Genomic DNA, 133,438 nt, shown 5'->3' with positions numbered 1-133,438 from the left:
ACAGAGCAGAGTTGAGGAGTCGTCAGCAGTTTCTGCCGAAAGTGGTTTAGTCGTTCCACTTGAACCAACCTATTGTGGTGCCAGTGGCTACTGACGCCTTGCTGGAATCGAAGATTCTCGACGTAGTCAGAGCTTTGAAAATGTATGTGGCCAGAATTGCTCAGTTTAGGAAAACGGAGGCTCTGTTTGTCCTGTATGCTCACAACAAAATTGGGGCTCCTGCTTCCAAGCAGACTATTGCGTACTGGATCTGTCATACGATTCAGCAGGCTCATTCTACGGCTGGATTGCCGTTACCGAAATCGGTGAAGGCCCATTCTACCAGAAAGGTGGGCTCGTCCTGGGCGGCTGCCCGGGGGGGTCTCGGCATTACAACTTTGCCGAGCGGCTACTTGGTTGGGTTCAAACACCTTTGCGAAGTCCTACAAGTTTGATACCCTGGCTGAGGAGGACCTCATGTTTGGTCAATTGGTGCTGCAGAGTCATCCGCACTCTCCCGCCCGTTCAAGAACCGTGGGGTTTATACCAAAGCTCTAGAAGTGACCCCAGCATCCTCTAGGACGTATGGGGAAAATAGGATTTCAATACCTACCGGTAAATCCTTTTCTCTTAGTCCGTAGAGGATGCTGGGCGCCCGTCCCAGTGCGTACTGTATCTGCAGTTATTAATTATGGTTACACACATGTTGTGTTACATTTATAGTCAGCCTGTTGCTGATGTTGTTCATGCCGTTGACTTGCGTTGTGTTGAATGCCATGTTGCACAGCGTGCTTGAGGTGTGAGCTGGTATGTATCTCACCTTAGTTTAACAATAAATCCTTTTCCTCGAAATGTCCGTCTCCCTGGGCACAGTTCCTATAACTGGAGTCTGGAGGAGGGGCATAGAGGGAGGAGCCAGTTCACACCCCTTTGAAAGTCTTAAAGTGCCTATGTCTCTTGCGGATCCCGTCTATACTCCATGGTTCTTGAAGTGACCCCAGAATCCTCTACGGACTAAGAGAAAAGGATTTACCGGTAGGTATTAAAATCCTATTTTTTTCTCTGTCTTCAGTCACCATATACCTCTTGAATTCTCTGTTTGTGCTAATACATTGCACAGTGGGTTATTGACAAGGTATTAGACTGCTGATATTGTACTGGGTTGCACGTGAATTGAGCTTTCGGATATGTCAGCTACAAAGGGCGACGGTGCTGCGGCTGATCCCACAGTGCGTGGTGGTGACGCTGCAGACACATTAGAGGAAAACATAGCAGCAGAGGGTTCAGGTTCTGGGGGTTCCCTACCCCCCAGTGGGACGGTAGCAACGGGGGTTCATAATGACCCACCTTGGCTACTTTTTCCACGTTATTAAGTACACTGGTAACTAGACTTACTCCCGCTATGGGACCTCACGTGCCGGTACAACCGCATATTGTCCCTGTGGTTAATCCGCCATGGGCAGATCACCTGTCCACTCAGTTACAGCAATTGAACCACTCACTGACTAAACAGAAATCGAACTCTCAGCCGCCTAAGACCAAGGGGTCCTCTAAGCGGCCCATTACTTCCTCACAATCCACCCACGTCCCAGACACCTCGTCTGATGAGGATGGCGTGTATACTGACCCCACAGACATCCAGATACTTCTGATGGGGAATCTGTCTCACAGGCGGATGTTCCTGACTTATTGGAGGCTCTGACTAATTCTTCAAATTACTGATGACCCGGAGCCTGTCACTGCCCCTAAGAAACCAGATAGATTTAAACTTCAGAAGGTTGTTAAACAAGTTTTACCTCACTCTGACCATTTAGTTGACATACGTCAGGAATCCTTGGAAAATCGGTGAAAGAAATTCACGCCTCACAAGAAGATGCTGGCTCGCTATCCCCTCGCTGCGGAGCCAAGTAAAAATTGGGAAACACCCCCGCCAGTGGATTCGCAAGTGGCGAGGCTGGTGGTATCCTCAGCTCTGTCTGTAACTACTGTCACCTCCCTAAAGGAACCAACGGATAAGCGTGTGGAGGGTTGCTTAAAGGCGATTTACACCCTAGCAGGAGCTGTGCATTGGCCCACTATTGCAGCTACATGGGCTGCTGAAGCAATTGAAGCGTGAGCTCAGGAGGTGGACGCAGAGCTGCCTTCCAGCTTTTCTGATAATTCTAGACAATGTCTCTCTAATATTGTCACGGTCTGTCATTACATTAAGGAGGCGGCTTCTGATGTCGGTATTCTGGCGGCCAAGGCTTCTACTACGTCCATTTTGGCTCGCCGGATTCTCTGGTTACGGTCCTGGGCTGTGGATCTAGATTAAAAAAAAACCCTGGAGGTGTTCCCTTTTAAGGGAGACATTCTTTTTGGAGAGGACCTCAACAAGATAGTGGCTGACTTAGCTTCTGCTAAAACAGTGTGTCTACCTAGTACTGCTCCTTAGGTGCCGAAGGTTAAGAGTACTTCCTTTCGCTCCTTTCGTCCTTCAGGTAAAGCAAAAGGTCAGGCACTTCCAAAACCACTAAGCCCAACCTAAACGTGCCTGGGCTGCCCGTCAGCCTGCTTCCAAAACTGACAAGCCTGCTGCATGACGGGGTGGGCCTCCCTCTGGGGGATCCCAGGGTGGAAGGCCGACTTCTAATGTTTTACCCAGGAATGGTTGAAGACCACTTCCGACGCTTGGGTACGGGAAGTTGTGACTCGCGGTTATGCCATATCCTTCAAGAATCGCCCCCCTCATCGATTTTGCCTGACAGACATCCTTTCGGATCAGGTGAAGGCAAAAACTCTTCATTCGGTGGTACAGTCCCTCCTGGACACAGGAGTGGTGGTACAGGTGCCTCTGGCTCAGAGAGGCAAGGGGTACTATTCACCGCTGTTCCTAGTCCTGAAACCAAATGGGTCCTCTTGGCCCATTCTCAACCTCAAGTCCTTGAACAAATTTGTGAGAGTCTCCAAGTTTCGTATGGAAATTCTTCACTCTATTGTTCTGGCCTTGGAAACTGGGGATTATATGGTCTCACTGGACAAACAGGATGCTTACCTGCATATTCCTATTGCAATGTCGCATCAGCAGTACCTGAGGTTTGCTGTGGACAACCTCTATTATCAATTTCGGGCTTTACCTTTTGGTTTGACCACTGCCCCGCGAGTCTTCACAAAGGTCATGGCAGTTATGACTGCTGTACTCCGCCGTCAAGGGGTCAGGATCCTCCCGTATCTGGACAACTTGTTGATCCTGGCAAATTCCTCAGAAATTCTCCTACGTCATCTGGATATGACGCTCCAGTTTCTGCAAGCCCACGGTTGGCTCATCAACTGGAAGAAATCTTCCCTGGCCCCTGCTCAGAGCATGGTGCACCTGGGGGCGTTGTTGGACACTCACAACCAGCGGTTGTTCTTGTCTCAGGAGAAGGTTCTGAAACTTCAGGACAGGATTCGATGCTTCCTATCTCGTCCGCAAGTGTCGATAAACTCTGCTATGCAAGTACTAGGTCTCATGGTGTCAGCTGTCGACATGGTGGAGTACGCTCAATTCCATTCCCGCCCTCTGCAAAAATTGATTCTTGCCAAGTGGGACGGCCTGTCTCACCGGATCAGGTCTCAAATGATCTCCTTGTCACCGGAGGTCCGTCTGTCACGAAGCTGGTGGCTGTAGGACCAACGATTGAGCAAGGGTCGTCCCTTCTGGATTCCCCAACTGGGTCCTTCTGACGACGGATGCCAGTTTGAGAGGTTGGGGCGTGGTGTTGGAGCAACACTCCCCTCAGGGTCGGTGGACCAAGGAGGAGTCTCTCCTCCCAGTAAACATTCTGGCACTGCGGGCAGTGTTCAATGCACTGAACTTGGCCCAGCATTTAATACAGAACAGACCTGTTCAAGTACAGTTGGACAACGCCACCACGGTGGCGTACATTAATCATCAAGGCGGCACTCGAAGCCGCATGACAATGAGGGAAGTATCAAAGATTCTTCAGCGGGAGGAACTCCATCTGCCAGCCATATCGGCAGTGTTCATTCCGGGGGTCCTAAACTGGGAAGCGGACTTCCTCAGTCGCCAGGACGTACACGCCGGAGAGTGTAGCCTCCATCCAGAAGTTTTTCAACTCCTAGTTGTCAAGTGGGGCCTACCAGATGTGGACCTGATGGCATCTTGACACAATCACAAGGTTCCGGTCTTCGGAGCAAGGACAAGGGATCCTCAAGCAGCGTTCATGGACGCACTGGCAATTCCATGGAACTTTCGGCTGCCATACGTGTTCCCTCCGGTGTCACCCCTGCCCAGAGTAATAAGGAAGTTCAAGCAAGAAGGAGGAATCCTACTTCTGATTGCTCCAGCGTGGCCCAGACGGCATTGGTTCTCAGATCTTCCGGGTCTCTCGATAGCGTCCCCTTCTACTTCTGCAGCGCCCAGATCTCCTCGTTCAGGGCCCCTGTGTTGATCAGGATTTGGCCCGGTTGGCTTTGACGGCGTGGCTCTTGAAGCTTCGGTTCTGAGGGCCAATGGATTTTCTGAGGCGGTCATTCAATCCATGTTGAAGGCCCGTAAACCGGCTTACATAGAAACATAGAATTTGTCGGCAGATAAGAACCACTTGGCCCATCTAGTCTGCCCCTTTTTTTTTTTTTTTTTTTTTTTATATATTATTTTTATCTCTAACCTTATTTGATCCTTATTTATTTGTAAGGATATCCTTATGTCTATCCCATGCATGTTTAAATTGCTCTACTGTCTTAGCCTCTACCACCTCTGATGGGAGGCTATTCCACTTGTCCACTACCCTTTCTGTGAAATATTTTTTCCGCAAATTTCCCCTGAACCTCCCCCCCTCCAGTCTCAGTGCATGTCCTCGTGTCCTATTGCTTCTCTTCATTTGGAGAATGTTTCCCTCCTGGACTTTGTTAAAACCCTTGATATATTTGAAAGTTTCTATCATGTCCCCCCTTTCCCTTCTCTGCTCCAAACTATACATATTGAGATTTCTTAGTCTTTCTGGGTATGTTTTGTGATGTAGGCCATGCACCATTTTAGTTGCCCTCCTTTGTACAGTTTCTAATGTATTAATATCCTTTTGAAGATATGGCCTCCAGAACTGAATACAGTATTCTAGATGAGGCCGTACCAATGACCTATACAGTGGCATTATTACTTCTTTCTTTCTGCTGCTGATTCCTCTCCCAATGCAGCCAAGCATCTGACTAGCCTTCCTCATTGCCTTGTTACATTGCTTACCTGCCTTTAAGTCATCTGAAATAGTGACTCCTAGATCCCTTTCCTCCTCAGTAGTTTCCAGTATAGTGCCATTAATACTGTATTTAGCTTTAGGATTTTTGAGACCCAAGTGCATGATTTTGCATTTTTTGGCATTAAACTGTAATTGCCAGACTCTTGACCATTCCTCTAATCTACCTAGATCCTCAATCATTTGTTTTACCCCACCTGGTGTGTCTACCCTGTTGCATACCTTTGTGTCATCTGCAAAAAGGCATACTTTCCCTTTAATGCCATTTGCAATGTCACCAATAAAGATATTAAAAAGCACTGGTCCAAGTACAGATACCTGGGGTACTCCACTGGTAACATTTCCCTCCTGTGAATGCACTCCATTTACCACAACTCTCTGTTTTCTATCCTTCAACCAAGATCTTATCCATTCAATAATCCTAATATCCAATCCCAAACTTTCAAGTTTATTTATCAGTCTGCGATGTGGAACTGTGTCAAAAGCCTTACTAAAGTCTAGATAAGCTATATCCATGGCTCCACCTTTATCCATCACTTTAGTCACACAATCAAAAAAGTCAATAAGATTTGTTTGACATGATCTCCCCCCAGTGAATCCATGCTGTTTGGGATCCAGTAAATTGCATGATTTGAGATAATCTACAACTCTTTCTTTTAAGAGTGTTTCCATCAATTTCCCTACTACTGATGTAAGACTCACTGGTCTGTAGTTGTTTGCCTCTTCCTTGCTTCCACTTTTGTGCAGTGGGACTACGTTTGCTCTTTTCCAGTCCCCTGGAATTACTCCTGTAGCTAATGACTGGTTGAATAATTCTGTCAATGGTGCTACCAGCACCTCTTTAAGTTCTTTTAGTATCCTTGGATGTATCCCATCTGGTCCCATAGATTTGTCCACTTTCAGCTTTGAGAGTTCTGTTAGGACCTTCTCCTCTGTAAATGTACTTGTTTCATTTTCCTGAATATCCCTGCAACTTAACTGTGGCCCCTTCCCCTCTCTTTCAGTAGTAAATACTGAGCAAAAATAATCATTAAGATGATCTGCTATTAAATTGTCTCCTTCAACAAGACTCCCAGTGTCCGTCTTTAGTTTTATAATTCCGCCTTTTGTTTTTCTCCTTTCGCTTATATACCTAAAAAAAGTTTTGCCTCCTTTACCCACTGACTGGGCCATTTTCTCCTCAGCTTGTGCCTTTGCACATCTGATTACCTTCTTTGTCTCCTTCTGTCTAACAAGATATATCTTTTTGTCTTCATTATCTTTTGGCTTCTGCTCTGATTTATCATAGGGTCTAGAATTCTTACTTTGCTTGGTGCGCCACTAACAATCATGACACTTACAAGTTTAGTACGGCCAAACTTTTGGCCTTTCTACAACAGGGCCTGGACTTGGGCCTTCGTCTGGCCTCCATCAAGGTTCATATTTCTGCCTTGTCTGTTTGGTTCTAGAGAAAAATTGCGACTCTACCTGATGTTCATACCTTCACTCAGGGTGTGTTACGGATTCAACCTCCTTACATCCCGCCTGTGGCTCCTTTGTCGGTGGTTCTGGAGGCATTACAAGAGTCTCCATTTGAGCCTCTTGAATCTGCAGACCTTAAGTGGCTTTCTCTTAAGGTATTGTTTCTGCTGGCTATTGCCTCTGCTAGACGAGTGTCTGATTTGGGTGCCTTGTCTTGTAGGTCCCCCTATCTGTTTTTTCACAGTGACCGGGCGCTTCTTAGAACACGTCCCGGGTACCTACCTAAGGTGGTATCTTCTTTGCACCTTAATCAGGAGATTGTGGTTCCGGCCTTTTTCTCTCCTGAATTGTCTTCCAAAGAGCGGTCTATGGATGTGGTACGGGCTCTCCATATCTATGTGAAGAGGACAGCTCCCATCAGGAAGTCTGATTCTCACTTTGTACTGTTTGGTTTTCACAAACGTGGCTGGCCTGCTCACAAGCAGACCCTGGCCAGATGGATTAGAATGGTGATTGCACATGCTTATGTACAGGCTCGCCGTCCAGCTTCTGCGACTATCAAGGCCCATTCTACTCGGTCTGTTGGACCTTCTTGGGCGGCCCTTGAACAATTGTGCAAGGCGGCTACGTGGTCCACAGTGAACACGTTCATAAGGTTCTATGCCTTTGATACTTCCGCTTCCCAGGATGCTTCCTTTTGGACGCCGGGTTCTTGTGCCCACTACAGTGCGTCCCCTCCCATAAGGAACTGCTTAAGGACATCCCCTATGTCATTCCCTGTGGAGCCCAGTGTACCCCGCAGCAGAAAATGAGATTTATGGTAAGAAATTACCTTTGTTAAATCTTTCTGCGAGGTACACTGGGCTCCACAGGGCGGGTTGGTATGGCATTAGCCGCTGACACCCTCTCCTGTGGTGTGTGTGTGGTGTAATTGGCTACGAGCGATTGTCGTCTTTTACCTGCTACTGCATTGGGCTGGTTAACAAAAACTGAGCTCCTGTGCAGGGAGGCGGGGTTATAGAGGAGGTGGCGCTATGCATTCTGGGAACAGTCAAAGCTTTGAGCCTGTTGGTGCCTCGGATCAAGATCCAACTCTACATCCCGATGTTATTCCCTGTGGAACCCAGTGTAACTTGCAGAAAGAGATTTAACAACGGTAAGTTCTTACCATAAATCTCGTTTTATTACTTTAGTTGGTGTCCTTTTTCTTCGCAGAGTGACTGGGAACCCCAATTAGTGCACCCATGCTTCTGACAAGGTGCCTCGCTCCCCTAACGCTGTGCTCGGCACAGGTTACCATTCTAAATTGTAGTCTATGTGGATCGTAAAGTATGAAAGTTCAAAAACTGAATAAAATTGTGAAAAACTCATGTTGACCTAATGCATGTCGACCAACAGTGGTCGACCTAAGTCTCGTCGACCTAATGACCGTAAGCCACAAAAAAAAGGATTGTGCCAATTCCTGCCCCTTAAATTTAAAAAATAAATAAATATATATATTAGTACGTGTATACAATGTATATGTTAAATTAAAAAACATTCTTATGTAAATGAAATCATGCATAATAAATAGATAGAAATGCAATCCAGTAGCATGTGCTAATCAGAGCCTCACCCTGCTGTGCAGTATGTACCCCCAGGTAGGTGTAGTGTCTGCATGAGCCGGGTGAGAGTGATTCACAACTCCTATGTAGTGTCGACGTGAGCCGGGTGAGAGTGATGCACAGCTCCTATGTAGTGTCGACGTGAGCCGGGTGAGAGTGATGCACAGCTCCTATGTAGTGTCGGCGTGAGCCGGGTGAGAGTGATGCACAGCTCCTATGTAGTGTCGGCGTGAGCCGGATGAGAGTGATGCACAGCTCCTATGTAGTGTCGGCATGAGCCGGGTGAGAGTGATGCACAGCTCCTATGTAGTGTCGGCGTGAGCCGGATGAGAGTGATGCACAGCTCCTATGTAGTGTCGGCATGAGTCGGGTGAGAGTGATGCACAGCTCCTATGTAGTGTCGGCATGAGCTGGGTGATGGTGATGCACAGCTCCTATGTAGTGTCAGAATGAGCCGGGTGAGAGTGATGCACAGCTCCTATGTAGTGTCGGCGTGAGCCGGGTGAGAGTGATGCACAGCTCCTATGTAGTGTCGACGTGAGCCGGGAGAGAGTGATGCACAGCTCCTATGTAGTGTCGGCGTGAGCCGGGTGAGAGTGATGCACAGCTGTATTTCCATACACTACGCTGCGTTACAGTGTCAGTAACATGATATGCGGCATGCCTATATTCTCTGTGAGGACTGCAGCTGTATCTGCATACGGAATGCTACGTTACAGTGTCAGTAACATGATTGTATTCTCTGTGAGGACTGCAGCTGTATCTGCATACGGAATGCTACGTTACAGTGTCAGTAACATGATCTGTGCCATGCCTATATTCTCTGTGAGGACTGCAGCTGTATCTGCATACGGAATGCTACGTTACAGTGTCAGTTACATGATATGTGCCATGCCTATATTCTCTGTGAGGACTGCAGCTGTATCTGCATACGGAATGCTACGTTACAGTGTCAGTTACATGATATGTGGCATGCCTGTATTCTCTGTGAGGACTGCAGCTGTATCTGCATACGGAATGCTACGTTACAGTGTCAGTAACATGATATGTGGCATGCCTGTATTCTCTGTGAGGACTGCAGCTGTATCTCCATACGGAATGCTACGTTACAGTGCCAGTAACATGATATGTGGCATGCCTGTATTCTCTGTGAGGACTGCAGCTGTATCTCCATACGGAATGCTACGTTACAGTGCCAGTAACATGATATGTGGCAGGCCTGTATTCTCTGTGAGGACTGCAGCTGTATCTGCATACGGAATGCTACGTTACAGTGCCAGTAACATGATATGTGGCAGGCCTGTATTCTCTGTGAGGACTGCAGCTGTATCTGCATATGCTACGTTACAGTGTCAGTAACAGGATATGTGGCAGGCCTGTATTCTCTGTGAGGACTGCAGCTGTATCTGCATATGCTACGTTACAGTGCCAGTAACATGATATGTGGCAGGCCTGTATTCTCTGTGAGGACTGCAGCTGTATCTGCATATGCTACGTTACAGTGCCAGTAACAGGATATGTGGCAGGCCTGTATTCTCTGAGGACTGCAGCTGTATCTGCATACGGAATGCTACGTTACAGTGTCAGTAACATGATATGCGGCATGCCTGTATTCTCTGTGAGGACTGCAGCTGTATCTGCATACTGAATGCTACGTTACAGTGTCAGTAACATGATCTGTGCCATGCCTATATTCTCTGTGAGGACTGCAGCTGTATCTGCATACGGAATGCTACGTTACAGTGTCAGAAACAGGATATGTGGCAGGCCTGTATTCTCTGTGAGGACTGCAGCTGTATCTGCATACGGAATGCTACGTTACAGTGTCAGTAACATGATATGTGGCATGCCTGTATTCTCTGTGAGGACTGCAGCTGTATCTGCATACTGAATGCTACGTTACAGTGTCAGAAACAGGATATGTGGCAGGCCTGTATTCTCTGTGAGGACTGCAGCTGTATCTGCATACGGAATGCTACGTTACAGTGTCAGAAACAGGATATGTGGCAGGCCTGTATTCTCTGTGAGGACTGCAGCTGTATCTCCATACGGAATGCTACATTACAGTGTCAGTAACATGATATGTGGCAGGCCTGTATTCTCTGTGAGGACTGCAGCTGTATCTCCATATGGAATGCTACGTTACAGTGTCAGAAACAGGATATGTGGCAGGCCTGTATTCTCTGTGAGGACTGCAGCTGTATCTGCATACGGAATGCTACGTTACAGTGTCAGTAACATGATATGTGGCATGCCTGTATTCTCTGTGAGGACTGCAGCTGTATCTCCATACGGAATGCTACGTTACAGTGCCAGTAACATGATATGTGGCAGGCCTGTATTCTCTCTGAGGACTGCAGCTGTATCTGCATACGGAATGCTACGTTACAGTGCCAGTAACATGATATGTAGCAGGCCTCTATTCTCTGTGAGGACTGCAGCTGTATCTCCATACGCTACGTTACAGTGTCAGTAACAGGATATGTGGCAGGCCTGTATTCTCTGTGAGGACTGCAGCTGTATCTGCATACGGAATGCTACGTTACAGTGCCAGTAACAGGATATGTGGCAGGCCTGTATTCTCTGAGGACTGCAGCTGTATCTGCATACGGAATGCTACGTTACAGTGCCAGTAACATGATATGTAGCAGGCCTCTATTCTCTGTGAGGACTGCAGCTGTATCTGCATACGGAATGCTACGTTACAGTGCCAGTAACAGGATATGTGGCAGGCCTGTATTCTCTGTGAGGACTGCAGCTGTATCTCCATACGCTACGTTACAGTGTCAGTAACCGGATATGTGGCAGGCCTGTATTCTCTGTGAGGACTGCAGCTGTATCTGCATACAGAATGCTACGTTACAGTGCCAGTAACAGGATATGTGGCAGGCCTGTATTCTCTGTGAGGACTGCAGCTGTATCTGCATACGGAATGCTACGTTACAGTGTCGGTAACATGATATGTGGCAGGCCTGTATTCTCTGTGAGGACTGCAGCTGTATCTGTATATGCTACTGTGACAGGACGGTCCCGTACAAAGCACTCGCCGCTTTCGCGTCCCGTCTCCTGCGCACAGAATGGAGGGTCAGGTCACACGAGGCCTGACCACATAGGGGATTCCCGCTTACCGTCAGTTACTGACTCCACCCACTGCGCTGTGGGCGGGTTTATGCTGCCACCACCAAACTCCTAACCTGCCGTGGCATTTGAAACCACGGTTCTGCTCTGTATGTGCCGACGCACTGCCTTACCACACCTGTGTGGTGTTGACGAATCCCCACTAGCCACTTGCTAGGCCTCTACCGGTAGCTGGCGGAAGGCGGAACTTGGAGACGTTAGGTGCTTCCCTGGACAGCCGGAGGATGGGGCTATGTTTGGCATAACCCTGTAGGTCACAAGATGAAGCAATCTTCTTGAGGCAGATGAGATGTTTATTTGCTCAATAATAGCCTTAAAAAAGACTCTTCCCTATTGCTAGGGGCAACAGCATACAGCAAGATGTTCCAGCAGAATAAAGATGGTACAACTACAATACTGGAGGCACGCAGGCCTCCTTTTTATGTCCATTTTCCACACAGTACCACAGGGGGGGGTAAGCCCTCCCTGTCTTCTATAACCAATCAGGTTATCGCACAAAATATAAATAAATTACATTTCAAAAGGAGATAAGTGCAATAAAACAATATCCTCCTTCCTGTCACGCAGACAACGTTTGGTATCAGATTAACATTCACTATTGATAAATTTATCACATAGCTTCAAAATACAAATGTTTTGGGTCATTCACATCTTCAGGCAAACCCAGTGTTTGGGATTACAACAGGAAAGGCTATACAACACATCAAACAGTCTTCCTTCCTGCATCTGCCATTCAGGGTTCGTATATCAATGAAATCATTACATGAAACAGGTTCCAAGCCCAGAACTACTTTACATATGGGATAAGGAGATTCCCTGTCAGTAACATCCCTCTCTAAGGAACTTACACATCAAAAGGTTTTGTCATTCACACCTCTCTGCTAGGACAGGGCCATTAGCATGCCACTTCCTACTGACAGGAGATGATTATTCAGACATCTATAGTAAGTGCATTTTTCCTTTAAAATACAGGTGACCACATCTTAAATATAAATACATAAACATGCATTCCTGCAATTGTGCACGGAGCACTACATATGACATGTTAAGACACATCATTAAACATATTTTTAAACAGTCTGCGCCCAGCGCCGTAAGTACATTTAACAGTGACGCCAAGCGCCTATTGTCCACAACATGGCGCCGGGCACTAGGGGTTAACCCCTTCAGTGCTGCAGCGCCCATTGTCCATGTGGGCTGGGGATCTCTCCGGCCACAGCTACGTTACAGTGTATTCCTAGAAAACAGCCACTGACGCTGTAACGTAGCATTTTGTATGCAGATACAGCAGCACACAGAATATAGGTATGCCACATATCATTGTAATCGGCAGAGTCTGCTTCTGCGTCTTATTCACATACTGATGCGCAAATATGACGAGTTTTCAGCCAAAAAAGACGCCCCACGCTAACAGGGTTGCATGGGACCTGTTTGCTCACTTACACTAGACTTCTCGCGCTGCATGAAGTATTGAGACGAGATGTATGAGGACACGTGTATAGACTGGGAGCGCAGTTATTATCCTATATCCTGCAGACTGGAAATCTCCTACATTAGTTCCAGAACTCCCGCCGGGTGTCCAGCTTATGCAGGCAGACTACCTGTGGATGTAGGATCGTCCCATAAGTATTACTACGCTGCGCTGACGCGTTTCACCATAGATGATAATGACTTTACACATAACCAGCCACCCCAGTTTCTAGTAGTAGTATTTTTTGGTTTATTCTTGCATCTAGATATTACTATTTTTGTTTGCAGAATCTGCCTCTGAATATACAGTATGTTGTTTCATCTTTTTGCATTGATTTGACTCTTGGTGTATTTTTCATGTCATTGCATGGGACTCTCTCTGGCACTGAAGCACATCTCGGGGTGAGTACAGATCTTCACATCTCTATTTATTCTGTAGGACATACATAGATCTGTATCATACAGCTCATTAAGACCCTCTGCAATCTGTCAGGACCATTATGTAATAGAGAGCACCTATCCTTGTGTATCTTTCCTATCTCCCTATAGAGTGTAAGCTTTCAAGCAGGGCCCTCCTACCTCTGTCTGTCTGTTATTATTCAGTTTTGTTCTATTATTTCCAACAGAATATGCTATGCTATATAAGTGACTGTTGATGATGATGATGATGATGATGATAATAATAATTACTTGCAGATGAAAATCCCATGAGTCGGCCAAAGAAGAAGAAGGCGAAGCCGAGCAGCCCGTTGGGTATTACATATATAATCTAGAATATATATATACTTGTATGTATTTGTATATTTATAATGCAGAACAATGAAATATGAATGGAACATAACATTGTACAGCCAGTGCTGCATACAGTGTGTGTGTCCTTGTAGGACTGTACTGGGAAAGTGAGACACAAAGCACACCCTGATTATTGTGGGTCCAAACCGGAGACTGACCTAAGAGCCCAGTGCAATAATATAGAGAACTTCTGCCCAGATTTATTAAGGCTTGGAGAGAGATAATGTAGAGAGAGGAAGTGCCAGCCAATCAGCTCCTGTCCTTATTCAAACACAGCCTGTAACATGACAGGAGCTGATTGGTTGGTACTTTATCTCTCTCCAAGCTGTGATAAATTTGGGCCTTAATGTATTTCATGTGTAAGGTGATGATATCGCCCTGCTCCCCGGTGATGATGTAGGTATCGGTGTATTAGGAAGACCCGGTAGATCAGTAATCGTCAGACGCAGCCGGTATAACGGGGGTGTTATTACTTAGGGAGCGGTTGCTGTCACGGTGACTTCTTGCTTTAGGTGACCGCTCTGCAGACATACAGATGAGAATAAATGGCAGCAGACAGGCAGCTATAGGGGTGATACGTTTGTGATTACTGTGGGGTTATATATGGCTGGACATGTGCAGGGAAGAGAAGGCGCTGGTCCTCTGACGGATGGGACTTGGGCACAGGGCATCTGTAGGTTGGCATGGGATATCCTGCACAGACAGATGACACTTTCTGCAAATCTCCCTCTTCGGAGTTCAGTGAACATCTCTCTCTCCATTATAACCTTTCTTTCTCTGACGTCCTAGTGGATGCTGGGTACTCCGTAAGGACCATGGGGAATAGATGGGCTCCGCAGGAGACTGGGCACTCTAAAGAAAGGATTAGGTACTATCTGGTGTGCACTGGCTCCTCCCTCTATGCCCGTCCTCCAGACCTCAGTAAGAATCTGTGCCCGACCAGAGCTGGGTGCTCCTAGTGGGCTCTCCTGAGCTTACTAGTAAAGAAGGTATTTGTTAGGTTTTTTATTTTCAGTGAGATCTGCTGGCAACAGACTCACTGCTACGTGGGACTTAGGGGAGAGAAGCGAACCTACCTGCTTGCAGCTAGCTTGTGCTTCTAGGCTACTGGACACCATTAGCTCCAGAGGGATCGAACACAGGGCCCGACCTCGATCGTCCGTTCCCGGAGCCGCGCCGCCGCCCCCCTTGCAGAGCCAGAAGACGGAAGAAACCGGAGGAAATCGGCGGCTGAAGACTTCGGTCTTCAATAAGGTAGTGCACAGCACTGCAGCTGTGCGCCATTGCTCCCACAGCACACCACACGCTCCGGTCACTGGTGGGTGCAGGGCGCTGGGGGGGGGGCGCCCTGGGCTGCAATTAAGATACCTTTTGGCAATAAAAAGCACATAATACAGTGTTAACACTGTATATGTGCAGAAACCCCCGCCATTAACGATATAAAAAGCGGGAGAAGCCCGCCGTTGAAGGGGCGGGGCTATCTCCCTCAGCACAGCCAGCGCCATTTTCTCTTCACAGCTCCGCTGGAAGCACGCTCCCCAGGCTCTCCCCTGCAGTATACACTACAGAAAGGGTAAAAAAGAGAGGGGGGGCACATAAATTTAGGCGCAAATTGTGATATAAGCAGCTATAGGGGGAAAATTCACTTTGTGTATAGTGTCTATCCCTCTGTTATATAGCGCTCTGGTGTGTGCTGGCATACTCTCTCTCTGTCTCCCCAAAGGACTTTGTGGGGTCCTGTCCTCAGTCAGAGCATTCCCTGTGTGTGTGTGCGGTGTGTCGGTACAGCTGTGTCGACATGTTTGATGAGGACGCTTACGTGGAGGCGGAGCAGGTGCCGATAAGTGTGATGTCGCCCCCTGCGGGGCCGACACCTGAGTGGATGGATATGTGGAAGGTATTAACCGACAGTGTCAACTCCTTGCATGAAAGGTTCGATGACGCAGCTTTGGGACAGCCGGCATCTCAGCCCGCGCCTGCCCAGGCATCTCAGAGGCCGCCAGGGGCTCAAAAACGCCCGCTACCTCAGATGGCAGACACAGATGTCGACACGGAGTCTGACTCCAGTGTCGACGAGGATGAGACAAATATACAATCCACTAGGGCCATCCGATGCATGATTACGGCAATGAAAAATGTGTTGCACATTTCTGACATTAACCCGGTTACCACAAAAAAGGGTATTATGTTTGGGGAGAAAAAGCAGCCAGTGACTTTTCCCCCATCTGATGAGTTAAATGAATTGTGTGAAGAAGCGTGGGGTTCCCCAGATAAGAAACTAGTAATTTCTAAGCGGTTACTAATGGCGTACCCTTTCCCGCCAACGGATAGGTTACGCTGGGAGACATCCCCTAAGGTGGACAAGGCGCTCACACGCTTATCAAAAAAGGTGGCACTGCCGTCTCAGGATATGGCCGCCTTAAAGGAGCCTGCAGATAGAAAGCAGGAGGCTATCCTGAAGTCTGTGTATACACACTCAGGTACTATACTGAGACCTGCTATTGCTTCAGCATGGATATGTAGTGCTGCAGCAGCGTGGTCTGATTCCCTGTCTGATGACATTGATTCCCTTGACAGGGACACTATATTGCTAACCATAGAGCATATTAAAGACGTAGTCTTATATATGAGAGATGCACAGAGGGACATTTGCCGGCTGGCATCTAGAATTAATGCGATGTCCATTTCTGCCAGTAGAGTATTATGGACTCGGCAGTGGACAGGTGATGCTGATTTTAAAAGGCACATGGAAATTTTGCCTTATAAGGGTGAGGAATTGTTTTGGGACGGTCTTTCGGACCTCGTATCCACAGCAACAGCTGGGGAGTCGACTTTTTTACCTCAGGTTCCCTCACAGCCTAAGAAAGCACCGTATTATCAAGTACAGTCCTTTCGGCCTCAGAAAGGCAATCGGGTTAGAGGCGCGTCCTTTCTGCCCAGAGGCAGGGGTAGAGGGAAAAAGCTGCACCATACAGCCAGTTCCCAAGAACAAAAATCCTCCCCTGCTTCCACTAAGTCCACCGCATGACGCTGGGGCTCCACTGGTGGAGCCAGGTGCGGTGGGGGCCCGTCTCCGGAACTTCAGCGACCGGTGGGTTCGCTCACAGGTGGATCTCTGGGTTCTACAAGTGGTATCTCAGGGATACAAGCTGGAATTCGAGACGTCTTCCCCTCGCCGTTACCTCAAATCAGCCTTGCCAGCTAATCCCCAGGACAGGGAGGTAGTATTGGCGGCAATTCACAAGCTGTACCTCCAGCAGGTGATAAGCAAAGTTCCCCTCCTTCAACAGGGACGGGGTTACTATTCCACAATGTTTGTGGTACCGAAACCAGACGGTTCGGTGAGACCCATTCTAAATTTGAAATCCTTGAACACTTATATGAGGAGGTTCAAGTTCAAAATGGAATCGCTCAGGGCGGTTATTGCAAGCCTGGAAGAGGGGGATTACATGGTATCACTGGACATCAAGGATGCTTACCTACATGTCCCCATTTACCCACCTCACCAGGTGTACCTCCGTTTTGTGGTACAGGACTGCCATTACCAATTCCAGACGTTGCCGTTTGGTCTGTCCACGGCACCGAGGGTATTTACCAAAGTAATGGCCGAAATGATGATACTCCTTCGAAAGAAGGGAGTTATAATTATCCCGTACTTGGACGATCTCCTTATAAAGGCGAGGTCCAGGGAGCAGTTGTTGGTCGGAGTAGCACTATCTCAGGAAGTGCTACAACAGCACGGCTGGATTCTGAATATCCTGAAGTCGCAGCTGGTTCCTACGACGTGTCTGCTGTTCCTGGGTATGATTCTGGACACAGAACAGAAGAAGGTGTTTCTCCCGGAGGAGAAGGCCAAGGAGTTGTCATCTCTGGTCAGAGACCTCCTAAAACCAAAACAGGTGTCGGTGCATCACTGCACATGAGTCCTGGGAAAGATGGTAGCTTCTTACGAGGCAATTCCATTCGGCAGATTCCATGCACGGATCTTTCAGTGGGATCTGTTAGACAAGTGGTCCGGATCGCATCTTCAGATGCATCGGCTGATCACCCTGTCCCCGAGGGCCAGGGTGTCTCTGCTGTGGTGGCTGCAGAGTGCTCATCTACTCGAGGGCCGCAGATTCGGCATACAGGACTGGGTCCTGGTGACCACGGATGCAAGCCTCCGAGGTTGGGGGGCAGTCACTCAGGGAAGAAACTTCCAAGGACAATGGTCAAGTCAGGAAGCTTCCCTACACATAAATATTCTGGAACTAAGGGCCATTTACAATGCCCTAAGTCAAGCAAAACCCCTGCTTCAAAACCAGCCGGTGCTGATTCAGTCAGACAACATCACGGCGGTCGCCTATGTAAACCGACAGGGCGGCACAAGAAGCAGGATGGCGATGGCAGAAGCCACAAGGATTCTCAGATGGGCGGAAAATCACGCGATAGCACTGTCAGCAGTGTTCATTCCGGGAGTGGACATCTGGGAAGCAGACTTCCTCAGCAGGCACGACCTCCACCCGGGAGAGTGGGGACTTCATCCAGAAGTCTTCCAGCTGATTGTAAATCGTTGGGAAAGGCCACAGGTGGACATGATGGCGTCCCACCTCAACAAAAAGCTAAAAAGATATTGCGCCAGGTCAAGGGACCCTCAGGCGATAGCTGTGGACGCTCTAGTGACACCGTGGGTGTACTAGTCGGTTTATGTGTTCCCTCCTCTTCCTCTCATACCAAAGGTACTGAGGATAATAAGAAAGAGAGGAGTAAGAACTATACTCATCGTTCCGGATTGGCCAAGAAGGACTTGGTACCCGAAACTACAAGAAATGATCTCAGAGGACCCTTGGCCTATGCCGCTCCGACAGGACCTGCTACAGCAGGGGCCCTGTCTGTTCCAAGACTTACCGCTGCTGCGTTTGACGGCATGGCGGTTGAACGCCGGATCCTGATGGAGAAGGGCATTTCGGTTGAAGTCATTCCTACGCTGATAAAAGCTAGGAAGGTTGTGACAGCAAAACATTATCACCGCATATGGCGAAAATATGTTGCTTGGTGTGAGGCTATGAAGGCCCCAACAGAAGAATTTCAGCTGGGTCGATTTCTGCACTTCCTACAGTCAGGAGTGACTATGGGCCTAAAATTGGGATCCATTAAAGTCCAGATTTCGGCCCTGTCTATTTTCTTTCAAAAAGAACTGGCTTCACTGCCTGAAGTTCAGACGTTTGTTAAGGGAGTGCTGCATATTCAGCCCCCTTTTTGTGCCTCCAGTGGCACCTTGGGATCTCAACGTTGTGTTGGATTTCCTAAAATCACATTGGTTTGAGCCACTTCAGACCGTGGAGTTTAAATATCTCACGTGGAAAGTGGTCATGCTTTTGGCCTTGGCTTCGGCTAGGCGTGTGTCAGAATTGGCGGCTTTGTCATGTAAAAGCCCCTATCTGATCTTCCATATGGACAGGGCAGAATTGAGGACTCGTCCCCAATTTCTCCCTAAGGTGGTATCAGCGTTTCATTTGAACCAACCTATTGTGGTGCCTGCGGCTACTCGGGACTTGGAGGCTTCCAAGCTGCTGGATGTAGTCCGAGCCCTGAAAATCTATGTTTCCAGGACGGCTAGAGTCAGAAAAACTGACTCGCTGTTTATCCTGCATGCACCCAACAAGCTGGGTGCTCGTGCTTCTAAGCAGACTATTGCTCGCTGGATCTGTTGCACGATTCAACTTGCACATTCTGCGGCTGGACTGCTGCATCCTAAATCAGTCAAAGCCCATTCCACGAGGAAGGTGGGCTCTTCTTGGGCGGCTGCCCGAGGGGTCTCGGCTTTACAACTTTGCCGAGCTGCTACCTGGTCGGGATCAAACACGTTTGCAAAATTCTACAAGTTTGATACCCTTGCTGAGGAGGACCTTGAGTTTGCTCATTCGGTGCTGCAGAGTCATCCGCACTCTCCCGCCCGTTTGGGAGCTTTGGTAAAATCCCCATGGTCCTTACGGAGTACCCAGCAATCCACTAGGACGTCAGAGAAAATAAGATTTTACTCACCGGTAAATCTATTTCTCGTAGTCCGTAGTGGATGCTGGGAGCCCGTCCCAAGTGCGGAATTCTGCAATACTTGTATATAGTTATTGCTTAACTATAGGGTTTTTTGTTCTCAGCCATCAGTTAATGAGGCTCAGTTGTTGTTCATACTGTTAACTGGGTATAGTTATCACGAGTTGTACGGTGTGATTGGTGTGGCTGGTATGAGTCTTACCCTGGATTCAAAAAATCCTTTCCTGGTAATGTCAGCTCTTCCGGGCACAGTTTCCCTAACTGAGGTCTGGAGGAGGGGCATAGAGGGAGGAGTCAGTGCACACCAGATAGTACCTAATCTTTTCTTTAGAGTGCCCAGTCTCCTGCGGAGCCCGTCTATTCCCCATGGTCCTTACGGAGTACCCAGCATCCACTACGGACTACGAGAAATAGATTTACCGGTGAGTAAAATCTTATTTTCTGGTGCATTCCTTCTGTGTACCCGATGTATTCGATCAGACGGAAAGCTATAATACACCCTAACCATCTGCCCCCTCTACAGAGGACGCCGCACAGGACTCTGCTGGGAAGACGTATGAGAGCAAAGAATCCTTCACGCCTGAAAGACGAAAAAGGAAAAAGAAGAAGCTGCCGGGTGAGTTGTGACTATCCGCAGCGTAATCCTGTTTATACATAAAGAAATAGGGCGTGCAGTGAGATTGGCTTGCTGTGTCTGTGACCCGTGCCTCATAATCTCACTGACATCATCGGGTAAGAAGACGTGAGTATGAAAAGCGATTTAATCTACTTTAAATCTAATGACGTTAGTTTTGTGATCATGTAGACGGGTCTGTCTGTGTCCAGCCCCTGAAGAAGAGCCCAGGACAGGGGAGTGCTATATACAGTCTGTTAGAGAGGGGTCTGTCTGTGTCCAGCCCCCGAAGAGGAGCCCAGGACAGGGGAGTGCTATATACAGTCTGTTAGAGAGGGGTCTCTCTGTGTCCGGCCCCTGAAGAGGAGCCCAGGACAGGGGAGTGCTATATACAGTCTGTTAGAGAGGGGTCTGTCTGTGTCCAGCCCCCGAAGAGGAGCCCAGGACAGGGGAGTGCTATATACAGTCTGTTAGAGAGGGGTCTGTCTGTGTCCAGCCCCCGAAGAGGAGCCCAGGACAGGGGAGTGCTATATACAGTCTGTTAGAGAGGGGTCTGTCTGTGTCCAGCCTCTGAAGAGGAGCCCAGGACAGGGGAGTGCTATATACAGTCTGTTAGAGAGGGGTCTGTCTGTGTCCGGCCCCTGAAGAAGAGCCCAGGACAGGGGAGTGCTATATACAGTCTGTTAGAGAGGGGTCTCTCTGTGTCCGGCCCCTGAAGAGGAGCCCAGGACAGGGGAGTGCTATATACAGTCTGTTAGAGAGGGGTCTGTCTGTGTCCAGCCCCCGAAGAGGAGCCCAGGACAGGGGAGTGCTATATACAGTCTGTTAGAGAGGGGTCTGTCTGTGTTCAGCCCCTGAAGAGGAGCCCAGGACAGGGGAGTGCTATATACAGTCTGTTAGAGAGGGGTCTGTCTGTGTCCGGCCCCTGAAGAAGAGGAGGCCAGGACAGGGGAGTGCTATATAAAGTCTGTTAGAGAGGGGTCTGTCTGTGTCCAGCCCCCGAAGAGGTACCTAGGACAGGGGAGTGCTATATACAGTCTGTTAGAGAGGGGCCTGTCTGTGTCCAGCCCCTGAAGAGGAGCCCAGGACAGGGGAGTGCTATATACAGTCTGTTAGAGAGGGGTCTGTCTGTGTCTGGCCCCTGAAGAGGAGCCCAGGACAGGGGAGTGCTACATACAGTCTGTTAGAGAGGGGTCTGTCTGTGTCCAGCCCATGAAGAGGAGCCCAAGACAGGGGAGTGCTATATACAGTCTGTTAGAGAGGGGTCTGACTGTGTCCGGCCCCTGAAGAGGAGCCCAAGACAGGGGAGTGCTATATACAGTCTGTTAGAGAGGGGTCTGCTATGTCCGGCCCCTGAAGAAGAGCCCAGGACAGGGGAGTGCTATATACAGTCTTTTAGAGAGGGGTCTGTCTGTGTCCGGCACCTGAAGAGGAGCCCAGGACAGGGGAGTGCTATATACAGTCTGTTAGAGAGGGGTCTGTCTGTGTCTGGCCCCTGAAGAGGAGCCCAGGACAGGGGAGTGCTACATACAGTCTGTTAGAGAGGGGTCTGTCTGTGTCCGGCCCCTGAAGAGGAGCCCAAGACAGGGGAGTGCTATATACAGTCTGTTAGAGAGGGGTCTGCTATGTCCGGCCCCTGAAGAAGAGCCCAGGACAGGGGAGTGCTATATACAGTCTGTTAGAGAGGGGTCTGTCTGTGTCCGGCACCTGAAGAGGAGCCCAGGACAGGGGAGTGCTATATACAGTCTTTTAGAGAGGGGCCTGTCTGTGTCCGGCACCTGAAGAGGTGCCCAGGACAGGGGAGTGCTATATACAGTCTGTTAGAGAGGGGTCTGCTATGTCCGGCCCCTGAAGAAGAGCCCAGGACAGGGGAGTGCTATATACAGTCTGTTAGAGAGGGGTCTGTCTGTGTCCGGCACCTGAAGAGGAGCCCAGGACAGGGGAGTGCTATATACAGTCTTTTAGAGAGGGGCCTGTCTGTGTCCGGCACCTGAAGAGGTGCCCAGGACAGGGGAGTGCTATATACAGTCTGTTAGAGAGGGGTCTGTCTGTGTCTGGCCCCTGAAGAGGAGCCCAGGACAGGGGAGTGCTACATACAGTCTGTTAGAGAGGGGTCTGTCTGTGTCCGGCCCCTGAAGAGGAGCCCAAGACAGGGGAGTGCTATATACAGTCTGTTAGAGAGGGGTCTGCTATGTCCGGCCCCTGAAGAAGAGCCCAGGACAGGGGAGTGCTATATACAGTCTGTTAGAGAGGGGTCTGTCTGTGTCTGGCCCCTGAAGAGGAGCCCAGGACAGGGGAGTGCTATATACAGTCTGTTAGAGAGGGGTCTGTCTGTGTCCAGCCCCCGAAGAGGGACCTAGGACAGGGGAGTGCTATATACAGTCTGTTAGAGAGGGGTCTGTCTGTGTCCGGCCCCTGAAGTGGAGCCCAGGACAGGGGAATGCTATATAGAGTCTGTTAGAGAGGGGTCTGTCTGTGTTCGGCCCCTGAAGAAGAGCCCAGGACAGGGGAGTGCTATATACAGTCTGATAGAGAGGGGTCTGTCTGTGTCCGGGCCCTGAAGAAGAGCCCAGGACAGGGGAGTGCTATATACAGTCTGTTAGAGAGGGGTCTGTCTGTGTCCGGCCCCTGAAGAGGAGCCCAGGACAGGGGAGTGCTATATTCAGTCTGATAGAGAGGGGTCTGTCTGTGTTCGGCCCCTGAAGAAGAGCCCAGGACAGGGGAGTGCTATATACAGTCTGATAGAGAGGGGTCTGTCTGTGTCCGGGCCCTGAAGAAGAGCCCAGGACAGGGGAGTGCTATATACAGTCTGTTAGAGAGGGGTCTGTCTGTGTCCAGCCCCTGAAGAAGAGCCCAGGACAGGGGAGTGCTATATACAGTCTGTTAGAGAGGGGTCTGTCTGTGTCCAGCCCCCGAAGAGGAACCTAGGACAGGGGAGTGCTATATACAGTCTGTTAGAGAGGGGTCTGTCTGTGTCCGGCCCCTGAAGTGGAGCCCAGGACAGGGGAGTGCTATATACAGTCTGTTAGAGAGGGGTCTGTCTGTGTCCAGCCCCTGAAGAAGAGCCCAGGACAGGGGAGTGCTATATACAGTCTGTTAAAGAGGGGTCTGCTATGTCCGGCCCCTGAAGAAGAGCCCAGGACAGGGGAGTGCTATATGCAGTCTGTTAGAGAGGGGTCTGTCTGTGTCCAGCCCCCGAACAGGAATCTAGGACAGGGGAGTGCTATATACAGTCTGTTAGAGAGGGGTCTGTCTGTGTCCAGCCCCTGAAGACGAGCCCAGGACAGGGGAGTGCTATATACAGTCTGTTAGAGAGGGGTCTGTCTGTGTCCGGCCCCTGAAGAGGAACCTAGGACAGGGGAGTGCTATATACAGTCTGTTAGAGAGGGGCCTGTCTGTGTCCAGCTTCCGAAGAGGAGCCCAGGACAGGGGAGTGCTATATACAGTCTGTTAGAGAGGGGTCTGTCTGTGTCCGGCCCCTGAAGAAGAGGAGGCCAGGACAGGGGAGTGCTATATACAGTCTGTTAGAGAGGGGTCTGTCTGTGTCCGGCCCCTGAAGAAGAGCCCAGGACAGGGGAGTGCTATATACAGTCTGTTAGAGAGGGGTCTGCTATGTCCGGCCCCTGAAGAGGAGCCCAGGACAGGGGAGTGCTATATACAGTCTGTTAGAGAGGGGTCTGTCTGTGTCCGGCCCCCGAAGAGGAACCTAGGACAGGGGAGTGCTATATACAGTCTGTTAGAGAGGGGTCTGTCTGTGTCCGGCCCCTGAAGAAGAGCCCAGGACAGGGGAGTGCTATATACAGTCTGTTAGAAAGGGGTCTGTCTGTGTCCGGCCCCTGAAGAGGAGCCCAGGACAGGGGAGTGCTATATACAGTCTATTAGAGAGGGGCCTGTCTGTGTCTGCTTACACCACAGCTCATGCACAGACTGCAATCATACAGGCCTCACAATCTCACCACAGACCGTCTGTATGCAGGACACACAATACAATATCTAGGAGGGTGCTTACACCACAGCTCATGCACAGACTGCAATCATACAGGCCCCACAATCCCACCACAGACCCTTCTGTATGCAGGACACGCGATACAATATCTAGGAGGGAGCTTAAACCACAGCTAGACAGACTGCAATCATACAGGCCCCACAATCTCACCACAGACCCCTCTGTATGCAGCACTTGTGATACAATATCTAGGAGGGTGCTTACACCACAGCTAGACAGACTGGAATCATACAGGCCCCACAATCTCACCACAGACCCCTCTGTATGCAGGACACGTGATACAATATCTAGGAGGGTGCTTACACCACAGCTCATGCACAGACTGCAATCATACAGGCCCCACAATCTCACCACAGACCCTTCTGTATGCAGGACACACAATACAATATCTAGGAGGGTGCTTACACCACAGCTAGACAGACTGCAATCATACAGGCCCCACAATCTCACCACAGACCCCTCTGTATGCAGGACACGTGATACAATATCTAGGAGGGTGCTTACACCACAGCTAGACAGACTGCAATCATACAGGCCCCACAATCTCACCACAGACCGTCTGTATGCAGGACACGTGATACAATATCTAGGAGGGTGCTTACACCACAGCTCATGCACAGACTGCAATCATACAGGCCCCACAATCTCACCACAGACCGTCTGTATGCAGGACACACAATACAATATCTAGGAGGGTGCTTACACCACAGCTAGACAGACTGCAATCATACAGGCCCCACAATCTCACCACAGACCGTCTGTATGCAGGACACACAATACAATATCTAGGAGGGTGCTTACACCACAGCTAGACAGACTGCAATCATACAGGCCCCACAATCTCACCACAGACCCTCCTGTATGTAGGACACACGATACAATATCTAGGAGGGAGCTTACACCACAGCTAGACAGACTGCAATCATACAGGCCCCACAATCTCACCACAGACCCCTCTGTATGCAGGAAACACGATACAATATCTAGGAGGGTGCTTACACCACAGCTAGACAGACTGCAATCATACAGGCCCCACAATCTCACCACAGACCCTTCTGTATGCAGGACACGCGATACAATATCTAGGAGGGAGCTTACACCACAGCTAGACAGACTGCAATCATACAGGCCCCACAATCTCACCACAGACCCCTCTGTATGCAGGACACACAATACAATATCTAGGAGGGTGCTTACACCACAGCTCATGCACAGACTGCAATCATACAGGCCCCACAATCTCACCACAGACCCTTCTGTATGCAGGACACGCGATACAATATCTAGGAGGGAGCTTACACCACAGCTAGACAGACTGCAATCATACAGGCCCCACAATCTCACCACAGACCGTCTGTATGCAGGACACACAATACAATATCTAGGAGGGTGCTTACACCACAGCTCATGCACAGACTGCAATCATACAGGCCCCACAATCTCACCACAGACCCATCTGTATGCAGGACACACAATACAATATCTAGGAGGGTGCTTACACTACAGCTAGACAGACTGCAATCATACAGGCCCCACAATCTCACCACAGACCGTCTGTATGCAGGACACACAATACAATATCTAGGAGGGTGCTTACACCACAGCTCATGCACAGACTGCAATCATACAGGCCCCACAATCTCACCACAGACCCCTCTGTATGCAGGACACGTGATACAATATCTAGGAAGGTGCTTACACCACAGCTAGACAGACTGCAATCATACAGGCCCCACAATCTCACCACAGACCCCTCTGTATGCAGGACACGTGATACAATATCTAGGAAGGTGCTTACACCACAGCTAGACAGACTGCAATCATACAGGCCCCACAATCTCACCACAGACCCCTCTGTATGCAGGACACACAATACAATATCTAGGAGGGTGCTTACACCACAGCTAGACAGACTGCAATCATACAGGCCCCACAATCTCACCACAGACCCCTCTGTATGCAGGACACGTGATACAATATCTAGGAGGGTGCTTACACCACAGCTCATGTACAGACAGACTGCAATCATACAGGCCCCACAATCTCACCACAGACCCCTCTGTATGCAGGACACACAATACAATATCTAGGAGGGTGCTTACACCACAGCTCATGCACAGACAGACTGCAATCATACAGGCCCCACAATCTCACCACAGACCCCTCTGTATGCAGGACACGTGATACAATATCTGGGAGGGTGCTTACACTACAGCTCATGCACAGACTGCAATCATACAGGCCCCACAATCTTACCACAGACCGTCTGTATGCAGGACACACAATACAATATCTAGGAGGGTGCTTACACCACAGCTAGACAGACTGCAATCATACAGGCCCCACAATCTCACCACAGACCCCTCTGTATGCAGGACACGTGATACAATATCTAGGAGGGTGCTTACACCACAGCTAGACAGACTGCAATCATACAGGCCCCACAATCTCACCACAGACCGTCTGTATGCAGGACACGTGATACAATATCTAGGAGGGTGCTTACACCACAGCTAGACAGACTGGAATCATACAGGCCCCACAATCTCACCACAGACCCCTCTGTATGCAGGACACGTGATACAATATCTAGGAGGGTGCTTACACCACAGCTAGACAGACTGCAATCATACAGGCCCCACAATCTCACCACAGACCGTCTGTATGCAGGACACGTGATACAATATCTAGGAGGGTGCTTACACCACAGCTCATGCACCGACTGCAATCATACAGGCCCCACAATCTCACCACAGACCGTCTGTATGCAGGACACACAATACAATATCTAGGAGGGTGCTTACACCACAGTTCATGCACAGACAGACTGCAATCATACAGGCCCCACAATCTCACCACAGACCGTCTGTATGCAGGACACACAATACAATATCTAGGAGGGTGCTTACACCACAGCTCATGCACAGACAGACTGCAATCATACAGGCCCCACAATCTCACCACAGACCCCTCTGTATGCAGGACACACAATACAATATCTAGGAGGGTGCTTACACCACAGTTCATGCACAGACAGACTGCAATCATACAGGCCCCACAATCTCACCACAGACCGTCTGTATGCAGGACACACAATACAATATCTAGGAGGGTGCTTACACCACAGCTAGACAGACTGCAATCATACAGGCCCCACAATCTCACCACAGACCGTCTGTATGCAGGACACACAATACAATATCTAGGAGGGTGCTTACACCACAGCTCATGCACAGACAGACTGCAATCATACAGGCCCCACAATCTCACCACAGACCCCTCTGTATGCAGGACACACGATACAATATCTAGTCTGTCTATGCAGTCTGTCTGTGCATGAGCTGTGGTGTAAGCACCCTCCTAGATATTGTATCACGTGTCCTGCATACAGACGGGTCTGTGGTGAGATTGTGGGGCCTGTATGATTGCAGTCTGTCTAGCTGTGGTGTAAGCACCCTCCTAGATATTGTATTGTGTGTCCTGCATACAGAAGGGTCTGTGGTGAGATTGTGGGGCCTGTATGATTGCAGTCTGTCTGTGCATAAGCCGTGGTGTAAGCACCCTCCTAGATATTGTATCACGTGTCCTGCATACAGAGGGGAGTGTGGTGAGATTGTGGGGCCTGTATGATTGCAGTCTGACTAGCTGTGGTGTAAGCACCCTCCTAGATATTGTATCGTGTGTCCTGCATACAGGAGGGTCTGTGGTGAGATTGTGGGGCCTGTATGATTGCAGTCTGTCTAGCTGTGGTTTAAGCACCCTCCTAGATATTGTATCGCGTGTCCTGCATACAGACGGTCTGTAGTGAGATTGTGGGGCCTGTATGATTGCAGTCTGTCTAGCTGTGGTGTAAGCTCCCTCCTAGATATTGTATCACGTGTTCTGCATACAGAGGGGTCTGTGGTGAGATTGTGGGGCCTGTATTATTGCAGTCTGTCTAGCTGTGGTGTAAGCTCCCTCCTAGATATTGTATTGTGTGTCCTGCATACAGACGGTCTGTGGTGAGATTGTGGGGCCTGTATGATTGCAGTCTGTGCATGAGCTGTGGTGTAAGCACCCTCCTAGATATTGTATCGTGTGTCCTGCATACAGACGGGTCTGTGGTGAGATTGTGGGGCCTGTATGATTGCAGTCTGTCTAGCTGTGGTGTAAGCACCCTCCTAGATATTGTATTGTGTGTCCTGCATACAGACGGGTCTGTGGTGAGATTGTGGGGCCTGTATGATTGCAGTCTGTCTGTACATGAGCTGTGGTATAAGCACCCTCCTAGATATTGTATCACGTGTCCTGCATACAGAGGGGTCTGTGATGAGATTGTGGGGCCTGTATGATTGCAGTCTGTCTAGCTGTGGTGTAAGCACCCTCCTAGATATTGTATCACGTGTCCTGCATACAGAGGGGTCTGTGGTAAGATTGTGGGGCCTGTATGATTGCAGTCTGTCTAGCTGTGGTGTAAGCACCCTCCTAGATATTGATCGTGTGTCCTGCATACAGACGGTCTGTGGTGAGATTGTGGGTCCTGTATGATTGCAGTCTGTCTAGCTGTGGTGTAAGCACCCTCCTAGATATTGTATCGTGTGTCCTGCATACAGAGGGGTCTGTGGTGAGATTGTGGGGCCTGTATGATTGCAGTCTGTCTAGCTGTGGTGTAAGCACCCTCCTAGATATTGTATTACGTGTCCTGCATACAGAGGGGTCTGTGATGAGATTGTGGGGCCTGTATGATTGCAGTCTGTCTAGCTGTGGTGTAAGCACCCTCCTAGATATTGTATCGTGTGTCCTGCATACAGACGGGTCTGTGGTGAGATTGTGGGGCCTGTATGATTGCAGTCTGTCTGTGCATGAGCTGTGGTGTAAGCACCCTCCTAGATATTGTATAGTGTGTCCTGCATACAGACAGGTCTGTGGTGAGATTGTGGGGCCTGTATGATTGCAGTCTGTCTAGCTGTAGTGTAAGCACCCTCCTAGATATTGTATCACGTGTCCTGCATACAGACGGGTCTGTGGTGAGATTGTGGGGCCTATATGATTACAGTCTGTGCATGAGCTGTAGTGTAAGCACCCTCCTAGATATTGTATCACGTGTCCTGCATACAGACGGTCTGTGGTGAGATTGTGGGGCCTGTATGATTGCAGTCTGTCTGTGCATGAGCTGTGGTGTAAGCACCCTCCTAGATATTGTATTGTGTGTCCTGCATACAGAGGGGTCTGTGGTGAGATTGTGGGGCCTGTATGATTGCAGTCTGTCTAGATGTGGTGTAAGCACCCTCCTAGATATTGTATTGTGTGTCCTGCATACAGAGGGGTCTGTGGTAAGATTGTGGGGCCTGTATGATTGCAGTCTGTCTAGCTGTGGTGTAAGCACCCTCCTAGATATTGATCGTGTGTCCTGCATACAGACGGTCTGTGGTGAGATTGTGGGTCCTGTATGATTGCAGTCTGTCTAGCTGTGGTGTAAGCACCCTCCTAGATATTGTATCGTGTGTCCTGCATACAGACGGGTCTGTGGTGAGATTGTGGGGCCTGTATGATTGCAGTCTGTCTAGCTGTGGTGTAAGCACCCTCCTGGATATTGTATTGTGTGTCCTGCATACAGACGGGTCTGTGGTGAGATTGTGGGGCCTGTATGATTGCAGTCTGTCTAGCTGTGGTGTAAGCACCCTCCTGGATATTGTATTGTGTGTCCTGCATACAGAGGGGTCTGTGGTGAGATTGTGGGGCCTGTATGATTGCAGTCTGTCTAGCTGTGGTGTAAGCACCCTCCTAGATATTGTATTACGTGTCCTGCATACAGAGGGGTCTGTGGTGAGATTGTGGGGCCTGTATGATTGCAGTCTGTCTAGCTGTGGTGTAAGCACCCTCCTAGATATTGTATCGTGTGTCCTGCATACAGACAGGTCTGTGGTGAGATTGTGGGGCCTGTATGATTGCAGTCTGTCTAGCTGTGGTGTAAGCACCCTCCTAGATATTGTATCGTGTGTCCTGCATACAGACGGGTCTGTGGTGAGATTGTGGGGCCTGTATGATTGCAGTCTGTCTAGCTGTGGTGTAAGCACCCTCCTGGATATTGTATTGTGTGTCCTGCATACAGACGGGTCTGTGGTGAGATTGTGGGGCCTGTATGATTGCAGTCTGTCTGTGCATGAGCTGTGGTGTAAGCACCCTCCTAGATATTGTATTGTGTGTCCTGCATACAGACGGTCTGAGGTGAGATTGCGGGGCCTGTATGATTGCACTCTGTGCATGAGCTGTGGTGTAAGCACCCTCCTAGATATTGTATTGTGTGTTCTGCATACAGAAGGGTCTGTGATGAGATTGTGGGGCCTGTATGATTGCAGTCTGTCTAGCTGTGGTGTAAGCACTGATAATGCTGATTTGATTACCTTATAACCTTCACAATAATGGGTAAGAGACACAGTACGCAATTGGCGTATTGGGTACCGTAAGGGTACGTATTTAGCGTAGCATACGCTAGGCCGTGATCGAGACGCACATGCGGCACGCTCGCTCACAGCTTAATGCGTGGTGTCGAGCACGCTATAGGCGAGCGACAACCGTAATGCTACGCTATCAGCGTAGCGGACGCTCGAGACCACGAGGAGATCACGAGCGGCGCAGACGCTCACAAGATGACAATCAGTAAACCTTGAATGTAACATACAGAAAGGATACTCTTATACTGTAAACCTTGTACTGAAACACTGTAGCGATATAACGCTGCTTAACCTTGTTAACACTAAAGCTGTTTGAGCGATCGAGACGCTCCTATTACCCTCTGCAATGTAATGAACACACGATACCGTGCTAAGGTTCCAACACCTTTACTAACAAGCTTTTAGTTATATCGAAAAGGGGTAAAACAGTTACAAGTCATACACTACATACTAACATATAATTCTAACAGAATATCTAGACAGAAATATACAGTAACGTTACAATCTTAAACTAAACAGAGAGAGAGAGAGAATGTGGCCAATACAAACAAAGAGCGAGATGATTACAGAGAATTACTTACACACACTGGGAATGATCGCTGCGCAGCCTGGTACCAGCTCCGAGTTAGTCAATATGAAAACCGTTTGTGGAGTGAGCGAGCTGTTCAGGCTGGCTGATCTTATATACACTGAGTACAGTATACTACAAAGGGACCTACAATCTCATTGTTCATTGGACACAGGAATGTCTCCTCGCATCATATCAAAAGGTCATAGGTTGATTTGAACAGGTGGGCTGTGACTATTTCAAACAGCTCAGGTGGGTGGGAATCTCCGGATTCCCGCCGCATGGATAATGAACTGCAAATATAGAATATGTCCAGAAACTACTAATGGCCATAACTACACGCAGGAGCGATTAATCTTTACCTAACCAACACCGGATTATTGCTATTAAAATACTCTTCGGTTAGGTACCAGACACCACTGTTCAACCTTAATCAGACCCTTTGTACCACGCAAAGAGGGATTCCCAAGTCCGTGAACAAGTGACATTAAACAAACTTACAGTTATTACTAAAGGGAACATTACCTATAAAACATGCTATTTGGTTCTATCATTAAACGATTGAGTCGCCCGCTAGACGCACACAAACTCTACTGTAAATGCACATACCACGCGCTCGAGCGCATGGCCGAGGCGCCATCACGCGGCTGCGTATATCCGCACGCACGGGAGAGAATGTGCACGTGCAGCAGGCACGCGCATGAGGTGAATATATGGCAACGTGTAGCGTGATATTTTTCTGACTTTGACAGCACCCTCCTAGATATTGTATCACGTGTCCTGCATACAGAGGGGTCTGTGGTGAGATTGTGGGGCCTGTATGATTGCAGTCTGTGCATGAGCTGTGGTGTAAGCACCCTCCTAGATATTGTATTGTGTGTCCTGCATACAGAGGGGTCTGTGGTGAGATTGTGGGGCCTGTATGATTGCAGTCTGTCTAGCTGTGGTGTAAGCACCCTCCTAGATATTGTATCGTGTGTCCTGCATACAGACGGGTCTGTGGTGAGATTGTGGGGCCTGTATGATTGCAGTCTGTCTAGCTGTGGTGTAAGCTCCCTCCTAGATATTGTATCACGTGTCCTGCATACAGAGGGGTCTGTGGTGAGATTGTGGGGCCTGTATGATTGCAGTCTGTCTAGCTGTGGTGTAAGCACCCTCCTAGATATTGTATCGTGTGTCCTGCATACAGAGGGGTGTGTGGTGAGATTGTGGGGCCTGTATGATTGCAGTCTGTCTGTGCATGAGCCATGGTCTAAGCACCCTCCTAGATATTGTATCACGTGTCCTGCATACAGACGGTCTGTGGTGAGATTGTGGGGCCTGTATGATTGCAGTCTGTCTGTGCATGAGCTGTGGTGTAAGCACCCTCCTAGATATTGTATCGCGTGTCCTGCATACAGAAGGGTCTGTGGTGAGATTGTGGGGCCTGTATGATTGCAGTCTGTCTAGCTGTGGTGTAAGCACCCTCCTAGATATTGTATCGCGTGTCCTGCATACAGACGGTCTGTAGTGAGATTGTGGGGCCTGTATGATTGCAGTCTGTCTAGCTGTGGTGTAAGCACCCTCCTAGATATTGTATCGTGTGTCCTGCATACAGAGGGGTCTGTGGTGAGATTGTGGGGCCTGTATGATTGCAGTCTGTCTAGCTGTGGTGTAAGCACCCTCCTAGATATTGTATTGTGTGTCCTGCATACAAACGGTCTGTGGTGAGATTGTGGGGCCTGTATGATTGCAGTCTGTCTAGCTGTGGTGTAAGCACCCTCCTAGATATTGTATCGCGTGTCCTGCATACAGACGGTCTGTAGTGAGATTGTGGGGCCTGTATGATTGCAGTCTGTCTAGCTGTGGTGTAAGCACCCTCCTAGATATTGTATCACGTGTCCTGCATACAGACGGTCTGTGGTGAGATTGTGGGGCCTGTATGATTGCAGTCTGTCTAGCTGTGGTGTAAGCACCCTCCTAGATATTGTATCGTGTGTCCTGCATACAGAAGGGTCTGTGGTGAGATTGTGGGGCCTGTATGATTGCAGTCTGTCTAGCTGTGGTGTAAGCACCCTCCTAGATATTGTATTGTGTGTCCTGCATACAGATGGGTCTGTGGTGAGATTGTGGGACCTGTATGATTCCAGTCTGTCTAGCTGTGGTGTCAGCACCCTCCTAGATATTGTATCACGTGTCCTGCATACAGAAGGGTCTGTGGTGAGATTGTGGGGCCTGTATGATTGCAGTCTGTCTAGCTGTGGTGTAAGCACCCTCCTAGATATTGTATTGTGTGTCCTGCATACAGAGGGGTCTGTGGTGAGATTGTGGGGCCTGTATGATTGCAGTCTGTCTGTGCATGAGCTGTGGTGTAAGCACCCTCCTAGATATTGTATCGCGTGTCCTGCATACAGAAGGGTCTGTGGTGAGATTGTGGGGCCTGTATGATTGCAGTCTGTCTAGCTGTGGTGTAAGCACCCTCCTAGATATTGTATCACGTGTCCTGCATACAGACGGTCTGTGGTGAGATTGTGGGGCCTGTATGATTGCAGTCTGTCTGTGCATGAGCTGTGGTGTAAGCACCCTCCTAGATATTGTATCGCGTGTCCTGCATACAGAAGGGTCTGTGGTGAGATTGTGGGGCCTGTATGATTGCAGTCTGTCTAGCTGTGGTGTAAGCACCCTCCTAGATATTGTATCGCGTGTCCTGCATACAGACGGTCTGTAGTGAGATTGTGGGGCCTGTATGATTGCAGTCTGTCTAGCTGTGGTGTAAGCACCCTCCTAGATATTGTATTGTGTGTCCTGCATACAGAGGGGTCTGTGGTGAGATTGTGGGGCCTGTATGATTGCAGTCTGTCTAGCTGTGGTGTAAGCACCCTCCTAGATATTGTATTGTGTGTCCTGCATACAGAGGGGTGTGTGGTGGGATTGTGGGGCCTGTATGATTGCAGTCTGTGCATGAGCTGTGGTGTAAGCACCCTCCTAGATATTGTATTGTGTGTCCTGCATACAGACGGGTCTGTGGTGAGATTGTGGGGCCTGTATGATTGCAGTCTGTCTAGCTGTGGTGTAAGCACCCTCCTAGATATTGTATTGTGTGTCCTGCATACAGACGGGTCTGTGGTGAGATTGTGGGGCCTGTATGATTGCAGTCTGTCTAGCTGTGGTGTAAGCTCCCTCCTAGATATTGTATCGTGTGTCCTGCATACAGAGGGGTGTGTGGTGAGATTGTGGGGCCTGTATGATTGCAGTCTGTCTTGCTGTGGTGTAAGCACCCTCCTAGATATTGTATCGTGTGTCCTGCATACAGGAGGGTCTGTGGTGAGATTGTGGGGCCTGTATGATTGCAGTCTGTCTAGCTGTGGTGTCAGCACCCTCCTAGATATTGTATCGTGTGTCCTGCATACAGAGGGGTCTGTGGTGAGATTGTGGGGCCTGTATGATTGCAGTCTGTCTGTACATGAGCTGTGGTGTAAGCACCCTCCTAGATATTGTATTGTGTGTCCGGCATACAGAGGGGTCTGTGGTGAGATTGTGGGGCCTGTATGATTGCAGTCTGTCTGTGCATGAGCCGTGGTGTAAGCACCCTCCTAGATATTGTATCACGTGTCCTGCATACAGAGGGGTCTGTGGTGAGATTGTGGGGCCTGTATGATTGCAGTCTGTCTAGCTGTGGTGTAAGCACCCTCCTAGATATTGTATTGTGTGTCCTGCATACAGAGGGGTCTGTGGTGAGATTGTGGGGCCTGTATGATTGCAGTCTGTCTGTGCATAAGCCGTGGTGTAAGCACCCTCCTAGATATTGTATCACGTGTCCTGCATACAGAGGGGAGTGTGGTGAGATTGTGGGGCCTGTATGATTGCAGTCTGACTAGCTGTGGTGTAAGCACCCTCCTAGATATTGTATCGTGTGTCCTGCATACAGGAGGGTCTGTGGTGAGATTGTGGGGCCTGTATGATTGCAGTCTGTCTAGCTGTGGTGTAAGCACCCTCCTAGATATTGCATCACGTGTCCTGCATACAGAGGGGTCTGTGGTGAGATTGTGGGGCCTGTATGATTGCAGTCTGTCTAGCTGTGGTGTAAGCTCCCTCCTAGATATTGTATCACGTGTCCTGCATACAGAGGGGTCTGTGGTGAGATTGTGGGGCCTGTATGATTGCAGTCTGTGCCTGAGCTGTGGTGTAAGCACCCTCCTAGATATTGTATCACGTGTCCGGCATACAGACGGTCTGTGGTGAGATTGTGGGGCCTGTATGATTGCAGTCTGTCTAGCTGTGGTGTAAGCACCCTCCTAGATATTGTATCACGTGTCCTGCATACAGAGGGGTCTGTGGTGAGATTGTGGGGCCTGTATGATTGCAGTCTGTCTAGCTGTGGTGTAAGCTCCCTCCTAGATATTGTATCACGTGTCCTGCATACAGAGGGGTCTGTGGTGAGATTGTGGGGCCTGTATGATTGCAGTCTGTCTAGCTGTGGTGTAAGCTCCCTCCTAGATATTGTATCGTGTGTCCTGCATACAGACGGTCTGTTGTGAGATTGTGGGGCCTGTATAATTGCAGTCTGTCTGTGCATGAGCTGTGGTGTAAGCACCCTCCTATATATTCTATTGTGTGTCCTGCATACAGGAGGGTCTGTGGTGAGATTGTGGGGCCTGTATGATTGCAGTCTGTCTAGCTGTGGTGTAAGCACCCTCCTAGATATTGTATCGTGTGTCCTGCATACAGAGGGGTGTGTGGTGAGATTGTGGGGCCTGTATGATTGCAGTCTGTCTAGCTGTGGTGTAAGCACCCTCCTAGATATTGTATCGCGTGTCCTGCATACAGACGGGTCTGTGGTGAGATTGTGGGGCCTGTATGATTGCAGTCTGTCTAGCTGTGGTGTCAGCACCCTCCTAGATATTGTATCACGTGTCCTGCATACAGGAGGGTCTGTGGTGAGATTGTGGGGCCTGTATGATTGCAGTCTGTCTAGCTGTGGTGTAAGCACCCTCCTAGATATTGTATTGTGTGTCCTGCATACAGAGGGGTCTGTGGTGAGATTGTGGGGCCTGTATGATTGCAGTCTGTCTGTGCATGAGCCATGGTCTAAGCACCCTCCTAGATATTGTATCACGTGTCCTGCATACAGACGGTCTGTGGTGAGATTGTGGGGCCTGTATGATTGCAGTCTGTCTGTGCATGAGCTGTGGTGTAAGCACCCTCCTAGATATTGTATCGCGTGTCCTGCATACAGAAGGGTCTGTGGTGAGATTGTGGGGCCTGTATGATTGCAGTCTGTCTAGCTGTGGTGTAAGCACCCTCCTAGATATTGTATCGCGTGTCCTGCATACAGACGGTCTGTAGTGAGATTGTGGGGCCTGTATGATTGCAGTCTGTCTAGCTGTGGTGTAAGCACCCTCCTAGATATTGTATCGTGTGTCCTGCATACAGAGGGGTCTGTGGTGAGATTGTGGGGCCTGTATGATTGCAGTCTGTCTAGCTGTGGTGTAAGCACCCTCCTAGATATTGTATCGCGTGTCCTGCATACAGACGGTCTGTAGTGAGATTGTGGGGCCTGTATGATTGCAGTCTGTCTAGCTATGGTGTAAGCACCCTCCTAGATATTGTATCACGTGTCCTGCATACAGACGGGTCTGTGGTGGGATTGTGGGGCCTGTATAATTGTAGTCTGTCTAGCTGTGGTGTAAGCACCCTCCTAGATATTGTATCACGTGTCCTGCATACAGACGGTCTGTGGTGAGATTGTGGGGCCTGTATGATTGCAGTCTGTCTAGCTGTGGTGTAAGCACCCTCCTAGATATTGTATCGTGTGTCCTGCATACAGAAGGGTCTGTGGTGAGATTGTGGGGCCTGTATGATTGCAGTCTGTCTAGCTGTGGTGTAAGCATCCTCCTAGATATTGTATTGTGTGTCCTGCATACAGACGGGTCTGTGGTGAGATTGTGGGACCTGTATGATTGCAGTCTGTCTAGCTGTGGTGTAAGCACACTCCTAGGTATTGTATTGTGTGTCCTGCATACAGAGGGGTCTGTGGTGAGATTGTGGGACCTGTATGATTCCAGTCTGTCTAGCTGTGGTGTCAGCACCCTCCTAGATATTGTATCACGTGTCCTGCATACAGAAGGGTCTGTGGTGGGATTGTGGGGCCTGTATGATTGCAGTCTGTCTAGCTGTGGTGTAAGCACCCTCCTAGATATTGTATCGTGTGTCCTGCATACAGAGGGGTCTGTGGTGAGATTGTGGGGCCTGTATGATTGCTGTCTGTCTGTGCATGAGCCATGGTCTAAGCACCCTCCTAGATATTGTATCACGTGTCCTGCATACAGACGGTCTGTGGTGAGATTGTGGGGCCTGTATGATTGCAGTCTGTCTGTGCATGAGCTGTGGTGTAAGCACCCTCCTAGATATTGTATCGCGTGTCCTGCATACAGAAGGGTCTGTGGTGAGATTGTGGGGCCTGTATGATTGCAGTCTGTCTAGCTGTGGTGTAAGCACCCTCCTAGATATTGTATCGCGTGTCCTGCATACAGACGGTCTGTAGTGAGATTGTGGGGCCTGTATGATTGCAGTCTGTCTAGCTGTGGTGTAAGCACCCTCCTAGATATTGTATCGCGTGTCCTGCATACAGACGGTCTGTAGTGAGATTGTGGGGCCTGTATGATTGCAGTCTGTCTAGCTGTGGTGTAAGCACCCTCCTAGATATTGTATTGTGTGTCCTGCATACAGAGGGGTCTGTGGTGAGATTGTGGGGCCTGTATGATTGCAGTCTGTCTAGCTGTGGTGTAAGCACCCTCCTAGATATTGTATTGTGTGTCCTGCATACAGAGGGGTCTGTGGTGAGATTGTGGGGCCTGTATGATTGCAGTCTGTCTAGCTGTGGTGTAAGCACCCTCCTAGATATTGTATTGTGTGTCCTGCATACAGGAGGGTCTGTAGTGAGATTGTGGGGCCTGTATGATTGCAGTCTGTCTAGCTGTGGTGTAAGCACCCTCCTAGATATTGTATTGTGTGTCCTGCATACAGAGGGGTGTGTGGTGGGATTGTGGGGCCTGTATGATTGCAGTCTGTGCAAGAGCTGTGGTGTAAGCACCCTCCTAGATATTGTATTGTGTGTCCTGCATACAGACGGGTCTGTGGTAAGTTTGTGGGGCCTGTATGATTGCAGTCTGTCTAGCTGTGGTGTAAGCACCCTCCTAGATATTGTATCGTGTGTCCTGCATACAGAGGGGTCTGTGGTGAGATTGTGGGGCCTGTATGATTGCAGTCTGTCTGTACATGAGCTGTGGTGTAAGCACCCTCCTAGATATTGTATTGTGTGTCCTGCATACAGAGGGGTCTGTGGTGAGATTGTGGGGCCTGTATGATTGCAGTCTGTCTGTGCATGAGCTGTGGTGTAAGCACCCTCCTATGTATTCTATTGTGTGTCCTGCATACAGAAGGGTCTGTGGTGAGATTGTGGGGCCTGTATGATTGCAGTCTGTCTAGCTGTGGTGTAAGCACCCTCCTAGATATTGTATCACGTGTCCTGCATACAGGAGGGTCTGTGGTGAGATTGTGGGGCCTGTATGATTGCAGTCTGTCTAGCTGTGGTGTAAGCACCCTCCTAGATATTGTATCACGTGTCCTGCATACAGGAGGGTCTGTGGTGAGATTGTGGGGCCTGTATGATTGCAGTCTGTCTAGCTGTGGTGTAAGCACCCTCCTAGATATTGTATCACGTGTCCTGCATACAGAGGGGTCTGTGGTGAGATTGTGGGGCCTGTATGATTGCAGTCTGTCTAGCTGTGGTGTAAGCACCCTCCTAGATATTGTATCGTGTGTCCTGCATACAGAGGGGTGTGTGGTGAGATTGTGGGGCCTGTATGATTGCAGTCTGTCTAGCTGTGGTGTAAGCTCCCTCCTAGATATTGTATCACGTGTCCTACATACAGGAGGGTCTGTGGTGAGATTGTGGGGCCTGTATGATTGCAGTCTGTCTTGCTGTGGTGTAAGCACCCTCCTAGATATTGTATTGTGTGTCCTGCATACAGACGGTCTGTGGTGAGATTGTGGGGCCTGTATGATTGCAGTCTGTCTAGCTGTGGTGTCAGCACCCTCCTAGATATTGTATCACGTGTCCTGCATACAGGAGGGTCTGTGGTGAGATTGTGGGGCCTGTATGATTGCAGTCTGTCTAGCTGTGGTGTAAGCACCCTCCTAGATATTGTATTGTGTGTCCTGCATACAGAGGGGTCTGTGGTGAGATTGTGGGGCCTGTATGATTGCAGTCTGTCTAGCTGTGGTGTAAGCACCCTCCTAGATATTGTATTGTGTGTCCTGCATACAGACGGTCTGTGGTGAGATTGTGGGGCCTGTATGATTGCAGTCTGTCTGTGCATGAGCTGTGGTGTAAGCACCCTCCTAGATACTGTATCGCGTTTCCTGCATACAGAAGGGTCTGTGGTGAGATTGTGGGGCCTGTATGATTGCAGTCTGTCTAGCTGTGGTGTAAGCACCCTCCTAGATATTGTATCACGTGTCCTGCATACAGAGGGGTGTGTGGTGGGATTGTGGGGCCTGTATGATTGCAGTCTGTGCATGAGCTGTGGTGTAAGCACCCTCCTAGATATTGTATCGCGTGTCCTGCATACAGACGGTCTGTAGTGAGATTGTGGGGCCTGTATGATTGCAGTCTGTCTAGCTGTGGTGTAAGCACCCTCCTAGATATTGTATCGTGTGTCCTGCATACAGAGGGGTCTGTGGTGAGATTGTGGGGCCTGTATGATTGCAGTCTGTCTAGCTGTGGTGTAAGCACCCTCCTAGATATTGTATTGTGTGTTCTGCATACAGACGGTCTGTGGTGAGATTGTGGGGCCTGTATGATTGCAGTCTGTCTAGCTGTGGTGTAAGCACCCTCCTAGATATTGTATCGCGTGTCCTGCATACAGACGGTCTGTAGTGAGATTGTGGGGCCTGTATGATTGCAGTCTGTCTAGCTGTGGTGTAAGCACCCTCCTAGATATTGCATCACGTGTCCTGCATACAGACGGGTCTGTGGTGGGATTGTGGGGCCTGTATAATTGTAGTCTGTCTAGCTGTGGTGTAAGCTCCCTCCTAGATATTGTATCACGTGTCCTGCATACAGACGGTCTGTGGTGAGATTGTGGGGCCTGTATGATTGCAGTCTGTCTAGCTGTGGTGTAAGCACCCTCCTAGATATTGTATCGTGTGTCCTGCATACAGAAGGGTCTGTGGTGAGATTGTGGGGCCTGTATGATTGCAGTCTGTCTAGCTGTGGTGTAAGCACCCTCCTAGATATTGTATTGTGTGTCCTGCATACAGACGGGTCTGTGGTGAGATTGTGGGACCTGTATGATTGCAGTCTGTCTAGCTGTGGTGTAAGCACCCTCCTAGGTATTGTATTGTGTGTCCTGCATACAGAGGGGTCTGTGGTGAGATTGTGGGACCTGTATGATTCCAGTCTGTCTAGCTGTGGTGTCAGCACCCTCCTAGATATTGTATCACGTGTCCTGCATACAGAAGGGTCTGTGGTGGGATTGTGGGGCCTGTATGATTGCAGTCTGTCTAGCTGTGGTGTAAGCACCCTCCTAGATATTGTATTGTGTGTCCTGCATACAGAGGGGTCTGTGGTGAGATTGTGGGGCCTGTATGATTGCAGTCTGTCTGTGCATGAGCCATGGTCTAAGCACCCTCCTAGATATTGTATCACGTGTCCTGCATACAGACGGTCTGTGGTGAGATTGTGGGGCTTGTATGATTGCAGTCTGTCTGTGCATGAGCCGTGGTGTAAGCACCCTCCTAGATATTGTATCACGTGTCCTGCATACAGACGGTCTGTGGTGAGATTGTGGGGCCTGTATGATTGCAGTCTGTCTGTGCATGAGCTGTGGTGTAAGCACCCTCCTAGATATTGTATCGCGTGTCCTGCATACAGAAGGGTCTGTGGTGAGATTGTGGGGCCTGTATGATTGCAGTCTGTCTAGCTGTGGTGTAAGCACCCTCCTAGATATTGTATCGCGTGTCCTGCATACAGACGGTCTGTAGTGAGATTGTGGGGCCTGTATGATTGCAGTCTGTCTAGCTGTGGTGTAAGCACCCTCCTAGATATTGTATTGTGTGTCCTGCATACAGAGGGGTCTGTGGTGAGATTGTGGGGCCTGTATGATTGCAGTCTGTCTAGCTGTGGTGTAAGCACCCTCCTAGATATTGTATTGTGTGTCCTGCATACAGAGGGGTGTGTGGTGGGATTGTGGGGCCTGTATGATTGCAGTCTGTGCATGAGCTGTGGTGTAAGCACCCTCCTAGATATTGTATTGTGTGTCCTGCATACAGACGGTCTGTGGTGAGATTGTGGGGCCTGTATGATTGCAGTCTGTCTAGCTGTGGTGTAAGCTCCCTCCTAGATATTGTATCACGTGTCCTGCATACAGAGGGGTCTGTGGTGAGATTGTGGGGCCTGTATGATTGCAGTCTGTGCCTGAGCTGTGGTGTAAGCACCCTCCTAGATATTGTATCACGTGTCCGGCATACAGACGGTCTGTGGTGAGATTGTGGGGCCTGTATGATTGCAGTCTGTCTAGCTGTGGTGTAAGCTCCCTCCTAGATATTGTATTGTGTATCCTGCATACAGAGGGGTCTGTGGTGAGATTGTGGGGCCTGTATGATTGCAGTCTGTCTGTACATGAGCTGTGGTGTAAGCACCCTCCTAGATATTGTATTGTGTGTCCTGCATACAGACGGTCTGTGGTGAGATTGTGGGGCCTGTATGATTGCAGTCTGTCTAGCTGTGGTGTAAGCTCCCTCCTAGATATTGTATCACGTGTCCTGCATACAGAGGGGTCTGTGGTGAGATTGTGGGGCCTGTATGATTGCAGTCTGTGCCTGAGCTGTGGTGTAAGCACCCTCCTAGATATTGTATCACGTGTCCGGCATACAGACGGTCTGTGGTGAGATTGTGGGGCCTGTATGATTGCAGTCTGTCTAGCTGTGGTGTAAGCTCCCTCCTAGATATTGTATTGTGTATCCTGCATACAGAGGGGTCTGTGGTGAGATTGTGGGGCCTGTATGATTGCAGTCTGTCTAGCTGTGGTGTAAGCACCCTCCTATATATTCTATTGTGTGTCCTGCATACAGAAGGGTCTGTGGTGAGATTGTGGGGCCTGTATGATTGCAGTCTGTCTAGCTGTGGTGTAAGCTCCCTCCTAGATATTGTATCGTGTGTCCTGCATACAGAGGGGTCTGTGGTGAGATTGTGGGGCCTGTATGATTGCAGTCTGTCTGTGCATGAGCTGTGGTGTAAGCACCCTCCTAGATATTGTATTGTGTGTCCTGCATACAGAGGGGTCTGTGGTGAGATTGTGGGGCCTGTATGATTGCAGTCTGTCTAGCTGTGGTGTAAGCACCCTCCTATATATTCTATTGTGTGTCCTGCATACAGAAGGGTCTGTGGTGAGATTGTGGGGCCTGTATGATTGCAGTCTGTCTGTGCATGAGCTGTGGTGTAAGCACCCTCCTAGATATTGTATTGTGTGTCCTGCATACAGAGGGGTCTGTGGTGAGATTGTGGGGCCTGTATGATTGCAGTCTGTCTAGCTGTGGTGTAAGCACCCTCCTAGATATTGATCGTGTGTCCTGCATACAGACGGTCTGTGGTGAGATTGTGGGGCCTGTATGATTGCAGTCTGTCTAGCTGTGGTGTAAGCACCCTCCTAGATATTGTATTGTGTGTCCTGCATACAGACGGGTTTGTGGTGAGATTGTGGGGCCTGTATGATTGCAGTCTGTCTGTACATGAGCCATGGTGTCAGCACCCTCCTAGATATTGTATTGTTTGTCCTGCATACAGACGGGTCTGTGGTGAGATTGTGGGGCCTGTATGATTGCAGTCTGTCTAGCTGTGGTGTAAGCACCCTCCTAGATATTGTATTGTGTGTCCTGCATACAGACGGGTCTGTGGTGAGATTGTGGGGCCTGTATGATTGCAGTCTGTCTGTACATGAGCCATGGTGTAAGCACCCTCCTAGATATTGTATCGTGTGTCCTGCATACAGAGGGGTCTGTGATGAGATTGTGGGGCCTGTATGATTGCAGTCTGTCTAGCTGTGGTGTAAGCACCCTCCTAGATATTGTATCGTGTGTCCTGCATACAGAAGGGTCTGTGGTGAGATTGTGGGGCCTGTATGATTGCAGTCTGTCTAGCTGTGGTGTAAGCACCCTCCTAGATATTGTATTGTGTGTCCTGCATACAGACGGTCTGTGGTGAGATTGTGGGGCCTGTATGATTGCAGTCTGTCTAGCTGTGGTGTAAGCACCCTCCTAGATATTGTATTGTGTGTCCTGCATACAGACGGGTCTGTGGTGAGATTGTGGGGCCTGTATGATTGCAGTCTGTCTAGCTGGGGTGTAAGCACCCTCCTAGATATTGTATTGTGTGTCCTGCATACAGAGGGGTCTGTGGTGAGATTGTGGGGCCTGTATGATTGCAATCTGTCTAGCTGTGGTGTAAGCACCCTCCTAGATATTGTATTGTGTGTCCTGCATACAGAGGGGTCTGTGGTGAGATTGTGGGGCCTGTATGATTGCAGTCTGTCTAGCTGTGGTGTAAGCACCCTCCTAGATATTGTATCACGTGTCCTGCATACAGAGGGGTCTGTGGTGAGATTGTGGGGCCTGTATGATTGCAGTCTGTCTGTGCATGAGCCGTGGTGTAAGCACCCTCCTAGATATTGTATTGTGTATCCTGCATACAGAGGGGTCTGTGGTGAGATTGTGGGGCCTGTATGATTGCAGTCTGTCTAGCTGTGGTGTAAGCACCCTCCTAGATATTGTATCACGTGTCCTGCATACAGAGGGGTCTGTGGTGAGATTGTGGGGCCTGTATGATTGCAGTCTGTCTAGCTGTGGTGTAAGCACCCTCCTAGATATTGTATTGTGTGTCCTGCATACAGACGGTCTGTGGTGAGATTGTGGGGCCTGTATGATTGCAGTCTGTCTAGCTGTGGTGTAAGCACCCTCCTAGATATTGTATTGTGTGTCCTGCATACAGACGGTCTGTGGTGAGATTGTGGGGCCTGTATGATTGCAGTCTGTCTAGCTGTGGTGTAAGCACCCTCCTAGATATTGTATCACGTGTCCTGCATACAGAGGGGTCTGTGGTGAGATTGTGGGGCCTGTATGATTGCAGTCTGTCTAGCTGTGGTGTAAGCACCCTCCTAGATATTGTATTGTGTGTCCTGCATACAGAGGGGTCTGTGGTGAGATTGTGGGGCCTGTATGATTGCAGTCTGTCTAGCTGTGGTGTCAGCACCCTCCTAGATATTGTATTGTGTGTCCTGCATACAGAAGGGTCTGTGGTGAGATTGTGGGGCCTGTATGATTGCAGTCTGTCTAGCTGTGGTGTCAGCACCCTCCTAGATATTGTATTGTGTGTCCTGCATACAGAGGGGTCTGTGGTGAGATTGTGGGGCCTGTATGATTGCAGTCTGTCTAGCTGTGGTGTAAGCACCCTCCTAGATATTGTATCACCTGTCCTGCATACAGAGGGGTCTGTGGTGAGATTGTGGGGCCTGTATGATTACAGTCTGTGCATGAGCTGTGGTGTAAGCACCCTCCTAGATATTGTATCACGTGTCCTGCATACAGGAGGGTCTGTGATGAGATTGTGGGGCCTGTATGATTACAGTCTGTGCATGAGCTGTGGTGTAAGCACCCTCCTAGATATTGTATCGTGTGTCCTGCATACAGAGGGGTCTGTGGTGAGATTGTGGGGCCTGTATGATTGCAGTCTGTCTAGCTGTGGTGTAAGCACCCTCCTATATATTCTATTGTGTGTCCTGCATACAGAAGGGTCTGTGGTGAGATTGTGGGGCCTGTATGATTGCAGTCTGTCTAGCTGTGGTGTAAGCTCCCTCCTAGATATTGTATCACGTGTTCTGCATACAGAGGGGTCTGTGGTGAGATTGTGGGGCCTGTATGATTGCAGTCTGTCTGTGCATGAGCCGTGGTGTAAGCACCCTCCTAGATATTGTATTGTGTATCCTGCATACAGAGGGGTCTGTGGTGAGATTGTGGGGCCTGTATGATTGCAGTCTGTCTAGCTGTGGTGTAAGCACCCTCCTAGATATTGTATCACGTGTCCTGCATACAGGAGGGTCTGTGATGAGATTGTGGGGCCTGTATGATTACAGTCTGTGCATGAGCTGTGGTGTAAGCACCCTCCTAGATATTGTATCACGTGTCCTGCATACAGGAGGGTCTGTGATGAGATTGTGGGGCCTGTATGATTACAGTCTGTGCATGAGCTGTGGTGTAAGCACCCTCCTAGATATTGTATCGTGTGTCCTGCATACAGAGGGGTCTGTGGTGAGATTTTGGGGCTTGTATGATTGCAGTCTGTCTAGCTGTGGTGTAAGCACCCTCCTATATATTCTATTGTGTGTCCTGCATACAGAAGGGTCTGTGGTGAGATTGTGGGGCCTGTATGATTGCAGTCTGTCTAGCTGTGGTGTAAGCACCCTCCTAGATATTGTATCACGTGTCCTGCATACAGGAGGGTCTGTGGTGAGATTGTGGGGCCTGTATGATTGCAGTCTGTCTAGCTGTGGTGTAAGCTCCCTCCTAGATATTGTATTGTGTATCCTGCATACAGAGGGGTCTGTGGTGAGATTGTGGGGCCTGTATGATTGCAGTCTGTCTAGCTGTGGTGTAAGCTCCCTCCTAGATATTGTATCGTGTGTCCTGCATACAGAGGGGTCTGTGGTGAGATTGTGGGGCCTGTATGATTGCAGTCTGTCTAGCTGTGGTGTAAGCACCCTCCTAGATATTGTATCGTGTGTCCTGCATACAGGAGGGTCTGTGGTGAGATTGTGGGGCCTGTATGATTGCAGTCTGTCTAGCTGTGGTGTAAGCACCCTCCTAGATATTGTATTGTGTGTCCTGCATACAGGAGGGTCTGTGGTGAGATTGTGGGGCCTGTATGATTGCAGTCTGTCTAGCTGTGGTGTAAGCACCCTCCTAGATATTGTATCACGTGTCCTGCATACAGAAGGGTCTGTGGTGGGATTGTGGGGCCTGTATGATTGCAGTCTGTCTAGCTGTGGTGTAAGCACCCTCCTAGATATTGTATTGTGTGTCCTGCATACAGAGGGGTCTGTGGTGAGATTGTGGGGCCTGTATGATTACAGTCTGTGCATGAGCTGTGGTGTAAGCACCCTCCTAGATATTGTATCACGTGTCCTGCATACAGAAGGGTCTGTGGTGGGATTGTGGGGCCTGTATGATTGCAGTCTGTCTAGCTGTGGTGTAAGCACCCTCCTAGATATTGTATTGTGTGTCCTGCATACAGAGGGGTCTGTGGTGAGATTCAGGGGCCTGTATGATTGCCGTCTGTGCATGAGCCGTGGTGTAAGCACCCTCCTAGATATTGTATCACGTGTCCTGCATACAGAGGAGTCTGTGGTGAGATTGTGGGGCCTGTATGATTGCAGTCTGTCTAGCTGTGGTGTAAGCACCCTCCTAGATATTGTATTGTGTGTCCTGCATACAGAGGGGTCTGTGGTGAGATTGTGGGGCCTGTATGATTGCAGTCTGTGCATGAGCCGTGGTATAAGCACCCTCCTGCGCCGGGTCAGTCTGCAGCATGTCTGTAACCCTTCCATATCCAGTATTGATGAACGCACAATGACTCTATGTGATCTCGCTGATTCCCTGCATGAGAAGCTCCCTGACTCTGTGTTCTCTGTTTTAGATGCTGAAACCTCCTTCACCAACCAGATCCTCGGTAGTGTATCGGTAATACAGAACGGCAGCGGCACAGACTACCAGCACCTAGAGGAGGGGAGCGCTCGCAAGCCGCGCAGGAGAGCAAAGTGAGTGGTGCAGTACCGAAGCCTGGATCTACTGCATGTACCTAATAGACACAGTATAGGTATAGGGTATACACACCCGCCAACATGGCGTAGCTACAAACCGCTACCAATGAGGAGAGGGGGTGTGTCCCTGCGCCGCTGCTATATAAATCAATAGGAATACGGAGTCACTGCACGGTACATAGCCCCTTTTGGTCGGTACAGTGGTGTAGCGGACAGTAAGGTACACTTGGAGGGTATGATGTATGTGTACCGAGTAACAAATCATTCCGGGGTTCTTTCCTAGGGTTGTACTAATTGTCTAAACGAATCATTGGAAGAAATGCGGAAAGTGTCTTGGATCTGTAATTTCCCAGTTTCCCCTTTTCTGATGCTCGGCCATTTACTAACTGACCGCCCATGTGTCTGAGCCACCCGCTGTCTTTTCATGGATTTGTCTGTCCCCGCAGGAAGCTGCGGCCCGCCGAGCAGGGATTCCCCAACGACCTAGGCCTAGAGGAAGAAGATATCCTTCCTGATGGACAGATGAAGAGCCCGGAACCGCACCCTTCTTTCATTGTGCCCTCGCTAACCAGCCAGCCTGTGGGCAAGCCTTTTGTGGAGAGGAACAGTAAGTAATGCAGAGACCATATTAGGACTGGATGACGTTGTCCTTTGCTGGATGTTTTTGGGGCAGAACTAGACACCAGATACCTTGGCAGGGAAGAATGCCCTCCTGCCAGCCAGGACTGAGGAACCAAGAGGCCAACAAAGTCCTTCTTCCTATATATGTCCCCGAGCTACGATCAGCCCTAAAGGCTGTGGTCACACCTACGCCGGTCCTTCGTGGTACTCCCCATCCGATCGGACAGTGCCGTTACTGTGGCCTAGATCAACCACCAAGACTGGAGAGAGGTCAAGTGCCAACCAAATGGGTGTGTATTGCGTGACCGCCGGCATCCCAGCAGCGAAATGCCGGCGGGGGGAGGGGCGAGCACAACAAGCCTCTTGCGGGCTCGCTGCTCTCGCCATGCTGTGGGCTCGGTGGCCACCATTCTATGGATGTCATGGACACCCATGAGTGGGAATAGTCCCTGTTGGTTGTCATGCTGACCGTCGGGATTGTGAGGAGGCGGGATGCAAGGGGAGGACCGCCGGTCACATAACTACATCCCCTACAAATAGCCTGTAACATGACAGAACCTGATTGGTTGGTACGTTATCATCTCCACTTTATCTCTCTCCAAGGGTTGATGCATCTCCCCTCAAGTGTGTCCCTGAAGCTGCTAGCACTGGGCATAGAGGTGCATTCCGGCAAATATCTGAGCCAGCATGCCATCCACCCCTGGGGTGGTCTCTCCATCCACAGGTATTTGGTCTGCTGGTACAGAGGTGGGGTCTGCCAGAAGTAGACCTCGTGCCCTACAGGATCCTCCTGCAGTACTCGTGGACTCCATGAGTGGTCGTGGGCGGTACCTTCTGGGATGGACTCACAGGAATTGATTTTACTGTGGGTAAAAAAAAAATCTGGTTTTCATCATTTTTGTAAGATGTTTTCCCAAGAGCCGGATTAAGGGCCGCATTGGGGCCATTCCTGGAAATGAGAAGGGGAGGAGCTGTGACCAGTGCTATGGGAGTGTGGCCAGTACTGTGGGAGTGTGGCCAGTGCCACGTGGGTATGTACACACAGGCCCTCCAGACATCCCACCATGTCCTGCCACAGTTTTAGCATGGCACAACTGTGGCATGGCATGCTGGGTGGTGCAGTCCACCACATCCTGAATACCCCTGCCCTATTCTATCCGCCCCACTGTCTTCCTAAATAAATAGAGAAAAATGTCCTAATAGTGTGAGAAAGCTATATACTGTATATTAATGTAGTACTTATGATATATATCTGACCAGGGAGGCTGGCTGGGCGGCTGGGGATAGTCATGACGATAGACCTGTTTTTATAAAGAAATTAATAACTTACTGTGTAGTGCAGCAGAGTGCATCCTCAGCGTGCTCTGTACATATGTATAATGTTCTATGTAGTGCAGGTGAGTGCTTCTCAGTGTGTGTAATGGTCTATGTAGTGCAGGTGAGTGTGTCTCAGTGTGTGTAATGGTCTATGTAGTGCAGGTGAGTGTGTCTCAGTGTGTGTAATGTTCTATGTAGTGCAGGTGAGTGTGTCTCAGTGTGTGTAATGTTCTATGTAGTGCAGGTGAGTGCGTCTCAGTGTGTGTAATGGTCTATGTAGTGCAGGTGAGTGTGTCTCAGTGTGTGTAATGTTCTATGTAGTGCAGGTGAGTGTGTCTCAGTGTGTGTAATGTTCTATGTAGTGCAGGTGAGTGCGTCTCAGTGTGTGTAATGTTCTATGTAGTGCAGGTGAGTGTGTCTCAGTGTGTGTAATGTTCTATGTAGTGCAGGTGAGTGTGTCTCAGTGTGTGTAATGTTCTATGTAGTGCAGGTGAGTGCGTCTCAGTGTGTGTAATGTTCTATGTAGTGCAGGTGAGTGCGTCTCAGTGTGTGTAATGTGCTATGTAGTGCAGGTGAGTGCGTCTCAGTGTGTGTAATGTTCTATGTAGTGCAGGTGAGTGCGTCTCAGTGTGTGTAATGGTCTATGTAGTGCAGGTGAGTGTGTCTCAGTGTGTGTAATGGTCTATGTAGTGCAGGTGAGTGCGTCTCAGTGTGTGTAATGTTCTATGTAGTGCAGGTGAGTGCGTCTCAGTGTGTGTAATGGTCTATGTAGTGCAGGTGAGTGTGTCTCAGTGTGTGTAATGTTCTATGTAGTGCAGGTGAGTGCGTCTCAGTGTGTGTAATGTTCTATGTAGTGCAGGTGAGTGTGTCTCAGTGTGTGTAATGTTCTATGTAGTGCAGGTGAGTGTGTCTCAGTGTGTGTAATGTTCTATGTAGTGCAGGTGAGTGTGTCTCAGTGTGTGTAATGGTCTATGTAGTGCAGGTGAGTGCTTCTCAGTGTGTGTAATGTTCTATGTAGTGCAGGTGAGTGCGTCTCAGTGTGTGTAATGTTCTATGTAGTGCAGGTGAGTGTGTCTCAGTGTGTGTAATGTTCTATGTAGTGCAGGTGAGTGCTTCTCAGTGTGTGTAATGTTCTATGTAGTGCAGGTGAGTGCGTCTCAGTGTGTGTAATGTTCTATGTAGTGCAGGTGAGTGCGTCTCAGTGTGTGTAATGTTCTATGTAGTGCAGGTGAGTGCGTCTCAGTGTGTGTAATGTTCTATGTAGTGCAGGTGAGTGTGTCTCAGTGTGTGTAATGTTCTATGTAGTGCAGGTGAGTGCGTCTCAGTGTGTGTAATGTTCTATGTAGTGCAGGTGAGTGCGTCTCAGTGTGTGTAATGTGCTATGTAGTGCAGGTGAGTGCGTCTCAGTGTGTGTAATGTTCTATGTAGTGCAGGTGAGTGCGTCTCAGTGTGTGTAATGGTCTATGTAGTGCAGGTGAGTGTGTCTCAGTGTGTGTAATGGTCTATGTAGTGCAGGTGAGTGCGTCTCAGTGTGTGTAATGTTCTATGTAGTGCAGGTGAGTGCGTCTCAGTGTGTGTAATGGTCTATGTAGTGCAGGTGAGTGCGTCTCAGTGTGTGTAATGGTCTATGTAGTGCAGGTGAGTGCGTCTCAGTGTGTGTAATGTTCTATGTAGTGCAGGTGAGTGTGTCTCAGTGTGTGTAATGTTCTATGTAGTGCAGGTGAGTGCTTCTCAGTGTGTGTAATGTTCTATGTAGTGCAGGTGAGTGCGTCTCAGTGTGTGTAATGTTCTATGTAGTGCAGGTGAGTGCGTCTCAGTGTGTGTAATGTTCTATGTAGTGCAGGTGAGTGCGTCTCAGTGTGTGTAATGTGCTATGTAGTGCAGGTGAGTGCGTCTCAGTGTGTGTAATGTGCTATGTAGTGCAGGTGAGTGCGTCTCAGTGTGTGTAATGTTCTATGTAGTGCAGGTGAGTGCGTCTCAGTGTGTGTAATGGTCTATGTAGTGCAGGTGAGTGTGTCTCAGTGTGTGTAATGGTCTATGTAGTGCAGGTGAGTGCGTCTCAGTGTGTGTAATGTTCTATGTAGTGCAGGTGAGTGCGTCTCAGTGTGTGTAATGGTCTATGTAGTGCAGGTGAGTGCGTCTCAGTGTGTGTAATGGTCTATGTAGTGCAGGTGAGTGCGTCTCAGTGTGTGTAATGGTCTATGTAGTGCAGGTGAGTGTGTCTCTGTGTAATGTTCTATGTAGTGCAGGTGAGTGCGTCAGTGTGTGTAATGGTCTATGTAGTGCAGGTGAGTGCGTCTCAGTGTGTGTAATGTTCTGTGTAGTGCAGGTGAGTGTGTCTCAGTGTGTGTAATGGTCTATGTAGTGCAGGTGAGTGTGTCTCAGTGTGTGTAATGTTCTATGTAGTGCAGGTGAGTGCGTCTCAGTGTGTGTAATGGTCTATGTAGTGCAGGTGAGTGTGTCTCAGTGTGTGTAATGTTCTATGTAGTGCAGGTGAGTGCGTCTCAGTGTGTGTAATGTTCTATGTAGTGCAGGTGAGTGTGTCCTCAGTGTGTGTAATGGTCTATGTAGTGCAGGTGAGTGCGTCTCAGTGTGTGTAATGGTCTATGTAGTGCAGGTGAGTGCGTCTCAGTGTGTGTAATGGTCTATGTAGTGCAGGTGAGTGTGTCTCTGTGTAATGTTCTATGTAGTGCAGGTGAGTGCGTCAGTGTGTGTAATGGTCTATGTAGTGCAGGTGAGTGCGTCTCAGTGTGTGTAATGTTCTGTGTAGTGCAGGTGAGTGTGTCTCAGTGTGTGTAATGGTCTATGTAGTGCAGGTGAGTGTGTCTCAGTGTGTGTAATGGTCTATGTAGTGCAGGTGAGTGCGTCTCAGTGTGTGTAATGGTCTATGTAGTGCAGGTGAGTGCGTCTCAGTGTGTGTAATGGTCTATGTAGTGCAGGTGAGTGTGTCTCTGTGTAATGTTCTATGTAGTGCAGGTGAGTGCGTCAGTGTGTGTAATGGTCTATGTAGTGCAGGTGAGTGCGTCTCAGTGTGTGTAATGTTCTGTGTAGTGCAGGTGAGTGTGTCTCAGTGTGTGTAATGGTCTATGTAGTGCAGGTGAGTGTGTCTCAGTGTGTGTAATGGTCTATGTAGTGCAGGTGAGTGCGTCTCAGTGTGTGTAATGGTCTATGTAGTGCAGGTGAGTGTGTCTCAGTGTGTGTAATGTTCTATGTAGTGCAGGTGAGTGCGTCTCAGTGTGTGTAATGTTCTATGTAGTGCAGGTGAGTGTGTCCTCAGTGTGTGTAATGTTCTATGTAGTGCAGGTGAGTGCGTCTCAGTGTGTGTAATGGTCTATGTAGTGCAGGTGAGTGCGTCTCAGTGTGTGTAATGTTCTATGTAGTGCAGGTGAGTGCGTCTCAGTGTGTGTAATGGTCTATGTAGTGCAGGTGAGTGTGTCTCAGTGTGTGTAATGGTCTATGTAGTGCAGGTGAGCGTGTCCTCAGTGTGTGTAATGGTCTGTGTAGTGCAGGTGAGTGTCTCACAGTGTGTGCAATGTTCTATGTAGTGCAGGTGAGTGCGTCTCAGTGTGTGTAATGTTCTATGTAGTGCAGGTGAGCGTGTCCTCAGTGTGTGTAATGGTCTGTGTAGTGCAGGTGAGTGTGTCTCAGTGTGTGTAATGGTCTGTGTAGTGCAGGTGAGTGTGTCTCAGTGTGTGTAATGGTCTATGTAGTGCAGGTGAGTGCGTCTCAGTGTGTGTAATGTTCTATGTAGTGCAGGTGAGCGTGTCCTCAGTGTGTGTAATGGTCTGTGTAGTGCAGGTGAGTGTGTCTCAGTGTGTGTAATGGTCTGTGTAGTGCAGGTGAGTGTGTCTCAGTGTGTGTAATGGTCTATGTAGTGCAGGTGAGTGCGTCTCAGTGTGTGTAATGTTCTATGTAGTGCAGGTGAGCGTGTCCTCAGTGTGTGTAATGGTCTGTGTAGTGCAGGTGAGTGCGTCTCAGTGTGTGTAATGTTCTATGTAGTGCAGGTGAGCGTGTCCTCAGTGTGTGTAATGGTCTGTGTAGTGCAGGTGAGTGCGTCTCAGTGTGTGTAATGGTCTGTGTAGTGCAGGTGAGTGCGTCTCAGTGTGTGTAATGTTCTGTGTAGTGCAGGTGAGTGCGTCTCAGTGTGTGTAATGGTCTATGTAGTGCAGGTGAGTGTGTCTCAGTGTGTGTAATGTTCTATGTAGTGCAGGTGAGTGCGTCTCAGTGTGTGTAATGGTCTATGTAGTGCAGGTGAGTGTGTCTCAGTGTGTGTAATGGTCTATGTAGTGCAGGTGAGTGTGTCTCAGTGTGTGTAGTATTCTATGTAGTGCAGGAGAGCGCATCCTCAGTGTGTGTAATGGTCTATGTAGTGCAGTTGAGCGCGTCCTCAGTGTGTGTTATGGTCTATGTAGTGCAGGTGAGTGCGTCTCAGTGTGTGCAACGGTCTGTGTAGTGCAGGTGAGTGCGTCTCAGTGTGTGTAATGTTCTATGTAGTGCAGGTGAGCGTGTCCTCAGTGTGTGTAATGGTCTATGTAGTGCAGGTGAGTGCGTCTCAGTGTGTGTAATGGTCTATGTAGTGCAGGTGAGTGCGTCTCAGTGTGTGTAATGGTCTATGTAGTGCAGGTGAGTGCGTCTCAGTGTGTGTAATGGTCTATGTAGTGCAGGTGAGTGTGTCTCAGTGTGTGTAATGTTCTATGTAGTGCAGGTGAGTGCGTCTCAGTGTGTGTAATGGTCTATGTAGTGCAGGTGAGTGCGTCTCAGTGTGTGTAATGTTCTATGTAGTGCAGGTGAGTGCGTCTCAGTGTGTGTAATGGTCTATGTAGTGCAGGTGAGTGTGTCTCAGTGTGTGTAATGTTCTATGTAGTGCAGGTGAGCGTGTCCTCAGTGTGTGTGTAATGGTCTGTGTAGTGCAGGTGAGTGTGTCTCAGTGTGTGTAATGTTCTATGTAGTGCAGGTGAGTGCGTCTCAGTGTGTGTAATGTTCTATGTAGTGCAGGTGAGCGTGTCCTCAGTGTGTGTAATGGTCTGTGTAGTGCAGGTGAGTGCGTCTCAGTGTCTGTAATGGTCTGTGTTGTGCAGGTGAGTGTGTCTCAGTGTGTGTAATGGTCTGTGTAGTGCAGGTGAGTGTGTCTCAGTGTGTGTAATGGTCTATGTAGTGCAGGTGAGTGTGTCTCAGTGTGTGTAATGGTCTATGTAGTTCAGTTGAGCGCATCCTCAGTGTGTGTTATGGTCTATGTAGTGCGTCCTCAGTGTGTGTAATGGTCTGTGTAGTGCAGGTGAGTGCGTCTCAGTGTCTGTAATGGTCTGTGTTGTGCAGGTGAGTGTGTCTCAGTGTGTGTAATGGTCTGTGTAGTGCAGGTGAGTGTGTCTCAGTGTGTGTAATGGTCTATGTAGTGCAGGTGAGTGCGTCTCAGTGTGTGTAATGGTCTATGTAGTGCAGGTGAGTGTGTCTCAGTGTGTGTAATGTTCTATGTAGTGCAGGAGAGCGCGTCCTCAGTGTGTGTAATGGTCTATGTAGTGCGTCCTCAGTGTGTGTTATGGTCTATGTAGTGCAGGTGAGTGCGTCCTCAGTGTGTGTAATGGTCTATGTAGTGCAGGAGAGCGCGTCCTCGGTGTGTGTAATGGTCTATGTAGTGCAGGAGAGCGCGTCCTCAGTGTATATAATGTTCTATGTAGTGCAGGTGATTGCGTCCTCAGTGTGTGTAATGGTCTATGTAGTGCAGGAGAGCGCATCCTCAGTGTGTGTTACGGTCTATGTAGTGCAGGTGAGTGCATCCTCCGTGTGTGTAATGTTCTGTGTAGTGCAGGTGAGTGCGTCTCAGTGTGTGTAATGTTCTGTGTAGTGCAGGTGAGTGCGTCTCAGTGTGTGTAATGTTCTATGTAGTGCAGGTGAGCGTGTCCTCAGTGTGTGTTATGGTCTATGTAGTGCAGGTGAGTGCGTCCTCAGTGTGTGTAATGGTCTATGTAGTGCAGGAGAGCGCGTCCTCAGTGTGTGTAATGTTCTGTGTAGTGCAGGTGAGTGCGTCTCAGTGTGTGTAATGGTCTATGTAGTGCAGGTGAGTGCGTCTCAGTGTGTGTAATGTTCTATGTAGTGCAGGCGAGTGCGTCTCAGTGTGTGTAATGTTCTATGTAGTGCATGTGAGTGCGTCTCAGTGTGTGTAATGGTCTATGTAGTGCAGGTGAGTGCGTCTCAGTGTGTGTAATGGTCTATGTAGTGCAGGTGAGTGTGTCTCAGTGTGTGTAATGTTCTATGTAGTGCAGGAGAGCGCGTCCTCAGTGTGTGTAATGGTCTATGTAGTGCGTCCTCAGTGTGTGTTATGGTCTATGTAGTGCAGGTGAGTGCGTCCTCAGTGTGTGTAATGGTCTATGTAGTGCAGGAGAGCGCGTCCTCGGTGTGTGTAATGGTCTATGTAGTGCAGGAGAGCGCGTCCTCAGTGTATATAATGTTCTATGTAGTGCAGGTGATTGCGTCCTCAGTGTGTGTAATGGTCTATGTAGTGCAGGAGAGCGCATCCTCAGTGTGTGTAATGTTCTATGTAGTGCATGTGAGTGTGTCCTCCGTGTGTGTAATGGTCTATGTAGTGCAGGTGAGCGTGTCCTCAGGGTGTGTAATGTTCTGTGTAGTGCAGGAGAATGCGTCCTCAGCGTGTTCTGTACATATGTATGTGTAGTGCAGGTAAGTGTGTCCTCAGCATGTTCTGTACATATGTATGTGTAATGGTCTGTGTAGTGCAGATGAGTGTGTCTCAGTGTGTGTAATGTTCTATGTAGTGCAGGTGAGTGTGTCCTCAGTGTGTGTAATGGTCTATGTAGTGCAGGAGAGCGCATCCTCAGTGTGTGTAATGGTCTATGTAGTGCAGGAGAGCGCATCCTCAGTGTGTGTAATGTTCTATGTAGTGCATGTGAGTGTGTCCTCCGTGTGTGTAATGGTCTATGTAGTGCAGGTGAGCGTGTCCTCAGGGTGTGTAATGTTCTATGTAGTGCAGGTGAGCGTGTCCTCAGTGTGTGTAATGGTCTGTGTAGTGCAGGTGAGTGCGTCTCAGTGTGTGTAATGGTCTGTGTAGTGCAGGTGAGTGCGTCTCAGTGTGTGTAATGTTCTATGTAGTGCAGGTGAGTGCGTCTCAGTGTGTGTAATGTTCTATGTAGTGCAGGTGAGCGTGTCCTCAGTGTGTGTAATGGTTTGTGTAGTGCAGGTGAGTGCGTCTCAGTGTCTGTAATGGTCTGTGTAGTGCAGGTGAGTGTGTCTCAGTGTGTGTAATGGTCTATGTAGTGCAGGTGAGTGTGTCTCAGTGTGTGTAATGTTCTATGTAGTGCAGGAGAGCGCATCCTCAGTGTGTGTAATGGTCTATGTAGTGCAGTTGAGCGCATCCTCAGTGTGTGTTATGGTCTATGTAGTGCAGGTGAGTGCGTCCTCAGTGTGTGTAATGTTCTGTGTAGTGCAGGTGAGTGCGTCTCAGTGTGTGTAATGTTCTATGTAGTGCAGGTGAGCGTGTCCTCAGTGTGTGTAATGGTCTGTGTAGTGCAGGTGAGCGTGTCCTCAGTGTGTGTAATGGTCTGTGTAGTGCAGGTGAGTGCGTCTCAGTGTGTGTAATGGTCTGTGTAGTGCAGGTGAGTGCGTCTCAGTGTGTGTAATGTTCTATGTAGTGCAGGTGAGTGCGTCTCAGTGTGTGTAATGTTCTATGTAGTGCAGGTGAGCGTGTCCTCAGTGTGTGTAATGGTCTATGTAGTGCAGGTGAGTGCGTCTCAGTGTGTGTAATGTTCTATGTAGTGCAGGTGAGTGCGTCTCAGTGTGTGTAATGGTCTATGTAGTGCAGGTGAGTGCGTCTCAGTGTCTGTAATGTTCTGTGTAGTGCAGGTGAGTGCGTCTCAGTGTCTGTAATGGTCTGTGTAGTGCAGGTGAGTGCGTCTCAGTGTGTGTAATGGTCTATGTAGTGCAGGAGAGCGCATCCTCAGTGTGTGTAATGTTCTATGTAGTGCAGGTGAGTGCGTCTCAGTGTGTGTAATGTTCTGTGTAGTGCAGGTGAGTGCGTCTCAGTGTGTGTAATGTTCTGTGTAGTTCAGTTGAGCGCATCCTCAGTGTGTGTTATGGTCTATGTAGTGCAGGTGAGTGCGTCTCAGTGTGTGTAATGTTCTGTGTAGTGCAGGTGAGTGCGTCTCAGTGTGTGTAATGTTCTGTGTAGTGCAGGTGAGTGCGTCTCAGTGTGTGTAATGTTCTGTGTAGTGCAGGTGAGTGCGTCTCAGTGTGTGTAATGTTCTATGTAGTGCAGGTGAGCGTGTCCTCAGTGTGTGTAATGGTCTGTGTAGTGCAGGTGAGCGTGTCCTCAGTGTGTGTAATGGTCTGTGTAGTGCAGGTGAGTGCGTCTCAGTGTCTGTAATGGTCTGTGTAGTGCAGGTGAGTGCGTCTCAGTGTGTGTAATGGTCTGTGTAGTGCAGGTGAGTGCGTCTCAGTGTGTGTAATGTTCTGTGTAGTGCAGGTGAGTGCGTCTCAGTGTGCGTAATGGTCTGTGTAGTGCAGGTGAGTGCGTCTCAGTGTGTGTAATGGTCTGTGTAGTGCATGTGAGTGCGTCTCAGTGTGTGTAATGTTCTGTGTAGTGCAGGTGAGTGCGTCTCAGTGTGTGTAATGTTCTATGTAGTGCAGGTGAGTGCGTCTCAGTGTGTGTAATGGTCTATGTAGTGCAGGAGAGCGCATCCTCAGTGTGTGTAATGGTCTATGTAGTTCAGTTGAGCGCATCCTCAGTGTGTGTTATGGTCTATGTAGTGCAGGTGAGTGCATCCTCCGTGTGTGTAATGTTCTGTGTAGTGCAGGTGAGTGCGTCTCAGTGTGTGTAATGTTCTGTGTAGTGCAGGTGAGTGCGTCTCAGTGTGTGTAATGTTCTATGTAGTGCAGGTGAGCGTGTCCTCCGTGTGTGTTATGGTCTATGTAGTGCAGGTGAGTGCGTCCTCAGTGTGTGTAATGGTCTATGTAGTGCAGGAGAGCGCGTCCTCAGTGTGTGTAATGTTCTGTGTAGTGCAGGTGAGTGCGTCTCAGTGTGTGTAATGGTCTATGTAGTGCAGGTGAGTGCGTCTCAGTGTGTGTAATGTTCTATGTAGTGCAGGCGAGTGCGTCTCAGTGTGTGTAATGTTCTATGTAGTGCATGTGAGTGCGTCTCAGTGTGTGTAATGGTCTATGTAGTGCAGGTGAGTGCGTCTCAGTGTGTGTAATGGTCTATGTAGTGCAGGTGAGTGTGTCTCAGTGTGTGTAATGTTCTATGTAGTGCAGGAGAGCGCGTCCTCAGTGTGTGTAATGGTCTATGTAGTGCGTCCTCAGTGTGTGTTATGGTCTATGTAGTGCAGGTGAGTGCGTCCTCAGTGTGTGTAATGGTCTATGTAGTGCAGGAGAGCGCGTCCTCGGTGTGTGTAATGGTCTATGTAGTGCAGGAGAGCGCGTCCTCAGTGTATATAATGTTCTATGTAGTGCAGGTGATTGCGTCCTCAGTGTGTGTAATGGTCTATGTAGTGCAGGAGAGCGCGTCCTCGGTGTGTGTAATGGTCTATGTAGTGCAGGAGAGCGCGTCCTCAGTGTATATAATGGTCTATGTAGTGCAGGAGAGCGCATCCTCAGTGTGTGTAATGTTCTATGTAGTGCATGCGAGTGTGTCCTCCGTGTGTGTAATGGTCTATGTAGTGCAGGTGAGCGTGTCCTCAGGGTGTGTAATGTTCTGTGTAGTGCAGGAGAATGCGTCCTCAGCGTGTTCTGTACATATGTATGTGTAGTGCAGGTAAGTGTGTCCTCAGCATGTTCTGTACATATGTATGTGTAATGGTCTGTGTAGTGCAGATGAGTGTGTCTCAGTGTGTGTAATGTTCTATGTAGTGCAGGTGAGTGCGTCTCAGTGCGTGTTATGGTCTATGTAGTGCAGGTGATTGCGTCCTCAGTGTGTGTAATGGTCTATGTAGTGCAGGAGAGCGCATCCTCAGTGTGTGTAATGTTCTATGTAGTGCATGTGAGTGTGTCCTCCGTGTGTGTAATGGTCTATGTAGTGCAGGTGAGCGTGTCCTCAGGGTGTGTAATGTTCTATGTAGTGCAGGTGAGCGTGTCCTCAGTGTGTGTAATGGTCTGTGTAGTGCAGGTGAGTGCGTCTCAGTGTGTGTAATGTTCTATGTAGTGCAGGTGAGTGCGTCTCAGTGTGTGTAATGTTCTATGTAGTGCAGGTGAGCGTGTCCTCAGTGTGTGTAATGGTCTGTGTAGTGCAGGTGAGTGCGTCTCAGTGTCTGTAATGGTCTGTGTAGTGCAGGTGAGTGTGTCTCAGTGTGTGTAATGTTCTATGTAGTGCAGGAGAGCGCATCCTCAGTGTGTGTAATGGTCTATGTAGTGCAGTTGAGCGCATCCTCAGTGTGTGTTATGGTCTATGTAGTGCAGGTGAGTGCGTCCTCAGTGTGTGTAATGTTCTGTGTAGTGCAGGTGAGTGCGTCTCAGTGTGTGTAATGTTCTGTGTAGTGCAGGTGAGTGCGTCTCAGTGTGTGTAATGTTCTATGTAGTGCAGGTGAGCGTGTCCTCAGTGTGTGTAATGGTCTGTGTAGTGCAGGTGAGCGTGTCCTCAGTGTGTGTAATGGTCTGTGTAGTGCAGGTGAGTGCGTCTCAGTGTGTGTAATGGTCTGTGTAGTGCAGGTGAGTGCGTCTCAGTGTGTGTAATGGTCTGTGTAGTGCAGGTGAGTGCGTCTCAGTGTGTGTAATGTTCTGTGTAGTGCAGGTGAGTGCGTCTCAGTGTGTGTAATGTTCTGTGTAGTGCAGGTGAGTGTGTCTCAGTGTGTGTAATGTTCTATGTAGTGCAGGTGAGTGCGTCTCAGTGTGTGTAATGGTCTATGTAGTGCATCCTCAGTGTGTGTTATGGTCTATGTAGTGCAGGTGAGTGCGTCCTCAGTGTGTGTAATGGTCTATGTAGTGCAGGAGAGCGCGTCCTCAGTGTGTGTAATGTTCTGTGTAGTGCAGGTGAGTGCGTCTCAGTGTGTGTAATGTTCTATGTAGTGCAGGCGAGTGCGTCTCAGTGTGTGTAATGTTCTATGTAGTGCATGTGAGTGCGTCTCAGTGTGTGTAATGGTCTATGTAGTGCAGGTGAGTGCGTCTCAGTGTGTGTAATGGTCTATGTAGTGCAGGTGAGTGTGTCTCAGTGTGTGTAATGTTCTATGTAGTGCAGGAGAGCGCGTCCTCAGTGTGTGTAATGGTCTATGTAGTGCGTCCTCAGTGTGTGTTATGGTCTATGTAGTGCAGGTGAGTGCGTCCTCAGTGTGTGTGTAATGGTCTATGTAGTGCAGGAGAGCGCGTCCTCAGTGTGTGTAATGTTCTGTGTAGTGCAGGTGAGTGCGTCTCAGTGTGTGTAATGGTCTATGTAGTGCAGGTGAGTGCGTTTCAGTGTGTGTAATCTATGTAGTGCAGGCGAGTGCGTCTCAGTGTGTGTAATGTTCTATGTAGTGCATGTGAGTGCGTCTCAGTGTGTGTAATGGTCTATGTAGTGCAGGTGAGTGCGTCTCAGTGTGTGTAATGGTCTATGTAGTGCAGGTGAGTGTGTCTCAGTGTGTGTAATGTTCTATGTAGTGCAGGAGAGCGCGTCCTCAGTGTGTGTAATGGTCTATGTAGTGCGTCCTCAGTGTGTGTTATGGTCTATGTAGTGCAGGTGAGTGCGTCCTCAGTGTGTGTAATGGTCTATGTAGTGCAGGAGTGCGCGTCCTCGGTGTGTGTAATGGTCTATGTAGTGCAGGAGAGCGCGTCCTCAGTGTGTATAATGTTCTATGTAGTGCAGGTGATTGCGTCCTCAGTGTGTGTAATGGTCTATGTAGTGCAGGAGAGCGCGTCCTCAGTGTGTATAATGTTCTATGTAGTGCATGTGAGTGTGTCCTCCGTGTGTGTAATGGTCTATGTAGTGCAGGTGAGCGTGTCCTCAGGGTGTGTAATGTTCTGTGTAGTGCAGGAGAATGCGTCCTCAGCGTGTTCTGTACATATGTATGTGCTGTGTAGTGCAGGTAAGTGTGTCCTCAGCATGTTCTGTACATATGTATGTGTAATGGTCTGTGTAGTGCAGATGAGTGTGTCTCAGTGTGTGTAATGTTCTATGTAGTGCAGGTGAGTGTGTCTCAGTGCGTGTTATGGTCTATGTAGTGCAGGTGAGTGCGTCTCAGTGTGTGTAATGGTCTATGTAGTGCAGATGAGTGTGTCTCAGTGTGTGTAATGTTCTATGTAGTGCAGGTGAGTGTGTCCTCAGTGTGTGTGTGTGTAATGGTCTATGTAGTGCAGATGAGTGTGTCTCAGTGCGTGTTATGGTCTATGTAGTGCAGATGAGTGCGTCTCAGTGTGTGTAATGGTCTATGTAGTGCAGGTGAGTGCGTCTCAGTGTGTGTAATGGTCTATGTACTGCAGGTGAGCGTGTCCTCAGTGTGTGTAATGTTCTGTGTAATGCAGGAGAATGCGTCCTCAGCGTGTTCTGTACATATGTATGTGCTGTGTAGTGCAGGGAAGTGCGTCCTTAGCGTGTTCTGTACATATGTATATGTAGTGCAGGTAAGTGCGTCCTCAGCATGTTCTGTACATATGTATGTGTAATGGTCTGTGTAGTGCATATGAGCGCGTCCTCAGTGTGTGTTATGGTCTGTGTAGTGCAGATGAGTGTGTCTCAGTGTGTGTAATGTTCTATGGAGTGCAGGTTAGTGCATCCTCAGTGTGTGTAATGTTCTGTGTAGTGCAGTAGAGTGACTCCTCAGTGTGTGTGTAGTGTTCTGTGTAGTGCAGGAGAGCGCGTCCTCAGTGTGTGTAGTGTTCTATGTAGTGCAGGTGAGTGCGTCTCAGTGTGTGTAATGGTCTATGTAGTGCAGGTGAGTGTGTCTCAGTGTGTGTAATGGTCTATGTAGTGCAGGTGAGTGTGTCTCAGTGTGTGTAGTATTCTATGTAGTGCAGAAGAGCGCACCCTCAGTGTGTGTAATGGTCTATGTAGTGCAGTTGAGCGCGTCCTCAGTGTGTGTTATGGTCTATGTAGTGCAGGTGAGTGCGTCCTCAGTGTGTGTTATGGTCTATGTAGTGCAGGAGAGAGCGTCCTCAGTGTGTGTAATGGTCTATGTAGTGCATGTGAGTGCGTCTCAGTGTGTGTTATGGTCTATGTAGTGCAGGAGAGCGCGTCCTCAGTGTGTGTTCTGGTCTATGTAGTCCAGGTGATTGCGTCCTCAGTATGTGTAATGTTCTATGTAGTGCAGGTGAGTGCGTCCTTAGTGTGTGTAATGGTCTATGTAGTGCAGGTGAGTGCGTCTTTGTGTGTGTGTAATGTTCTATGTAGTGCAGTAGAGCACGTCCTCAGTGTGTGTAATGTTCTGTGTAGTGCAGTAGAGTGACTCCTCAGTGTGTGTGTGTAGTGCAGAAGAGCGCGTCCTCAGTGTGTGTGGTGTTCTATGTAGTGCAGGTGAGTGCGTCCTCAGTGTGTGTTATGGTCTATGTAGTGCAGGAGAGCGCGTCCTCAGTGTGTGTAATGGTCTATGTCGTGCAGGTGAGTGCGTCTCAGTGTGTGTTATGGTCTATGTAGTGCAGGAGAGCGCGTCCTCCGTGTGTGTTCTGGTCTATGTAGTGCAGGTGATTGCGTCCTCAGTATGTGTAATGTTCTATGTAGTGCAGGAGAGCGCGTCCTCGGTGTGTGTTATGGTCTATGTAGTGCAGGTGAGTGCGTCCTTAGTGTGTGTAATGGTCTATGTAGTGCAGGTGAGTGCGTCCTTAGTGTGTGTAATGGTCTATGTAGTGCAGGCGAGTGCGTCTGTGTGTGTGTGTGTGTAATGTTCTATGTAGTGCAGTAGAGCACGTCCTCAGTGTGTGTAATGTTCTGTGTAGTGCAGTAGAGTGACTCCCCAGTGTGTGTAATGTTCTATGTAGTGCAGGAGAGCGCGTCCTCAGTGTGTGTAGTATTCTATGTAGTGCAGGTGAGTGCGTCCTCAGTGTGTGTTATGGTCTATGTAGTGCAGGAGAGCGCGTCCTCAGTGTGTGTAATGGTCTATGTAGTGCAGGTGAGTGCGTCTCAGTGTGTGTTATGGTCTATGTAGTGCAGGAGAGCGCGTCCTCCGTGTGTGTTCTGGTCTATGTAGTGCAGGAGAGCGCATCCTCAGTGTGTGTTATGGTCTATGTAGTGCAGGTGAGCGTGTCCTCAGTGTGTGTTATGGTCTATGTAGTGCAGGAGAGCGCGTCCTCCGTGTGTGTTCTGGTCTATGTAGTGCAGGTGATTGCGTCCTCAGTATGTGTAATGTTCTATGTAGTGCAGGAGAGCGCGTCCTCGGTGTGTGTTATGGTCTATGTAGTGCAGGAGAGCGCGTCCTCGGTGTGTGTTATGGTCTATGTAGTGCAGGTGAGTGCGTCCTTAGTGTGTGTAATGGTCTATGTAGTGCAGGTGAGTGCGTCTGTGTGTGTGTGTAATGTTCTATGTAGTGCAGGAGAGCGCATCCTCAGTGTGTGTTATGGTCTATGTAGTGCAGGTGAGCGTGTCCTCAGTGTGTGTTATGGTCTATGTAGTGCAGGTGAGTGCGTCTCAGTGTGTGTAATGTTCTATGTAGTGCAGGTGAGTGCGTCCTTAGTGTGTGTTATGTTCTGTGTAGTGCAGGAGAATGCGTCCTCAGCGTCTTCTGTACATTTGTATGTGCTGTGTAGTGCAGCTAAGTGCGTCCTCAGCGTGTTCTGTACATATGTATGTGTAGTGTAGGTAAGTGCGTCCTCAGCGTGTTCTGTACATATGTATGTGTAGTGTAGGTAAGTGCGTCCTCAGCGTGTTCTGTACATATGTATGTGTAGTGTAGGTAAGTGCGTCCTCAGCGTGTTCTGTACATATGTATGTGTAGTGTAGGTAAGTGCGTCCTCAGCGTGTTCTGTACATATGTATGTGTAGTGTAGGTAAGTGCGTCCTCAGCGTGTTCTGTACATATGTATGTGTAGTGTAGGTAAGTGCTTCCTCAGTGTGCTCTGTACATAGGTATGTGTAGTGTAGGTAAGTGCATCCTCATCGTGTTCTGTACATATGTATGTGTAATATTCTGTGTAGTGCAGGTAAGTGCGTCCTCAGCGTGTTCTGTACATAGGTATGTGTAATGTTCTGTTGGCTGCACATATAGCACAGACTGTTTCTGAATTTTCTCTTACGTCCTAGAGGATGCTGGGGACTCCGTAAGGACCATGGGGTATAGACGGGCTCCGCAGGAGATATGGGCACTATAAAGAACTTTAGAATGGGTGTGCACTGGCTCCTCCCTCTATGCCCCTCCTCCAGACCTCAGTTAGATCCTGTGCCCAGAGGAGAGTGGGTGCATTACAGGGGAGCTCTCCTGAGTTTCTCTGATAAAGAATTTTGTTAGGTTTTTTATTTTCAGGGAGCACTGCTGGCAACAGGCTCCCTGCATCGTGGGACTGAGGGGAGAGAAGCAGACCTACTTAAATGATAGGCTCTGCTTCTTAGGCTACTGGACACCATTAGCTCCAGAGGGTCGGAACATAGGTCTCATCCTCGCTGTTCGTCCCGGAGCCACGCCGCCGTCCTCACAGAGCCGGAAGATAGAAGCCGGGTGAGTATAGGAAGACAGAAGACTTCAAGGCGGCAGAAGACTTCAGATCTTCACTGAGGTACGCGCGCACACACACACACACACTAGCGGGCACAGATGGGTGCAGGGCGCAGGTGGGGCACGCTCTGCAGCAATAAAGCCTCTATATCTGGCATAGATACTGCGGAGGCAGTTTTTCTTTCAATCCCCCGCCAGTTTGAGTTATTTTGAGTGGGACCGAAGCCTGCCGCTGGAGGGGGCGGAGCTTGGTCTCTCGGCACTAACCAGCGCCATTTTCTCCACAGAGATCTGCTGAGAAGCTGGCTCCCCGGTGACACAGGGCTGAAAAGGGGGGGGGGGGGGAGGGGGAGTTGTAAGGCGCAGTGAGTGTATTACACAGTAATTTAAGATAGAAGCGCTATTATCTGGGACATTATTTTCCAGTGTCAGTTGGCGCTGGGTGTGTGCTGGCATACTCTCTCTCTCTGTCTCTCCAAAGGGCCTTATTGAGGAACTGTCTCCTTATATCTATACCCCTGTGTGTGTGGGGGGGGGGGTGTCGGTACGAGTGTGTCGGCATGTCTGATGCGGAAGGCTCAGCTAAGGAGGAGGTGGAGCAGATGATTGTGGTGTCGCCGTCGGCAACGCCGACTCATGATTGGATGGACATGTGGAATGTTTTAAATGCAAATGTGACCTTATTACATAAGAGATTGGACAAAGCAGAGTCCAGGGAAAGAGCAGGGAGTCAATTCACGGCTTCGGCTGGGTCACCGGGCCCTTCTGGGTCTCAAAAACGTCCCCTATCCCAGATAGCAGACACTGATACCGACACGGACTCTGACTCCAGTGTCGACTACAATGAAGCGAGGTTGCACCTGAGGGTGGCGAAAAGTATTCATTATATGATTATTGCAATAAAAAAGGTTTTGCATATCACAGATGACCCCTCGTCCCTGACACGAGGGTCGCCATGTATAAGGAAAAGAAACCTGAGGTAACCTTTCCCCCATCCCATGAACTTAACGAGTTATTTGAAAAGGCTTGGGAAACTCCAGATAAAAAAACTGCAGATCCCCAAAAGAATTCTTATGGCGTATCCTTTCCCTGCACGGGACAGGGTACGTTGGGAATCCTCACCCAGGGTGGACAAGGCTTTAACACGCCTGTCTAAGAAAGTGGTGCTACAGTCTCCGGACACTGCAGCCCTCAAGGCAGGAAACTACTTTAAAGTCTATATATGCGCATACAGGTGCTTTGCTCAGACTGGCAATAGCATGGGTATGTAGTGCAGTTGCAGCTTGGGCGAATACCTTGTCAGCTGACCTTGATACCCTAGATAGGGATACCATTTTATTAACCTTAGGCCACATTAAAGACGCAGTCTTATATATGAGGGATGCTGAAAGGGACGTTGGGCTGCTGGGTTCGAGAGCCAACGCCATGGCGATTTTCTGCGGGTAAATCTACCTTTTTTCCTTTTTTCCCCCACAGCAAAAAGAAAACTCCACAGTATCAGATGCAGTCCTTTCGGTCGCATAAGTCCAGAAGAGGTCGGGGCTCATCTTTCCTCGCCAGAGGTAAGGGTAGAGGGAAAAGAATGCCTGCTACGGCTAGTTCCCAGGAGCAGAAGTCCTCCCCGGCTTCTACTAAATCCACTGCATGACGCTGGGGCTCCACTGAGGGAGTCCGCACCGGTGGGGGCACGTCTTCGACTCTTCAGCCAGGTCTGGGTTCTGTCAGACGTGGATCCTTGGGCGATGGATATTGTATCCCAAGGCTACAAACTGGAAATCGAAGAGGTGCCCCCTCGCCGATTTTTCAAGTCGGCCTTGCCTGCTTCTCCCCCAGAGAGGGAAGGAGTGTTTGCTGCAATTCAAAAGCTGTATCAACAGCAAGTGATTGTCAAGGTTCCCCTAGTCCAACAGGGGAAAGGGTACTATTCAACCCTGTTCGTGGCCCCGAAGCCGGATGGTTCGGTCAGACCCATTTTAAATCTAAAATCCCTAAACCTGTACTTGAGAAAGTTCAAATTCAAGATGGAATCGCTCCGGGCTGTGATCTCCAGTCTGGAAGGGGGGGGTTTTATGGTGTCACTCGACATAAAGGATGCATACCTTCATGTCCCCATATATCCTCCTCATCAGGCGTACCTGAGATTCGCTGTACAGGATTGTCATTACCAGTTTCAGACGTTGCCGTTTGGGCTTTCCACGGCCCCGAGTATTTTCACCAAGGTGATGGCGGAGATGATGGTGCTCTTGCGCAGGCAGGGAGTCACAATTATCCCGTAGTTGGACGATCTCCTGATAAAAGCAAGATCGAGGGATCAGTTGCAGAAGAGCGTGTCGCTCTCCCTGAGAGTGCTACAACAACACGGTTGGATTCTCAATCTGCCAAAGTCACAATTGATTCCAATGACTCGACTATTATTCCTAGGCATGATTCTGAACACTGAACAAAAGAGGGTTTTTCTCCTGATGGAAAAAGCCCAGGACCTCCAGAACATGGTCAGAGACTTGCTAAAACCAAAAAGAGTGTCTGTTCATCAATGCACTGGAGTTCTGGGGAAAATGGTGGCAGCCTACGAGGCCATCCCCTTCGGCAGGTTTCATGCAAGGATGTTTCAGTGGGACCTCCTGGACAAGTGGTCCGGGTCCCATCTACTAATACATCAGAAGATAAGCCTGTCCCCCCGGGCCAGGGTGTCTCTCCTGTGGTGGCTGCAAAGTGCTCACCTTCTAGAGGGTCGCAGGTTCGGCATTCCGGACTGGGTTCTGGTGACCACGGACGCGAGCCTCCGAGGATGGGGGGCAGTCACACAAGGAAGAAATTTTCAGGGGCTATGGTCAAGCCAGGAGGCTTGTCTACACATCAACGTACTGGAATTGAGGGCCATATACAACGGCCTATGACAAGCGGAGGATCTTCTTCGCGACCTACCGGTTCTGATTCAATCAGACAATGTCACAGCCGTGGCTCATGTAAACCGCCAAGGCGGAACAAGGAGCAGAGTGTCAATGGCGGAAGCCACCAGGATTCTTCGCTCAGCGGAAAATCACGTAAGCGCTCTGTCAGCGGTCTTCATTCCAGGAGTGGACAACTGGGAAGCAGACTTTCTCAGCAGACACGATCTCCATCCAGGAGAGTGGGGACTTCATCAAGAAGTTTTTACAGAGATAACAAGTCTTTGGGGAATTCCTCACATAGACATAATGGCGTCACGCCTCAACAAGAAGCTTCGGAGGTATTGTGCCAGGTCAAGGGACCCTCAGGCAGTAGCGGTGGACGCCCTGGTGACACCTTGGGTGTTTCAGTCGGTCTATGTGTTCCCCCCTCTTCCTCTCATCTCAAAAATATTGAGAATCATAAGACAATAAAGGGTGAAAACAATACTCATTGTTCCAGATTGGCCTCGAAGGGCCTGGTATTCAGATCTTCAGGAGATACTCACAGAAGATCCATGGCCTCTTCCTCTCAGGGAGGATCTGTTACAACAGGGGCCCTGCGTGTTCCAAGACTTACCGCGGTTACGTTTGACGGCATGGCGGTTGAACGCCGAATCCTAGCTTGTAAAGGTATTCCGGAGGAAGTCATCCCTACTCTGATAAAGGCTAGGAAGGAGGTGACGGCAAAACATTATCACCGTATCTGGTGGAAGTATGTTTCTTGGTGTGAAGCCAAGAATGCTCCTACGGAAGATTTCCATCTGGGCCGTTTTCTCCACTTTCTACAGACAGGAGTGGATATGGGCCTAAAATTAGGCTCCATTAAGGTACAGATTTCGGCCCTGTCTATTTTCTTTCAGAAGGAATTGGCTTCTCTCCCAGAAGTCCAGACTTTTGTAAAGGGAGTGCTGCACATCCAGCCTCCTTTTGTGCCCCCAGTGGCACCTTGGGACCTTAACGTGGTGTTACGGTTCCTGAAGTCTCACTGGTTTTAACCTCTTCAAACGGTTGAATTTAAATTTCTCACTTGGAAGGTGGTCATGTTGTTGGCCTTGGCATCTGCAAGGCGGGTGTCCGAATTGGCGGCCTTGTCTCACAAGAGCCCCTATTTGACCTTCCAAGTGGATAGAGCGGAGTTGAGGACTCGTCCTCAATTTTTGCCTAAGGTGGTTTCTTCATTTCATATGAACCAACCTGTTGTGGTGCCTGTGGCTACGAGTGACTTGGAGGATTCCAAGTCCCTGGATGTAGTCAGGGCCTTAAAAATCTATGTAGCCAGGACGGCTCGAGTTAGGAAAACAGAGGCTCTGTTTGTCCTGTTTGCAGCCAACAAGGTTGGCGCTCCTGCTTCTAAGCAGACTATTGCTCGCTGGATCTGTAACACGATTCAGCAGGCTCATTCTACGGCAGAAAGAAGGCTGCGCTGTCAGAGGAAAGAACAATGTCATTCACTGAATGTGTAAATTTTAAAACAATTTATTAAAAAGCAATAACTCATTAAAAAAAACAACAGTATTCTGTGCAAGATAATATGCCGAATATATGCAAAGAATGGATTTTACCAATTATATGCAAAGGATGGAGTTTACCCAAGGTGTTGGTTCAGGATAGCCTTCTTCCTTCTTTGTAGTTTTCCTCTAGGGAGTGACTTCCCCGAAATATTGGCTGCTGCTTAGCCAAGCATCTCGCCTCACAGCGCCCGAATACCTTTGGGTATTTTTTACCTTATTCTTTCATTCTACGGCAGGATTGCTGTTAACAAATTCGGTAAAGGCCCATTCCACTAGGAAGGTGGCCTCTTCTTGGGCGGCTGCCCGAGGGGTCTCGGCTTTACAGCTTTGCAGAGCAGCTACTTGGTCAGGTTCAAACACTTTTGCAAAGTTCTATAAGTTTGATACCCTGGCTGAGGAGGACCTTGCGTTTGCTCAGTCAATGCTGTAGAGTCGCCCGCACTCTCCCGCCCGGTCTGGAGCTTTGGTATAAACCCCATGGTCCTTACGGAGTCCCCAGCATCCTCTAGGACGTAAGAGAAAATAAGATTTTAAACCTACGGGTAAATCTTTTTCTCCTAGTCCGTAGAGGATGCTGGGCGCCCGTCCCAGTGCGGACTAAATTCTGCAAGGCTTGTATATAGTTGCTGCTTACATAAGGGTTATGTTACAGTTGAGATCAGTCTCTGGCTGATGCTGTTTGCTCATACTGTTACTGGTTAGTATATCACAAGTTATACGGTGTGGATGGTGTGGGCTGGTATGAATCTTGCCCTTAGATTAACAAAATCCTTTCCTCGTACTGTCCGTCTCCTCTGGGCACAGTTTCTCTAACTGAGGTCTGGAGGAGGGGCATAGAGGGAGGAGCCAGTGCACACCCATTCTAAAGTTCTTTATAGTGCCCATGTCTCCTGCGGAGCCCGTCTATACCCCATGGTCCTTACGCAGTCTCCAGCATCCTCTACGGACTAGGAGAAAAAGATTTACCGGTAGGTTTAAAATCTTATTATTATCTCTGTTTTCCATTCTAGGAAAATTTCAAGCTGCCGATCGCAGTGTCATCAGAACAGCGGAACATGTGGAAGATTTCATGGATGTGAAGCCAGCATGGAGCAGTATGGAAGTGTCGCTCAGTGTTCATCGTGCCTTTAGGTACAGTCACCGCAGCAGCGTGTTAGATGATGCATGTTGCATGATGCGTGACCTCACGTGCTCCTCTCCCTGTAGGATGATTGGCCTGTTCTGCAGCGGTTTCCTGGCTGGATACACCGTGTGGAATATTGTGGTCATTTATCTGCTGGCTGGTACCCAGCTCACTACTCTGCCTAACCTGCTGGACATTTACAAAGAGTTGGCGTACCCCTCCCAGTGCTTGTTGTATCTCCTGCTGGCTCTCAGCGCAGTGTCTGCGTATGACAGGTAACCGGGAACACTCCTCGTACCTGCAGCTGTTCCTGACTGTACAGCGGATTATTTCATTCTCCTCCTCCTTGTTACTAGGACTGACCTGGCCAGTGTGTCGCATGCATTTCGTGGTCTTGTTGCATTGGACCCAGCGGCTGTGGCATCATTCTGTAAGTGCAGACGCCGATGACGGTGTGATATCAATGTAGGCAATATAGTGACGCCCATTGCGTAGGTTTTACTTAGCAGAGCCCCCCACCACCAGAGACTACCCCATATATATCCCATTGTGTAATGTACACTCTGCGGACTATATCATGTTGTGTTGCTACATTTAGTTTGTCAATGACTACAGCGCCCTCTGTCCGCAGTGTACTATATCTCTGACTACATACCCTCTGTCCGCAGTGTACTATATATCTGACTACATACCCTCTGTCCGCAGTGTACTATATCACTGACTACGTACCCTCTGTCCGCAGTGTACTATATAACCGACTACATACCCTCTGTCCGCAGTGTACTATATCTCTGACTACATACCCTCTGTCCGCAGTGTACTATATCTCCGACTACAGAGCCCTCTATCCGCAGTGTACTATATCTCTGACTACATACCCTCTGTCCGCAGTGTACTATGTCTCCGACTACAGAGCCCCCTATCCGCAGTGTACTATAGAACTGACTACATACCCTCTGTCCGCAGTGTACTATATCACTGACTACATACCCTCTGTCCACAGTGTACTATATAACTGACTACATACCCTCTGTCCGCAGTGTACTATATGACTGACTACATACCCTCTGTCCGCAGTGTACTATATCTCTGACTACATACCCTCTGTCCGCAGTGTACTATGTCTCCGACTACAGAGCCCCCTATCCGCAGTGTACTATATAACTGACTACATACCCTCTGTCCGCAGTGTACTATATCACTGACTACATACCCTCTGTCCGCAGTGTACTATGTCTCCGACTACAAAGCCCCCTATCCGCAGTGTACTATATCACTGACTACATACCCTCTGTCCGCAGTGTACTATATAACTGACTACATACCCTCTGTCCGCAGTGTACTATATGACTGACTACATACCCTCTGTCCGCAGTGTACTATATCTCTGACTACATACCCTCTGTCCGCAGTGTACTATGTCTCCGACTACAGAGCCCCCTATCCGCAGTGTACTATATAACTGACTACATACCCTCTGTCCACAGTGTACTATATAACTGACTACATACCCTCTGTCCGCAGTGTACTATATGACGGACTACATACCCTCTGTCCGCAGTGTACTATATCTCTGACTACATACCCTCTGTCCGCAGTGTACTATGTCTCCGACTACAGAGCCCCCTATCCGCAGTGTACTATATAACTGACTACATACCCTCTGTCCACAGTGTACTATATAACTGACTACATACCCTCTGTCCGCAGTGTACTATATGACTGACTACATACCCTCTGTCCGCAGTGTACTATATCTCTGACTACATACCCTCTGTCCGCAGTGTACTATGTCTCCGACTACAGAGCCCCCTATCCGCAGTGTACTATATAACTGACTACATACCCTCTGTCCGCAGTGTACTATATCACTGACTACATACCCTCTGTCCGCAGTGTACTATGTCTCCGACTACAGAGCCCCCTATCCGCAGTGTACTATATAACTGACTACATACCCTCTGTCCGCAGTGTACTATATCACTGACTACATACCCTCTGTCCGCAGTGTACTATATGACTGACTACATACCCTCTGTCCGCAGTGTACTATATCTCTGACTACATACCCTCTGTCCGCAGTGTACTATGTCTCCGACTACAGAGCCCCCTATCCGCAGTGTACTATATCACTGACTACATACCCTCTGTCCGCAGTGTACTATGTCTCCGACTACAGAGCCCCCTATCCGCAGTGTACTATATAACTGACTACATACCCTCTGTCCGCAGTGTACTATATCACTGACTACATACCCTCTGTCCGCAGTGTACTATATAACTGACTACATACCCTCTGTCCGCAGTGTACTATATCTCTGACTACATACCCTCTGTCCGCAGTGTACTATGTCTCCGACTACAGAGCCCCCTATTCGCAGTGTACTATAGAACTGACTACATACCCTCTGTCCGCAGTGTACTATATCACTGACTACATACCCTCTGTCCACAGTGTACTATATAACTGACTACATACCCTATGTCCGCAGTCTACTATATGACTGACTACATACCCTCTGTCCGCAGTGTACTATATCTCTGACTACATACCCTCTGTCCGCAGTGTACTATGTCTCCGACTACAGAGCCCCCTATCCGCAGTGTACTATATAACTGACTACATACCCTCTGTCCGCAGTGTACTATATCACTGACTACATACCCTCTGTCCGCAGTGTACTATGTCTCCGACTACAGAGCCCCCTATCCGCAGTGTACTATATAACTGACTACATACCCTCTGTCCGCAGTGTACTATATCACTGACTACATACCCTCTGTCCGCAGTGTACTATATCACTGACTACATACCCTCTGTCCGCAGTGTACTATATAACTGACTACATACCCTCTGTCCGCAGTGTACTATATCTCTGACTACATACCCTCTGTCCGCAGTGTACTATGTCTCTGACTACAGAGCCCCCTATCCGCAGTGTACTATATAACTGACTACATACCCTCTGTCCGCAGTGTACTATATCACTGACTACATACCCTCTGTCCGCAGTGTACTATATCACTGACTACATAGCCTCTGTCCGCAGTGTACTATATAACTGACTACATACCCTCTGTCCGCAGTGTACTATATCACTGACTACATACCCTCTGTCCGCAGTGTACTATATCACTGACTACATACCCTCTGTCCGCAGTGTACTATATCTCTGACTACATACCCTCTGTCCGCAGTGTACTATGTCTCCGACTACAGAGCCCCCTATCCGCAGTGTACTATATAACTGACTACATACCCTCTGTCCGCAGTGTACTATATCACTGACTACATACTCTGTCCGCAGTGTACTTTATAACTGACTACATACCCTCTGTCCGCAGTGTACTATATCTCTGACTACATACCCTCTGTCCGCAGTGTACTATGTCTCCGACTACAGAGCCCCCTATCCGCAGTGTACTATATAACTGACTACATACCCTCTGTCCGCAGTGTACTATATCACTGACTACATACTCTGTCCGCAGTGTACTTTATAACTGACTACATACCCTCTGTCCGCATTGTACTATATCACTGACTACATACCCTCTGTCCGCAGTGTACTATATCACTGACTACATACCCTCTGTCCGCAGTGTACTATATAACCGACTACATACCCTCTGTCCGCAGTGTACTATATAACTGACTACATACCCTCTGTCCGCAGTGTACTATATCTCTGACTACATACCCTCTGTCCGCAGTGTACTATATCTCCGACTACAGAGCCCTCTATCCGCAGTGTACTATATCACTGACTACATACCCTCTGTCCACAGTGTACTATATAACTGACTACATACCCTATGTCCGCAGTCTACTATATGACTGACTACATACCCTCTGTCCGCAGTGTACTATATCTCTGACTACATACCCTCTGTCCGCAGTGTACTATGTCTCCGACTACAGAGCCCCCTATCCGCAGTGTACTATAGAACTGACTACATACCCTCTGTCCGCAGTGTACTATATCACTGACTACATACCCTCTGTCCACAGTGTACTATATAACTGACTACATACCCTCTGTCCGCAGTGTACTATATGACTGACTACATACCCTCTGTCCGCAGTGTACTATATCTCTGACTACATACCCTCTGTCCGCAGTGTACTATGTCTCCGACTACAGAGCCCCCTATCCGCAGTGTACTATATAACTGACTACATACCCTCTGTCCGCAGTGTACTATATCACTGACTACATACCCTCTGTCCGCAGTGTACTATGTCTCCGACTACAAAGCCCCCTATCCGCAGTGTACTATAGAACTGACTACATACCCTCTGTCCGCAGTGTACTATATCACTGACTACATACCCTCTGTCCACAGTGTACTATATAACTGACTACATACCCTCTGTCCGCAGTGTACTATATGACTGACTACATACCCTCTGTCCGCAGTGTACTATATCTCTGACTACATACCCTCTGTCCGCAGTGTACTATGTCTCCGACTACAGAGCCCCCTATCCGCAGTGTACTATATAACTGACTACATACCCTCTGTCCACAGTGTACTATATAACTGACTACATACCCTCTGTCCGCAGTGTACTATATGACTGACTACATACCCTCTGTCCGCAGTGTACTATATCTCTGACTACATACCCTCTGTCCGCAGTGTACTATGTCTCCGACTACAGAGCCCCCTATCCGCAGTGTACTATATAACTGACTACATACCCTCTGTCCGCAGTGTACTATATCACTGACTACATACCCTCTGTCCGCAGTGCACTATGTCTCCGACTACAGAGCCCCCTATCCGCAGTGTACTATATAACTGACTACATACCCTCTGTCCGCAGTGTACTATATGACTGACTACATACCCTCTGTCCGCAGTGTACTATATCTCTGACTACATACCCTCTGTCCGCAGTGTACTATGTCTCCGACTACAGAGCCCCCTATCCGCAGTGTACTATATAACTGACTACATACCCTCTGTCCGCAGTGTACTATATCACTGACTACATACCCTCTGTCCGCAGTGTACTATGTCTCCGACTACAGAGCCCCCTATCCGCAGTGTACTATATAACTGACTACATACCCTCTGTCCGCAGTGTACTATATCACTGACTACATACCCTCTGTCCGCAGTGTACTATATCTCTGACTACATACCCTCTGTCCGCAGTGTACTATGTCTCCGACTACAGAGCCCCCTATCCGCAGTGTACTATATAACTGACTACATACCCTCTGTCCGCAGTGTACTATATCACTGACTACATACCCTCTGTCCGCAGTGTACTATATCTCTGACTACATACCCTCTGTCCGCAGTGTACTATGTCTCCGACTACAGAGCCCCCTATCCGCAGTGTACTATATAACTGACTACATACCCTCTGTCCGCAGTGTACTATATCACTGACTACATACCCTCTGTCCGCAGTGTACTATGTCTCCGACTACAGAGCCCCCTATCCGCAGTGTACTATATAACTGACTACATACCCTCTGTCCGCAGTGTACTATATCACTGACTACATACCCTCTGTCCGCAGTGTACTATATAACTGACTACATACCCTCTGTCCGCAGTGTACTATATCTCTGACTACATACCCTCTGTCCGCAGTGTACTATGTCTCCGACTACAGAGCCCCCTATTCGCAGTGTACTATAGAACTGACTACATACCCTCTGTCCGCAGTGTACTATATCACTGACTACATACCCTCTGTCCACAGTGTACTATATAACTGACTACATACCCTCTGTCCGCAGTGTACTATATGACTGACTACATACCCTCTGTCCGCAGTGTACTATATCTCTGACTACATACCCTCTGTCCGCAGTGTACTATGTCTCCGACTACAGAGCCCCCTATCCGCAGTGTACTATATAACTGACTACATACCCTCTGTCCGCAGTGTACTATATGACTGACTACATACCCTCTGTCCGCAGTGTACTATATCTCTGACTACATACCCTCTGTCCGCAGTGTACTATGTCTCCGACTACAGAGCCCCCTATCCGCAGTGTACTATATAACTGACTACATACCCTCTGTCCGCAGTGTACTATATCACTGACTACATACCCTCTGTCCGCAGTGTACTATGTCTCCGACTACAGAGCCCCCTATCCGCAGTGTACTATATAACTGACTACATACCCTCTGTCCGCAGTGTACTATATCACTGACTACATACCCTCTGTCCGCAGTGTACTATATCACTGACTACATACCCTCTGTCCGCAGTGTACTATATCTCTGACTACATACCCTCTGTCCGCAGTGTACTATGTCTCCGACTACAGAGCCCCCTATCCGCAGTGTACTATATAACTTACTACATACCCTCTGTCCGCAGTGTACTATATCACTGACTACATACCCTCTGTCCGCAGTGTACTATATAACTGACTACATACCCTCTGTCCGCAGTGTACTATATCTCTGACTACATACCCTCTGTCCGCAGTGTACTATGTCTCCGACTACAGAGCCCCCTATTCGCAGTGTACTATAGAACTGACTACATACCCTCTGTCCGCAGTGTACTATATCACTGACTACATACCCTCTGTCCACAGTGTACTATATAACTGACTACATACCCTCTGTCCGCAGTGTACTATATGACTGACTACATACCCTCTGTCCACAGTGTACTATATAACTGACTACATACCCTCTGTCCGCAGTGTACTATATAACTGACTACATACCCTCTGTCCGCAGTGTACTATATCACTGACTACATACCCTCTGTCCGCAGTGTACTATATAACTGACTACATACCCTCTGTCCGCAGTGTACTATATCACTGACTACATACCCTCTGTCCGCAGTGTACTATATCACTGACTACATACCCTCTGTCCGCAGTGTACTATATAACTGACTACATACCCTCTGTCCGCAGTGTACTATATCACTGACTACATACCCTCTGTCCGCAGTGTACTATATCACTGACTACATACCCTCTGTCCGCAGTGTACTATATCTCTGACTACATACCCTCTGTCCGCAGTGTACTATGTCTCCGACTACAGAGCCCCCTATCCGCAGTGTACTATATAACTGACTACATACCCTCTGTCCGCATTGTACTATATCACTGACTACATACCCTCTGTCCGCAGTGTACTATATCACTGACTACATACCCTCTGTCCGCAGTGTACTATATAACTGACTACATACCCTCTGTCCGCAGTGTACTATATCACTGACTACATACCCTCTGTCCGCAGTGTACTATATCACTGACTACATACCCTCTGTCCGCAGTGTACTATATAACTGACTACATACCCTCTGTCCGCAGTGTACTATATCTCTGACTACATACCCTCTGTCCGCAGTGTACTATGTCTCCGACTACAGAGCCCCCTATCCGCAGTGTACTATATAACTGACTACATACCCTCTGTCCGCAGTGTACTATATCACTGACTACATACCCTCTGTCCGCAGTGTACTTTATAACTGACTACATACCCTCTGTCCGCAGTGTACTATATCTCTGACTACATACCCTCTGTCCGCAGTGTACTATGTCTCCGACTACAGAGCCCCCTATCCGCAGTGTACTATATAACTGACTACATACCCTCTGTCCGCAGTGTACTATATCACTGACTACATACTCTGTCCGCAGTGTACTTTATAACTGACTACATACCCTCTGTCCGCAGTGTACTATATCTCTGACTACATACCCTCTGTCCGCAGTGTACTATGTCTCCGACTACAGAGCCCCCTATCCGCAGTGTACTATATAACTGACTACATACCCTCTGTCCGCATTGTACTATATCACTGACTACATACCCTCTGTCCGCAGTGTACTATATCACTGACTACATACCCTCTGTCCGCAGTGTACTATATAACTGACTACATACCCTCTGTCCGCAGTGTACTATATCACTGACTACATACCCTCTGTCCGCAGTGTACTATATAACTGACTACATACCCTCTGTCCGCAGTGTACTATATCTCTGACTACATACCCTCTGTCCGCAGTGTACTATGTCTCCGACTACAGAGCCCCCTATCCGCAGTGTACTATATAACTGACTACATACCCTCTGTCCGCAGTGTACTATATCACTGACTACGTACCCTCTGTCCGCAGTGTACTATATAACTGACTACGTACCCTCTGTCCGCAGTGTACTATATAACTGACTACATACCCTCTGTCCGCAGTGTACTATGTCTCCGACTACAGAGCCCCCTATCCGCAGTGTACTATATAACTGACTACATACCCTCTGTCCGCAGTGTACTATATCACTGACTACATACTCTGTCCGCAGTGTACTATATAACTGACTACATACCCTCTGTCCGCAGTGTACTATGTCACTGATTACAGCGCCCTCTGTCCGCAGTGTACTATATATCTGACTACACACCCCTCTGTCCGCAGTGTACTATATCTCTGACTACATACCCTCTGTCCGCAGTGTACTATTTAACTGACTACGTACCCTCTGTCCGCAGTGTACTGTATCACTGACTACATACCCTCTGTCCGCAGTGTACTATATAACTGACTACATACCCTCTGTCCGCAGTGTACTATATAACTGACTACATACCCTCTGTCCGTAGTGTACTATATCACTGACTACATACCTTCTGTCCGCAGTGTACTATATAACTGACTACATACCCTCTGTCCGCAGTCTACTATATAACTGACTACATACCCTCTGTCCGCAGTGTACTATATCACTGACTACATACCCTCTGTCCGCAGTGTACTATATCACTGACTACATGCCCTCTGTCCGCAATGTACTATATCACTGACTACATACCCTCTGTCCGCAGTGTACTATATAACTGACTACATACCCCCTGTCCGCAGTGTACTATATAACTGACTACATACCCTCTGTCCGCAGTGTACTATATATCTGACTACACACCCCTCTGTCCGCAGTGTACTATATCTCTGACTACATACCCTCTGTCCGCAGTGTACTATGTCTCCGACTACAGAGCCCCTTATCCGCAGTGTACTATATAACTGACTACATACCCTCTGTCCGCAGTGTACTGTATCACTGACTACATACCCTCTGTCCGCAGTGTACTATATAACTGACTACATACCCTCTGTCCGCAGTGTACTATATAACTGACTACATACCCTCTGTCCGCAGTGTACTATATCACTGATTACATACCCTCTGTCCGCAGTGTACTATATAACTGACTACATACCCTCTGTCCGCAGTGTACTATATAACTGACTGCATACCCTCTGTCCGCAGTGTACTATGGCCCTCATTCCGAGTTGATCGCTCGCAAGGCGAATTTAGCAGAGTTGCTCACGCTAAGCCTACGCCTACTGGGAGTGTATCTTAGCTTCTTAAAATTGCGACCGATGTATTCGCAATATTGCGATTACAAACTACTTAGCAGTTTCAGAGTAGCTTCAGACTTACTCGGCATCTGCGATCAGTTCAGTGCTTGTCGTTCCTGGTTTGACGTCACAAACACACCCAGCGTTCGCCCAGACACTCCCCCGTTTCTCCGGCCACTCCTGCGTTTTTTCCGGAAACGGTAGCGTTTTTATCCACACGCCCCTGAAACGCCGTGTTTCCGCCCAGTAACACCCATTTCCTGTCAATCACACTACGATCGCCGGAGCGAAGAAAAAGCCGTGAGTAAAAATACTATCTTCATTGTAAAATTACTTGGCGCAGTCGCAGTGCGAATATTGCGCATGCGTACTAAGCGGAATTTCACTGCGATGCAATGAAAATTACCGAGCGAACGACTCGGAATGAGGGCCTATATCTCTGACTACATATCCTCTGTCCGCAGTGTACTATGTCTCCGACTACAGAGCCCCCTATCCGCAGTGTACTATATCACTGACTACATACCCTCTCTCCGCAGTGTACTATATCACTGACTACATACCCTCTGTCCGCAGTGTACTATATCACTGACTACATACCCTCTGTCCGCAGTGTACTATATAACTGACTACATACCCTCTGTCCGCAGTGTACTATATAACTGACTACATACCCTCTGTCCGCAGTGTACTATATCACTGACTACATACCCTCTCTCCGCAGTGTACTATATCACTGACTACATACCCTCTGTCCGCAGTGTACTATATCACTGACTACATACCCTCAGTCCGCAGTGTACTATATAACTGACTACATACCCTCTGTCCGCAGTGTACTATATCACTGACTACATACCCTCTGTCCACAGTGTACTATATCACTGACTACATACGCTCTGTCCGCAGTGTACTATATCACTGACTACATACCCTCTGTCCGCAGTGTACTATATCACTGACTACATGCCCTCTGTCCGCAATGTACTATATCACTGACTACATACCCTCTGTCCGCAGTGTACTATATAACTGACTACATACCCTCTGTCCGCAGTGTACTATGTCACTGATTACAGCGCCCTCTGTCCGCAGTGTACTATATCTCTGACTACACACCCCTCTGTCCGCAGTGTACTATATCTCTGACTACATACCCTCTGTCCGCAGTGTACTATGTCTCCGACTACAGAGCCCCCTATCCGCAGTGTACTATATAACTGACTACATACCCTCTGTCCGCAGTGTACTGTATCACTGACTACATACCCTCTGTCCGCAGTGTACTATTTAACTGACTACGTACCCTCTGTCCGCAGTGTACTGTATCACTGACTACATAACCTCTGTCCGCAGTGTACTATATAACTGACTACATACCCTCTGTCCGCAGTGTACTATATAACTGACTACATACCCTCTGTCCGCAGTGTACTATATCACTGACTACATACCCTCTGTCTGCAGTGTACTATATCACTGACTACATACCCTCTGTCTGCAGTGTACTATATCACTGACTACATACCCTCTGTCTGCAGTGTACTATATAACTGACTACATACCCTCTGTCCGCAGTGTACTATATAACTGACTACATACCCTCTGTCCGTAGTGTACTATATCACTGACTACATACCTTCTGTCCGCAGTGTACTATATAACTGACTACATACCCTCTGTCCGCAGTCTACTATATAACTGACTACATACCCTCTGTCCGCAGTGTACTATATCACTGACTACATACCCTCTGTCCGCAGTGTACTATATCACTGACTACATACCCTCTGTCCGCAGTGTACTATATCACTGACTACATACCCTCTGTCCGCAGTGTACTATATAACTGACTACATACCCTCTGTCCGCAGTGTACTATATCTCTGACTACATACCCTCTGTCCGCAGTGTACTATGTCTCCGACTACAGAGCCCCCTATCCGCAGTGTACTATATAACTGACTACATACCCTCTGTCCGCAGTGTACTATATCACTGACTACATACCCTCTGTCCGCAGTGTACTTTATAACTGACTACATACCCTCTGTCCGCAGTGTACTATATCACTGACTACGTACCCTCTGTCCGCAGTGTACTATATAACTGACTACGTACCCTCTGTCCGCAGTGTACTATATAACTGACTACATACCCTCTGTCCGCAGTGTACTATGTCTCCGACTACAGAGCCCCCTATCCGCAGTGTACTATATAACTGACTACATACCCTCTGTCCGCAGTGTACTATATCACTGACTACATACCCTCTGTCCGCAGTGTACTATATAACTGACTACATACCCTCTGTCCGCAGTGTACTATGTCACTGATTACAGCGCCCTCTGTCCGCAGTGTACTATATATCTGACTACACACCCCTCTGTCCGCAGTGTACTATATCTCTGACTACATACCCTCTGTCCGCAGTGTACTATTTAACTGACTACGTACCCTCTGTCCGCAGTGTACTGTATCACTGACTACATACCCTCTGTCCGCAGTGTACTATATAACTGACTACATACCCTCTGTCCGCAGTGTACTATATAACTGACTACATACCCTCTGTCCGCAGTGTACTATATCACTGACTACATACCCTCTGTCTGCAGTGTACTATATAACTGACTACATACCCTCTGTCCGCAGTGTACTATATAACTGACTACATACCCTCTGTCCGTAGTGTACTATATCACTGACTACATACCTTCTGTCCGCAGTGTACTATATAACTGACTACATACCCTCTGTCCGCAGTCTACTATATAACTGACTACATACCCTCTGTCCGCAGTGTACTATATCACTGACTACATACCCTCTGTCCGCAGTGTACTATATCACTGACTACATACCCTCTGTCCGCAGTGTACTATATCACTGACTACATACCCTCTGTCCGCAGTGTACTATATAACTGACTACATACCCTCTGTCCGCAGTGTACTATATCACTGACTACATACCCTCTGTCCGCAGTGTACTATATCTCTGACTACATACCCTCTGTCCGCAGTGTACTATATCACTGACTACATACCCTCTGTCCGCAGTGTACTATATCACTGACTACATGCCCTCTGTCCGCAATGTACTATATCACTGACTACATACCCTCTGTCCGCAGTGTACTATATCTCTGACTACATACCCTCTGTCCGCAGTGTACTATGTCTCCGACTACAGAGCCCCCTATCCGCAGTGTACTATATAACTGACTACATACCCCCTGTCCGCAGTGTACTATATAACTGACTACATACCCTCTGTCCGCAGTGTACTATATATCTGACTACACACCCCTCTGTCCGCAGTGTACTATATCTCTGACTACATACCCTCTGTCCGCAGTGTACTATGTCTCCGACTACAGAGCCCCTTATCCGCAGTGTACTATATAACTGACTACATACCCTCTGTCCGCAGTGTACTGTATCACTGACTACATACCCTCTGTCCGCAGTGTACTATATAACTGACTACATACCCTCTGTCCGCAGTGTACTATATAACTGACTACATACCCTCTGTCCGCAGTGTACTATATAACTGACTACATACCCTCTGTCCGCAGTGTACTATATCACTGACTACATACCCTCTGTCCGCAGTGTACTATATAACTGACTGCATACCCTCTGTCCGCAGTGTACTATATCACTGACTACATGCCCTCTGTCCGCAATGTACTATATCAATGACTACATACCCTCTGTCCGCAGTGTACTATATAACTGACTACATACCCCCTGTCCGCAGTGTACTATATAACTGACTACATACCCTCTGTCCGCAGTGTACTATGTCACTGATTACAGCGCCCTCTGTCCGCAGTGTACTATATATCTGACTACACACCCCTCTGTCCGCAGTGTACTATATCTCTGACTACATACCCTCTGTCCGCAGTGTACTATGTCTCCGACTACAGAGCCCCTTATCCGCAGTGTACTATATAACTGACTACATACCCTCTGTCCGCATTGTACTATATCACTGACTACATACCCTCTGTCCGCAGTGTACTATATCACTGACTACATACCCTCTGTCCGCAGTGTACTATATAACTGACTACATACCCTCTGTCCGCAGTGTACTATATCACTGACTACATACCCTCTGTCCGCAGTGTACTATATAACTGACTACATACCCTCTGTCCGCAGTGTACTATATCTCTGACTACATACCCTCTGTCCGCAGTGTACTATGTCTCCGACTACAGAGCCCCCTATCCGCAGTGTACTATATAACTGACTACATACCCTCTGTCCGCAGTGTACTATATCACTGACTACGTACCCTCTGTCCGCAGTGTACTATATAACTGACTACGTACCCTCTGTCCGCAGTGTACTATATAACTGACTACATACCCTCTGTCCGCAGTGTACTATGTCTCCGACTACAGAGCCCCCTATCCGCAGTGTACTATATAACTGACTACATACCCTCTGTCCGCAGTGTACTATATCACTGACTACATACTCTGTCCGCAGTGTACTATATAACTGACTACATACCCTCTGTCCGCAGTGTACTATGTCACTGATTACAGCGCCCTCTGTCCGCAGTGTACTATATATCTGACTACACACCCCTCTGTCCGCAGTGTACTATATCTCTGACTACATACCCTCTGTCCGCAGTGTACTATTTAACTGACTACGTACCCTCTGTCCGCAGTGTACTGTATCACTGACTACATACCCTCTGTCCGCAGTGTACTATATAACTGACTACATACCCTCTGTCCGCAGTGTACTATATAACTGACTACATACCCTCTGTCCGTAGTGTACTATATCACTGACTACATACCTTCTGTCCGCAGTGTACTATATAACTGACTACATACCCTCTGTCCGCAGTCTACTATATAACTGACTACATACCCTCTGTCCGCAGTGTACTATATCACTGACTACATACCCTCTGTCCGCAGTGTACTATATCACTGACTACATGCCCTCTGTCCGCAATGTACTATATCACTGACTACATACCCTCTGTCCGCAGTGTACTATATAACTGACTACATACCCCCTGTCCGCAGTGTACTATATAACTGACTACATACCCTCTGTCCGCAGTGTACTATATATCTGACTACACACCCCTCTGTCCGCAGTGTACTATATCTCTGACTACATACCCTCTGTCCGCAGTGTACTATGTCTCCGACTACAGAGCCCCTTATCCGCAGTGTACTATATAACTGACTACATACCCTCTGTCCGCAGTGTACTGTATCACTGACTACATACCCTCTGTCCGCAGTGTACTATATAACTGACTACATACCCTCTGTCCGCAGTGTACTATATAACTGACTACATACCCTCTGTCCGCAGTGTACTATATCACTGATTACATACCCTCTGTCCGCAGTGTACTATATAACTGACTACATACCCTCTGTCCGCAGTGTACTATATAACTGACTGCATACCCTCTGTCCGCAGTGTACTATGGCCCTCATTCCGAGTTGATCGCTCGCAAGGCGAATTTAGCAGAGTTGCTCACGCTAAGCCTACGCCTACTGGGAGTGTATCTTAGCTTCTTAAAATTGCGACCGATGTATTCGCAATATTGCGATTACAAACTACTTAGCAGTTTCAGAGTAGCTTCAGACTTACTCGGCATCTGCGATCAGTTCAGTGCTTGTCGTTCCTGGTTTGACGTCACAAACACACCCAGCGTTCGCCCAGACACTCCCCCGTTTCTCCGGCCACTCCTGCGTTTTTTCCGGAAACGGTAGCGTTTTTATCCACACGCCCCTGAAACGCCGTGTTTCCGCCCAGTAACACCCATTTCCTGTCAATCACACTACGATCGCCGGAGCGAAGAAAAAGCCGTGAGTAAAAATACTATCTTCATTGTAAAATTACTTGGCGCAGTCGCAGTGCGAATATTGCGCATGCGTACTAAGCGGAATTTCACTGCGATGCAATGAAAATTACCGAGCGAACGACTCGGAATGAGGGCCTATATCTCTGACTACATATCCTCTGTCCGCAGTGTACTATGTCTCCGACTACAGAGCCCCCTATCCGCAGTGTACTATATCACTGACTACATACCCTCTCTCCGCAGTGTACTATATCACTGACTACATACCCTCTGTCCGCAGTGTACTATATCACTGACTACATACCCTCTGTCCGCAGTGTACTATATAACTGACTACATACCCTCTGTCCGCAGTGTACTATATAACTGACTACATACCCTCTGTCCGCAGTGTACTATATCACTGACTACATACCCTCTCTCCGCAGTGTACTATATCACTGACTACATACCCTCTGTCCGCAGTGTACTATATCACTGACTACATACCCTCAGTCCGCAGTGTACTATATAACTGACTACATACCCTCTGTCCGCAGTGTACTATATCACTGACTACATACCCTCTGTCCACAGTGTACTATATCACTGACTACATACGCTCTGTCCGCAGTGTACTATATCACTGACTACATACCCTCTGTCCGCAGTGTACTATATCACTGACTACATGCCCTCTGTCCGCAATGTACTATATCACTGACTACATACCCTCTGTCCGCAGTGTACTATATAACTGACTACATACCCTCTGTCCGCAGTGTACTATGTCACTGATTACAGCGCCCTCTGTCCGCAGTGTACTATATCTCTGACTACACACCCCTCTGTCCGCAGTGTACTATATCTCTGACTACATACCCTCTGTCCGCAGTGTACTATGTCTCCGACTACAGAGCCCCCTATCCGCAGTGTACTATATAACTGACTACATACCCTCTGTCCGCAGTGTACTGTATCACTGACTACATACCCTCTGTCCGCAGTGTACTATTTAACTGACTACGTACCCTCTGTCCGCAGTGTACTGTATCACTGACTACATACCCTCTGTCCGCAGTGTACTATATAACTGACTACATACCCTCTGTCCGCAGTGTACTATATAACTGACTACATACCCTCTGTCCGCAGTGTACTATATAACTGACTACATACCCTCTGTCCGCAGTGTACTATATAACTGACTACATACCCTCTGTCCGCAGTGTACTATATAACTGACTACATACCCTCTGTCCGCAGTGTACTATATCACTGACTACATACCCTCTGTCCGCAGTGTACTATATAACTGACTACATACCCTCTGTCTGCAGTGTACTATATCACTGACTACATACCCTCTGTCTGCAGTGTACTATATAACTGACTACATACCCTCTGTCCGCAGTGTACTATATAACTGACTACATACCCTCTGTCCGTAGTGTACTATATCACTGACTACATACCTTCTGTCCGCAGTGTACTATATAACTGACTACATACCCTCTGTCCGCAGTCTACTATATAACTGACTACATACCCTCTGTCCGCAGTGTACTATATCACTGACTACATACCCTCTGTCCGCAGTGTACTATATCACTGACTACATACCCTCTGTCCGCAGTGTACTATATCACTGACTACATACCCTCTGTCCGCAGTGTACTATATAACTGACTACATACCCTCTGTCCGCAGTGTACTATATCTCTGACTACATACCCTCTGTCCGCAGTGTACTATGTCTCCGACTACAGAGCCCCCTATCCGCAGTGTACTATATAACTGACTACATACCCTCTGTCCGCAGTGTACTATATCACTGACTACATACCCTCTGTCCGCAGTGTACTTTATAACTGACTACATACCCTCTGTCCGCAGTGTACTATATCTCTGACTACTTACCCTCTGTCCGCAGTGTACTATGTCTCCGACTACAGAGCCCCCTATCCGCAGTGTACTATATAACTGACTACATACCCTCTGTCCGCAGTGTACTATATCACTGACTACGTACCCTCTGTCCGCAGTGTACTATATAACTGACTACGTACCCTCTGTCCGCAGTGTACTATATAACTGACTACATACCCTCTGTCCGCAGTGTACTATGTCTCCGACTACAGAGCCCCCTATCCGCAGTGTACTATATAACTGACTACATACCCTCTGTCCGCAGTGTACTATATCACTGACTACATACCCTCTGTCCGCAGTGTACTATATAACTGACTACATACCCTCTGTCCGCAGTGTACTATGTCACTGATTACAGCGCCCTCTGTCCGCAGTGTACTATATATCTGACTACACACCCCTCTGTCCGCAGTGTACTATATCTCTGACTACATACCCTCTGTCCGCAGTGTACTATTTAACTGACTACGTACCCTCTGTCCGCAGTGTACTGTATCACTGACTACATACCCTCTGTCCGCAGTGTACTATATAACTGACTACATACCCTCTGTCCGCAGTGTACTATATAACTGACTACATACCCTCTGTCCGCAGTGTACTATATCACTGACTACATACCCTCTGTCTGCAGTGTACTATATAACTGACTACATACCCTCTGTCCGCAGTGTACTATATAACTGACTACATACCCTCTGTCCGTAGTGTACTATATCACTGACTACATACCTTCTGTCCGCAGTGTACTATATAACTGACTACATACCCTCTGTCCGCAGTCTACTATATAACTGACTACATACCCTCTGTCCGCAGTGTACTATATCACTGACTACATACCCTCTGTCCGCAGTGTACTATATCACTGACTACATACCCTCTGTCCGCAGTGTACTATATCACTGACTACATACCCTCTGTCCGCAGTGTACTATATAACTGACTACATACCCTCTGTCCGCAGTGTACTATATCACTGACTACATACCCTCTGTCCGCAGTGTACTATATCTCTGACTACATACCCTCTGTCCGCAGTGTACTATATCACTGACTACATACCCTCTGTCCGCAGTGTACTATATCACTGACTACATGCCCTCTGTCCGCAATGTACTATATCACTGACTACATACCCTCTGTCCGCAGTGTACTATATAACTGACTACATACCCCCTGTCCGCAGTGTACTATATAACTGACTACATACCCTCTGTCCGCAGTGTACTATATATCTGACTACACACCCCTCTGTCCGCAGTGTACTATATCTCTGACTACATACCCTCTGTCCGCAGTGTACTATGTCTCCGACTACAGAGCCCCTTATCCGCAGTGTACTATATAACTGACTACATACCCTCTGTCCGCAGTGTACTGTATCACTGACTACATACCCTCTGTCCGCAGTGTACTATATAACTGACTACATACCCTCTGTCCGCAGTGTACTATATAACTGACTACATACCCTCTGTCCGCAGTGTACTATATAACTGACTACATACCCTCTGTCCGCAGTGTACTATATCACTGACTACATACCCTCTGTCCGCAGTGTACTATATAACTGACTGCATACCCTCTGTCCGCAGTGTACTATATCACTGACTACATGCCCTCTGTCCGCAATGTACTATATCAATGACTACATACCCTCTGTCCGCAGTGTACTATATAACTGACTACATACCCCCTGTCCGCAGTGTACTATATAACTGACTACATACCCTCTGTCCGCAGTGTACTATGTCACTGATTACAGCGCCCTCTGTCCGCAGTGTACTATATATCTGACTACACACCCCTCTGTCCGCAGTGTACTATATCTCTGACTACATACCCTCTGTCCGCAGTGTACTATGTCTCCGACTACAGAGCCCCTTATCCGCAGTGTACTATATAACTGACTACATACCCTCTGTCCGCAGTGTACTGTATCACTGACTACATACCCTCTGTCCGCAGTGTACTATATAACTGACTACATACCCTCTGTCCGCAGTGTACTATATAACTGACTACATACCCTCTGTCCGCAGTGTACTATATCACTGATTACATACCCTCTGTCCGCAGTGTACTATATAACTGACTACATACCCTCTGTCCGCAGTGTACTATATAACTGACTGCATACCCTCTTTCCGCAGTGTACTTAGGCCCTCATTCCGAGTTGATCGCTCGCAAGGCGAATTTAGCAGAGTTGCTCACGCTAAGCCTACGCCTACTGGGAGTGTATCTTAGCTTCTTAAAATTGCGACCGATGTATTCGCAATATTGCGATTACAAACTACTTAGCAGTTTCAGAGTAGCTTCAGACTTACTCGGCATCTGCGATCAGTTCAGTGCTTGTCGTTCCTGGTTTGACGTCACAAACACACCCAGCGTTCGCCCAGACACTCCCCCGTTTCTCCGGCCACTCCTGCGTTTTTTCCGGAAACGGTAGCGTTTTTATCCACACGCCCCTAAAACGCTGTGTTTCCGCCCAGTAACACCCATTTCCTGTCAATCACACTACGATCGCCGGAGCGAAGAAAAAGCCGTGAGTAAAAATACTATCTTCATTGTAAAAATAAGATTTTACTTACCGATAAATCTATTTCTCGGAGTCCGTAGTGGATGCTGGGGTTCCTGAAAGGACCATGGGGAATAGCGGCTCCGCAGGAGACAGGGCACAAAAAGTAAAGCTTTTTCAGATCAGGTGGTGTGCACTGGCTCCTCCCCCTATGACCCTCCTCCAGACTCCAGTTAGGTACTGTGCCCGGACGAGCGTACACAATAAGGGAGGATTTTGAATCCCGGGTAAGACTCATACCAGCCACACCAATCACACCGTACAACCTGTGATCTAAACCCAGTTAACAGTATGATAACAGCGGAGCCTCTGAAAGATGGCTTCCTTCAACAATAACCCGAATTAGTTAACAATAACTATGTACAATATATGCAGATAATCCGCACTTGGGATGGGCGCCCAGCATCCACTACGGACTCCGAGAAATAGATTTATCGGTAAGTAAAATCTTATTTTCTCTATCGTCCTAGTGGATGCTGGGGTTCCTGAAAGGACCATGGGGATTATACCAAAGCTCCCAAACAGGCGGGAGAGTGCGGATGACTCTGCAGCACCGAATGAGAGAACTCCAGGTCCTCCTTAGCCAGAGTATCAAATTTGTAAAATTTTACAAACGTGTTCTCCCCTGACCACGTAGCTGCTCGGCAAAGTTGTAATGCCGAGACCCCTCGGGCAGCCGCCCAAGATGAGCCCACCTTCCTTGTGGAGTGGGCCTTTACAGATTTAGGCTGTGGCAGGCCTGCCACAGAATGTGCAAGTTGGATTGTGCTACAGATCCAACGAGCAATCGTCTGCTTAGACGCAGGAGCACCCATCTTGTTGGGTGCATACAATATAAACAACGAGTCAGATTTTCTGACTCCAGCTGTCCTTGCAATATATATTTTTAATGCTCTGACAACGTCCAGTAACTTGGAGTCCTCCAAGTCACTTGTAGCCGCAGGCACTACAATAGGCTGGTTCAGATGAAATGCTGACACCACCTTAGGGAGAAAATGCGGACGAGTCCGCAGTTCTGCCCTGTCCGAATGGAAAATCAGATATGGGCTTTTGTAAGATAAAGCTGCCAATTCTGATACTCTCCTGGCAGAAGCCAGGGCTAGAAGCATGGTCACTTTCCAAGTGAGATATTTCAAATCCACCTTATTTAGTGGTTCAAACCAATGAGATTTTAGAAAGTCCAAAACCACATTGAGATCCCACGGTGCCACTGGAGGCACCACAGGAGGCTGTATATGCAGCACTCCCTTAACAAAGGTCTGGACTTCAGGGACTGAAGCCAATTCTTTTTGAAAGAAAATCGACAGGGCCGAAATTTGAACCTTAATAGATCCCAATTTGAGACCCATAGACAATCCTGATTGCAGGAAATGTAGGAATCGACCCAGTTGAAATTCCTCCGTCGGAGCACTCCGATCTTCGCACCACGCAACATATTTTCGCCAAATTCGGTGATGATGTTGCACGGTTACTTCCTTCCTTGCTTTAATCAAAGTAGGAATGACTTCTTCCGGCATGCCTTTTTCCTTTAGGATCCGGCGTTCAACCGCCATGCCGTCAAACGCAGCCGCGGTAAGTCTTGAAACAGACAGGGACCCTGCTGAAGCAAGTCCCTCCTTAGAGGTAGAGGCCACGGATCTTCCGTGATCATCTCTTGAAGTTCCGGGTACCAAGTCCTTCTTGGCCAATCCGGAACCACTAGTATCGTTCTTACGCCTCTTTGCCGTATAATTCTCAATACTTTTGGTATGAGAGGCAGAGGAGGAAACACATACACCGACTGGTACACCCAAGGCGTTACCAGCGCGTCCACAGCTATTGCCTGCGGATCTCTTGACCTGGCGCAATACCTGTCCAGTTTTTTGTTGAGGCGAGACGCCATCATGTCCACCATTGGTCTTTCCCAACGGGTTACCAGCATGTGGAAGACTTCTGGATGAAGTCCCCACTCTCCCGGGTGAAGATCGTGTCTGCTGAGGAAGTCTGCTTCCCAGTTGTCCACTCCCGGGATGAACACTGCTGACAGTGCTATCACATGATTCTCTGCCCAGCGAAGAATCCTTGCAGCTTCTGCCATTGCACTCCTGCTTCTTGTGCCGCCCTGTCTGTTCACATGGGCGACTGCCGTGATGTTGTCCGACTGGATCAACACCGGTTTTCCCTGAAGCAGAGGTTCTGCCTGGCTTAGAGCATTGTATATTGCTCTTAGTTCCAGAATGTTTATGTGAAGAGACGTTTCCAGGCTCGTCCATACTCCCTGGAAGTTTCTTCCTTGTGTGACTGCTCCCCAGCCTCTCAGGCTGGCGTCCGTGGTCACCAGGATCCAATCCTGTATGCCGAATCTGCGGCCCTCCAATAGATGAGGACTCTGCAACCACCACAGAAGAGACACCCTTGTCCTTGGAGACGGGGTTATCCGTAGGTGCATCTGAAGATGCGACCCTGACCATTTGTCCAACAGATCCCTTTGGAAAATTCTTGCGTGGAATCTGCCGAATGGAATTGCTTCGTAAGAAGCCACCATTTTTCCCAGGACTCTTGTGCATTGATGTACAGACACCTTTCCTGGTTTTAGGAGGTTCCTGACAAGCTCGGATAACTCCTTGGCTTTTTCCTCCGGGAGAAAAACCTTTTTCTGAACCGTGTCCAGAATCATCCCTAGGAACAGCAGACGAGTTGTCGGCATTAACTGGGATTTTGGAATATTCAGAATCCACCCGTGCTGTTTTAGCACTTCTTGAGACAGTGCTAATCCCATCTCTAGCTGTTCTCTGGACCTCGCCCTTATTAGGAGATCGTCCAAGTATGGGATAATTAATATGCCTTTTCTTCGAAGAAGAATCATCATCTCTGCCATTACCTTTGTAAAGATCCGAGGTGCCGTGGACAATCCGAACGGCAGCGTCTGAAACTGATAGTGACAGTTTTGTACAACGAACCTGAGGTACCCCTGGTGTGAGGGGTAAATTGGAACGTGGAGATACGCATCCTTGATGTCCAAGGATACCATAAAGTCCCCCTCTTCCAGGTTCGCTATCACTGCTCTGAGTGACTCCATCTTGAACTTGAACTTCTTTATGTACAGGTTCAAGGACTTCAGATTTAGAATAGGCCTTACCGAGCCATCCGGCTTCGGTACCACAAAAAGAGTGGAATAATACCCCTTCCCTTGTTGTAGAAGAGGTACCTTGACTATCACCTGCTGAGAGTACAGCTTGTGAATGGCTTCCAAAACCGTCTCCCTTTCGGAGGGGGACGTTGGTAAAGCAGACTTCAGGAAACGGCGAGGTGGATCTGTCTCTAATTCCAACCTGTACCCTTGAGATATTATCTGCAGGATCCAGGGATCTACCTGCGAGTGAGCCCACTGCGCGCTGTAATTTTTGAGACGACCGCCCACCGTCCCCGAGTCCGCTTGAGAAGCCCCAGCGTCATGCTGAGGCTTTTGTAGAAGCCGGGGAGGGCTTCTGTTCCTGGGAAGGAGCTGCGTGTTGCTGTCTCTTCCCTCGACCTCTGCCTCGTGGCAGATATGAATAGCCCTTTGCTCTCTTATTTTTAAAGGAACGAAAGGGCTGCGGTTGAAAAGTCGGTGCCTTTTTCTGTTGGGGAGTGACTTGAGGTAGAAAGGTGGATTTCCCGGCTGTAGCCGTGGCCACCAAATCTGATAGACCGACTCCAAATAACTCCTCCCCTTTATACGGCAAAACTTCCATATGCCGTTTTGAATCCGCATCGCCTGTCCACTGTCGCGTCCATAAAGCTCTTCTGGCCGAAATGGACATAGCACTTACCCGTGATGCCAGTGTGCAGATATCCCTCTGTGCATCACGCATATAAAGAAATGCATCCTTTATTTGTTCTAACGACAGTAAAATATTGTCCCTGTCCAGGGTATCAATATTTTCAATCAGGGACTCTGACCAAACTACCCCAGCACTACCCATCCAGGCAGTCGCTACAGCTGGTCGTAGTATAACACCTGCATGTGTGTATATACTTTTTTGGATATTTTCCATCCTCCTATCTGATGGATCTTTAAGTGCGGCCATCTCAGGAGAGGGTAACGCCACTTGTTTAGATAAGCGTGTTAGCGCCTTGTCCACCCTAGGAGGTGTTTCCCAGCGCTCCCTAACCTCTGGCGGGAAAGGGTATAATGCCAATAATTTCTTTGAAATTATCAGCTTTTTATCAGGGGCAACCCACGCTTCATTACACACGTCATTTAATTCTTCTGATTCAGGAAAAACTATAGGTAGTTTTTTCATACCCCACATAATACCCTGTTTAGTGGTACCTGTAGTATCAGCTAAATGTAACGCCTCCTTCATTGCCAAAATCATATAACGTGCGGCCCTACTGGAAAATACGGTTGAATCGTCACCGTCACCACTGGAGTCAGTGCCTGCGTCTGGGTCTGTGTCGACCGACTGAGGCAAAGGGCGTTTCACAGCCCCTGACGGTGTTTGAGTCGCCTGGACAGGCACTAATTGATTGTCCGGCCGCCTCATGTCGTCAAACGACTGCTTTAGCGTGTTGACACTATCCCGTAGTTCCATAAATAAAGGCATCCATTCTGGTGTCGACTCCCTAGGGGGTGACATCCTCATATTTGGCAATTGCTCCGCCTCCACACCAATATCGTCCTCATACATGTCGACACACACGTACCGACACACAGCAGACACACAGGGAATGCTCCTAACGAAGACAGGACCCACTAGCCCTTTGGGGAGACAGAGGGAGAGTTTGCCAGCACACACCAAAAGCGCTATATATATATCAGGGATAGCCTTATAATAAGTGCTCCCTTATAGCTGCTTTGTTATATCAAAATATCGCCATAAATTTGCCCCCCCCTCTCTGTTTTACCCTGTTTCTGTAGTGCAGTGCAGGGGAGAGACTTGGGAGCCGTCCTGACCAGCGGAGCTGTGAGAGGAAATGGCGCCGTGTGCTGAGGAGATAGGCCCCGCCCCTTTTCTGGCGGGCTCGTCTCCCGCTATTTAGAAAAATCAGGCAGGGGTTAAATATCTCCATATAGCCTCTAGGGGCTATATGTGAGGTATTTTTAGCCTTTATAGGTATTCATTTGCCTCCCAGGGCGCCCCCCTCCCAGCGCCCTGCACCCTCAGTGACTGCCGTGTGAAGTGTGCTGAGAGGAAAATGGCGCACAGCTGCAGTGCTGTGCGCTACCTTTAGAAGACTGCAGGAGTCTTCAGCCGCCGATTCTGGACCTCTTCTGACTTCAGCATCTGCAAGGGGGCCGGCGGCGCGGCTCCGGTGACCATCCAGGCTGTACCTGTGATCGTCCCTCTGGAGCTTGATGTCCAGTAGCCAAGAAGCCAATCCATCCTGCACGCAGGTGAGTTGACTCCTTCTCCCCTCAGTCCCTCGCTGCAGTGATCCTGTTGCCAGCAGGAATCACTGTAAAATAAAAAACCTAGCTAAACTTTTTCTAAGCAGCTCTTTAGGAGAGCCACCTAGATTGCACCCTTCTCGGTCGGGCACAAAAATCTAACTGGAGTCTGGAGGAGGGTCATAGGGGGAGGAGCCAGTGCACACCACCTGATCTGAAAAAGCTTTACTTTTTGTGCCCTGTCTCCTGCGGAGCCGCTATTCCCCATGGTCCTTTCAGGAACCCCAGCATCCACTAGGACGATAGAGAAATTACTTGGCGCAGTCGCAGTGCGAATATTGCGCATGCGTACTAAGCAGAATTTCACTGCGATGCGATGAAAATTACCGAGCGAACGACTCGGAATGAGGGCCTATATCTCTGACTACATATCCTCTGTCCGCAGTGTACTATGTCTCCGACTACAGAGCCCCCTATCCGCAGTGTACTATATCACTGACTACATACCCTCTGTCCGCAGTGTACTATATCACTGACTACATACCCTCTGTCCGCAGTGTACTATATCACTGACTACATACCCTCTGTCCGCAGTGTACTATATAACTGACTACATACCCTCTGTCCGCAGTGTACTATATCACTGACTACATTCCCTCTGTCCGCAGTGTACTATATCACTGACTACATACCCTCTCTCCGCAGTGTACTATATCACTGACTACATACCCTCTGTCCGCAGTGTACTATATCACTGACTACATACCCTCTGTCCGCAGTGTACTATATAACTGACTACATACCCTCTGTCCGCAGTGTACTATATCACTGACTACATACCCTCTGTCCACAGTGTACTATATCACTGACTACATACCCTCTGTCCGCAGTGTACTATATCACTGACTACATACCCTCTGTCCGCAGTGTACTATATCACTGACTACATGCCCTCTGTCCGCAATGTACTATATCACTGACTACATACCCTCTGTCCGCAGTGTACTATATAACTGACTACATACCCCCTGTCCGCAGTGTACTATATAACTGACTACATACCCTCTGTCCGCAGTGTACTATGTCACTGATTACAGCGCCCTCTGTCCGCAGTGTACTATATCTCTGACTACACACCCCTCTGTCCGCAGTGTACTATATCTCTGACTACATACCCTCTGTCCGCAGTGTACTATGTCTCCGACTACAGAGCCCCCTATCCGCAGTGTACTATATAACTGACTACATACCCTCTGTCCGCAGTGTACTATTTAACTGACTACGTACCCTCTGTCCGCAGTGTACTGTATCACTGACTACATACCCTCTGTCCGCAGTGTACTATATAACTGACTACATACCCTCTGTCCGCAGTGTACTATATCACTGACTACATACCCTCTGTCTGCAGTGTACTATATAACTGACTACATACCCTCTGTCCGCAGTGTACTATATAACTGACTACATACCCTCTGTCCGTAGTGTACTATATCACTGACTACATACCTTCTGTCCGCAGTGTACTATATAACTGACTACATACCCTCTGTCCGCAGTCTACTATATAACTGACTACATACCCTCTGTCCGCAGTGTACTATATCACTGACTACATACCCTCTGTCGGCAGTGTACTATATCACTGACTACATACCCTCTGTCCGCAGTGTACTATATAACTGACTACATACCCTCTGTCCGCAGTGTACTATATCACTGACTACATACCCTCTGTCCGCAGTGTACTATATCTCTGACTACATACCCTCTGTCCGCAGTGTAATATGTCTCCGACTACAGAGCCCCCTATCCGCAGTGTACTATATAACTGACTACATACCCCCTGTCCGCAGTGTACTATATAACTGACTACATACCCTCTGTCCGCAGTGTACTATGTCACTGATTACAGCGCCCTCTGTCCGCAGTGTACTATATCTCTGACTACATACCCTCTGTCCGCAGTGTACTATGTCTCCGACTACAGAGCCCCCTATCCGCAGTGTACTATATAACTAACTACATACCCTCTGTCCGCAGTGTACTGTATCACTGACTACATACCCTCTGTCCGCAGTGTACTATATAACTGACTACATACCCTCTGTCCGCAGTGTACTATATAACTGACTACATACCCTCTGTCCGCAGTGTACTATATCACTGATTACATACCCTCTGTCCGCAGTGTACTATATAACTGACTACATACCCTCTGTCCGCAGTGTACTATATAACTGACTGCATACCCTCTGTCCGCAGTGTACTATATCTCTGACTACATATCCTCTGTCCGCAGTGTACTATGTCTCCGACTACAGAGCCCCCTATCCGCAGTGTACTATATCACTGACTACATACCCTCTCTCCGCAGTGTACTATATCACTGACTACATACCCTCTGTCCGCAGTGTACTATATAACTGACTACATACCCTCTGTCCGCAGTGTACTATATCACTGACTACATACTCTCTGTCTGCAGTGTACTATATCTCTGACTACATACCCTCTGTCTGCAGTGTACTATATAACTGACTACATACCCTCTGTCCGCAGTGTACTATATCACTGACTACATACTCTCTGTCCGCAGTGTACTATATCTCCGACTACAGAGCCCTCTATCCGCAGTGTACTATATAGCTGACTACATACCCTCTGTCCGCAGTGTACTATATCTCTGACTACATACCCTCTGTCCGCAGTGTACTTTGTCGCCCTCTTTCTGGCACTGAGCCAGCAAATGACAAGTGACCGGATAAACTTCTACACCCCTCCCACACAGAACGGCAGCCTATGGTAAGACTTCATCTTCTAACAATAATCGTACTGTTACATTGTGTTACCGGAGTCCATAATAAGTCGTAGTTCAGTATAACTATAAACGGGATAACTTGTACTTTGTATCACATTGATTATACAAATGTCATATTATTATTTTCTCTTTCATCCACTAGGGGACACTGGAGTCTTATACAGTAGGGGTGTGAAGCTTGATACCGGAGGTGTGGCACAATCTAAAAATTAGCATTGTCTGCACAGCCGGCTCCTCCCCCTTCACATCCCTCATCCCTCAGTTTGAAAAATTGTGCCAAGGAGGTAACAGGCACAGAAGGAGCTCCTGCCCCATTTCAATACTGAGACTGAGTTACCCTAATGTAAAGGGGGACAAAGTCTGAAGAATAGAGAGACAATGATCCCTACTAAAGGGGATCTGCATCTCTCCTCAGAAAATCCGGAGCACAGAGTCAGCAGTGAGTACTGGTTGTAAAAGGGCCCAAGTTATAGTTTAACCTTAGATACAGGGCATACAGTAACTAAGCCCTGGGAAGCTTTCCCCACCGCCCCCCTCCTTCCGCTGGCGCTGTGACAACTCCCTGGCCAGCTATACAAGGGATCAGTGTTTAGATCCCGCTTCATGTCAGCTCCCCCGTCCGCCCCTCCTGCCACTACAAACGGAGGGCTGAGGGAGACACACTGCGGCTGTCAACGGCACCGTATAACGCCGCCGCTTAAACACAGGGGGGAACAGCGGGCTGTTACAAAAGCGCGTCCCCTCCCGCTGAAATCTCTCGCGGCTAGCAGCCGCAGCTTCCCCTGCACCCGCCGGGACTCGGGCTGTATCCCCCACACGCCTCCCGCCGTCATCGCTAGTACGAGGGCGCGGGGGGCTGGTAACGCTGACGGGGGAAAAGAGCAGCAGCGGCTTCTTATACGCTGCTGCCTTATAACTGGCAGGCTAGCAGCAAGCTCCTCCGCCGCTCCCCTTGTATAGACCTCCCGCTGCCAGCGCAGCACTGGGGGACAGCAAAGGGGGGGAATGTATAGAAAGTCTCCTCTTGGCAGTAACAACGGGCTGGTGCAGCCGTAAAAGGGGGCAGAGTGACCACTTTAGTGATTATGTGTATATATATATATATATATATATATATATATATATTAAATATATAGTGGCGGCCATTTTAAAACTATTAGAGGCGCCTAAAAGTTTCTATTAGAAGGTATACGCCCCCTTTAGAATAGTCAGGCTTCCAGACCAGTCATAGCAGAGGAACGAGTTGTTTTATGATAGAACACTGCTCCCTCTACTGGATATTTTATATGTTAGGACTCTGCTGCAATGGATTTTCAATGTACTCTAACAAAGAGTTGGATATATATATATTTCCAAGGGACTTCTAAACAAAAGATCCTGACGAAATAAAGGGAACAACTGGATCACAAACCTGACCCCAGAACTGAAATACAGTTGGGTGTGCGAGGGTGACAACGGCTGGTGATATTTTTTTATTATTATTATTATTATTATTTTTATTATTATTGTTATTATTATTATTATTATTACTTAATTTTTTTATATACGGATGGGTCCAACATTTATCTTGACCTTTAATAAGATTAACTGAGACTGGCCAGTCGGACTTAATTCCCTGCTGTAAGGACTTAATCCCCTGCTGTATTGTTCGAGAACAATAGCCGAAGGGTTTTTTGCTAATAAGTCATGTTGGCCATATGCGCAACTAGTCGAGATAACCGGGGACCCATCTGTAGTATGTAAAGTAAAAAAAAAAAAAAAAATCCAGCTAGATGAATCCGGTGTACCTTTAATATCCATCACCCGTTACGGTCTTTCTGTTCCTATTATAAAGGTGGAAAGCACTGAGGAGCGCTCTCTGGGGTGCGGCTTCAAATGTTAAAAGCACTTACCAAGAGCTTATTATGTGTGCACAAACTGTAATAAGATCAGCGCTAGTTTGGGTGACTCCCGGGTATGCGTTTCCTGTTTATTTAAAGGCGCTCAACATGGGAGCAAGGTTCCGCCACGGTCAAGCTCTGACAAAGCTTTCAAAAGCAATGTCAAAATCCCGCAAACAGCAGTCAAAGGGGCTGAGGGATTATCAAAGACCATGGAGGTATTCTGATTTAACTTAATCCCTCCTGCACAAGCATTATGCAATGTGAGCAGGGCGTTTCGGAGAACCCTCCCCATCTTACACGAAGGAGGATGAGGGTCTTAATATAGATGAAAGGGCGAGATAATTGAGTCTGCCTTAGATCAGGAGCTTAGATTCCCTTATAAAAGCGGTTATGTAGATCCTACGCTTCCTGACGTAAGGAGTTCAGGAACCAGAGAGTTTTCGATCTATTCGTATCCCTCTCCTCGTTGACAAATGTCACCTATGCCTAAAGTGACCGCCTTAAAGGATATGTCATGTCGCAGGGTGCACACTGCATTAAAATAATTTTATAACAGCACATTTGTCGCTTGGGCTGGGCGTAAGAAAGTAGCCTAGAGGAAATTTCTCAGTTAGCGGAGCATATTCGAAAATCTGCGACTTATATGTGCCAGACTTCAAGGGTCGCTAGTAGAATAGCATCCCGCATCTCCATTTTGGCCATTTCCACTAGAAGAATTTTATGGCTCAGAGAATGGCTAGTGGTCTACGATTCCCGGAGTAGAGGCTATTCCATTTTGGGGTTTAGATGTTATATGATGAGTTCGACAAGTAGATTTTGCAGGCAACTGCAGTGAAATCTACCGTTCTACCTATTTCTTACTCAAGCACCACTTCACACGTTACAGGAGGTTGCTCGGGACCAGTGTTTAAGTTCATTCGATCGTTGTCGTACCTAGCCAGAAGACAGTCGACACCAGAAAAGCATGACGGTCTCCCTGCTCACCTGGGGTCCACCTTGAGGACGTCTGGGCCAAAACATCACCAGACGTCTGGGTCAGCAAGATATTTCCCAGGGTTACAGGATAGAGTTACAGGAGTGTACACTCAGGCTGTTTTTCTCTATCGTCCTTGTGGATGCTGGGGTTCCTGAAAGGACCATGGGGAATAGCGGCTCCGCAGGAGACAGGGCACAAAAAGTAAAGCTTTCCGATCAGGTGGTGTGCACTGGCTCCTCCCCCTATGACCCTCCTCCAGACTCCAGTTAGATTTTTGTGCCCGGCCGAGAAGGGTGCAATCTAGGTGGCTCTCCTAAAGAGCTGCTTAGAGAAAGTTTAGCTTAGGTTTTTTATTTTACAGTGAGTCCTGCTGGCAACAGGATCACTGCAACGAGGGACTTAGGGGAGAAGGAGTGAACTCACCTGCGTGCAGGATGGATTGGCTTCTTGGCTACTGGACATCAGCTCCAGAGGGACGATCACAGGTACAGCCTGGATGGTCACCGGAGCCGCGCCGCCGGCCCCCTTGCAGATGCTGAAGTAAGAAGAGGTCCAGAATCGGCGGCTGAAGACTCCTGCAGTCTTCTAAAGGTAGCGCACAGCACTGCAGCTGTGCGCCATTTTCCTCTCAGCACACTTCACACGGCAGTCACTGAGGGTGCAGGGCGCTGGGAGGGGGGCGCCCTGGGAGGCAAATGAAAACCTTTTTTGGCGAAAAATACCTCACATATAGCCCCCAGAGGCTATATGGAGATATTTAACCCCTGCCAAGATTCACTAAATAGCGGGAGACCAGCCCGCCGAAAAAGGGGCGGGGCCTATCTCCTCAGCACACAGCGCCATTTTCTCTCACAGAAAGCCTGGAGAGAAGGCTCCCAGGCTCTCCCCTGCACTGCACTACAGAAACAGGGTTAAAACAGAGAGGGGGGGCACTGATTTTGGCGATATTGAGATATATATAAAGATGCTATAAGGGAAAACACTTATATAAGGTTGTCCCTATATAATTATAGCGTTTTGGTGTGTGCTGGCAAACTCTCCCTCTGTCTCCCCAAAGGGCTAGTGTGGGTCCTGTCCTCTGTCAGAGCATTCCCGGTGTGTGTGCTGTGTGTCGGTACGTGTGTGTCGACATGTATGAGGACGATGTTGGTGAGGAGGCGGAGAAATTGCCTGTAATGGTGATGTCACTCTCTAGGGAGTCGACACCGGAATGGATGGCTTATTTAGGGAATTACGTGAGAATGTCAACACGCTGCAAGGTCGGTTGACGACGTGAGACGGCCGACAAACTATTAGTACCGGTCCAGGCGTCTCAGAAACACCGTCAGGGGCGTTAAAAACGCCCATTTACCTCAGTCGGTCGACACAGACACAGACACGGACACTGAATCCAGTGTCGACGGTGAATAAACAAACGTATTTCTCATTAGGGCCACACGTTAAGGGCAATGAAGGAGGTGTTGCATATTTCTGATACTACAAGTACCACAAAAAAGGGTATTATGTGGGAGTGAAAAAACTACCTGTAGTTTTTCCTGAATCAGATAAAATAAAATGAAGTGTGTGATGATGCGTGGGGTTACCCCGATAGCAAATATTGGCGTTATACCCTTTCCCGCCAGAAATTAGGGCGCGTTGGGAAACACCCCTTAGGGTGATAAGGCGCTCACACGCTTATCAAGTGGCGTTACCGTCTCCAGATACGGCCGCCCTCAAGGAGCCAGCTGATAGGAAGCTGGAAAGATATCCTAAAAAGTATATACACACATACGGTGGTTATACTGCGACCAGCGATCGCCATCAGCCTGGAGATGCAGTGCTGGGTTGGCTTGGTCGGATTCCCTGACTGAAAATATTTTATTCATATAGAGCATTTAATAGGATGCATTCTATATATATGTACGTGAGATGCACAGAGGGATATTTGCTCTCTGGCATCAAGATAAGTACGTTGTCCATATCACCCAGAAGATGTCATGGACACGACAGTGGTCAGGTGATACAGATCCCATACGGCACATGGAAGTATTGCCGTATAAAGGGAAGGAGTTAGTTGGGGTCGGTCCATCGGACCTGGGGACCACGGCAACAGCTGGGAAATCCAACCTTTTTACCCCAAGTTACATCTCAGCTGAAAAAGACACCGTCTTTTCAGCCTCAATCCTTCCTTTCCCATGAGGGCATGCAGGCAAAAGGCCAGTCATATCTGCCCAGACATAGAGGTAAGGGAAGTAGACTGCAGCAGGCAGCCCCTTCCCAGGAAAAGAAGCCCTCCACCACGTCTGCCAAGTCCTCAGCATGACGCTGGGGCCATGCAAGCGGACTCAAGGTGGGGGGGTAGTCTCAAGAGTCTCAGCGCGCAGTGGGATCACTCGCAGGTTGACCCCTAGATAGTACAAGTATTATCCCAGGGGTACAGATTGGAGAGTCGAGACATCTTCTCCTCGCAGGTTTCTGAAGTCTGCTTTACCAACGGCTCCCTCCGACAGGGAGGCAGCATTGGAAACAATTCACAAGCTGTATATCCAGCAGGTGATAATCAAAGTACCCCTCCTACAACAAGGAAAAGGGTATTATTTTTCCACACTATATTGTGGTACTGACGCCAGACGGCTTGGTGAGACATAGTCTAAACTGAAATCTTTGAACACTTACATAAAAGGTTCAAATCGAGATGGAGTCACTCAGAGCAGTGATAGCGAACCGGAAAAAAGGGGACTATATGGTGTCCCTGGACATCAAGGATTACCTCCATGTCCAAATTTGCCCTTCTCAACAAGGGTACCTCTGGTTCGTGGTACAGAACTGTCAATATCAGTTTCAGACGATGCCGTTTGAATTATCCACGGCACCCCGGGCCTTTTACCAAGGTAATGGCCGAAAAGATGTTTCTTCAAAGAAAAAAGGCATCTAAATTATCCCTTACTTGGACGATATCCTGAAAAGGGCAAGTTCCAGAGAACAGTTGGAGGTCGGAAGAGCACTATCTAAAGTAGTTCTACGACAGCACGACTGGATTCTAAATATTCCAAGAATCGCAGCTGTTTTCCGACGATACGTCTGCTGTTCCTAGGAATGATTCTGGGCATAGTCCAGAAAAAGGTGTTCCTCCGGGAGGAAAAAGCCAAGGAGTTATTCGACCTAGTCAGAAACCTCCTAAAACCAGGCCAAGTATCAGTGCATCAATGCACAGGAGTCCTGGGAAAAATGGTGGCTTCTTACGAAGCGATTCCATTCGGCAGATCTCAGGGGATTTGCTGGACGAATGGTCCGGATCGCATTTTCAGATGCATCAGCGGATAATCCTGTCTCCAAGGACAAGGGTGTCTCTTCTGTGGGGGCTGCAGAGTGCTCATCTTTTAGAGGGCAGCACACTCAGCATTCAGGACTGTGTTCTGGGGACCACGGATACCAGCCTGAGAGGCTGGGGAGTAGTCACACAGGGAAAAAATTTCCAAGGAAGTGTGGTCAAGTCTGGAGACTTCTCTCCACATGAATATACTGGAGCTAAGGGCAATTTACAATGCTCTGAGCCTAGGAAGACTCCTGCTTCAAAGTCAACCGGTGCTGATCCAGTAGGACATCATCATGGCGGTCGCCCACGTTATCAGACGGGGCGACACAAGAAGCAGGAGGGCAATGACAGCAAGGATTCTTCGCTGGGCGGAAAATCATGTGATAACACTGTCAGCAGTGTTCATTCCGGGAGTGGGCAACTGGGAAGATTTCCTCAGCATAAATGAATTCCACCCGGAAAAGTGGAAACTTAATCTGGAAGTTTCCACATGATTGTAAACCGTTGGGAAAGACCAAAGGTGGTTATGATGGCGTCCCACCTGAAGCGCCAGGTCAAGAGACACTCAGGCAATAGCTGGGACGCTCTGGTAACACCGTCGGTGTACCAGTCGGTGTATGTGTTCCATCCTCTGCTTTTCATACCCAATGTATTGAAAATGATAGGAAGGAGAGGAGTAAGAACTATACTCGTGGCTCCGGTTTGGCCAAGAAGGACTTGGTTCCCGGAACTTCAAGAGATACTAAGAAGGGTCTTGATTCGGCAAGAACCGTGTCTGTTCCGGGACTTACCGCAGCTGCGTTGACGCCAAGGCGGGTGAACGCCGGATCCTAAGGGAAAGAGGCATTCCGGAAGAGGTCATCCCTACCCTGGTCAGAGCCAGGAAGGAGGTGACCGCACAACATTATCACCACTTAGGTGAAAATATGTGCCAGGGTGTGAGTCCAGGAAGGCTCCACGGAAGAATTTCAACTAGGTTAATTTCTACATTTCCTGCAAACAGGAGTGTCTATGGGTCTCAAATTGGGTCCATTAAGGTTCAAATTTCGGCCTGTTGTTTTTCTTCCAGAAAGAAATTGGCTTCAGTTCCTGAAGTCCAGAAGTTGTTAAGGGAGTACTGCATATACAGCCCCTTTGATGTCTCCAGTGGCACTGGGCGATCTCAACGTAGTTTTGGGATTCCTAAAAAATCACATTGGTTTAAACAACTCAAATCTGTGGATTTGATATATCTCACATGGAAAATGACCATGCTGTTGGTCCTGGCCTCGGCCAGGCGAGTGTCAGAATTGGCGGCTTTATCTCACAAAGCCATATCTGATTGTCCATTCGGACAGAGCAAAGCTGCGGACTCGTCCCCAGTTTCTCCTTAAGGTGGTGTCAGCGTTTCACCTGAACCAGCTTATTGTGGTACCTGCGGCTACTAGGGACTTGGAGGACTCCAAGTTGCTGGATGTTATCAGGGCCCTGAAAATATAGTTTCCAAGTTGGCTGGAGTCAGGAAATCTGACTTGCTGTTTATCCTGTATGCACCCAACAATGCTGGCTGCTTCTGCTTCTAAGCAGTCGATTGCTCGTGGGATTGGTAGCACAATTCAACTTGCACATTCTGTGGCAGGCCTGCCACAGTCTAAATCTGTTAAGGCCCATTCCACAAGGAAGGTGGGCTCATCTTGGGCGGCTGCCCGAGGGGTCTCGGCATTACAACTTTGCCGAGCAGCTACGTGGTCGGGGGAGAACACGTTTGTAAAATTCTACAAATTTGATACCCTGGCAAAAGAGGACCTGGAGTTCTCTCATTCGGTGCTGCAGAGTCATCCGCACTCTCCCGCCCGTTTGGGAGCTTTGGTATAATCCCCATGGTCCTTTCAGGAACCCCAGCATCCACAAGGACGATAGAGAAAATAAGAATTTACTTACCGATAATTCTATTTCTCGGAGTCCGTAGTGGATGCTGGGCGCCCATCCCAAGTGCGGATTATCTGCAATACTTGTACATAGTTATTGCTAACTAAATCGGGTTATTGTTGTTGTGAGCCATCTTTTCAGAGGCTCCGCTGTTATCATACTGTTAACTGGGTTCAGATCACAGGTTGTACAGTGTGATTGGTGTGGCTGGTATGAGTCTTACCCGGGATTCAAAATTCCTCCCTTATTGTGTACGCTCGTCCGGGCACAGTACCTAACTGGAGTCTGGAGGAGGGTCATAGGGGGAGGAGCCAGTGCACACCACCTGATCGGAAAGCTTTACTTTTTGTGCCCTGTCTCCTGCGGAGCCGCTATTCCCCATGGTCCTTTCAGGAACCCCAGCATCCACTACGGACTCCGAGAAATAGAATTATCGGTAAGTAAATTCTTATTATTAGCAGTGTGAGGGCCTAAGGTGCCCGTTGCGAGCAGGAGCGTTACAGAAGGCAAATTCAAAGACTCCTAGATACAAAGGCTTAAGTCGCCAGTCCCTGACCCTCAATGAGGAACGGGATTTTATTCAAAACTTTTGGTAATGCAAAATACCTTCATATCCCGATTTTGACCCCTCACCAAGCTTACTTAAGATTTGCGCCAGTGTGGGATTACTACCGAATCAGGGCCCTGCCATTCGGTCTATCATCAGCCCCAAGAATCTTTATAAAGATCATAACAATAGTGGTGACAGGATTGAGACAGTTGAGGGTCACGATCATACCTTCTCAAGACGATCTACTGATATAGACCTCATCTCAGAAACAGCTGATAAAGGATGCTCAGCATCTCATCAAAGTAATCCAACCTCATGCTAACTCAACGGACTCAATTCCTCGGTCTCATCTTGGACACTATACAATTGAGAGTATTCCTACCAGAGCACTAGATCCAGGACCCACAAGGGTTAGTGGCTCAGGTACTAAGGACACAGACGGTTTCTCTACACCTCTGTGTGCTACTTCTCGAGAAGAGGGTGGCGTCATTCACAGCTCTCCGGTACGGCAGACTTCATTCCCGACCATTCCAGATGAAACTCATTGCTCAGGGAGCAGATTCGCACTGGCTTCTACATCAAAGAATCCAACTTCCACCACGCATACGAACCTACTGATTTGGTGGTCGTTGCAAAAGAATCTCGCAGCATGCAAGAGATTCGGCATTTGGGATTGGAGGATCCTGACAACGAACGCCAGTCTCAGAGGTTGGGATGCCGTCCTAGTGGTACAAAGTCCTAACGGTTGGCAGATTCAGGATGGAATAAATCCAGTCAGTTATTGCGGGTTTAGAACATAAAGGGCAGCCTGCCCAAATACATTCTCGAACTGAGAGCAGTTTGCGGTGCGCTTCTCTTAGCCGCAGACCTAGTCATGGGTCAACACTTAAAGATACAGTCGGACAATGTCACGATGACTGCTTGCATAAACCATCAAGGAGGAACAAAGAGCAGGATGGCGTTAATGGAAGCCACAAAGATCTTGTTGTGGGCAGTAAGGCAAAACATCATCCTCTCGGCAGTGTTCATTCCAGGTTTGGAAAACTGGGAAGCAGATGATCTCAGCTGCCAGGACATGCATCCGGGAAAGTGGTGCCTACATACACAGATTTTCGACAGGGTGGTGAGGAGATGGGGTCTACCTCTAGTCGATCTAATGGCGTCTCGGCGAAACCATCAGCTGCCCAGATCTGTGTCCAGGACAAGATATCCAGCAGCAGAAGGAGTGGACGCAGTAACACTTCCTTGGTGTTACAGGAGGGTTTTTTATTTCTCCACCTTTCCCACTCATACCCAGGGTTCTGTAACGGTTGAACCAAGAATGAGTACGGGCAATTCTAATTGCACCAGATTGGCCCCACAGGAGTTGGTACTCAGTCCTGCGAGGGTTACTGGTGGAAGATCGTTGGCGATTACCTCAAAGGGAGGACCTGCTATCTCAGGGACTGTTCCAACACCAGACCTACATAGGCTGCATTTAACGGCGGGGCTATTGTAACCTGGATCTTAACACACAGAGGGATACCAAGAACGACCGTTCCTACGATAATTAACGCTAGGAAGCCGGTCACAGCCATGCACTACTACAGGATATGGAAGATGTGCATGGACTGGTGTCAAGAACGTGGGTGGAATTCAAAGAACTTCCACTTATCCAGACTTCTGCTGTTCCTTCAGACCGGTCTAGATATAGGACTAAGGCTGGGTTCTCTGAACGTTCAAATTTCGGCTCTCTCCATCCTATGTCAACAAGCGGTTAGCATTCTTGCCAGAGGTTCAAGCCTTTTTACAGGGGGTTCTGAGGATACAACCCCCTTTTCGCCCTACAAATGCGCCATGGGACTGTAATTTGGGTTGGAATTTTTCAGATCTCCTACGTTTGAGTCGTTAGCAAAAACAGAGCTGAACTATATCTTTTGGAAGGTCACGTTATTGCTTGCCTTGGTTTCGGCCAGGCGGGTTTCTAAGTTGGGAGCCCTATCGTGTAAGAGTCCTTTGAATGTCGCATGGGGTTAAAGCAGAACTCCGTACAAGAACAGGTTTCCTTCCTAAGGTGGTTTCGGGGTTTCACGTAAACCAGCCAATTGTGGTCCCATCTTTTCAGAGTCTCACAGATGGGGAAGTGTCTTTGGATGTTGCCCAAGCTTTACGGGTATACGTACAAGTTACGTCTGCCTTCAAACTGTCGGACCATTGTTTGTTCTTTATAATGGGCCAAAGAGGGGTTGGCCAGCATCTAAGCTAGATGGATTTGACTTGCCATTTGGCAAGCTTATGGTTCCTGTGGCAAACAGGTTCCGGCTCAGACGGGTGCTCCTACCAGATCATAGGGTGCCTCGTGGAGGGCCGTCAGAGGTGTTTTCACTACTCAACTTTGCAGAGCGGCGATGTGGTCCTCAGCCCACACGTTCGCAAAATTTTACAAGTTTGATGACTTTGCGTCCGGACACTCTAAGTTCGGACGTTTAGTTTTGCAGACCACTGACAGCACGCCCTCCCTGGGGGATAACTTTGGGGCGTCCCCTACTGTATATGACTCCAGTGTCCCCTAGTGGATGAAAGAGAAAAGAGGATTTTGGTACTTACCGATAAATCCATTTCTCTGAATCCTCTAGGGGACACTGGACGCCCGCCTCGGTGCTGTCAACCTGCTGTGTTCAAGGTTCTTGTTCAAACAGTTTGTGCAAACAGCGTTGGTTTTTCTGTTAAGAATTCCTCGGAAGCGTTTTGATATGTTGTACTGTTCGGTTCCTCGCCATGTGCTCTAGTTTCATGTCCTGCTCTCTCGGTCAAATTTTCCAAACTGAGGGATGAGGGATGTGAAGGGGAAGGAGCCGGCTGTGCAGACAATGCTAATTTTTAGATTGTGCCACACCTCCGGGTGCAAGCTTCACACCCCTACTGTATATGACTCCAGTGTCCCCTAGAGGATTCAGAGAAATGGATTTATCGGTAAGTACCAAAATCCTCTTATTTCCTCCAGCTCTGCAAATACCACTCTAACTGTCTACGTCTTTGTTTTGGTGCCAGGCAAGAAGGCACAGAGAGTCAGATCCTGCAGCCGTGGATTGTGGTGAATCTGGTTGTAACCCTTCTGGTCGGCATTGCCTGGCTATTCCTGTCCTACCGGCCAGACCTAGATCACAGTGAAGGTACAATCTATGGTGTGTGTACCCAGATGGGCAGATGCTGCTGTGTGACTGTGTTACGGAGATAGCATTACATACCGAGTAAAGACTAAGATGAGCCTGGGCGACTTTATATATACTTACCAAACAGAGAGATGCCCCCAAAGCATGGGCACAAGTATATAGGACAGTCATGCCAGAGGTTACTAATTAGTGCACTTACTCAGCGCAACGTTCTAGGCGTATTTCTCCCAGATCTACCAAGCGCTGCGTAACGGTTTCTTCCTTGGTGGGTGTCATGGGGACAGAGGAGGGATGAATGGGTGGGTGTCATGGGGACAGAGGAGGGAGGAATGGGTGGCCGTCATGAGGACAGAGAATGGGTGGGTGTCATGGGGACAGAGGAGGGATGGGTGGGCGTCATGGGGACAGAGGAGGGAGGAATGGGTGGGTGTCATGGGGATAGAGGAGGGAGGAATGGGTGGGTGTCATGGGGATAGAGGAGGGATGGGTGGGCGTTATGGGGACAGAGGAGGGAGGAATGGGTGGGTGTCATGGGGACAGAGGAGGGAGGAATGGGTGGGTGTCATGGGGACAGAGGAGGGAGAGGTGGGTGGGCGTCATGGGGACAGAGGAGGGAGAGGTGGGTGGGCGTCATGGGGACAGAGGAGGGAGAGGTGGGTGGGCATCATGGGGATAAAGGTGGGATCGGTGGGTGTCTTGGGAACAGAGGAGGGATGGGTGGATGTCATGGGAACAGAGGAGGGAGGGATGGGTGGGCGTCATGGGGACAGAGGAGGGAGTGATGGGTGGGCGTCATGGGGACAGAGGAGGGAGGGATGGGTGGGCGTCATGGGGACAGAGGAGGGAGTGATGGGTGGATGTCATGGGAACAGAGGAGGGAGGGATGGGTGGGCGTCATGGGGACAGAGGAGGGAGTGATGGGTGGGCGTCATGGGGACAGAGGAGGGAGGAGTAGGTGGGTGTCATGGGGACAGAGGAGGGAGGAATGGGTGGCCGTCATGAGGACATAGAAAGGATGGGTGGGTGCATGGGGAAAGAGGAGGAAGGGATGGGTGGGCGTCATGGGGACAGAGGAGGAAGGGATGGGTGGGCATCATGGGGACAGAGGAGGAAGGGATGGGTGGGTGTCATGGGGACAGAGGAGGAATGGGTGGACGTCATGGAAAGAGTGGAAGGATGGGTGGGTGTCATGGGGACAGAGGAGGGATGGGTGGGCGTCATGGGGACAGAGGAGGGAGGAATGGGTGGGTGTCATGGGGATAGAGGAGGGAGGAATGGGTGGGTGTCATGGGGACAGAGGAGGGATGGGTGGGCGTCATGGGGACAGAGGAGGGAGGAATGGGTGGGTGTCATGGGGACAGAGGAGGGAGGAATGGGTGGGTGTCATGGGGACAGAGGAGGAAGGGATGGGTGGCCGTCATGAGGACAGAGAAAGGGTGGGTGTCATGGGGACAGAGGAGGGATGAATGGGTGGGTGTCATGGGGACAGAGGAGGAAGGAATGGGTGGCCGTCATGAGGATAGAGAAAGGGTGGGTGTCATGGGGACAGAGGAGGGAGGAATGGGTGGCCGTCATGAGGACAGAGAATGGGTGGGTGTCATGGGGACAGAGGAGAGATGGGTGGGCGTCATGGGGACAGAGGAGGGAGGGATGGGTGGGCATCATGGGTATAGAGGAGGGATGGGTGGGCGTCGTGGGAAGAGTGGAGGGATGAGTGGGCGTCGTGGGAAGAGTGGAGGGATGAGTGGGCTTCGTGGGAAGAGTGGAGGGATGAGTGGGCATCATGGGGACAGAGGAGGGATGGGTGGGCGTCATGGAGACAGAAGGGATGGTTGGGCGTCATGGGGACAGAGGAGGGATGGGTGGGCGTCATGGGAACAGAGGAGCGATGGGTGGGCGTCATGGGGACAGAGGAGGGATGGTTGGGCGTCATGGGGACAGAGGAGGGATGGGTGGGCGTCATGGGGACAGAGGAGGGATGGGTGGGCGTCATGGAGACAGGAGGGATGGTTGGGCGTCATGGGGACAGAGGAGGGATGGGTGGGCGTCATGGGAACAGAGGAGCGATGGGTGGGCGTCATGGGGACAGAGGAGGGATGGTTGGGCGTCATGGGGACAGAGGAGGGATGGGTGGGCGTCATGGGGACAGAGGAGGGATGGTTGGGTGTCATGGGGACAGAAAGGATGGTTGGGCGTCATGCGGACAGAGAAGGGATGGGTGGGCGTCATGGGGACAGAGACGGGATGGTTGGGCGTCATGGGGACAGAGGAGCGATGGGTGGGCGTCATGGGGACAGAGGAGGGATGGTTGGGCATCATGGGGACAGAGGAGGGATGGTTGGGCGTCATGGGGACAGAGGAGGGATGGGTGGGCGTCATGGGGACAGAGGAGGGATGGGTGGGCGTCATGGGGACAGAGGAGGGATGGGTGGGCGTCATGGGGACAGAGGAGGGATGGGTGGGCGTCATGGGGACAGAGGAGGGATGGGTGGGCGTCATGGGGACAGAGGAGGGATGGTTGGGCGTCATGGGGACAGAAGGGATGGTTGGGCATCATGGGGACAGAGAAGGGATGGGTGGGCGTCATGGGGACAGACGGGATGGTTGGGCGTCATGGGGACAGGGAAGGGATAGGTGGGCGTCATGGGGACAGAGGAGGGATGGGTGGGTGGGGTGATGGAACTGTGGAGGAAATCTAGTCCTACATTCTGTGCGTTCGTCTCTCCGTACTGCTCTGTGTGTTAGATCAGTAGTTGGAGCGCTTGGCGGTGCGCGTCCTCATAGATGTCGGTGGCTGTACGTCGTTCTCTCATAACTGACCATTCTAAAGCCAGAGATTGGCACATACTCCGAGACTCAGCGCTTTGGGGATGGATCCATCCCTGTAAAAGGGTTTCTGATGGGTCCAACCAGCCCATATCAGCCAATGAGATTTTTTATTCCCATTCCTAGACGGTACTAGATACATGATAGCTAGAATCTGATAGGCAGGTATTATTTATTATCAGTTATTTATATAGCGCACACATATTCCGCAGCGCTTTACAGAGAATATTTGCCCATTCACACCAGTCCCTGCCCCAGGGGAGCTTACAATCTATATTCCCTATCACATGTACACACACATTCACACTAGGGTTAATTTTGTTGGGAGCCAATTACCCTACCAGTATATTTTTGGATTGTGGGAGGAAACTGGAGAACCTGGAGGAAATCCACGCAAGTACGAGGAGAATATACAAACTCCACACAGTTAGGGCCATGGTGGGAATGGAACCCATGACTTCAGTGCTGTGAGGCAGTAATACTAACCACTACACCATCCATGCAGCCAGGTATCTTCTGCATATCATAGGATTGTCGCTGTCGGGCCAAGTGCTCCCCGCACCAGCGCCCTGGTTCTACCGGACTGTTATACGGATCACATGGAAAGTCACACCGGGCCTAATCAATGTCTGTACGCAGATACAATTGCAGTTCTCTCTGCTACAGTACTGCTGACATTCACATGTGACGCTGCCGCCCACCGCATCCGTTGCACACTCCGTCGCAATTGCGTACATATTGGCGGACTATACGCATGTACGGCGAACATTGAGGCTAAGGGCTGGTCTATGGCGCACACTGGTCACAGCAGTAGCGACTCAGACGCAGTGTATTTGCATGTACGATCACACTGCCATCAGAAGAGCCACGCCGTTGCCACCTCCTGTCAATCACGCTGCGACAGAGTTATCAGAGCGCGATCGCCGCGGCTCCCTTGTGCATGCGCATTGTGATTGCTGCACATGCGCAGTTCGCCAATAATCATTCCGTTGCCTTATCCTCGCTCATTGCGAGCAATCTAAAAATAGGCCCAAAATACAGTAATAAGCTAATGCAATAACAAAGAGTGTACGCTAAACTGCAGCGGCTGTATATACTTCTCCTGGTAATGGGAACATCACCTATATAACTTGTAGTATGGGTTATAGGAATATGTAGAACTCCAATGAAGAGGAAATGTGGCGGACCCTCTCTAGTTATCCTCTAAACAGGTAGAGAGATCGAGGAGTCCCAGCACCAAATCCTATGGGTAACGAGCGTACCCTACTCACTTTCTGAGGAGACAGGATATGTGCATAAATATTGCTTCAGGGTGTTGCAGTGCACTCCACTGTGCATGCACGGCACTCAGGCAGGTGGTTTCAGCAACCCTGACAAATAAGAGCTGGAACCCTATCCCTAAGAGGTTTCTTTAGATTGGCGTCAAACACAAATTAGGGGTACCCAACTCAGTCTCAGAGGGTGGGATCCACTCCTACAGGTATCTTTGTGTGGTCTTACGTCGTATAATGAATGATATACAGTAGATCTACATGAGCCCCAGAATATGAGGAGTAACGTGAAGCTTTGGAAGTGGTTTCCAGTTATGTAGATTAACATTTTACTGAAACTTTTAGAAAACAAGAAGTCCTTATGGGACCACCAGGAACTGATTAAACCAGCCCAACGTCCCTCTGTACAGGTAACAGTGTATGGTCCTAAACCTGGAGGCTTACCTGCAATGTCCGGATAGGAACCTATAACTGCCCCCGTGATTGGGGGCAGTTATAGTTCTCCCCTCTCTCATCTTAATGAAATATAACGTTTGTTCTGAACACTTCTTTTTCTTCTGAATATCTGAATCCTGCTGAGAACACGAGGTTTGTGTCTGCACATAAATGCTGCAGGTTGTGACCTTTTCCATCCCTGTAAAACGGCACAAGATGAAAGCGGAAACGTTACTTGCCCTATACTCCCTGATAGTATTAATGTCTGCAGAGACTGAGAGGAAGTGGTAGGTGGGTGACCCTGGGGCGCAGGACAGGTTTGTAGGCTTAGCACAATGAGGGATCGGCTTCTGAGACCCCAGAGTGCCTTTTACCTTCTCAGCGACATGCCTGTACTCTGCTGCTCTTTCTCATTAGTCCTCTGCACATTTTATTTCCTTTCATAGACTCCATGTTCATCCCGGAGGAGGAAGATTTCCCCGATACGGAGAAAGGAATAAAAATCCAGGCGTGACCCGTTTCCTGCCCGCTACATGATGCCTTTGCTGTTTTATACTGCTTTGTATACTGGCTTTATATTTTTATACACCTTTTATATGCGGTTTGTATTGATATCATTGTGTAAGGAATAATTTATTTTTGATAATTGTACAGTAAGTGAGAACGTGTTTCTGTGATGAATGTGGAATACGGTGTAGGTAGTGAATCAAGTGCTAATTGCCAATCTCTAGAATGTTTCCAGCATCAGAACTGTATTTAGCATGTGACGGAGACTCCAGCAGCTGTAAGAAATCGCCTGGTGCCCTATTTCCGTTGTACAGTTACAGGAACCCATTCCACCTTATTACGCTTTCATCAGCCGATTCCAGGGGGGGACTGGCTGTAGAGCTCACCAGGAAGATCCCCGGTTGCCCGATGTACCTGCGGGGCCTGTTTTGTGTGTTGTCATGTGTCCTCCCCCCCCCCCACGACAGGCAGCCATTCCCCTGCAAGGCTAACCCCCATCCCCTTCCCCCTGCTGTCAATCATAGTGTGATTCAGGGATGCGATCGCACTGTGACTGGGCGTATGTGCTGTGCGGCAGTAGTGCATGCGCAGTGTACAGAAAAACGCTCTTTTACAATTTTCGGTACTCTGTTTACCGAGTAAAATAATCCCCTCAGTACACTGCATTGTCCCCATCCATTCTGTTATTCCCTCCGGTGATGCTGCCATGGCGACACTGTGTGTTACCCCTCTTGTGCCGCACATGTCGGGTCACTCATTTCCCAATCCGCCCCTGGTCTCAGACACAAGGAAGGCAGCAATTGTGTACAATCAGGCCCTATGAGGAGAGATCCCGCCCCCTCATCAGACCCCACCCCCATTAGGGCTGCTTCCATACATTTCCTAGGCTAGTTTTCCATCCCTATCTGCCCCTGGCAGAGTCCCAGTGAAGCAATGGTGTGATTGGCTGATACGTCTTGGTACGTGGTATTAAGTCGCCACTAATTCCTAATACAGACCTGTATTTCCTATGCGGACGTTAGTAAATGAGGCCACGTTTGGTGCGTGATTTGTTGCCAATCATGTGTTACTAATGAGGGTATTTCCCGAGATAATGTAAGATTCCCCAATACCAGCACCAACATGTTTCATCCCTCCCAAAGTGTTCACAAGCTCCGTTACATAAATATATGTATATGGGGTCCCCGTCCCCCCAAACTACAAACCATGTAGAAGCCATAATGGGGAATGGTGAAATGAAGACTCGGCTTGTATGGAAAAGATCATTGGTTTCTCTCTGTCCTGTTTTTGCACCATGTTTAATAAATGTAATTGCTTGTCCATCCCGAGAGCGCCTCAGACCCATGATTCCTTCTCGCTGCCTCTCCGGAACTAATAGGTATACGGTGTCATCCACCGGGGTGATCGCCACGCTGTGCTGCAGTCAGGGAGTCCTCGCACTAAGGGTGTAACTCAGACCTGGTCGCTGGGCTGCGATCAGATAGTCGCCGCCCCCAGGGGGAGGGTAAATTTGCAGTGCAAAAATCCACCAAGGGGGTAATTCCAAGTTGATCGCAGCAGGATTTTTGTTAGCAGTTGGGCAAAACCATGTGCACTGCAGGTGAGGCAGATATAACATGTGCAGAGAGAGAGAGATTTGGGTGGGGTGTGTTCAATCTGCAATCTAAATTGCAGTGTAAAAAATAAGATTTTACTCACCGGTAAATCTATTTCTCGTAGTCCGTAGTGGATGCTGGGACTCCGTAAGGACCATGGGACTCCGTAAGGACCATGGGGAATAGCGGCTCCGCAGGAGACTGGGCACAACTAAAGAAAGCTTTAGGACTACCTGGTGTGCACTGGCTCCTCCCACTATGACCCTCCTCCAGACCTCAGTTAGGATACTGTGCCCGGAAGAGCTGACACAATAAGGAAGGATTTTGAATCCCGGGTAAGACTCATACCAGCCACACCAATCACACCGTATAACTCGTGATACTATACCCAGTTAACAGTATGAAATATAACTGAGCCTCTCAACAGATGGCTCAACAATAACCCTTGAGTTAAGCAATAACTATATACAAGTATTGCAGACAATCCGCACTTGGGATGGGCGCCCAGCATCCACTACGGACTACGAGAAATAGATTTACCGGTGAGTAAAATCTTATTTTCTCTGACGTCCTAAGTGGATGCTGGGACTCCGTAAGGACCATGGGGATTATACCAAAGCTCCCAAACGGGCGGGAGAGTGCGGATGACTCTGCAGCACCGAATGAGCAAACTCTAGGTCCTCCTCAGCCAGGGTATCAAACTTGTAGACTCTTGCAAAAGTGTTTGAACCCGACCAAGTAACAGCTCTGCAAATTTGTAAAGCCGAGACCCCTCGGGCAGCCGCCCAAGAAGAGCCCCTTTCCTCGTAGAATGGGCTTTTACAGATTTAGGGTGCGGCAGTCCAGCCGCAGAATGTGCAAGTGGAATCGTGCTACAGATCCAACGAGCAATAGTCTGCTTAGAAGCAGGAGCACCCAGCTTGTTGGGTGCATACAGGATAAATAGCGAGTCAGTTTTCCTGACTCCAGCCGTCCTGGAAACATATACTTTTCAGGGCCCTGACTACGTCCAGTAACTTGGAATCCTCCAAGTCTCAAGTAGCCGCAGGCACCACAATAGGTTGGTTCACATGAAAAACTGATACCACCTTAGGAAGGAATTGGGAACGAGTCCTCAATTCCGCCTTATCCATATAAAATACAGATAAGGGCTTTTGCATGACAAAGCCGCCAATTCTGATACACACCTGGCCGACGCCAAGGCCCACAGCATGACCACTTTCCACGTGAGGTATTGTAGCTCCACGGATTTAAGTGGCTCAACCCAATGCGACTTCAGGAAATCCAACACCACGTTGAGATCCCACGGTGCCACTGGAGGCACAAACGGGGGCTGACTATGCAGCACTCTCTTAACAAAAGTCTGAACTTCAGGCAATGAAGCCAGTTCTATTTTGGAAGAAAATCGATAGAGCCGAAATCTGGACCTTAATGGAACCCAATTTTAGGCCCATAGTCACCTCTGACAGTAGGAAGTGCAGAAATCGACCTAGCTGAAATTCCTCCTTTGGGGCCTTCCTGGCCTCACAGCACGCAACATATTTCCGCCATATGCGGTGATAATGGTTTGCGTTCACTTCTTTCCTAGCTTTAATTAGCGTAGGGATAACTTCCTCCGGAATGCCCTTTTCCTTCAGGATCCGGCGTTCAACCGCCATGCCGTCAAACGCAGCCGCGGTACATCTTGGAACAGACAGGCCCCCTGCTGCAGCAGGTCCTGTCTGAGCAGCAGAGGCCATGGGTCCTCTGAGATCATTTCTTGGAGTTCTGGTACCAAGCTCTTCTTGGCCAATCCGGAACAATGAGTATAGTTCTTACTCCTCTCCTTCTTATTATTCTCATTACCCTGGGTAAGAGAGGCAGAGAAGGGAACACATACACCGACTGGTACACCCACGGTGTTACCAGAGCGTCCACAGCTATCGCCTGAGGGTCCCTTGACCTGGCGCTATATCTTTGTAGCTTTTTGTTGAGGCGGGACGCCATCATGTCCACCTGTGGCCTTTCCCAACGGTGTACAATCATTTGGAAGACTTCTGGATGAAGTCCCCACTCTCCCGGGTGGAGGTCGTGTCTGCTGAGAAAGTCTGCTTCTCAGTTGTCCACTCCGGGAATGAACACTGCTGACAGTGCTAACACATGATTTTCCGCCCATCGGAGAATCCTTGTGGCTTCTGCCATCGCCATCCTGCTTCTTGTGCCGCCCTGTCGGTTTACATGAGCGACCGCCGTGATGTTGTCTGACTGGATCAGCACCGGCCGGTGTTGAAGCAGGGTCTAGCCTGACTTAGGGCATTGTAAATGGCCCTTAGTTCCAGAACATTTATGTGTAGGGAAGTCTCCTGACTTTTCCATAGGCCTTGGAAGTTTCTTCCCTGTGTGACTGCCCCCCAGCCTCGAAGGCTGGCATCCGTGGTCACCAGGACCCAGTCCTGTATGCCGAATCTGCGGCCCCCTAGAAGATGAGCACTCTGCAGCCACCACAACCGCGACACCCTGGCCCTTGGAGACAGGGTTATCCGCCGATGCATCTGAAGATGCGACCCGGACCACTTGTCCCACAGATCCCACTGGAAGATCCTTGCATGGGACCTGGCGAATGGAATTTCTTCGTAAGAAGCTACCCTCTTTCCCAGGGCTCGCGTGCATCGATGCACCGACACCTGTATTTGTATTAGGAGGTCTCTGTCTAGAGACGACAACTCCTTGGACTTCTCCTCCGGGAGAAACCCTTTTTATCCTGTTCTGTGTCCAGAACCATACCCAGGAACAGTAGACGCGTCGTAGGAACCAGCTGCGACTTTGGAATATTCAGAATCCAGCCGTGCTGTTGTAGCACTTCCCGAGATAGTGCTAATCCGACGAACAACTGCTCCCTGGACCTCGCCTTTATAAGGAGATCGTCCAAGTACGGGATAATTATTTCGGCCATTACCTTGGTAAATACCCTCGGTGCCGGGGACAGACCCACGGCAACGTCTGGAATTGGTAATGACAATCCTGTACCACAATTTTGAGGTACTTCTGGTGAAGAGGGTAAATAGGGACATGCAGGTAAGCATCCTTGATGTCCAGTGATACCCTGAAATTCTCCAGGCTTGCAATAATCGCCCTGAACGATTCCATTTTGAACTTGAACCTTTGTATATAAGTGTTCAAGGATTTCAATTTTAGAATGGGTCTCACCGAACCGTCTGGTTTCGGTACCACAACATTTTGGAATAGTAACCCCGGCCTTGTTGAAGGAGGGGTACCTTGATTTCACCTGCTGGAAGTACAGCTTGTGAATTGCCGCCAGTACTACCTTTCTCCGAGGGCAGCCGGCAAGGCTGATGTGAGGTAACGGCGAGGGGGAGTTGCCTCGAACTCCAGCCTGTATCCCTGTGATACTACTTGCAGAACCTAGGGATCCACCTGTGGGCAAGCCCATTGGTCCCTGAAGTTCCCGAGACGCGCCCCCACCGCACCTGTCTCCACCTGTGGAGCCCCAGCGTCATGCGGTGGACTCAGAGGAAGCGGGGGAAGATTTTTGATCCTGGGAACTGGCTGTCTGGTGCAGCTTTTTCCTTCTTCCCTTGTCTCTGTGCAGAAAGGAAGCGCCTTTGACCCGCTTGCTTTTCTGAAGCCGAAAGGACTGTACCTGAAAATACGGTGCTTTCTTAGGCTGTGAGGAAACCTGAGGTAAAAATTTTTCTTCCCAGCTGTTGCTGTGGATACGAGGTCCCAGAGACCATCCCCAAACAATTCCTCACCCTTATAAGGCAGAATCTCCATGTGCCTTTTATAGGCAGCATCACCTGTCCACTGCCGGGTCTCTAATACCCTCCTGGCAGAATGGACATTGCATTAATTCTGGATGCCAGCCGGCAAATATCCCTCTGTGCATCCTTCATATATAAGACGACGTCTTTAATATGCTCTATGTTAGCAAAATATTATCCCTGTCTAGGGTATTAATATTATCTGACAGGGTATCAGACCACGCTGCAGCAGCACTATTTATGCTGAGGCAATTGCAGGTCTCCGTATAGAACCTGAGTGTGTATATACAGACTTCAGGATCGCCTCCTGCTTTTTATCAGCAGGCTCCTTCAAGGTGGCCGTATCCTAAGACGGCAGTGCCACCTTTTTTGACAAACGTGTGAGCGCCTTATCCACCCTAGGGGATATCTCCCAACGTGACCTATCCTCTGGCGGGAAAGGGTACGCCATCAGTAACTTTTTAGAAATTACCAGTTTCTTATAGGGGGAACCCACGCTACTTTACACACTTCATTCATTCATTTGATGGGGGAACAAAACACTGGCTGCTTTTTCTCCCCAAAAATAAAACCCCTTTTATGTGGTACTTGGGTTCATGTCAGAAATGTGTAACACATTTATCATTGCCGAGATCATGTAACGGATGTTCCTAGTGGATTGTGTATATATCTCAACCTTGTCGACACTGGAGTCAGACTCCGTGTCGACATCTGTGTCTGCCATCTGAGGTAACGGGCGTTTTTTTAACCCCTGATGGCCTTTGAGACGCCTGGGCAGGCGCGGGCTGAGAAGCCGGCTGTCCCATAGCTGTTACGTCATCCAGCCTTTTATGTAAGGAGTTGACATTGTCGGTTAATACCTTCCACCTATCCATCCACTCTGGTGTCGGCCCCACAGGGGGCGACATCCCATTTATCGGCCTCTGCTCCGCCTCCACGTAACCTTCCTCATCCAACATGTCGACACAGCCGTACCGACACACCGCACACACAGGGAATGCTCTGACTGAGGACAGGACCCCACAAAGTCCTTTGGGGAGACAGAGAGAGAGTATGCCAGCACACACCAGAGCGCTATATAATGCAGGGATTAACACTATAACTGAGTGATTTTTCCCCCAATAGCTGCTTGTATACACCTATTTTGCCTAAATTTAGTGCCCCCCCTCTCTTTTTAACCCTTTGAGCCTGAAAACTACAGGGGAGAGCCTGGGGAGCTGTCTTCCAGGTGCACTGTGAAGATAAAATGGCGCCAGTGTGCTGAGGGAGATAGCCCCGCCCCTTTTTCGGTTGACTTTTCTCCCGCTTTTTCATGGATTCTGGCAGGGGTAATTTATCACATATATAGCCCTGGGACTATATATTGTGATGATCTGCCAGCCAAGGTGTATTATATTGCCCTCAGGGCGCCCCCCCAGCGCCCTGCACCCATCAGTGACCGGAGTGTGAGGTGTGCATGAGGAGCAATGGCGCACAGCTGCAGTGCTGTGCGCTACCTTATTGAAGACATAAGTCTTCTGCCGCCGATTTTCCGGAACACTTCTTGCTTCTGGCTCTGTAAGGGGGCCGGTGGCGCGGCTCCGGGAACGAACACCAAGGTCGGGTCCTGCGGTCGATCCCTCTGGAGCTAATGGTGTCCAGTAGCCTAAGAAGCCCAAACTACCACCTGTAAGGTAGGTTCGCTTCTTCTCCCCTTAGTCCCTCGCTGCAGTGAGTCTGTTGCCAGCAGATCTCACTGTAAAATAAAAAACCTAAATATACTTTCTTTCTAGGAGCTCAGGAGAGCCCCTAGTGTGCATCCAGCTCAGCCGGGCACAAGATTCTAACTGGAGTCTGGAGGAGGGTCATAGTGGGAGGAGCCAGTGCACACCAGGTAGTCCTAAAGCTTTCTTTAGTTGTGCCCAGTCTCCTGCGGAGCCGCTATTCCCCATGGTCCTTACGGAGTCCCATGGTCCTTACGGAGTCCCAGCATCCACTTAGGACGTCAGAGAAATAAAGCAGCCAGTATTTACCCTGCACAGAAACAAAATAACCCACCCAAATCTAACTCTCTCTGCACATGTTATATCTACCTCCCCTGCAGTGCACATGGTTTTGCCCAATTGCTATCAAAAATCCTGCTGCGATCAACTCAGAATTACCCCCATGTGCAGTGTGCGCAGCCCAGGACTTACTCCTCCAGTGCGATGAGAACGGGCTGATCGGGGCCGGAGCTGACGTCACACACCCACCCAGAAAACGCTTGGGCACGCCTGTGTTTTTCGGACACTCCCAATAAACACTCGGTTACCAACCACAAACGGCTTCTTCCTGTCAATCACTTTGCGAACACCTGTGCAAATGGATCTTTTGCACCATCCAGTCGCTGACCTCCGATGCCCTTTGTTGCAGTGCATGCGCAGTTACTACCTGATCGCCCGCTGTGCTCTGAATTACCACCTAAATAGCTGCGGATCATAGAGACTAACACTGGGGCAAGTGCATGTACAGTATAGTGTCTGATCATAACAAAGCAGCACGGCGCCCCCTACAGCGTGTCATTGGTATAGAGACCACGGTAAGAGACAGGTAAGTGATGTGCGGTGGCTGCGTATGTCTCACAATATTGAAGAGCAAGAACAGGTCGCAGCTTCAGACATTGGACGGTTTGCTTGTCAATCATCCGTCCTCGCACAAGAGTCCTCAGGAGGTTCCCTCGGATATTTTACTGTATGAAAAGACATTTATTTCTACTTCTAGGTTGTTATTATAAATTACATTGTTAAATACCAGATCTCCACATACAATGATCCAGATTGTTTGTAAAAATAACACCATGAATATATTCTGTTTCTGCTGCGGGGTACACTGGGCTCCACAAGGATTAACACCGGGGTGTAGAGTAGGATCTTGATCGGAGGCACCCACAGGCTCAAAGCTTTTGACTGTTCCCAAGATGCACAGCGCCGCCTCCTCTATAACCCCGCCTCCCTGCACAGAAGCTGTTTGTAAGTTGGTGCCATGCAGTAAGCAGGCACATAACATGGGGGTTGCCTCAGGCAGCCTATTCAGAGCTTTATTTGGAAGAAAAGACTGAAGATTCTTTTGACAGACTACAGGGCTGCAGCGGGCAAAGTCTCATAGACTATTCTGACTGCAGCTCCGTCCCCCCCGGCGGCGCTGTATACTCCCGCGCCCTGGTTGCCGGGTCACTGCAGCGAAGGCTCCGGTTCCTTCCAGCTTCAGTCACACACACACCGCTGTCCTCCCGGATCGTGGGGCCGCAGGTACGGGAGAGGTAAGGGGTATCTTTGGCTGCACTTTACCGCGATCTAGCGCGGCCGTAGGAGGCAGGCCGCGCGCTGGCGTGGACACTTATTGGGCAACCGCTCCACTAGCCACCAGGGACAATTACAGGGCACAGGTCTGGTTTTTTTTTTACTGTACATAACCCCGCTTTTCACTGCCTGCAGCGCCCGGTGGGGATGCCAGCAGGGGGAGCAGGTCTGACCTGTGGCCCCTCGCCCCAGGGCGCCATTTCTGCAATGTTCCCGTCCTGGAGCTGCATATCTCTCCCTCACGCCTGACCAGCAGCCATCACAGACAGAGCGGAGCTGTTTCTAGGACTGCTGGGGCAAATCCTCCTCTGTGGAACCGCCTGATCGCCAGCGCTGTGCTGCATACAGGACACGAGTATTCTACCTGTCACTGGGACTGTGTTGGTTAAGAAAAAGTGCATACAGTCAGGGTGGTGGGGTACAAACACCCTGTGATATACATCCAGTATCTACTGTGCTTTGTTATATCTAATGTTATCACATATAGCCATACTGAGTATTACTTTGTATAGCTAGTCCAGTGCAGTTTTATGGTACATAATTTCTGCATGGCACGCTTGTGACTATATATATATATATATATATATATGTGTGTGTGTGCATGTAGCTGCTGCGTGGCTGCCTTATTGCAGGCTATTTCACTCAGCGGGCTATTCCTATATTACTATACCTGAGGGGGCCATATGTTTCAGGTTTCTTTCTGTATAATATAGGATCGTGTCACAAGATATACTGACAATGTATTTTTACTTGTGATTTATAGTCACCATATAGATTTATATCTCTTGAACTCCCGGTTTGTGCTTTCATAGTCACATCACCGGGTGTTCTTGCTCGGTATAGTGCTGCTACACTTTGTACCAGGTTGCCTGATATTGTGCTTCTTATTATGTCAGCTACACGTGGCAACAACGCTGCGGCTTCTCCCACACTGCGTGGTGGTGAGGCTGCGGACGTCATGGAGGATAACATGGCAGCTGAGAGTTCAGGTTCAGGGGGTTCCTTACCCCCCAGTGGGTTTGTAGCACCGGGGGCATCAAATGACCCACCTTGGGCTACATTTTCCACGCTGTTAAACATGCTTGTAACTAAATTGGCGCCCCCTGTGGGACCACCTGTGCCAATGCAGCAGTTTATGGTCCCTGCAGTAAATCCGCCATGGGCAGATCAAATATCCACTCAGTTACAGCAATTGAACCGGTCACTGACTAAATCTAAATCTCACTCTCACCCGCCTAAGACTAAGTCGTCTTCTAAACGGGCCAATACCTCCTCCCAATCCACTGTTATCCCAGACACGTCCTCTGAGGAGGATGGTGCATATACTGATCCCACAGACACTGACTCTGATGGGGAAGGGAAGTCATTGGTGGATGTCCCAGATTTGATTGAGGCAATACGGCTCATTCTTCAGTTGTCAGAGACAGCCGCAGGCTCAGGTTCATCAAAGAAACCAGATAGAATTAAATGTAAGAAGGCGGTTAAACCTCGTCTGTTTCGGGGTCTTCCTCCTGTTTTGCTACAAGCTCTTTTAATCTGGAGACAGGTGCACAGCCTCTACGACTGGTCGGATTTGGAAGTAGACTCACCCTTATGGTTCAATAGCTCCTATATGGAACTCCAAAAGCTGTCCACAGATAATGTATGGGTAAAGAGTGGGGTGGTATCCTTGGGACAATTGTATGTAGATGGTCACCTTAAATCGTTCACGCAACTACAGGCTGATTTTGGGCTCTCGAGAGCAACTTTATTCCGATATTTCCAATTGAGGCATGCAATACAGACCCAATTTAGAACTGCCCCTTCCATTTCACCTTCACCGATTAAACTTATGTTACAACGTTTGCCCTCTACGGGCAAAGTCTCATCACTATACGCATCATTAAATAATAGAGTCCTACCTGCATCTTTAGATCCGCTTAAACTAAGCTGGGAGAATGATTTGGGCCCTTTATCGGAAGAGCAATGGTTACAAATTTTAAGCTCCGCCAGGTCAACCACCCCTTGTGTCAGATATCAACAGGTGCATTTTTTTATACTGCATAGGGTTTACCGTACCCCTCAATTCCTCCAACGAGCAGGCCTGATGCTCTATGCCCTAAATGCCGGATGGCAGACACTGGGATTTGGCATCTGTTATGGGAATGTCCGAAAGTTTACAGCTTTTGGATTCAAATCTGGTCTAATATATTAACTACTGACCCATCTCTTCCTCAACTTAACCCCAGGACCTGTCTTTTCGGCTTGGACTTAGAAGAAACCCACTCCCTACTCACATATCAGTATGTCCTATGCCTATCCACGCTTGCCAAAGTTGTTATTGCACGCTCTTGGTTTGCGGGGGCCTCTCCCAAGTTATTGGAATGGAGGGCTCTGGTGGCCTTAGTCATAAAACATGAAAAACATATGTACTTATCCCGTAACTTACTGTCCAAATTTCACTGCAAGTGGGATAGGTGGACTCAGGTATACTCGGATGGAGAAATGATGAAGCCCATTGGCATGCAGAGTGTATAGCTTTTTTAATTTTTTTGTCCGAGGCCGACGCCTTCTGAAACCTCCCGAAACATTCCTATCCCTTAGGGTAATATTTTTTGTAATACTGACTTGGTGGTGTTATTGTTGGGATGATCTTACCAGGCATTATGATACTTTTTTCTCTTCTTTTAATTGCCTTTAGTGCGATCAACATGAATATTTGCATACACATCCTCGTTCAGTAGCTATGTCATCTCTGGTACTGTTAGTCTACATTTTTTATTTTTTTCTCTCACGAATGCTGTAAATTGATATGTGGACGTGTAATCTCTTGTAATAACGAATTGACCAGTGCACTGTACTGTTTTGTACGTTGATTGTTCTTTGTATGTTTTTTTTCTTTTTTTTTTTCTTTTTTTTTTTCACTTCTATACTTAAATACAAACTTAATAAAAAATTACATGATTAAAAAAAAAAAGAAGGTGGTTAAACAAGTTTTACCTCATTCTCAACACCTAGCTGACATACGTCCGGAATCCACGGGAAAATCCGGGAACAAAATTGACACAGACTAAGAGACTGTTGGCTCGCTATCCTCGCTCTGCGGAGATATGTAAGAATTGGGAAACTCCTCCGCCCGTAGATTCTCATGTGGCACGTATGGTTGTTTCCTCTGCTCTGCCAGTAACTACCGTCTTCTCTCTGAAGGAACCGACGGATAGACGTGTGGAGGGTTGTTTAAAAGCGATTTATACCCTAACGGGGGCTGCTGTAGCTGTTGAGGCGTGGGCTCAGGAGCTTGAGGCGGAACTGCCTTCTAACGCATCTGAGTATGCTCGACAATGTCTCTCGTATATTTCCACGGCTTCTCTGTACCTTAAGGAGGCGGTCTCCGATGACGGGGTGGTCACGGCCAAGGCTGCTATTACGTCCGTCTTGGCCAGACGTATCCTTTGGTTGAGATCCTGGTCGGTAGATATGGATTCCAAGAAAACCCTGGAGGTGCTTCCTTTCAAGGGAGACATTCTCTTTGTAGGAGACCTTAATAAGATTGTGGCTGATCTGGCTACTGCTAAAACAGCTTGCCTACCTAGTACGGCTCCTTCCACACAGAAGGCTAAAAGTACTTTCCCTCTGCCCTTTCGTCCTCCAGGAAAAGCAAAAGGTCAGGCGTACCCAAAGCAAGCTCGTGCTTCCAGACCTGCCAAGCCCAGACTGAAGCGTGCCTGGGCCGCCCGTCAGCCAGCGTCCAAAACTGACAAGCCTGCCGCATGACGGGGCGGGCTTCCCTCTGGGGGATCCCAGGGTGGGGGCCCGACTTCTAGGTTTTGCCCAGGAATGGTTGAAGACCACTTCAGATACCTGGGTGAGGGAAGTCGTCGCTTGAGGTTACGCCGTACCCTTCAAGAATCGTTCCCCGCATTGATTTTGCCTGACAGATGTGCCTCTGGATCCGGCAAAAGCAAACACTTTGCACTCTGTGGTACATTTCCTCCTGACCCCAGGAGTGGTAGTACAGGTGCCTCTGGCTCAGAGAGGCAAGGGGTACTATTCACCGCTGTTCCTAGTCCCAAAACCGAACGGGTCCTCGCGGCTCATTCTCAATCTGAAGTCCTTGAACAAGCATGTGCGGGTCTCCAAGTTTCGTATGGAAACACTGCGCTCTATTGTTCTGGCCTTGGAGCCTGGGGACTATATGGTCTTCCTGGACATACAGGATGCCTACCTGCATATTCCTATTGCGGTATCTCCTCAGTAGTACCTGAGGTTTGCGGTGGGCAATCTTCATTACCAATTTCGGGCATTACCCTTTGGTGAAAACTCGTGGAGCCGTTGTCAAACCAAAGTCATGGCGGTCAGGATGGCTACACTCCGCCGTCAAGGGGTCAGGATCCTACTTGGACGATTTGTTGATCCTGGCAAATTCCCCAGAACTTCTCCTGTGTCATCTCGATCTGACGGTCCAGTGCATGAAAGCCCACAGGTGGCTGATCAATTGGAAGAAATCCTCCCTGGTTCCTGCTCGGAGCATGTTACATCTGGGAGCGTTATTGGACACTTACAACCAACGGTTGTTCTTGTCTCAGGAGAAAGTCCTGAAGCTTCAGGACAGGATTCGATGCTTCCTATCTCGTCCGCAAGTGTCGATACATTCGGCAATGCAAGTGCTGGGTCTCATGGTATCTGCTTTCGACATGGTGGAGTATGCTCAATTCCACTCTCGCCCTCTGCAGAAGTTAATTCTGACCAAGTGGGTCGGCCTGCCTCACCGGATCAGATCTCACATGATCTCATTGTCTCCGGAGGTTTGCCTGTCACTGAGCTGGTGGCTTCGGGACCAACAATTGAGCAGGGGCCGGCCCTTCTGGATATCCAACTGGGTCCTTCTGACAACGGATGCCAGTCTGAGAGGTTGGGGCGCGGTGTTCGAACAACACTCTCTTCAGGGTCGGTGGACCAAGGAGGAGTCTCTGCTCCCGATCAGTATTCTGGAACTGCGGGCAGTGTTCAATGCGTTGACAATGGCCCAGCATCTAATACAGAACAGACCTGTTCAAGTACAGTCGGACAACGCCACCACAGTGGCGTACATAAATCATCAAGGCAGCACTCAAAGCCGCATGGCAATGAGGGAAGTATAATGGATTCTTCAGTGGGCGGAGCGCAATCTGCCGGCCATATCCGCAGTGTTCATTCCGGGAGTCCTGAACTGGGAAGCGGACTATCTCAGTCGTCAGGACGTACACGCCGGAGAGTGGAGCCTCCATCCGGAGGTGTTTCAACTTCTCGTGGACACGTGGGGTCTTCCAGATGTGGATCTGATGGCGTCTCGACCCAATCACAAGGTTCTGGTCTTCGGTGCAAGGACAAGGGATCCTCAAGCTGCGTTCGGACGCTCTGGCAATTCCATGGAACTTTCAGCTACCGTATGTGTTCCCTCCGGTGTCACTCCTGCACAGAGTAATACGGAAGTTCAAACAAACCTGCTTCTGGTCGCTCCAGCGTGGCCCAGACGGCACTGGTTCTCTGATCTCCTGGGTCTCTTGTGGGATCGTCCCCTTCTACTTCCACAAGACCAGACCTCCTCATTCAGGGACCTTGTGTTTACCAGGATTTGGCCCGTGTGGCTTTGACGGCATGGCTCTTGAAGCTTCCGTCCTGAGGGTCAAGGGTTTTTCTGAGGCGGTCGTTCAAACTATGTTGAAGTCCCGTAAGCCGGCTTCTGCTTGGATCTACCATAGGGTCTGGAATGCTTAGTTTACTTGGTGTGCGTCTCACAATCATGACGTTTTCAAGTTTAGTACGGCCAAACTGTTGTCCTTTCTGCACCAGGGCCTGGACTTAGGCCTGCGTCTGGCCTCCCTCAAGGTTCACATCTCTGCCTTGTCGGTTTGGTTTCAGAGAAAAATTGCTACCCTACCAGATGTCCATACATTCACTCAGGGTGTGTTGCGGATTCAGCCTCTTTATGTGCCACCTGTGGCCCCTTGGGACTTGTCGGTGGTTTTGGAGGCCTTACAAGTGTCTCCATTCGACCCTCTTGCATCTGCTGACCTTAAGTGGCTTTCCCTTAAGGTCCTATTCTTGCTGGCGATTGCTTCAGCTAGACGGGTCTTGGACTTGGGTGCCTTATCCTGTAAGTCTCCCTATTTGATTTTTCACCGTGACCGGGCGGTTCTTAGAACGCGGCCAGGTTATTTACCTAAGGTGGTGTCTTCCTTCCACCTTTAACCAGCGGATTGTGGTTCTGGCCTTTAATTCTCCTGAGTTGTCTACCAAAGAGCGGTCTTTGGATGTGGTACGGGCTCTCCGTATCTATGTGAAGAGAACTTCCTCCATTAGGAAATTTGATTCTCTTTTTGTACTGTTTGGTTTTCACAAACGTGGCTGGCCTTCTTCCAAGCAGATTTTGGCCAGATGGATTAGAATGGTGATTGCACATGCTTATGTACAGGCTGGTCGTCTGGTTCCTGCTACCATCAAAGCCCATTCTACTCGGTTGGTTGGACTTTCTTGGGCGGCCCACCATGGTGCGACCCTTGAACAATTGTGCAAGGCGGCAACGTGGTCCTCAGGGAACATGTTTATAAGGTTCTATGCCTTCAATACTTCCGCCTCCCAGGATGCTTCCTTTGGACGCCGGGTTCTTGTGCCCGCTACAGTGCGTCCCCTCCCATAAGGAACTGCTTTAGGACATCCCCAATATTATTCCCTGTGGAGCCCAGTGTACCCCGCAGCAGAAAACGAGATTTATGGTAAGAACTTACCGTTGTTAAATCTCTTTTGGCGAGGTACACTGGGCTCCAAAAGGCGCCCACCCTGACGCACTTAGCTTCTTTGGGTTGGTATTGGCATAGCCGCTGACACCCTCTCCTGTGGTGAGTGTGTGGTGTAATTGGCTACGAGCGATTGTCGTCTCTGGTACCTGCTACTGCATTGGGCTGGTTAACGAAACTGAGCTCCTGTGCACGGAGGGGGGGGTTATAGAGGAGGCGGCGCTGTGCATCTTGGGAATAGTCAAAGCTTTGAGCCTGTTGGTGCCTCGGATCAAGATCCTACTCTACACCCCGATAGTAATTGATGTGGAGCCCAGTGTACCTCGCAGAAAGAGATTTAACAACGGTTAGTTCTTACCATAAATCTCGTTATTGCACGCAACCTCAGCACATTTTAGCGTCTGGCTCGGCGTGAGTGAGAAGAGGCTGAGAATCTATTATCTACAAGCACTAATGAATTAGGAAACCAACATTTGCTGAACACTCTCGCAGCAGCTCCTTCATGAAATAAAATATAAAGTACAACAGTCCAGTCCTGGAAACAGATCCGGTGTCCTGGTAATCAGACCGCCACGTGCGCAATCTGTGGATTGTATTATCACCTGTGACTGGTGGCTTTGTCTAGTGGTGGATTTTCAGCACTTTGGAAATGTACCTGCTGGCTTCTTTACCCGAGTGCAGACTTTGTGCTAGGGTTCTACCCGTCACCCAGATACAGGCCAGGCTGCATGTACTGGCCTGGGACGGCGCAGAGTCCGGAATGAATATTCTCATGTAAGCCGCAGGAAATAATTCCTCTTCCAGCGTCTTATAAATGGCGGGACGTTTATATCTGGGTGTGGATAGACAGTGGTTAGATCTGAAGTGAATATTCTGTTGTTGCTGTGTCTGTGCTCCAGGTTGTAGACGGAGTCGGCTTCAGAAGATAATAAGATTTTACTTACCGGTAAATCTATTTCTCGTAGTCCGTAGAGGATGCTGGGACTCCGTAAGGACCATGGGGAATAGACGGGCTCCGCAGGAGATAGGGCACTTTAAGAAAGCTTTGGACTCTGGGTGTGCACTGGCTCCTCCCTCTATGCCCCTCCTCCAGACCTCAGTTAGGGAAACTGCCCAGAGAAGATGGACAGTACGAGGAAGGATTTTTGGAAATCTAAGGGCGAGATCCATACCAGCCCACACCAATCACACCGTATAACTTGTGATAAACTTACCCAGTTAACAGTATGAACAACAACATAGCCACGGTATCACCGAAAACTATAACATAACCCTTATGTAAGCAATAACTATATACAAGTCATGCAGAAGAAGTCCGCACTTGGGACGGGCGCCCAGCATCCTCTACGGACTACGAGAAATAGATTTACCGGTAAGTAAAATCTTATTTTCTCTAACGTCCTTGAGGATGCTGGGACTCCGTAAGGACCATGGGGATTATACCAAAGCTCCCAAACGGGCTGGAGAGTGCGGATGACTCTGCAGCACCGATTGAGCAAACAGGAGGTCCTCCTCAGCCAGGGTATCAAACTTATAGAACTTTTCAAAGGTGTTTGTCCCCGACCAAGTAGCTGCTCGGCCCAACTATAATGCCGAGACCCCTCGGGCAGCCGCCCAAGAAGAGCCCACTTTCCTAGTGGAGTGGGCCTTAACCGATTTCGGTAACGGCAATCCTGCCGTAGAATGCGCCTGCTGAATCGTGTTACAGATCCAGCGAGAAATAGTCTGCTTTGAAGCAGGGGCGCCAACCTTGTTGGCCGCATACAGAACAAACAAAGCTTCAGTCTTCCTGATCCGAGCCGTTCTGGTCACATAAATCTTCAAAGCCCTGACTACATCCAGGGACTCAGAATCCTGCAAGTCCCTTGTAGCCACAGGCACGACAGTAGGTTGGTTCACATGAAAAGATGAGACCACTTTTGGCAGAAAGTGAGGACGTGTCCTCAACTCTGCCCTATCCATGTGAAAAACCAAGTATGGGCTTTTATGCGATAAAGCCGCCAATTCGGAAACACGTCTCGCCGAAGCTAACGCCAACAACATGACCACTTTCCACGTGAGGTATTTCAACTCCACAGTTTTAAGTGGTTCAAACCAAGGTGACTTGAGGAAACATAACACCACGTTAAGATCCCAAGGCGCCACCGGAGGCACAAAGGGAGGATGAATATGCAGCACCCCCTTCACAAAAGTCTGTACCTCAGGAAGAGAGGCTAATTCTCTTTGAAAGAAAATGGATAAGGCCGAAATCTGGACCTTTATGGATCCTAATTTTAGGCCCAAGGTCACTCCTGTTTGAAGGAAGTGAAGTAGACGGCCCAAATGGAACTCCTCCATAGGAGCAGCTCTGGCCTCACACCAAGAAACATATTTCCGCCATATACGGTGATAATGTTTCAACGTCACGTCTTTCCTAGCCTTGATCAGGGTAGGAATGACTTCCTCTGGAATTCCTTTTTCCGCTAGGATCCGGCGTTCAACCGCCATGCCGTCAAACGCAGCCGCGGTAAGTCTTGGAACAGACAGGGCCCCTGCTGCAGCAGGTCCTGCCTTAGAGGAAGAGGCCACGGATCTTCTGTGAGCAACTCTTGCAGTTCCGAATACCAAGTCCTCCGTGGCCAATCTGGAACAATGAGAATTGTTCTGACCCTGCTTATTCTTACAATTCTCAACACCTTGGGTATGAGAGGAAGAGGAGGAAACACATAGACCGATCTGAACACCCAAGGTGTCACCAGAGCGTCTACCGCTACCGCCTGAGGGTCCCTTGACCTGGCGCAATACCGCTTTAGCTTTTTGTTGAGACGGGACGCCATCATGTCTATTTGAGGCAGGCCCCACCGATCCGCGATCTGTGCAAAGACTTCTTGATGAAGTCCCCACTCCCCCGGATGCAGGTCGTGCCTGCTGAGGAAGTCTGCCTCCCAGTTGTCCACCCCCGGGATGAACACCGCTGACAGCGCGCTTACATGGCCTTCCGCCCAGCGTAGAATCCTGGTCGCTTCTGCCATGGCCACTCTGCTCCTTGTTCCGCCTTGGCGGTTTATATGAGCCACTGCCGTG

At 48.9% G+C, this 133,438-nt stretch overlaps 1 protein-coding gene across 1 annotated transcript; it reads left to right on the top strand.

The window, feature by feature from the left end:
- The first annotated feature begins 13,243 nt into the window (after positions 1–13,243).
- TMEM237 (transmembrane protein 237) lies at positions 13,244–116,275 on the top strand. The gene is made up of 11 exons (XM_063932604.1): positions 13,244–13,288; positions 13,583–13,639; positions 20,235–20,327; positions 47,060–47,180; positions 47,630–47,790; positions 70,121–70,241; positions 70,317–70,508; positions 70,590–70,663; positions 98,035–98,128; positions 109,787–109,908; positions 114,887–116,275. Exons 2-11 carry the CDS (start codon positions 13,594–13,596, stop codon positions 114,952–114,954), a joined length of 1,092 nt encoding a protein of 363 aa, XP_063788674.1. The 5' UTR covers positions 13,244–13,288; positions 13,583–13,593; the 3' UTR covers positions 114,955–116,275.
- The last annotated feature ends 17,163 nt before the right edge of the window (positions 116,276–133,438 follow it).

Source organism: Pseudophryne corroboree, chromosome 7, assembly GCF_028390025.1.
Source record: "Pseudophryne corroboree isolate aPseCor3 chromosome 7, aPseCor3.hap2, whole genome shotgun sequence".
Lineage (NCBI taxonomy): Eukaryota > Metazoa > Chordata > Amphibia > Anura > Myobatrachidae > Pseudophryne > Pseudophryne corroboree.
Note: the sequence above shows the minus strand (reverse complement) of the source record. Positions and strands in the feature narration are given on the sequence as shown.

Excerpts from the sequence above, each read along its gene's own strand:
- TMEM237 (XM_063932604.1), top strand. The coding sequence starts at position 13,594 with ATGAGTCGGCCAAAGAAGAAGAAGGCGAAGCCGAGCAGCCCGTTGG. Across the intron at positions 47,791-70,120 it reads GCCTTTTGTGGAGAGGAACA|GAAAATTTCAAGCTGCCGAT; the intron begins GTAAGTAATGCA and ends TTTCCATTCTAG. Across the intron at positions 98,129-109,786 it reads ACACAGAACGGCAGCCTATG|GCAAGAAGGCACAGAGAGTC; the intron begins GTAAGACTTCAT and ends TTTTGGTGCCAG.